The following is a 144179-nucleotide window of genomic DNA, read 5'->3' as shown; positions in this document are numbered from 1 at the left end:
AACTCCATAGTGTCATCATGACTTTTATATGGGGCTAAAGCTTGTTAGATGCTTTCTGAATTGCTACTGTTGCTGAGTGAGCTCCATTTACACTTGTTCTGCCCGCATACTGACAATAACCAGTTAAAGCTCTGCTATTTAAGTGTCTCATTGTTTCTCATTCTCTCCTTCTCTGAGTTTAAGAGCATGAAGCACCTGTTCTTATAAAAATAGCTGAAGCAATTATCTGGTCCAAACATCATCAGATTAGCTAAAAAAGAGTGTGGCCAAAACAGCTTTATGCTACACCTCAAGTACTGCCCAGCTTAGCCTTCCCCGTTTATGTAGAGCCATAGAATCACTAGTCTAAGCTTTCACTGTGATCCAGAGGTTATTTTAATGCTCATTTGGTTGTCTTTCCATCCAGAGATGGAAATCTGGACCTTAGTTTCCATGAGAGCCTATTGCTTCTGGCTCCCCAGTCAGGGTACCCTGGTGAGTATCCAGGTATGGCCCAAAAAGGGAAATAAAATAACCAGGGCTGGTCAGAAGACTGTCTTTTGTTCCAAATTGCTTTATTTTTGAAAGAAAATCAAAGCTATGCTGTGCTGGGACAAAAAAAGCTACAATCAGAACATTTCTGTGGGAGAGAAAAGCCTTGGAAGGATGTAGGCATTTTTCCAGCTTGTTTCCTGGGCTGCCGAGCTCCTCTGGCTGCCCACTATGTAGGCAGGCTCCCAAAGAACTGAAAGCCTCTTCTGCAGAGAGGGATGGGCAGAGACCATGAGGCACAAACCCTGAAACCTGCTGACTACCAAGAGAGACCGACTGAGGGATCGCTTCTCTCTCCTTCACTGGGCTGATATGGATACCCTGGGCAGCAGATACCCAGCTAACCAGCAATCTATTCTCCTGGTGACCAAGAGGCTGCTGCCACCAGGAAGGCAAGCATTTGGGGTGAGATTTGCAGAGACAGTGAGCCAAGAGAGCCTAGGAACCCCAACTCCAGTGACAACTTGAGTTATGTATTGCTCAGACACCAGTTACCTTTTCCCTGCAGCCACCAGCTGGGGGACTTGGAAACTCCAGCCTACCTCCAGGTCACCAGAAACAAGCAGAGACTTTGAATAACATCAAAGAGAAGGTTGAATTGGCAGAAGAGTTGGCTTGAGGAATTATTTTCCAACAAACAGTCATTTCTCAATGGAAATTAATTTCATAAGGAAGCTTTTGATCTCCCCCATAACATGAGGGGTTAAACACACTGAGGCTCAGTAATAGGCTTAACACATGTACTTTTAAGGAAAAATGAGCTTTGATTTGTTTCAGGGAGCATCCCTGTGCCAGAACCCACCAGCTGTTTGGTGGACAAGAACCTACCAAGGAAAGCAGACGTGGGCGATCGGGTGTGTAAGGTCTCTTGCAGCAGGGATCTGCAACCGCCTGTGCTCTCTTACTAGTGAGGGTGTCATGGTTTGGTGAGTTGAAAAGCTCGGTGAACAGTTTTGTTCATTAGGAACCTGATATGTTCTGGAAGAGTTATCACACAGCTGGTAGCAGTCTCTGAAATTTTCAATGGAACAGTTGTTTGCTGAAGAAAAAGGAGATGACTATGTGTCTGGTCATGTAGTTCCCATCTAAATTAGATCAGCTGCACCTGGTCATTTCAACATTTAAGGTGAATTTTTTCCTGATGCTATTAACTGCCCAAATGTGGCCCAAGACAAAAATTAAGACTGAAGCTTTATAATCGTTAGATTTGCTGCCTGAAAAGAAATGGTCATTCATAAACTATCTAGCAATGGAGATACATTTAGCAGAGCAAGAGTACATTTAGAGTAGCAAGAACTCTAATACCCCATATTTCTTGTTTCCACTATTTTATATCTATTTTTTATATTTTTTGTTACTTTCATTTTTCTCTCAAAGGGCTAAGATAAGCATATTGTAAAAATGTATTTTTAGCTTAGGCCTCTGATCACATTCTTTTAAGACAAAGGGATTGTAGATCTGCTTGCAAATATTATGTTACTTCTTTTAGTTGTCTTCATGCAATTTTGGATTAGCCTTTCAGTATCTACCTGCAGGGAATTCGTGCTGAGCCATAAAAGCCTATTAAAGGAGTGACTGGTGAGGCCCTAAAAATACCTTAGTCTGAAATAGCTTGTTTCAGCTCTTTATCAGGCTCTAAGAAAAGTGTGCTGCCTAACATCTTACAGGAGAAGGATGATTTCCAAAGGACAAACACAATACCTCTGGAAGTGATAGAAGGAGAAAAAAAAGTGTGACAAGCTAAGCACTGGATGTCCCCTTTCACAAAAGCAGAAAATCTTCACAGCACAACTTTTAAATAGCTAAGAGAAGCTACCCTGGAAAAGGTAGTCCCAGTTCAGTGTTCTTGTTCACAAACTTGGCCTGCACTGGCCATTCTCTTATTCCTTTCTCTAGTTCAACTTCATATTTCCTCTTCCTCCCTCTTTGCTTCATCATTTAATCTCCCTATAATTTCACAGTCATGATTTTTAATGATTTCTCACCTGTTCTCCTTCTCTCACCTTCTGATCCTCTCCCTGACTAATGTGCTGATACATCAGTGATTAATTAAATTTCAGTCTTCATCTTTGTTTCATTTGTCCTTCTCTCCCATCATAAGACCTTCCCTTCCAACTCTTCTTACTTCTCTGATTCTGCAGAGTGGACTATCTTCCCTCACGTGTATTTCAATTGACATGTTCTATTTTTACTATCTTCTATTTATCTCTGTTTCTCTAATTTAGCTGGTGGCTGAGTCAACATCAACAGCTCAATGTATTTTTATTTCTTAGACCTACTCACAAGCAGCCCTGTTGCATGAAACACAGCTGGGATTTTCTGACCCTTCCTTGCCTGTCACAATCCAGGGAGCTCTTTCTCTCATAATACAGAATTGTTAAATGGCTTTTTGGTCTACAATTTACTAATTCTTCATGTCTGTTTATAAGTATTGATGTGACATATAGTGTCACCATTAGAAAGAAATAATACCTGTAGGCCTTATCCTTTCAGGAATTACAATAACTCATAATCAGCTCAAGATATAGGTATAGATACAATTCCAGATCACTATTCTCAGTTTTTGAGATGAAATTCAGTGTTTCTGTGAGACCTGTTTAGAGATACAGAGTGTATATCTAAATAAAAATATTTAGAGACTTTTAAAAAAAACACTTAGGACTGTCTATACTTTTCAGTTCAGATCTCAAACTTGGGTTGGAAATACAATTTAGTGGGAGTCTATCAGCCTTTACTTGCAATTATTCCCTCCAGAAGTCAAACAGTGGATATGAAATACCACCAGCCATGAAAATCAGTAATTCTGGTACAGCAACTCTTTTACCTGTCATTACATGGTGTGACATGATTTAAATCTGAGTTTTTAGCTAGTCAGAAACTATTCTCATTTTTTCCCTCTGTCTGATATTCCTACAATTCAGAGGCAATGCATTATGCAGCAAACTTCACCCAAAATAATGTGGCTGGCCAGGTAAGGTAGCAGCAGTAAAAATGATGTCTGATGCATTGACTGTAATAATTATTCAGAAAGACTGAGCTTTAAACAGCCTAAATTGGTGAGTGCTGACTGGCTGTTGCTCTATCACATGTCAGGTCTTCAAGTGAAAAAAAGAGCAGGTTCTGTAACTCATCCATTATTATTTATATTATTAATAATCTTCATTTTTTTCTGAATATTTCTTGTCAGGAAAGTGTCTAGGACATTTGAAAGCCCAAATTTTGCCTGTTTTGTTGCATTTCCACAGGACCTGAGGCCTGAGCAGCTACAGACATCCACTTACCTGTTCTAGGTGATCCTGATCTCCAGAGGTCCCTTCCCACCCCAACCATTCTGTGATTCTGCTTGCTCCTTCTCAGTTAGTCCTATGGTAGTGGGGCAGCTGTCCCAAGAGCCTTTCCTAGTTCTCATCCTGAGTAACATCCAGCTGCACCCTGGAACTCCTTGTTCCAGGGAAGAGTAATCCCTGAGCATCCACCAAATTTTGCTGTTAAAGATACACTCATATACTGAAGAGAGGCCTTAAGCAACTTGTCCTTTGGGTAATGCTGAAGGCCCCTTTAGAGAGCAATTGACCCTAAACTGAAATAGAGAATAATAAATATGAGATGTAGGAGTTTTTAAATGGTCCAGCAGCATGAACTGGAAGATATTAAAAATCTAGGAAGGAAATGCCAGAGCCTCATGCAAGATCTACACAAAGTTCAGACTACACAAGCTAAACATTGTGTAACACCACCAGCATGTTCAGTATATCTTTTTTGAATGAAATATAGAGTTAGTTAATTTATTAAGTGGAGTCTTCCTACTCTTTTTAAGATATGTGGAAAGATTTTCTTTTCTTTTGAAATAGATAAATAAATTACAGACCAACCCCTCCCCTGTTTGCAACAATCCTTTCCTCTTCCAGGAAGCAGCCCTTGAATAAAGATACACTACATCAAGCAGCTCTATCGAAGGTGTCTTTAATACAATAAACCTGTTGTATGGTATTAGCATGGGGCAATAGTGGAAGCTCTGCTAACAGTAAGTTTTACATTAGCAATGAAAGAGTAAAAAGTAGGGTCTTAGCCTCCATTGTTTCTGCTTACAGAATTACAACCCCAGAACCATTTATTTTTCATGTAGCTTCTAATTGAAGCAAGTGGAAAGTCAAATCTAAGGGGTTTGGGTGAGCATCAAAACTGAAAAAAAAGCCAGAAAAGTATCTGATTAGCTCTCTGCCATCGACCCAGAAGCCCAAAATATTAAACAGTCCTTAAAAAAATCTGAAGAAGCAAAGAGAATACCTAATATGTTTTTAGGAAGTTGGATAAATATTTTATCTTCTTAAAGACTCCTCCTAAATTGTTAGTCTGACACCTATGAAGACAGTTACAGCAGGTTTGAAACAGAACAGCACCCAGAGCAGCAAGATATTTGTCACAGTCTCACTAAGCCAAGTGACAACGATTGTTATTATTTGATGCCATCATTAAAGACATTGTCACCAGATCACAGTGAACCTCCTAAAAATGTCCAATTTGTCCTTAGCAATCTGCTCCATGCATCTAACATGGAAGTATATACAATGATCAATCTTAAATCTAGCAGTTTTCATTAAAAAATATTTCTGTGAAAACCTGTGTTGTGAGTGGTTTCATTTTGTCCCAATGACACATCTCTTCCATGAACTTGCAAAGGATGCTCAAGTGACTCGTTGGACACTCAGTTGTGTTTAACAGTCACATTAGGGCTGTTGTCATTCTTCCTCAGGAAATTTCTGCAAGCCTGTTCTGGCTCATCTCAATCTTTGCCCATTGATCAGACATTATTGATCTGAGTAAGGGTCCCTAAACACCACATGAATGGCAAATGAACAGCTGTGGTACGAAAATGGGACCTTATCTGTAAAGATCAAAGACCTTGAGTGAAAGCTGCTGAACTACTGTGGAAATAAAAATTTAGTCCTTGATCAAAAGCTGACTGAGGTCAAATCTCAAGCTATAGTGTTCAAAAGAGTTCTAGAATTCCCAAAGTGTTTACTGGGCTGGGGAAACTGGGCATACATGCTTGAGAGGCAATGGATTCCTTCTGCTTACTGAAATCTGTTTGCTTTCAGCAATATTATCAAAAAATGACCTTATTATAACCTGCCAAGTGGTGCTAAGCCACGGTCATCGTAGCAAAGCCATCCTGCAGAGATACACATCTAACTACCTGAGTCCTTTCCAGATTCTGGAACTCTGAATTTGAGTGTGCACCCTTTGCATTCTTCCTGAAGGAGAAATATTTGTCAAAACTCTGAGCCACATTTGCTCAAGAAACTGAAATATTGAAAGAATATCATTGCTAGTTCAGGGTTTAGGCAAATCATTCTCATTCAGAAACCATTTTATCACATCCTTTGTACAGCTCAGGAAGCTACCTTGAGAATTACAGTTTACTTTGGTAAAAATCTCCAGAAGCTACTGTCAAGTCTACGAAGGCAAATAACCTGTTCTAGATCTTTTGTTCACTGTTATACACTATGTGCATAATTTCATTCTTGAAAACCTTAACTGCTTGCACTGAAGACTTCCAGTGAAAGGCCTTGGCAGGAATTGACTTCTGTTAACTGAAGAGGTCAGTGTTATCACTAGTGTCTGACCACTTTGCAAGTCTGGACAGCCTCAAAAGACCACAATTGAATATTAATCAAGCACACGAAATCTGTTTCAGATTTCATCTGAAATTCAGTTCAGATAACCCATGAAAATGCATACTAGTCCTTGTGGGGTTTGCTGATTTTTGGTTTGTATTAAGTATATCTGGTGAAGCTCTATATAACCAGAGATAAATGACTTCACTCAAAATGCAGAAGAAAAACAAGACAACAATGACTGTTGATCTGGCATTGTTGGCAAATTCTTTGGCTATATTTCTCATACTGGTTTCATCCCACCTAAAGTAGTGATGCCTGTGAACAACAGCTGTAATTAATACCATTACAGACTACACTTTTGACAGACACACTTTCCTAGAAAAGGAAATAAATCATTGAGACCAAAACCAAAAAATGCAAGAACTTCCTGAACTCTGAGCCAGTCTGCATCACTGACATATAGTCATGGACCAGATAATGAGATGTTCTTTTCTCTGAAGTTTTCATCTGCTCACTTAGCCAGGTTTGCCATAGAAACTTTGGGTTACCACACTTTTCATCAATCACCTGAGGGGATAATCCAAAGCACTGAGGACAGACCCAGCAATATATTGAGGCCAGCTCCTTGTTTGAGCTCTGAGGCCAGCTTTTCCTGCAGCATTTCAGTGAAAAAATGCTTGTTTATGCTCTTCCTGTTACAAGCTGAACTAAGTGTGATCATTTGGGAGACAGACTCTTGAAGGCTATAATTAATTACCTTCAAGTTGTAGGTAATTAAAGATGTAGATCCTGTTGAGTAAGCAAACAAGGAGATATACTGTAAGGCACATTGCATCAAAGTAATGTAAACTACCATTCCGAAGAAGGGAGAAGAGAGGAGAAGCTGAGAAGACCTATGCTGGCACTTGTCCAAGTTACCTGTACACATTATTTCAGAAAAAAAAGTAATTTCAGAATACTGCATGAACCCTGTATTAAAAATCAGGGCACTGAAAATGCAAGACTAGAATGAATAGTGTGTCAGGGAATAATTTCTGTCTTTGGTTAACTAAAAGAGCCTGGAAAGATCATGGTCTTTGGTTAAATAAAGCAGCCTGGAAAGATCACGTTGGGCTGAAGTCTCTTCAAGGTTGATGTGCTAAAGATCTTGTGACTCCAGTAGAGAAAAGGAGAAGAGGTTTCTTTCAACCTGGGGAATGATCTTGCACCAAACCATTTGCTTTTTTCACTGAGCTCTCAATAAAGAGGTAGAATTTCCAATTAGTAAAAATAAGATTAAAAGCTTTGTCTATACTGGTCTCATCTTACTGCAGAAGTCTCATAAAGATTCCAGTACTGTATACAGGACATAGACACAATATATTTGGCAAAACAGACATGACAATTAGTCTCATAATTCTTTAAGGACAAGTTCCAGAAACCACATTTGGGCATCTAAAGTACTGCTGAAGCAGAAGACATGAAGATTCAAGACATTAATTTCATTAGTACTTCACTTAAAATCTTGAGCACTGGTTTAAAGGAAAAACTTTTTACAAGGCTGCCATCGCACCAGATTTACACTATGTATTTGGCAAAACAGACATGACAATTAGTTTCATAATTCCTTAAGGACAAATTCCAAAAACCACATTTGGACATCTAAAGCACTGCTGAAGCTGAAGACATGAAGGTTCAAGACAGTGAATAAAAAAGAAAAAAATCCTGACCCCTCCTCTGATGCCTGAAAGTCTGTCTGCACCTAAGCCTTATCCAAAGAAAACTTACTGGGGTGCCAAATTCTGTGTTTGCACAAATGGCCAGAGATATAATTTTCTTACTTGACCTGAACATATGATATAATCCCTCTCCCACCTAAGATTCCATCTCCATCTTAAGATTCACAAAACAGGCATGCCTCTTAGGAGACCCATCTGGAGGCCTGATCTGCACATACTGCATACACACTGAATTTAATGAAATAGCAACAGCAGCTGCTGTTAATGGCAGTGGCAGCAGTGACTGATCACTGTTTATACAGTACCTTAGCTATCAGGGTAGTTGCCAAGTAAAGAGGAGACTGAAGAGACTTTTAATCACTCAAATGTTCTCAACAAGATGGAAGACAGCCCAGTTTGTCTTTTCACAGGACTGAGCCACTTGGTATGTATGAAAAGGTGGACATCCAAAAGGACAGTCTGAGCTAAACACAGGCAGGAATCTCCTCACCCAGTGCCTGGCTACTGTGATTTTTGTTTTGAGCTGCTTGGTGTCTCTGATCTCTGGTGCCTCTGGGGTCTCTGATCTCCCCCAGGAGCAGAGACATTCCCTTTGGGTGCTGCAAAGATAGGTGACATAGCCTTCAGCTCCAGTCTGGGAGTTGCCTCCAGGATCTCCATGTAGAGGAATTTCTCCATTGCATCCTGCCAGTCAGTTATGGGGGAAAGCCACCCTGAGGCAGAGGTGGCTTTCACCACTCGCAGGGAAGTGGTGGATACCCCAACATTGGACACTTTTAAGATTCAGCAGACACAGTTCTGGGCCATTTTGTCTAGACTGTGCCTCTGACAAGAAATGTTGGACCAGATGACTCTTGAGGTCCCTTCAAACATGCTCTTCTATGATTCTATGATAATCTCATATTTTTTTCCTTCTTACAAAGTTGTCTTGTTCATACAAAAAGCTCTGGTTTTGGGCACTGTGTGCTGAGAATGACCATGCTTGGGTGCTGCGGTGCCTCAAAAAGCAACACTGCAGTGGCAGGAGGTGAGATGGACCTTGGGGCTTCCCAAGTTAGCAGAACTGTGCTGCCACAAACCAGGTGCATGCAAAAGCCCTGGTGGAATTCATGCATCAGAAACCATGGCATTTTCAGTATTTCTGATTAGAAAGCATATACTCAAAGGAAATAATATAGAAATTGAAATATTTAAGGTCAAGCCATGTTTCCATAAAAGTCAATGGGATATTTGACACAGACTTTTAAAAAACAAGGTTTACACTCTAAATAGTCTATTTATGAGGAACAAGTGATATTTTAACATACCAGTATTTTTCCTAACTGTTTCAGGAAAATTATTAATAACTGAAGAAATCTGAAAAAACCCAAAATGTTGAAAAATGCTTAATTGCCATAGCAACGCCTGTTTTACTGTTGAATATCATAACTCCAGAGAGACGCAGAGCTGCCATGATCAGATGGCTTCTTTTAAAATTTCCCGATTGCTAAAATCAAAGAATTTTATGGCATAATCCTCTTTAAACAAAATAACAAAAACAGCTTCCCTCAGCATAAGTCACAGTGTGCCGAATGGTTTTCTACACCTTTCCATACACAAACAGAGATCACCTTCACTTAAAGCTATTAAAGACCATTTTTGTTACAAAGCAAAACACAGAATTGTGCTAAATAACAAATGATACTGCAAGATCTGAAAGGAACCTTTTCTTTCATGAGTCAGTCTCACTGAGAGAGGCAAACAGTCTGAGTTGTCTATATATCCTACACACATGCACTGTAACGATGACTTACTGCGCAGTAGACAAGTATTAGGAGCCCCCCAAAAGCATAAAAGAAAATTTGTATTATAAAAATAGTATTATTAATAATGAACTTGTCTTGGTTATAGATCCAGAAGTAGATGATCTGCCTCTGAAATATACTTAGCAAAATATGTGATAATTTTAAATGCACAAAAATATTACTGATGTGCTAAAAGCTATAATTCTGCCCCTCGGAGGAAATGGACTAGCTCTGACCTCAGTAGGCTTTCAATCAGACTTTAGAATTTCTGAGCCGGAGCATTTGTGGCCAATGGGAGCCAGGCAGACTGAGAGGAATAAAGACAGGCAGCACGTCACTGCGCCTGAGATAATGTTGTGTTCCTCCACTCCTCCCTCTGGCCTGTGGTTCCTCAGAAAATTGATGGTAGCAGCAGATACCTATGTGGTATTAACAACATCTATTATGATTGTTCTTATTCTAAGATCTATTACACAGGACAAGATCCACATATTCTTAGCATTGACCTCTTACAACTGATGACAGATTTTTTAAGCCATTGAGATTTTGTCAACTCAGAGCAATTTTGGCACACTGATGAAACCTTTTACAAGAAAGATCATGGAAAAGCATATATGTATCTGTTTGCCAGCAAGGGTTCTGACAAAGCTGAGGACATCTGTGCTGGAGGTGACAGCAGAGGGTGCAGGTGGAGGGCTGGCTCAGTGGGAGCAGTGCAGCCAAGACATGGCAGGGCCACGTTTGCACAGCACAGTCTCCAAACCCAGTTCTTCCCCGTTATTTTTGACTGATGAGGAGCACAGACCCTATTATAACAAAGGATTCTGCTGACATGCATGAAGTACCATAGGGAAAAATAATACAACTTTGTGGAGGCAGCAAGCTGTTTAACTTTACTTCTGCCTATTTATAGCTCACTTGAACATTTTGACAATTGCAAGCAATTCTGTAGAGTATCTATTTAGACACCCTGCTGAATGTATCCCAACAGAAACTTGAGGAGTTTAATAATTTTCTAGCCGGAGAGAATTAAACTTGTGATTCATTGAAGAATGTTGCAAATAAAGTCAGACTTTAATTTTTAAACTTTCACTTCTTGTAAATTATCTTTTAATTAGATTGTTACTCCAATTTATCCACTCACCCTCAAGTGTAAGTCAATTCTTTTATATGCAACCAAACCCCCAAACACCTCACTTAAGATTTCAGCATAAGAAATTGCATTAGTACTTCACTTAAAATCTTGAGCACTGGTTTAAAGGAAAAACTTCTTACAAGGCTGCACCACTGCACCAGCTTTACCACAATATAGGAAAACTTTCATTCAGCCATTACTGTCACCAAGGAAATTGAAGCTAATTCTAGCTTCCACCTTCTTGGATACAGACTTCTGGTAAAAATGTATAGCCTATTTTTGAAACCTCTGTAAATATCTCCAATGACTTTTGTTGCTGCCTAGATCAATTTCCTGACTAGTAGACTCCAAATAGACGGAATTAAAATATGTTTGATATTATATGTCATTAGTAAGTGAGTGCTCTTACCTTTTCAGATAGAAGACAACTTTACAACATTTGCATTTGAAAGGGGTGAGTAATTTTCAGCTTTGAGAGAGCATAACTCACATGTTTTCTGCATATTTTTGCATTCCACTTAAAAATTCTCTCTCTCCTGCCATATCTTTCATATTTCTTTATGCTTAGGTTTCCCAGTATCTCTTGCCCTGCCAGTTTGTCCATATCTTTCATGAGTACTACATGTATATCCTCAGAGGAAAGATGAAAGCTCAGTCTTTCTCTATTTTTCTTCAAATCATTTCACCATTGTCTGCTGGGGATTATCCATGGAAAATAATTTACAAAAATAATTTATTTGCTACATAAAAGGCAAAATAAAAATATGGCTTATCTTCTACCTAATTAAAATTTGTGCAAACTCAGCATTAGACATCTTTCTTTTAAGTAAATACTCATTCTCCATCTTTACAGAGTGCCATGCAAATCTGTTTCTACAAAGAACAAACCAAAGAGAAAGTGTCCTGGACCTTCCCCTGCACAGTTTAGCTTTTGTTAGTGGAGTCATTGCCTAGTGCTTCTTCACCAATGGAAATCAACTTTGAAAAAAACACAGAAGTAAGTCATCTCTTCTGTTTGGTAAAAAAAAAAAGCTACTCTTCAAGAAGGATCACAGATTACCTTACGAACCTTTTAATAGTGGTGCCAATGAAAGGATGTTCTCTGTACTATGTACAGGATCTAAAGGATGCATTTTGCTACTGCCCCATTGCCTTTTAGTCTGTATGTAATGACCTATGGCAAAACAAGGCAACATCCATGATGTGACAGTAAGCACCACATGCCTTTGTCATGTTTCACAGACTAATCATTATAATTATTTCTAAGAGTGATTTTTTAAATTTGTGTAAATTATGTATCTGTCCTTCCCCCCCCAAATTTTTCAGTTGCAATTCTGACTTCTTGATTTCTTAAACCTTCATCTTAATAGCAAGAAAGATCAAGCTTTGAGTTCTCAGAAAATGGTTGTAGTGTACTACATACTGTCTGTGTTCTACCCAGTCTATAATAACACTATGTATTACATGTCTGGTGTTTGCTATTGTTTTACTGTTTTACATTTAACTACATTTCTTGTTTTATTTATCTGAGATGAGTTGAATCAGGTATGAAGAACAAACTCCCTCTCCTAAAGAGATTTGACCCCTATTCTTGTGGGCCCCACTGGTAGTTCATATTGCTGCAGCAGAAGTGTAGCCTCCCTTTTATAAAGGTGTACTGTGAAAGGCGTATACTACATAGTCCCATTCAGCTACATGTCAAGAGAAGCAACACAAATTATTTAGAGAAGCTACACAAACATTCACAAAAAGTTACTAGAACTTGTTTTGTGGGCCACAAATTAAAAGAAACACTATTCCTAAACACTAGACTGGGTAGCTCAGAGCCCCATCCAACCTGGTCTTGACTTTTCATGACTTCTCTCTGCATAATCTAATGTAGTAATCAGAAGTCATCAATTTTGGAACAATATTTGTGCATTTCCATTTAGCTGCTGTACCAGCAGCATCTTCTTACTCTGCATTGTTGGGTTAGTTGTACTAGAAACAAGGACAAGAGGCTTAGCTGCACTTCATTTTCTGTTGCAGGAATCACTACTTTCAAGGAATGACATTGAAGTAGAACCAGGAGAACAAGTCTCTAAAGCTGTTTTCAGCACCTCTATTGAAACTATTTTCTGCTACTTCTATTTTGGTAGGCTCAGGACCAGCCTGTGATATATAAAATCACCACATGATTCCCCTATTTTTCAAGTAGTATCTGTAAAGATGGGTTTTTTCCCCAACATTAATTTTCCTTGGTCAAGGTTTGATTTAGTCAAGTTGCCAGTGAAACAACACTACCTCACAAAAATCTAAAATTAGCTTTTATTAAGTCGAGACATATCTAATAATCTCAACAGGTCTATTAAAATTGTCTTCTAAGTCTTCTAGAAACTATGCTACTTAATTTAAATTTACATACTTTACACTAGACCAGATAGTTTCTTAAAAGTCATGAAGTTGAAGTAGAATGTAAATTCAAATCAAATTTTACTATTTTGATAATAAATTGCCATGAATATTAATGTACACTTCCCAAAAGAAGGGAGGGAAAAAGGCATAAATAGAAACAAAAATGACTAGAAATAATCAGGATCACAGAAAAAAAAAATATTTAATTCAGAGATTTATCTGTTGAGATCTCTGCTTCCCCTACTGCTTTCAGGTGATATCTTTCCAAGGCATTTGCAGGATTGTTTCAGGCCTGCAGTCTGCTTTACCATTACTGTTTCTTTGGTAAAATAATTATGAACCATTCAAATAAAAGTCAATCTTACTTAACAAAAGAGGGGGGACAGGGGGCAAGAAGGAGAAAAAAAGGACACTTGCTTTGAAATATTATTTAACAAAAGAAAAAGAGGAGAAAAAAACAACTTAATTTTGGTTTGCCAGACATAGAATAAGTAAATGTAGAAGTTTTCCCGCCTCAGTGCCTCAGAAGGTCTCAGGCTTTGCTTCTCTGGGTCATATTTATAGGTGCTTTCCTGACATTGCCTTCAACTCAATGTGCATACAGATGCTGTGTATACACACTGAGGCTCCTCTGGACAAGCCATTAAGTTTACCATCAAGTTTAACCCCAGGTTACCAGGAAACCATTATTGCTGGTAGTAACAGTCACAGATCTTATCCATCCCCACTTTCTATCAACATCTCCTTGCTCTTCTCATTGAGATTAAAGTAAGCTTTAGAGTGAGTCTTGGTATTATTTTTCTATTAAAACCTCCTGCAAGTTAAACTCTCCCATCTCCTAGAAAAGAAAAAAAAAAAAAAACCTTCAAATTAATTCATTTTATAATTGTTTCACTTCCTAAGGTTTAGGCTACATAAAGTAATTCATGGCCATGCTCATCTCACAGATCCTCTAAACTTTTATAAACCAAACTACATTACCAGATAGGTTGATAAGCCAACATTTGGTTCTGCAGCCACAGCTCCTTTTGCCCATACTGACTAGAAATGACAGCACTCAGAAGGAAAAAGACAAACTGATCCTGGACTACTACTGCTTTTAGAGTATTTTGTTTTATAAAACATGTTACAATGAAGTCTTGATTTCAATTACCATATACTATTTATTTTCACAGGCATTCTGACACATTCAGTGCATGCAGTCCATGTTGTCCTATGTCAAAGGAAGGGTATGAACCAGAGGAAAATATTGCCCACTCACAACATCTGCCTCTTCTATTCCAAATCTGAGTATTACCATCCAGAGCTGGGATTGTGTCTCTGCATCTCTCCTCAAGCTCTGCATGGTGCTGAGAAGGTCATCCAAACCACAGGTTTCAAAAAATGGCCACAAGTTATGATTTCTTCATTTCTGGGTATCTAATATGAAACATCTGTGGATGAATTTGCAGGCATAGTGAATAGTCACAGCTCCAGGTGGGGGTGGTTCCCACTGCATAAAACTTTATGAAAAGGTTTCTTCACTAAAAAGTGCTCTGAAACATGATTTTCTAGGTGGCTTTCTAAAAGCAGCAGACATCTCTGACAATGGGATTTTAGCACAAATCATTTATACAGGCTTGCAGTGAAGAGAAGCTCACTAACAGTTATGGATCACTGCAAGTTTGCAGAGATTCTGGCAGTGGAACAGATAGCCATCATAGTATATAAAGGATCCACAACTCCGAGTTAGTAGTCTGCAAGAAATCAGAAGATTTTGCACAAATCTTCTGTGCCAAAGCTGAACCACATCTTCCCCTACATGTATATATAGTGTTACACGCACAAGCACACAAGCAAGGAGAGTTAAAGAAAGCAAAAGGAATAAACAAACATTCCAGGATAAACTATCTGTAGGTATTTTTAAATTAAAACAGTTGTGGCAACACTGCAAGACAGACCTCTTTCCAAAGGCTTAGCTGTTTGTCCAGTTTAAAAAGCTTGTGAAGCTCTGCCTGCCTTCCATACAGCATGAGAAAAGACAGGCATTTCCCAGAGATTCCAGTATGACAGGTTATTTAATGACAGCATCCAGACCATGTAAAGAGTGACCACTTTCACATTTCTCAGTCTGAGTACATATCTGTCCTGCTCAGGTAGGGCTGGGGTCTCACCTCTGTGCACATTGCTTCCACAGAGAGGAAGCCCTGCTGTGCATCTCAGAAACCATGCTATTTATTTCATAAATGACCAGTATTATTTAAGGCATCAAGAGTTACATGTAGACACAAGCTAAGCCAAGATAACCAGAAAGATATAGCAAAGAAAAGCTTGGATCATAATATCCACCTGTGCTAGCAAGGCTTTGGGAGGCTTGGGTTAAATTTCTTTTGCTGTCTGAGGGAATCTGACCTGGTATCTCCCACTTGGAGGTGAATATGCTGATCACAAAAGGTCGGCTATTTTAAGGCACAAGGGTGAGGCATCCCATTATTTCTGTTCAAACTGTTCCACTTTGCATGGAATGAATATTCATTGAGTTCCTGAGAGAATGGAAGTGAAGGAATGTGTCTATAACTGGGCTCTTAGGCAGCCTAGTGGGAAAGGTGGGTGAGAGGAACACATCCTTTTGAAATATGTGAGCATCTGGCTAAGCAGAAGCATGGACATGGTGTTAATGATCTGTGTTTGGGACTGAAATGTTGATACTGGAGATAAAATGGAATTTGAATGTTCAAATCTGATTGTGGCAGCAGCCCTCAGACACCCCACTGAAAAGGCTACCTGGAAATTAATAGTTGTCTATTTAGTGCTGGATAATGTGAGGAAAATATAGTGTGAAACTACTCACAGAATGATGAAAAGGCCTCTTCAAGAGCTGCAGGAATAAAATTTCTTGCTCTAAACTAGCCTTATATAGAGATCTAGGAGTAGATGATGCTGGCATAGAAGCAATTAAGTAGAATGACTGCAAAGACCTGATAATAGAATGTCCTATACTAGGCAAAAAGTCATTCATCTAGATAGTCTAAAAAGCAGATTAAATAACTGTTCATATGAACTCTTCTATGAAGGTATTTTCCCTTTTAGACTGTTGCTTTAATGACTGTGTAATTATTGGAATTAATTGGATTTGAAGGAACACTAGTATTTTTAATATAGGTTTTATCAGGTAGTGACAGCGTTTTCGTCTTATTAGAAGTTTGCATTTTCATTCTCAGATGCCTTACTATTGGATAAACTTGTCAACTGCAGAGTTGGTGATAAATTCATCTGTAGTAAAAAAGGCGCTCATATAAATCTGTTTATATAGACTTCTATACTGACTTCTGCTGTCTTTCCTCAGGAATAAATCTGTCCCACAAATTATTATTAAATTATTTAGAGAGATGGTTGATGAAGTTACACTGTATGAGTAAAGAAGTTCCTGCATATTGCCCTGAAATGACTTTGCTATAGAGAAAGGCACTTAGGGATGACTTCTTTTAGGGACAAAATCCATAGAATTTAACAAAAGGGAGCAACACTTTTAAGATTCAGCAACAAAAATGCTTTGTGGGATTGGTATGCACTATATATTAGGCCATTTGGAATTATGCTTAAAAAAAAAAAACAAAACAAGAAAACATTATATTCCTAGACTGTTTTAGTTCTAGTGAGGAATGACACAGCATCCACAAGAATGAGTGCCAGTTCACACTGAGATCAGTGACTGCTCCACTATGAAAAAGGATCTTCTTCTCTGAGTGCAGCCCATCCAACTGGAAAGACAGCAAGGTTTTAGCTAAGGAACACCCAGGGGTGCCTGTGCCTTTTCAGTTTAGTCAAAGTTCATTTCAGATCTTCTGGCTGACAAAAAGCAGCAGATTTGCTTCTGTTTGCATGTATGCAGCTGGTTTGGCACTGTAACTGCATTTTCTGGGTGAGAGCAGTAGCAGCCATTGCCTTCACAAGAGCTTTGCTGTGCAATTAAGTTTTACTAATAAAGACTGAATGTACCAGATTAATAACCTTGTCTTTACACTGCAGACTGGTAAACTAGATTTGGATTTCTGTCTAAGAATTGTTGCCAGATTCAGAACACAGCATTGATACCTTTAATTTAATTACCTGCAAAAATTTGATGCCATTCATCTTCCACAAAGTGCACATTCTAGCCAATGGAGACACACTGATTTACACCAGGTCTGGGATCTGTGTAGGAAAAATTTCAGTTATATTTTTTCAGGACACTTGAGAAAAAATTATCTGAGGCTTTTATTCCTGCTTATCCTATCTATAGACTGTGGTAAATGTGAACCTTTCCCCTCCAAGGTGTGTTCTTTGTTGGAGCCAGAATTTACCTTTTGCCTTTATGTGCCTTTTAACTCACTTTGAGACTCATTGTTCTAAAACCACAGAGATGCAGATCTGGGAAGGACAACAGGATGCTGTCCTGTCTGTCTCATGCACTGTCCCCAACAGGTGCTGATATGAACTGTCCTTAAACACATCCAATAAAACACATTAACACATATTCGTAAATACTTCAACAGTCAAAATACTTAAAGGACTTCACTAATAATGCAATTTAGAAATCACAATATTTATTTGCAATAGGTGTTTTGTCCTTCCTTTCTGGTCTTAAGTAACAAGTGACCACTATTCTATTTATAATTACCTTTTTCAGATAGTAGAAGATTTAAACATCCCCTTTTAATGTTCCCTTTTGTAGCCTAAAGGAATGGGATTACCTTTCCTTATGGATTATATTTACCAAATCCTTCAGCATTCCTTGCACCATACTGTGGATTTTTCTCCAAGTCATCCTTTTTAAAATGTGGTGTCCAAAAGTGGACACCTGGTCTGAGATCCAACTGGCTCCCAAGCAGAGCAAAACAGTTACTTCCCAAGGATTGAATACAATATTCCTAAGAATGTATTTTTGACCAAGACTTTTTCTTGGAAAAAATGCTGTGTTGTTACTCATAGTCAATTTGTGATTCACCACAATCCTCAGATCCTTCTCTGTGTAAAGTCACTTCTGTTACATGTCTATTTTCATGTCTTTGTTGGAGTTCATCTGCTTTTAATTTCAAAGGATGTCTGATTTTTTAGACTCATCATTTTCCAGTTTTGATGCTGTCAAAGTCAGTGCAACTTCTCCATTCATATTTACTGCAGATTTTCTAAACACATTACCTTAACTTAATCATTCAGTCATTAAAATTATGTAGAAGAAATGGTGTTGCAACATAGGTCACAGCACATGCCACAGCTGAGATGGGCCACAATACACTGAGTACCATCACACAATTTCAGAAAGCTTCAACCCATACAGAGTAACACCAAACCACATCAGAAGGATTCGGGCATCTGCCCATATAGAACAAGACTCTATCACTTCAGAAAGCTGCAACCATCTGCCCTTCTTGTTCTTTAGCCCAACATTTATACCCCTGATGTTCATGCATTGCACCTGTGTGCCCTCTGTTCCCTTTGGTGGTTGCTCAGTGCACCTGGGCACTCCATGGCTCACTGCTGTCAATGCTGCTCACCTGCTTCTCACAGCTGTGCCCACTGGGGATGAGGCTCAGCCACAGCCCCACTCCTGATTTCCACAAACTGTGTGCCTACAAAATGGGACTCCACATGAAGGTTCACATTCTTAATGTGAATCACTGAAAATTATTTTTGGCAGTCACTCCATAACCACAAAGAGGGGGTTCAGCACTCACTTTACATATGGGTAAATTACAGTCATGGCTGTGGAAGTGCCCAGCATTATAGTTTGTTATGACACCTTTTCCCAGTATCCACCTTTCCAGAAAAGTTATGCACTGGGAGGAAGTAACAAAGATGGACCCAGACCCTTCTCAGTCATCTCCTGACAGGCTGAGGCAATGATAACAAGCCAAAATGTAGGAAATTATACTTAAACACACAAGAATTTTACTCTTTTTTTTTTTTTTCCCATGAGCATTGGCAAACACTTTAACAAGTCTCCCAGAAAGTTTATGTTGTCTTCAGCTTGATGACACTCAAAACCTGAAAGGACATAGACCTAAGCAACTTGCTGTAGCTGACTCTGCTCGAGCCGGGGCATAGACTACAGACCTCCTGAGGTCTCTTCCCGCCTCAAACATTCTGCAATTCTATGAATTTATAAGACAGTATTATTTGTTTCACACGTCCTTCCTTGAATTCAGAGAGTGTTTTGTAAGCAGTTTTAACTTTTCATAACAGTAATGTTAAATCACCCGAAGTCATGGTCTGATCTGCAGCTGAAGGTTAGTCTGGGAATCAGGTTAGACATTTTGCTAGTCTCTGCAATGTGACATGAATGACATGTAACATTTCAAACAGTATTCGAAATTCCGTAGTTGACTCCTCTGGATGCTGAGAGCACATCTTTTTAACCCTAGATCAAAGTCCTTCTCCCATCTTGAGCACTGGTATTAAACAGTTTCCCTGTCACAGTATCCCTCTTCCACCTTTAAAAAGCAGTATGTTATTTTTAAGGAAGTTGAAGCCCAGTGCTGACTTTATTAGTAAAGATCTGCATCCAAATTCATTACTCATATGACCCAGGGTAGGCCTCTGCAGTCAAATGGGAGTATTGGCAAGCATTATTTGTGACCTGGACTCCATCCCCTGTGTTCCCAGAACCTCACAGTCACTTCATTAGTGCCCACATGGATGAGTAACATGAATAGCATGAGTCACAGTCAGCGACTGAATATGCCTCAACAGTCTTTCCACTGTGCCTAAGGTTTTTGAATTAGTCAAGGAGCCCATGTCCCAGCAGGATGGTCAGACAGGCAGATGGATGTCTCTGGCCCCAAGACAGAGAGTCTCTAATCACAGTCATCCACTGAGAAGTTTGTCACTGGAGCAGCACAGCAAATAATAGGACCTTACTGAAAAGCTGAGCCAAAATGTGTTTGTCTTGAAGCAGGAAATTTTCAACATTTATCCCTCCTAAAAGAGTTTACCTTTCTTTTCTGCTGCAATGGGGAATCTCTGGCATCTGAATTCACTAGGCATGGAACCTGACTCTTAAAAGAACCTACAGCTTTTACAGATTACTGACTTGGAAACTGATGGTGTGGACAAAATACTCTCAGCTAGTCTCGTAACCTGATTTTGATATTTGGCAGGAATTTTTAAAGTATTCATGCTCCTTTTTGCTCTCTTATTTAACAGATTGTTTTTCAGCACTTTTCTACTTTCATGACAGTTTCTGATTGTGAAAAATGTAAAATGCGCTTAAATATAATGGAGGGTTTTAAACTATCTGTTCAGACAGGGTATTAAAACACAGTACAAGCCCATGTCCTGAATAAGAGTGCAATAGCAGAGTGTGAGAAAAACCCCAAACATTTAACACAACTGTTTCTATGCATATTTCTTAGTTATATAGTTGAAATCCACACTATTTCAGGAATTATATAATTCTATAATAGTGACTTTTTTTTTTAAATGTTATGAACACCAGTGTTTTTTTTCAATTACTGGTAAACCTGCTGATAATTTCTTTTAAAGGCTAAAGGGGACTATTCTGTTAAATCTTCCCTTGGAATTTAGGTGTCCATAAAGTTGTCTCTTCTACTGAGAGAACTTCACATTTCCTTGCTCCAAATGGATGATTCTCCAAAGAAAATAATTAGGTATAAAGACATGAGCACTTTTATCTATAGGTGAGATACAGACAGGAAAGGCCAAGTGTTGCCAGAGCAGGAAGTATGAGGTGGACACTTGGTAGTTGAGTATTCATTGTTTCTGAAGAAATGTAAGAACTTGGGGCAACTTACCACTGGAAACAGGTGCCAAGGGGTTGTAGATGCAAAGTAGTTCAGGAAGGGTTTGTGAAACTCTTAATAATATGTGATTTAGGCACCCTGAACGGCAGTTAGGTAACGAGTCCTCCAAATTTGGCCTCTTGACCTGGGTATTTTATCATCTTAGCCAGTCTTGAGCTAGATGGGGAAATGGTGAAGCATTACAGCCTGACTGCTGAGGGGAAGTAGTAACCACACAGTATTCAAACCTGCCACTGTTTGTGCCTTCTAAGAATTAATTTTGATCCTATGATCTCACACTTCTAAAACTCCTGAATTCCCTAACAAAGGTTATTGAAATGTCAGTTTTTTTCAAAAACTGGCTGCCTAGAGCTTGTTTTACGAGCAGCATGACCCTCTAGTGAAGCTAATTCACAAGATTTTTACCTGACTTGAGGACATATAGATTCACATTATTAATTAATACCATCCACATGGCTAGTTTAGGAGCTTGAAAATTCAAACCCACAAGAGAAACTCAAAAGCATGCATATTTTTCCCTCTTTACCTGAAAAAGCTCTCAGTAACTGTGAAGATAGAAGGGTGTGTGTGGACGAGCAAAAAAAAATTAAATAAAACTCTAAGAGTAATTCCTACGAATATTTTTAAGATGCTTAGATGCTTCTGTCTTACTGCAATAAACTCTACAGCCAAGTCCTTCCCAGTTCCAAAAAAAAGCAAGCAGTCTTGAACATTTTTAACTGCAAGTCAAGATTTCCATGAGGCATGTCTTTAAGTGCTCATACACCACTGGTTTCTCATAAGTTATATTGGGCCAAAGCAATTGCACATTTCTAAGATAAATCTACTCTTATAGCATTGCAGGCAGAGACCTGCTATCACACAGACTTCACTTATTTCAGGAATCAAGAGTTTTTAAAAGCTCCTCAAGGTTAAATACAGCATCCTGTGTGCAAGCCAAGTTGCTATGGTGACATTGCTACATACTTGCATTACTTACTTGTTAATATAGGACTTTGGCCTTCTATTTTCTAATTGCTGATGGATGAACTATCAAACTGTCTTACATTAATGGTACAAAGGTAATGGGAATCATATTTCAAAACACCAAACAAAGCATGGTGCAATTAAAACTGAGAAAAATGCATCATCTCAAATAAAACGCTGTTAAGAGAGATTTTAGATTAAAGCATCACCTTTTAATTTGAAGCAATAGTGTTTTAACCTATTAGACTCAAAATATGTTCCAGGAGGTAAAGATGGAAGAAGGTGTTACAGTCAGAAAAGCAAGACATCAAATATCTGGAAAGTATACTGTTGTCATCCAAAAACAACAGCAGGAGAAACTAAATATTTCTAAGGTTCTGGTCTCAGTCCTGTGTGTTATCTTGGTCTCCACCCACTGGAAGTTGAACCTCCTTGCCTACTGCTTGTAGGCATAAATAAAAATAATATGTTCCACCAGATACAAAAAATAATAATATTTTTCATTTGCACATTGTTTATGTCTTTGTTAGCAATTTGAACAACCTGATGCTCTTGCAGAAAGCTTTCCAATAAAGCAATATATTCCTTGTCTATAGCTCTAATAATGATGTTGTGAGAGACAGCAACCTTCTGTAGGCATTAAATAAGTATGAAACTTCTGGATAGGGATTTTAACAGAGATCATAGCTCTTTTCACAGAGGTAGTCTGTGGTTTTTTTCATCTCTACTAGAAAGAATCAAAGATATGTGAAAAGTTCATCTCTTCAAAAAACATTAGGCCTTTTGTTTTAGAATTTGTATATAGGCAGATGGAGCAATTAAGTAGTCGTAGTGCATTGTTAAGAAGCAAAATATAACCAGAGTAAAAATTCTTCTCAAAGATCCTTTTATCCACAGTGAAGAGAGGCTCTGATTGCATTTTACAAGCTCCAGAACACACTGCGAGTGAAGGTTTCTCTTCTGCCTCTTTTCAGCATTTGGGCTTTTCCCTTAAGATTCTGTGTCACTCAGCATCTTTTGCCACCCAGTGACTTCTGACTAAATGCATGCCAAAAGAGAAAATCTGAGATACATATTTCATTCCCTATCATGTGACAAAAATTATCCTGAGGCAACACTTCTTTTTCCTTTTTTTCTGACATTCAGCATGTTGCAGTGTCACCATCAGCATGGAAAACCATTTTGTGTACAACTACGTTTCATCTGACTAGATGTATCCAGGCATATTTTTCATTTGTAACAACAAGTATAATGTTCTTAATATTTTTGAAAAACTTTATAATTACCTTTCTTCTGAGGAAGCCAGAATTTAGGTCTGGAACAGTAAGTGCTAATCCTTAGAAGAGGAACAAGATGAGATAATTTATATAAAAAACCTTGACTATTCTGCCAAGCTCATTGAGGTGACAAGTGGCCTTAAATGTTGATGAGGTCCATATATTCTTATACTCAGAATGCTGTTTATTACTTTTGCTGAGAATACTAAGATAAGTGGTTATAAGAGAATAACTTAATACTGTCCACTCTGTTGGGCTGTTGAAAAATCTCTAAAACATCTGAAATATTTTAGGCATTTTTATTCATGCATTAAGTAGGGATTGGATAGACTGAGATAGATGATTCACAATAGATTGAGAAGCACATTTTTAGGAACTAAATCTTTCAAATACTGCACATTTCAGCTTTCATAAGAACATCAGGTTTCATCCTTTAATGTATGTTCCTATGGAGACCTGAGGAATTTGCAGTTCAAAGACCAGCAAAACATTTTCTGTGAAAATCTTGAGTACATAGATCCTAAACAGGAATAAGTATTTCTTACTTGAGAAAGGAAAAGTAGTTATGATAGTTACAACTTTCAGCTGCCGTTCTGAGTGTTTGATGCTTGTGTCACTGTTTCAATCTAACACTCAGACTTCTGAAAGCTTCATAACCTTGGTTGCATGTACCTTGTAGTAGCAAATTGAAAGGGATGCTTAAAAAAGTTGAGGCTAGTTAACTAAGAAAAATGTCAGGCAGTGAATGGGCTATTTTCTGGGCAGGGAATGAGTGTGTGTATGCAGATGCAGTAGTAATCACTGTACTAATTAAGGACAAGGTTTGGAAATTAGCCACCCCAAACTGTTCATCAAACTCTCTAGTCTCTAGAGTCATAGTAATGAGATGCTGCTCGAATCCCATGTTGATAAATTTAAGGTGTCCTGTACAGAATGGCTTTGGGATGAATTCTACAGAATGCCAGGGTAGGAAAAGCATTTTACCTCTCACTACAGTAAAGATTTGCTCACAGATTAGACAAGCCATGATAAACAAGACATGTTTACCATAAGAGAGGAGATGACTGTAAAAGGGGCATTAACATTTCCACACAAGAAAAAGCAGTCTATGAGGATCAACCTCCATCTTGAAAAAGTTTAAGATCAGTAGTCACAAAGGAGAAATCTCATTGGAAACCCAGTCCTCTTACCTTGCTGTTCCCTTGTAGACATCATCAAAAAGATTAAAAAGAAATGCACTCACTCTTCTACAGTCCAACATTAATATACCACCCCCCAGGAATGCAATATTTGAAGATACTGTGTGCAAATTCTACTTCATATGGATCGTATGGACTGGGCAACTGGGCGTCACATATTAGTGTTTACGGCTTGTGAGCTAGATGACTTCCAGATACAAGCGTAGGATCAATTGACAATTTTCTTTAACATTTGTAGCTAGGCTGTTATTAAATATTTACAATAGTAAATAGTATTTATTTGGGCATTTTTTTAATTGAGTACTTTGTTCATTTGAAATTTTATCTCTCTTGTATTACAAACTCAGAATATCTAGGTAAAATTAAAATATATCAATCATATAAGAATATGTGACTCATTAGTATCAGGGTCCTGGGCAATACTCAGAGAAATACAAATACATTGCTTCAGAATATTAAAAAAGTACCAAGGCATTCTTCTGTTGAAATATTTTGGGAACTGGATATGAAAAAGTGCATTCTCAAGACCATATATTATTCACATAACTTTTATCTTGTACAGTGTTTCCTGGGGAGAGAACTGGAACCTTGTGGGTTAGAATCCTAGATTCATAGAATCACTTACTTGGAAAAGACCTTTAAGAGCTTTAAGAATCCAACCATTACTGTAATACTTCCAAGTCCCACTAAACCATGTTCCTAATTACCACATCTATTTTATAGGAAGGACACAGATCTGTTGGGGTGAGTCCTCAAAAAGGCCACCAAGATGTTAGAGGGAGAGAGCAGCCCTCTTATGAGGGGAGGCTGAGAAACTTGGGATGGTTCAGCCTGGAGAAGAGAAGGCTCTGGGGAGACCTTATTGCAGCCTTCTGGTGCTTGAAGTAGGCCTACAACAAAGATGGGAACAAGCTTTTTAGGTTTTCAACTAAAAGAGGCTTAATTTCAATTAGATATAAGGAAGACTTTTTCACAATGAGGTGGTAAAACACTGGTTGCCCAGTGAGGTGGTAGATATCCCACCCCTGGAAGCATTCAAAATCAAATTGGATGGGGCTCTGGGCAATCTGATCTCGTTGAAGATGTCCTGCTTGACAGAGGGGTTGGACTAGATGACCTTTAAAGATTCCTTCCAAATCAATCTATTGCACGGTTTGAAATACCCCCAGAAATGGTGACTCGATCACTTCCCTGGGTAACCTGTTTCAGCGCTGGCTGTGAAATCTTTTCACCGCTTCTAGTGAAAATTTTTTCCCAATATCTAATCTAAACCACCTCTAGTTTGAGGCCATTTCCTCTTATTCTATTAATTGTTTCTTGGCAAAAAAGACCAACTCCCATCTTGGTACAACCTCCTTTCAGGTAGTTTAGGAGAATGCCTAAAGGTAATCACTTTCAGAGCTTGTAGGGAGACTAGTGGGTTGAACTTTAAGTCTGTTATAGGGATACTCAACCCTTTTCAAGTTGAAAGGGAGTGTGGAGTGACATTAGAGATTTGCTGTTCCTAAATTTAGGCTCTGAATTTTACTTGGGCAGAATTCACCTCTGTATTGATTATATAAAAATTAGGGAGAAAATGTCTTATTTCAATGGACTTAATTATCTTCAACTTGTATCAGTCAAGACATGTAAATAAATATGGTGATGTGAGTGTCACTCCAACAGAAGATTATAGTATTTAGAAGCCCCGCAGAGCTGTTACTGTTCTTCAGTATGAAATAATGAAGGTTGTGTCTCTCCTTTTTATGGGTGGGCCTTCTGTATCTGCCTGGCACAGATGGCAATAGAACAATGCAGGACAGCTTGAGCAGCCATGGCCAGCATTGCACCCATCCAACAGATAAAAACAGGATGCCAGCCTTCAGAGTTGTCAGCTTGGTAACTTTCAAAGGCATTTCAACTCCTTGCAAAAATAAAACAGCCTTTTTCAGATTAGTGCCAGAAATCTTGCACTATGGTGAATAGGTATTACTAAAATAAGACTCCCTGCTGCCTTCCAATGTAAAAATAACTCAGTATGTCTGAGTATGCTACAGAATACAAAGCACCCTAACAGTTTTTTTGCATGAACTAGGCAATTACTAGATGTTAGATAAAGATGTGTTTTTAACAGCGTACTTAGAGGAAATGTCATGGGATATATGTGTACCTGTTCTACATTTTATCTCCCAAAACAACTATTTTTAAAAATTACATGGACTTAACTGATATTCATGTAAGTTTCTTCTCAGTCTCACTAACTAGACAGATGCATCTTAAAACAAATGAAAATGCCATTTAAAAGCTACAATTAAATAATTACAATTATACTGCAATAAAATTTTATAGCGGAGACCTTATTACCATGGACTTTGAAAGATTTTTCCATGCTTTCTTTCTTGCTAGCAAGACCTTAAGTAACAGAGGACCCTTCTAACCTGTTTATGTTAGGAAAAGCTCCCAAGACCCATTACTGACTCAAAGGCAACATGACACATATTTGAAGAATACTATCAGGACAGCAGCACTTTGAAGTCATTCTCATGTACAGTGACAGTCCTTGATCAAAATATTTCTTCTCTAGATAAAACAGACACAGGAAAAGAAAATAAGAGTACTTACACAGATTTTCTAATGTCACCAAGGAAGACTGGTTAAGACCTTGGAAAAAGACTTCATTAGTCTTTACCCCATCCTTCCTCTCTGATTATGACTTTCTGCTGATAAAGTCCTGCTCTAAATTGAATTATGAGTTAATTAGCTTTCAGAAGGCTGACTGAAAAGACTCAGAAGCTGCAGCCTACAAATTTGAAATAGAGCTCTTAAACATAGCATATTAATGATAATACAGAAAGAAAAAAAGAAAGATTGAAAAAAAACCAGCCAAGATTCTTTGAATTTTTTTTTTAAGACTAGCAATTTTCAAATGAAGACACATAACTAGCTTTCAAAGCAACAGGAACTAAGAGAGACCACTTATAGTTTTTGTTTGCTGTTTGACAACAGGGCTAATAAAGAGAAGCATAAACAAGAGGGCTAATAAAGAGAAATACTTTATCCAAACCCATAGTGGGGTTGTCATTGATAATTAACTATTTTGTACTATGAAAGGAATTGCAAGGATATCATTAACATAAAAAAATGTTTGATGGAAACCAAGTCAAGTGTTACAAAAAGATACTGTATGCTTTACTTTGTTGCTGATATAAATGGTGAAGGTGAGGATCAGTTATAGTTTAATATTGACAGGAGCATCTTGGTCATGAAGTGCAAATAGCTTCTTATTAATTCTGAGAGAGATCAGGCAAAAGAAGAGTTAAGAGCTGGAAGCAGATCTTCCAAGTATTGCCTGGGAGTAAAAGCTTTCAGTGGAGTCCAAGGGACTGACATCTTGCATGAAAACAAACCTGCTAGAACCTGACTTGTGTCTTTAGGATGTATGTATGCAAATGTCTAAGAATCCACACTCATTTTTCCAATTCAGAGCAGAGCACTATATCAGCAGGGAGACTCATGCTTTTAACAGCTTGATGAAAATATTTCTACTGAAGCAGACTTTTTGCTGAAAATTATGGCTCTGGTTAATTTTCCAAGGTCTGTTTTTCATGCTCCATTGATGCTTCTATGAAATATGAAAACTTGAAAGACAAAACATTTTCTCCAAACATCAAAATTTTATGTTTGGAAATAAAATCAGGTGTCTTGTGAGTTTCATTATCCCCTGTCTTTTCTTGAAATGCTGTCCTGAGAACACCTCCACTGGTGCACTGTTTTCAGGAAACCCAGTGATCAGCATTATTTAGCAGTAGGTAGATCACCAGATACAGGATAAATGGAGAAACTGGACAAAAAAGAAAATTAATTATTACCTGCAAAATTAAATAATAAGCCACTGAAAAACTCTCACAGATTATTTGTGTTCATGTGTCTGTGTATGCTTTTGAAAATGTGACTAGCTGTGCTTATACCCAACTAGCTATAAAGATCATCATTAGATAACACTATCCTATGTAGTGTATCCTAATGTACTGGGTGCACAGCTATTCAAATATGCATGATTAACAGTGGTGATGCAAACTTTTATAGAGAATACTTCAAATCACAGAAACTACAGAAACACTCTTCCCCAGATAACTTGGGAAATTTCATCCACTGCAGAGTCAAGCCAGAGTCAAGCCATACCCCACCTATTACAGATCTAGCTCCTTGGAAAAATATTAGCTGTGCATCTGTCCATCAAATAAATGACTCAGTCCTACAGAAGCCTTCCAAAACCAATGGGCTCCTCTGGGGTTTGTGCTAGCTTCTAAGAGCTGTCTGATCCCCAGTGCCACTACTACCCCATGGAGCACAGCAATCACTGCTTGCAGGATTCCATCAGCAAAGGAGGATCTCTCAGGATTTCATAAAGAAGATTCCCTTGAATGGGATCCCCCTTCTCCTCTTGGATCATAAGGATGATGCTTCTGCTTGCATCCCTTACCTCTGCCTCTGATGGCTCCACTGTTACCAACAGTAAGATTAGCTGAGGGACCAACAGCAAAAGAAAAGACAAACAGGACAAATTACATCTGCACAGCCCACTTTGTCCTAAAAGGAAGTGTCTGACTTTTCACCCCCACTTCAACAATCCATCATTTCGTTTTCCCAAGCCCCAGGGATGTCACCTCCATAGCAAAGGGGCCTCATGCAACCTTCCTAGGAGATGTTGTTGCTATGTCTGTGCAGTACAGGAACTGGCTGGCCCTCTAGGCTCAGCTCTGGAGCTCATCTGAGACCTGAGCTGTGCAGAAGAAAGGGCAGCCTTCTCAGCTGCTTTTGTGGCTAACAGGATCTGCCCATGAGGACCTATCAGACACAAAAGTCTACTTCTTTTGGACCTGACACACCAGGTTCGGGATTTAAAGGGTATTGATATAGGGACAGGCAGGAGTTACAGGCTTGCTCTGTCATGCAAGAAGAGCTGAAAGTTTTAGGGTGCTCCACTAGGAGGAAGCCTCCAAAAGTTTTGTTGAAAGTCTTATTTTTTTCCAAGGCTTAATGCAAGTTCTTGCTGGAGGAAACCCCTTTACTATATCAACACGCTGTATGCCTCATGAAGTCTGTTTATGAACTTGTAAAGCAAAGAATACTGTATAAGTGTAACAAAAAAGTGTTATCGCAGCTACGTGCACATGTGGGACAAAATTAGAGGGAAAAGGCTCCAGGCTGAGGGAAAGTAACTTGGTAATTGAGATGTTATCCACAGTATCCTTTAAATAATGAGCCAAATGCTAAAGACTTTATTATAAACACTGCTTATTATTTCCTTTGAAGCCTTATGCACGTAGTGTTTAGAATAAAATACCAGCTGGTAATGCAGGATTTTTCCAACTATTTGTATACAATTTTCTTTTCAAAATACAAGGAGAAAAGGAAACAAAGGTTTCCTGATGAGAACAAACTAAAATACAAGAACTTCTGCAGGAAACTGAAGGAGTAGCAGGATTAAAAGCAAAAAATACATGCATCCCACAGACTCCCTTCTTGCCTGTGAGGCGTTTCATTCAAGCGCTGACCAGGACCACTGTGGCTTTGTTTATGGCACCTAACAAGCTCTAAGCCTTTGGCTGTAGGACTGCATTAGGTACTTTTTAAAGTGCTTTTTGAAGCTCTAGGGAAAAATAAAACAGTATTAGGAATCAAATTCAGCTTTTTCATGTTTGTCAGCACTCCATCTATACTGTTAATGTAGAGGTAAATGTATTTGTAGGCATGAATAGATGTGTGTATATACATATATATATATATATATATATATATATATATATATATATATATGTTGTATGTATGTTGAATACCTTATCTAACTATAAGAGAATTGCTAAGATCTGCCATTTATTTACATTAGAGAACTCCAGACAACTTAAGAAGGACATGTGATGTGATGCTTGTATATTCTTGTTCTATAAAACTGATCAACGAGATGTATATAATTTTTTAATTACATTTAACAGTCATTCATAGAATCTTAGCTTAAATTAAATAGCTTCTTTTCCATATTTAAGGGCTTTGGGGAAGTTTTAAGATTTTGAGGAAGTGAAAGGATTTTTAAGGTTTATTTTAGCACCACTGGAGCTAATAATTTCTCATTAACCTCAGCATCTGGATGAAGTCCCAAAATTCAGATGGCTTACAGCTGTCAGCTTGCCCTCTAGTGGGCTTCTTTAAAGCCACCACTGCTGAAGAAAACAGATGGACAACAGTATTTTAAATTTATGAAAGACATAAATTGACTTATGTTGCTGCTGGAGAAGAAAATAACTATAAAAATGCCTAACTGTTCTAATTTTCCCTAGAACAGCAGGCAAATATAAAGCTGCTAAAGAAATTCTGAAAACTTCACGTGGAACTGAAGTGAAATTGTAGGTTGGGCAACTCAGGAAGCTTGATTTATTTCATTGTTACACAATACCCCCCATTTTTTTCAACTTCTTCTCTAGTATTTCAATGTCCTGATAAGAATATACTTTCATCCCTGGTTAAGAATACACTACCATTTAATTTCCTGGGCAGGGGCTATGGTCTTGTTGGATCACTAAATATCATGTAGTTTTGCAAGGACTGGGTGCAAAAGTTTAAAAAATCATCTTGACTGCAGGAATTTCTGCCTTTGATTTTCTGCAGGTAAGTCTCTGGCTTGTTTATAGTATGCATAGAGGCAATTCTTAGATTCAAAGCCTCCAGTAGAGTGGAAAAGACATGGGTCTTCCCAGGCTTATGGGGGAAGAGGTGGCCAGGTACTGTTGAACTTCTAGTCAGGCTGAGCTAAAGCTGATTCACAGAAAAATAAAGGGATGCAGCATTGATCTAATTTATTTCTTATGTTACTTCTGCAGTATGTCACATGCTTATTATCTTATGCTATCTACTTGCACTGTTCTACTTGCAGGTAAAAACAAAATAGGCTGGGGGAAAAATCAAGAGAAAGACAAACTGTTCTTAGGCACAGAAGACACTAGCCCTATAGCCACCTAGGAGTTATATCTCTTTCTTAAGCCTTGTCACATGTTTCTACCTGGTTACACTGGAGTAGCATGATCAGGCAGAGGTTTGGAGAGCTGATCTAACTGCAGCTCAACCCAGCACAGAGCTGATGATTTCTTTATAACTAAAGCAAGTCTTCAATTCACCAGGTAAGTCACAGGACTGGTTTAAGAGAGGGAAGAGCTTCCCTGAAAATCTGGACTTTGAACAGCTTCATCTGCAAAGCTGATGACTGCAAAATCTAGCAGATCTGTGAAAACTAAACTTGCAAATGTCTACTGGCATAAGGTATTCTCACTTTTATAAATTGAACTTAAGATAATTAAAGAGTCTGAGCTCTACAGAATACTAACCATACGTGCTTAGCAATTCTCAAGACTGGCAACTTAGATCCATTGAACCATTCCTTAAAATACTTACAGTTTTGTCTGGACCACAATTGAAGTATGTTACTGTTGGAGACAATGCCAGTGTATGCACATTATATATATGTGGATGCACATGCATACCTATTTTATACATAAGGTATACATGTAGATATTATATATGATATAGATATAGATATAGAGATAGATAGCTAGATAGATAGATGAAGAATTTGTCACCGTGAAAGATATTTCAGTTGTTTGAAAGTTCACTTTTGTTTCCTAGTAATGGTAGGATAGTTAAAACATTTTCAAAGACCTGTCCAAATACCAGTCCCACAATGAAGATGGGACTAGTAGTATAAAGTAGCATTTGCCACCTGGCAATCTAGCCACTGACTTGATCACAAAGTTTCTTGCTCATACTCTGATGTAACCTGAGCAGCAGGTTACTTCTTAAGCTAAGAGAAAGAAAGTTATTGTGCAGTCATCTACAGGCTCTGAATAACAACTGTTCTTGAACATACAAATGTAGACACAATAATGTATTAACAAAGAGAGAAAAGGAAGGAATGGAAGTACTTTGCCTAACATGTGAGAAGCTAAAAGGAGGTCTGCGAAAGTCTGTGGTTATGCATAGCTGACCTTAAGAGGCATTCTACAGATGGATGCGTCTTCTCTGCAATGAGCTGAATTTCACCAAAAGTGCTTAATAGGTTTTGTTCTACCTGAACTGGTACAGTAGGACTACCTCAATTCCAATAGGACACTGGCAAAGTCACTCTGGTCAGACGGAGCTCAAAGCTCCACGAGTTCAATGACTCTACACAAAATGGTAATAATAATGGTCTTGCTTGGTCTTTGCTGTAGGACAGAAAGGGCAGCAGACTTCATTACTTACCACCTAGCCTTTGGCTTGATTTAAAGCTCAGAAGACACCACCGGTCAGTCTCTCATGCCCTGGCCTGAGAGGTGGAGACAGTTCTAACCTTTGGCAAAATGAAGTCTTTAGAGACCTTTGTTTCAGTTTTGAGGGCTGTCTTTCTATGGGCAGAGGTAGCCATTATATAGCACAGAAACACAGAACTTGTGATTACTGTGTGCCAGATCTGTGGCGAGAGGGTGGGAAGTATTCATCAGCATATGCTGTAAGAGTTCATTTAACACAGTAAACTGCCTGCAAAATTTGCATAATGAAAAGTCACCATTTCATTTTCTCCTCTCCATTCAAGAGAGACAGAGAACACCAAATATATCTCAGCAGTCATCATATTAAAGGATTCTGTTCGCTACAGTACCTGGTAACACTTCAGAGGGGTAAGGCTTTAGCCTTGTGCTTATCAGTTGCTCTCAGGTCCTTAATTCCAGAAATCAAAAAAATGTGCTTCTAAACTAGATTAAAATTTCCTTCAAGATTTTATGCAACAAGTCTTCACCACTACATTTTTTATATAAATTATGCACTTGTAGAGTCATGTAAGTGCAAGAAAAAATATCAGAACAGCAACCTTCAAAATCACTGTGAAAAAAAAATCAGTTGTCAAGAAGCAGGATTTCATTAACAGCATCATACAATAAAGCTTTGCCATCCAGTTTGGGTGATCGCAGGTTACCTGTCATTTAACATTTGAACTATGTCAGGAAACTGACATTCATATTTTCAGTAAGTTACTTCTCCAAGACAAGTCCTTAAGTGATTTGCCTTCTCCTGCATATATTTGCAGTATATAATGTATTTGCAGTATATATAATAATTTTAAACCAGAAAGAACCAGATGCATCCAGTCATCTTGGATTTCAGTGAAAATTACTCAGATTGAAAGCGGTGCATTATTGTAACTCAGTCCTGTTTATATGCCCCAAAATATCACCCACTGTGGGTGGCGGGGGAACCTCCACCATCATGCTGATTTGTTCTGTTACTACATGTTCTTTGAGATTATCAACAGCCTGCAAAAAATGAATTTGCCATATGTCTATGATCAGCCATTCTCCATTTGGTTGAATGGACAATTCCTATTTTATAGAGATCTGGATTTTACTCTCTTGAATCACGCTGAATGGACAGACTTAGTACCCAAGTAAATCCAGTGATCTAAAGCCAAGCAGGACAATTACGATCATCTATCTGACCTTTTGCACCACATAAAATTCTATGACTGAGTCGTAGCTCAGTCAATTTGTGTTTCAGTCAGGCTGTCTATTTTAGGAAGCTAGCTGCCCTTTCAGTCAGCCTCAGAGAGCCTGAAAGTAAGGGGCAGAGCATCAAACATTTTTCTAAAGGAAATGGAACAAGCAGAAGATATAGCTATGCAGCTCACCCATAGAAAATTACACTTTTAGGAATGCTGAAAGAAATCAGAATTTTTGCAATAGTGCATAAGGTTTAGAATATTTCCTTAGCTACTGTGCAATGCTGCTGAAGAATTTCAGGTTCTCTGTGTATCCTCTTCTCTTGTCTCCTGCAGTTACAAAAACATGTAATATTTTCTATAAAGTAAAGGAAATGACAGGTCCAAAAATGTTTGGCATGTCATTTGAGGGCAGTCAGATCAGCTGCCTGCAGGAATACTTCTGGTACCTTCAATAAATTTGTTGGGTAGTAGACACCCTACAGTCTCTGTGAGTACTTTTTCTAGTCTGACATATTACATCAAAGGACAAATACAAACGTGGGTTTATTATCTAAAGTTACAGGATACACCACATTAACTCTTATTTCCTACCAGATAAGAAAAGCTATAGTCAAATAAGATTGACCAGATCATAAACACCACCACAGTGGGAAGTACAGGTTCTGGCACTATTTCTCAGGGTTTTGTGCCAATCTTTGATGACATGAGATGGGAATCTCCTTTTCTATTGTTTTTTCCTCTCCTTTCTTGTACCATATCCATCACTGCATGCAATGCAGAATTAGTTTCTTCTGTCAAATCAGGATATTATCACAGTCTGCCACAGACAACTATTGTCATTTTGCAATCCCTGCTGGTCACCATGGTGCTCAGACCTGCCTCACTTCAGTCAATATTATCACTAGTCTATTTTCAAGGTAAGTAGTATTCTTTTTTACTATATAAGATTCTCTTTGGTTCCACACTCATGAACTTCCTTAGATGTCAATATTAACTGAATGACAATGCCTGCCCTTGACCCTAGAAACTGCATAGTGTGCTGCAAAGCCTATCAGGAACCTTCACTTAGAACAACAGACATGTCAACTGCAGGCTGCACCTTGGTATGGGCCATGGCCTATGAGAACAGTGTGTGCTATTTAATGGTGCAAGGCTTACCTTCAATCTTCTCTCTGCCCACCATACAGGAGTGAGCCAGCTAAAAGAGAAAAGCAGCTACACCAGCAGACCTTCCTCATGGCTGCTGGGGGAGCCAGGGGCAGGGGAAGAGATGGTATTTCACTGGGGGATTCTATGTGCACGCCAAGCACATAAGCAAGGATCCAGCAGAGAGGGGCAATGGCACCTGGAAAACAGGAAACTTGTGGGAGGAGGACTGTGGGTGCAAGGAGCTGGTTAAGGCAGGATATGAATACGTGAGAAAAAGCCAAGTATGGGATTCTGGAGGTGAAAAGTAGGCCATTCCACGTGTGGCTTGACTGGAGTGGAAGTAATTTCTGAGGGGAAGAGGGACAGGAAGCATTATGGCAGAGAGGTGGAAGATAGAGACTGAAGATCTGGCACAGGCCAAAGCATATGTCCATCTAAACTATCACAGCAAGGAAACTTGGGAACTACTACTTTAGTGAAATTACTGAAGAGTAAGAATGACCTCTAATCTTAGTTTAAATATTGATTCAATGTTTTGCCTTGGGCAAGGAATTGGTTAGATGGAATTAATTACATCTATCTAACTATTTCAAAGCACTGCTGCAAGGATTAATTAGTCATTGTTTGCAGATTTCTTTAAAAATGAAAATGCAGAACTGTATGATTAAATGAAATCATTAGTCATAAAGTTATGTGACTTTGATGTTCTCCAAAAATACATAAATTAATACCATAACATCTACTTCCATTTCATTCTTAGGCATATTTGTAGTCCTGGATAAGAATTAACAATGCCTGTAAAACATTACTACACAGCAGTAACATGAATTAATTCTATTTGAAAAATAAGGCTACATTAAAATTATAAAGTTTAAAGCCATAAGACTTAGGCTTATTTATAAAGCTTTCTGTTGATATTCAACAACTTAGTGAATCTGTTGTTTTAAACTACTGTTTCATCTATAGAAATCAAATTGCTGGTTGCTTTCCAATAGTCAGGAATTGTAGGTTATGTTCCTCACAACAGCAATGAAACTCCATGGAAGAGAAAGGAATTACTGATATACATGTGATAAAGATTACAGTCTAGCCTTAGCATTGTGCCTCCTGGGGTGACATGACAGCCAACGTGCACACATTTCACTGTCTTCTCCAGGACAAGCTTGGCCACAGCACACGGGAAGGGTGATAGGTCTTCCCCATCTGTCACTGAATGAACTGAAAGACAGTGATACTCTCTTTAGCACACAGCTTCGGAAAGCATCAACTATGAAAGACCCACTAAGTCAAGAGATGCTGCACAGTTTTATGTCATCATCTCAGGCCAGATGGGGTAATACCTCTGACAGAATCACATCTTTGACATTCAGTGAGGTTTTTTTGTTCTGCACACCTATTCACACAATTGTAACAGAAGTTCCTGTGTGTTTTTTCACCGTGGTATCACAGTTCTATCACCATGATATCACACTGAGTCACTTTATACCTATGGAAGTCACAGTTTCTGCTGATATTTGAATTTGTCAACATAAATTACTACAAAACCATCATAGAAAGCTGCCATGGAAAGTTTCTAGGCTAGACTTGTTACCAAAGATGTTTTACCTTTTTTTTAATGGAACTCTATGAAATGTTTCTGAAAAGGCACAACAACTTCTCCACAGTTTGCTTCATTGTAGGTGTTGCTTAGTATTCATATAACCACAATGACACATAAAGTTTTGTTTTGAATTGGCTGTTTTCCAAACAGCTTTTGTGCACTGGTTTATTGAAGCTGATGGGCAGGAAGAAGTGAAAGGGAGTGTTAAGATTCCTTCAGGGTCCAGTCATCCTACCTAACTTTTCACATCTCCTGATATCCATACCACCCCCTAGAGGACCCATCTTCTGGTAGGAAATAATGCCTAGGGCACTACACTTCTCACTTAAAGTTGCTGAATTGAAACAGAAGTTAACAAAATGGCTGAACAAAAACAAAAGATGACTGTTTTTACTTACCTATCTTTAGATAGCTTCCTTTATTATGCCAAACCAGTGCCTTGACCATGGAGCTCAGAGCTATGTCCTTATGCAATTCTATCATATCCTGTAGAAGCAAATCTAAAGAAGATCTCAGCCAGAGAGAAAGTACTTCCTCCTTGCCTTAGGACCTGTTTGGATTAATTCTCACCTCTACTCTTTTGTTTTGTCCTTCTTACCTTCACCTTGACTCTTGCTCTCCATCAAGAAACTTATTGATTCTTAATTTATTCAGAAGATAACATCAGTACTCACTCCCCTCAAATCTTCATTGCTTTCACCTCATGTTTGTATTTCAGGACTTTCAGAAAGTCTTGAAATGTGTTTTAAAAATCACTGCCAGGCAGACTCTTTGAACAACGTTTTCTTAACCAATGGCAATGTGCTGTTTTACCATGCCAAATGCATTTTGGATTTTAACAATATGATAAAGTTATATAAAAAGATCCCCATTATTTTATGGAAGTTACTATTCAATTGACATTGCTTATTTAATCTAAGTAATCACAGCTCTTAGACTGAAATTGGGAAGTAATGTTATACAACATATGAAATAGATGAGACTATATACATGTAAGAATTTTGCAATTTAATAGCATACTTGCATTTCTAACACAGTGATAATGCTTCTGAGGTATGGAATAGAAATCAGATTGAAATTATCATGGGTTTGTACATGAACATAATGAACACTGAGTATGTTCTTTGAGAAATAAACATAACATCCTCTTGCCAAAATATAGCAATGCTTTTTAAAATTATTTCCTCTTTAACACAGCCCCTTTTCCATGTGCAGAACAGATCATCTCCTGTTTAAATACCACAATCGTGACTACAAAATACCAGAGTCAGCCAATACTAAAAACACTTACATGCTGTATATGTTCATAATAAAGAGCAAAAATACGAAAGCACTTGCAAAAACAGATTGTGCACATTAGCTTCAGGGCAGCAGACTTGCACAGTGACAGCCTTATCTTGATACTGTGATTTAATTTGCAGTGGCCTTTTTTGCCTAAGAGTGGTACCTGTCCCATCACTTATATGACATTAAAAAATTGCAAACCATTTTTGAAAGATGTATAAAGACCCTAATATGTCAAGCCAGTATCACCAGGAATGGCAATGAATATTATTTCCATTCTAATTATTTCTTTCAGATGCCTGTAATTATCTTTTTGTTTGTTTGCTTGTTTAATTATTTAAAGTCAGACAAGAAGCTGATGCAGATGATAATAGTTATTTGCATCATGTGTAGTATCTATATTCCACTCTGAAACTTCTCTTTCTGAGGCTGAAAGAGAATGAAGGTAATTAGCAAAGTCCTGAAGTCTCTGAAAAGAACATGAAAAGAACATGAAAAGGGGCAAGATGGGGGATGATCTTACATATTCTGGATCAAATTACATGCTGAGGGGGAAGCAGAGGAGCCTTCCTCAAATACCAAAAGGTATTAGAAATTGCCTAGAACATAGTTCAGAAATCTGGGGCTTTTTCATGGGTGGAACAGAGCAGCAAATTGCTTTCTTTGCATTCTCTCTGTAAAATAGTATAGAATAAAACAGAATAGATTATTTTCAGGTGGAAGGGAGCTTTAATGATCATGTAGTCTGTCTAACCACTTTTGGGCTGAACAAAAGCTAAGGCATGTTATTAAAGGGTTCAAAATGGAGACACCAATACCTTCTTCCCTCTGCACTTTCTCTTGACTAGTCACTATGCAAAGTACTTTTAGCCAGAACTTTTTCTCTCTCTTCACTTGCCTGTGTAGAGTGTTTACCATAATGACGCCCTAATATTGACTGATGCCTTCTGTAGTCTTTGTAATAACAGTATTTTAAAATTAGCTAATTTCTATTTATAGTTCCATCACTGAATTGAAAAGAAATTCTGCTATTTCAGTGAACATCTATGTAATTCAACTTGCAGATTTAGTACATTATTAGAATAATATTTACCAATCCTTCTGAGACATGGTAATGCTCAACTAAATGGAAAGAATACTTTTAGCCTCTACAATAAATGAAGCATGTGACTCTTCAGAACATTAACAGCAGCACCATACCCAGCAGAAATTGAGCAAAATATAAAAATTATATCTATTTGGAAAGTTTATGCCTTCAGGATGGGTTCAACATTCAGTGACATATGTATTTTTGTCAATGACTATAAAGGGAGTGCTTATGAATTGTATTTAACTCATTCCTCTTGCTATTCAATTAGATGTGGCTGATATATTAAGTATTTTTCAGTAAGAACATAAGACACCAGCATGGATGGCTTTCAACAGCATTAATCAATAATGCAATAGCACAGCGGATGATAATGAAAAGGCAGAAGTTACCAGTGGTTAGCGCTGTGCTCTCTGAGACACTGCTCTTCTCTCATGTGAGATACTGTGCAGGGATGGTAACCCTTCTACACCAGAGCCAGGTAAGCAGGTAAGACTCCAACAGAAGGACACTTCTCAAGGCCTTTTGTCACTGCCCCCCTCAGCTATTACAGCACTATAGAGCTGCAAAACTAACTAGTACTTTCAGGTCACGTGTTAGATGTACCAATTCAAATAGCCCAGAAATTTCACAGAGTTTATCTGTGCCATCCATCACTCCAGAGTCACAAGTAGGCCTTGGACATGTGATCATGGTAATCTAAGAAAAAATTTTTGCCTGCAATTAAAAGGGGGGAAAACCCTAAGCACTGTGCACTTTGCTATGAAGCTTATCTGCCTCAAACAAAAACCTTTACCCATGACAATATTTCTTCAAACAAGAATTTACAACAAAATTCCATCTTGTCATGATCCAAAGCCCTGTTTTAGTTTTTTTTGTTTTTTTTTTTTTTTTTTTTTTTTTTTATTTACAAAGGTGTTCCCCAATTTAGACCAACTGTACAAACAGCCAACCAAAAGATTTCTCCTGCTGTCACTTGCTTTTATATCTATTAATCTCTGTAATCATAATTCCTCCTTCCCCTCCAGATACCCCTGTGCTAGCTGTAGCACAGATTCCAGGGTGCAGCATATAGAGTTATCTTCTTGACACCAAAGGCCTCAGTGCTGAGCCTGCCATTGGTGTCAGCTGCCCACCTACCACAGCTGGGACAAGCAAGGTCCTCAGAAAAGCTCAAATATCTCACTGAAGCTGTTTTTGCTCCCTATACATTAACCAACATCAGTATCTCAACAATAGCAGCTAAAAAGACTCATCACTAGAAGGTGTCTCAAGTACCAGCTGAAACATGAACCAGAGGACATGAAGAGAGTGCCTAAAAGTACAAGCATGTACCCTGGCAGTGCACAAGGATGCCAGCTGTGATTACCAAGGAGATCATGGAAGTAATAAGAGAAAATAACCAGTTGAAGCAGTGGCTTGTGAAATCCTATGCTAGAAATAATGACAAAACAGACAGCCTGCCTCCAGGCTCTGAAGAAAGAATAGCATCTGCCATCCTCGTGTACCACCTCTCTTCATTCTATTGGTGCTATTCTGTTTCTTGTCCTTCAAGATTTGCTTTTCACAGCATAGCTTACTGATAAGAAAAACAGCCTCCTGCTGCTCTTTGGTCTTATACCTTTTATCAGAAAAAACACAGTGCCTATTAAAGGAAAGCAGGTAGTCCTATTTACCTTCTTCTCCTGTTGATCATTTTTCATTGAGGTTTCCAACAATGATTCCAACACCGCTTCTGGGCAGGTCAAAATCTGCAGTATAATCTTTCTCCACTTCCATAATTGGTTCAAAGGTCCTGGTGCCAAAAGACTGCTCGGTGGTACAATGGATAACCCACTTCAAAAAATAACGATGCTGTATAAATTACAAAGCAGAAATATATTGATTTTTTAGTGCAATCTACATTATATCTGGCAGCAGGCAAAATGTAAGTCACCTCTGAACAGAGCCCTTTATCAATGTGCTGTTCCTTTTACATGGTGATTATGTGCCACAGAGCATATGAAACAAGAAGTGGAATGGGGTCAAATGGGCATCTCTGCAGAGTACTAAGATAAAGGACTTTATAATTAAAGCTGGAAGATCTAGTCATCTTAACGCAGACTAAAGATTAGGATCAGTGCTTTTACAGGAAGATGAATTATACTTTGAGAAGTAGGGAATCTATCAGAAGGAAAAGCCTGCTTCATGAAAGCAATTTAGCAAATGCAATTTCAGCTATGACTGTAAAAATGATTCTATGACATACTAGTTAATGTCAGTTACTTGAAGCTTATTATTTATTCTATGTTCAACAGAATTGTCTTTATGCTCTGCTTAGAGCAACTGAAAACAAGAATCCATTTGCTCTGTTATTTTGTAGTAGGTACACGACCCATTACCAATGGCATTTTTCCTACCAATAGTTCCTAACATCTCCTAAAATTATTAGCTATAATAATGGTACTAAACTTCTACAGCTGTTATCCATTTCTTCGGTAAAAAAAAAGGAGGAAAATGGAAAAGAGTTTGTTTTTCTGCCAACCAAAACATGCAAAGTTATTTTTTATGCTAACACATAAAAGTAGGGATATTCTCATTAAGATTGCTATGGTATTTTGCGTATTTTAGCAAAAAATTGCTGGGGAAAATATGCCCTTTCTCATATAAAGGAGCACTTTGAGTAAATTTTTCAAAAATACTTCCCCATAGCAGCAGTTGCTATCATAACAAAATTTAGATCAGGTGTTTGTCAATGATTTTCTAAAGCAAAATAAAAAGTACTTTGAGACCTCATGCTACAGATTTGTTTCTAATGCATTGTGACATACAGTCTATCAAACCTTTTCAGACTGTTAACTTTCTATGTTTTCCAGTTGTTTCATTGCAAATCCCTGTCATTTGATACAATAATATACATGAAACACATCTCAGCTTAGACAGCAGCTAATCATGCATGAGATGAGTGAGATCTTGCTACTTTTCTCCAGCTACCAGAAAAAAAATCTATGTCGTTGACTTGCTAATAAATGGGCCCTAAAGTCTCTACAGATTCAGGGGAATAAAGTGGAGGTGAAGAGATGTTTCTGTTTCTCCTGAACACATAATCAATCATGTTTACCCAGCTTGGGTGTGTATAAACTAAAGACAAACTAAAGGGCTAAGCTCTTTCTATGAAGTGATATTCTGGGCATGCAGGTGAAAATCAGAGAGATTTAAAACTTTGAGTCCCAAAAAGTATTAGAAAGGCTATTGGATTAAGTAAATGAAATATGTGGGATTTGGGGATGCTTAGTTTTCTTGTGGAGTACATACTGCCTGATTCTTCTTCTTCACTATGTACCACTCCATTATTCCCTGCCTCAGGTGTTTTTTTTTTCTTGAGCAGCAACCAAGGGATGCAATTCTTGTTGAGCAGGCTGACAGATGTTATTAATTTGGGAAGTTTTGTTATATTAAATTCTTTAAAGCTCCTGTTCCAACAGTCATCAGGTGATTACACTAGATTTTCAGCTTCCAAGGAAGCTGGAAGAGTAAGTCTTGCACTTTTCGTGATCTGATCTGACAGGGACATGGCTTGACATGCCATGGTACAGCAGCAGCAGTCAGGGTCCCTCTTCTCACGAGAGCATCACAAAGTCATTTCAACCTTCAGCACTGAAGGCTCTATAAAACCTGGCTACTTCTGAGTAACTAAGGAAAGCACAGCCAGCAGCAGCTAGCATGGTTGAGGAGATGTAAAACTGATAAGCATTATACAGTGACTAGCAACAAAGCATTTACTCAGCCATTCTACCAGCCTTAGATGAGATAACAATTTTGCACACAGCTGCTTGCACACACACCTTACAAGTACCAGGGTATCCTTCCTGACCTGGCAGACTTTAAGGAAGCTGGAAAGCGTACAGACACTACAGGGCATGATTAGTTGGTCACATATTCTGCAGAAAGCATAACAGAGCAATCACTTGCCATAGTAACCTTCATGTATGGAGAATCAACTGCAGAAATAAACTGATTTTAATTACTAGACCAAAAGTAATTAGCAAGTAAGCTATAGCTGAACAATGTAAGAGAAAAGGAAGCTTTTTTAAAAGGGTCTTTTGTTTCTTCAACTGAAAGCTTAATGGGCATTATTATTACTTAGTATGTCCCCAAGGGCAGCTCTACAGCAACTGAAGAGAAGAACAGGCAAAGGGTTGCTGGCTACAGTTTTCTGATCCCAAATGCTGCCAATGTTATACAGTCACCAGAAATAAAATGTGTCTGATCTAATGATAGTGTGAACCTGTGAAATGTCCGTGTCTGAGTTAGTCAGAGTAGGATCGCTTTGTAAGCACTGGAGAAACACAGGCATCCTTAGTGGGCAACGCATCTCATTCAGAACTGTATTTCTGTGCGCAGGAGGCCAAGGCGCCCGGCCGAGGCTCCAGAGGGCGGATTCAGAGGCGCAGGGCCGCTCGCTCCGCTCCGCTCCGCCCCCCTCAGCGCCCGGGCCGCGGCGAGGCTGGCGGGCGGCAGCGCGGGCTGCCCCCTGCTGGGCACGCGGCCGAGCCGCAGCTCCGGGCCGTCCTTCCTTCACTCCTGGGTCAGCTCCGGGCCTTCCTTCCCTCCTGGGTCAGCTCCGGGCCTTTCCTTCTGGGTCAGCTCCGGGCCTTCCTTCCCTCCTGGGTCAGCTCCGGGCCTTCCTTCCCTCCTGGGTCAGCTCCGGGCCTTCCCTCCTGGATCAGCTCCGGGCCTTTCCTTCTGGGTCAGCTCCGGGCCTTCCTTCCCTCCTGGGTCAGCTCCGGGCCTTCCTTCCCTCCTGGGTCAGCTCCGGGCCTTCCTTCCCTCCTGGATCAGCTCCGGGCCTTCCCTCCTGCATCAGCTCCGGGCCTTCCCTCCTGGATCAGCTCCGGGCCTTTCTTTCTGGGTCAGCTCCGGGCCTTCCTTCCCTCCTGGATCAGCTCCGGGCCTTCCCTCCTGGGTCCCTGTGCTCTCCGCGCCGGGCACAACCTCCACAAAAATTACGCAACTTGTGCCCCCAAGTTGTAATTTAGCCTGCCAAACCTTGCTCCTGAAGAGGAGAGCAGTATATTTTTTCCCCCAAAATACACAGGTTTAAATTAGAGTTTTCCATTTTCTCTTGTGTGTGGGGGTGTTTTGTAAGACAAGAATAAGAGCAGTGGTGGCTTCAAACAGAAGATCGAACCTCAGGGCTGTGAGAAGAAGGGCTGAGCCGCCTGAGCCGCCTGCCTTCAGGAAGAGCCTACGAGTAGATGAAGCCAGGAATTCTCTTTTCAGAGTTCTTTACACTGAGGATGCTAGGTGCTTTTAAGTACCTGGTTTGGCAAAGCCTGGGCACTGGGCTTCAGAGGTCTGGCCTTACTCTTTGGGTTTTAATCCTCCTTTAGAAAATAAAAACAATTTTTTAAAAAGCCCTTCTCTGGTTTTCAGGGACACTCTTAATGTAAACAGATGGATCGGAGATCCTTGGCATCAGGTATTGTGGCAATGTCCTGCAAGTATTTTAAGATTTCATCCTATATCCTTGTATCCCAATGATCTCATGTTGGTCTTTGAGAATGTCTCTTTACAAAGAGAAAGAGTATAAAAAGGAAAATGTCAACCCCTCACAGAAAAACCCTTTAGCCTCTTACATGAAATACAGAATAATTATTGCAGTCCTGGTGTAACCATTGGTGGAAATTGTTAAGCTTCTTATAATAAAAGCTTAAGAGGATGAGAATTATGTAATGCCGAATTCCAAAAGTATTTTGTTCTCTGACATTTCTTGTCATGTTTCTGATAAAGGCTGAGCCATTAGACAAATTCTTCAGAGACTACTTTGATGTAGGTACCTTCAGAGGTGCCAAAGAACATCTATTTTGTTTTTGCTGGCTAATTTGCTTTAAAAATTTTAATTTTGCTTTCCCTGTAGTTGAGATGGCTATAGTGTGCAAGAAAACAATTGGCACACTAGGAGAATAAACAATAGCATTCTCCTTTCCAGAAACAGTATTCCCTGCAGGAATTAAACCATGGGCTGGACACCAAGTCCTAGTTTGGACCTCTTGCCAATTTGTCTCTTTTACCGAAATAAAAGGAAGTTGGACTACAGGAACAGGGACAATCTAAACTGGGAAGCTGGGAGGAGACACAGCTGGGACGGGTGACCCAAACTGACTAACTGGTATAGAATATACCGTATGGCATCATGCTCTGAACATGAGGCAGGGGGGACGAGAAAGGGGGGATGTTTGGAGTAATGGAATTTGACATCCCGAATCACCATTACATGTGATGGGGCTCTGCTCTCCTGGAGATGGCTGAACAGCTGCCTGCCCATAGGAAGTAGTGACTTAATTCCTTGTTTTGCTTTGCTTGTGTGCATGGCTTTTGCTTTCCCTATTAAACTGTCTTTATCTTAACCCAAGAGTTTTCCAGTTTATATCCTTCCAATTCCTTCCCCATCCCACTAACTGGGAAATGAGCAAGCAGCTTTGTGGGACTTGGCTGTGTGGAAGGGCAGCAATCAGGCCTCCTTCCTGCCCACCTCACACTGGCAGCCCACCAAAAACCAAGGGAGGATCACATGGCTCCCATACTAGCAAGACTCATATGAATTTACAGGTTGGAAGGGATCTTAAAGATCATTTAATCCCAACCTTTCCTACAATGGGCAGGGACACCTTCCACTAGACCAGGCTGCTCAAGGCCTTACCCAACCTGACCTTTAACACTGCCAGGGCTGGGGTATCCACAGCCTCCCTCGGCAACCTATTCCAGTGTCTTACCACCCTCACAGTAAAGAATTTCTTCCGAATATCTAGCTTAAATTTCCCCTCTTTCAGTTTGTACCCATTACTCACTGTCCTGTCACTACAGTTCCAGAAAAAGAGTCCCTCTCTGGCTTCCCTGTAGAACCCCTACGGATACTGGAAGGTTGCTATGAGGTCTCCATGCAACCTTCTCTTTTCCAGGCTGAACATTCCCAGCTGTTACCCTGTCTTCATAAGGAAGGGGCTCCACTCCTCTTATCAACTTTGTGGCCCTCCTCTGGACTTGCTCCAACAGTTCCATGTCCTCCTTCTGTTGGGAGAACCTGTGACACAGTTAGGGTTTCACAAGAGGAGAGAGGGACAATCAGTTCTCTCAACCTGCTGCCCACACTGCTTTTGATGCAGCTCAGGGTACGGTTGGCTTTCTGGGCTGCAAGTGCACACTGCTACATCATGTTGAGTTTTTCATCAACCATTACCCCTAAGTCTTTCTCTGCAGGGCTGCTCTCAATCACCTGTCCACTCCACTTGTACGTGTGTCTGGGATTGCCCTGAACCAGGTGTAGAACCTTGCACTTGGCCTTGCTGAACTTCATGAGATTCACATGGGACCATCTCTCAAGCCTATCCAGATCGCTCTGGATGGCATCATTTCGATGGCACCACTCAGCTTGGTGTCATCAGCAATTTTCATGAGAGTGAACTCAATTCTACCATCCATGTCACCTATAAAGATGAACAGTGTTGGCCCCAGTACCGGCCCCTGGAGAGACACCACTAGTCACTGGTCTCCACGTGGGCAATGACTCCTTGACCTCAGCTCTTTGCCTGCGGCCACTGAGAAGAGAATCGCTGCACCAGGCAGCCAGGCGCTGAAGGCGGACCCTCGGCTGCAGGGATAAACCTTCCCGCCCCCCGCCAGACCAAACCCCCGTCCCCGCTTCCCGCCGTCCCTGCGGGCGGAGCCGTGTGCCGTCCCTGCGGGCGGTGCCGTGTGCCGCGGAGGGGCGGTGCCGTGTGCCGCGGAGGGGCGGTGCCGTGTGCCGCGGAGGGGGCGGAGCCGTGTGCCGCGGAGGGGGCGGTGCCGTGTGCCGCGGAGGGGCGGTGCCGTGTGCCGCGGAGGGGGCGGAGCCGTGTGCCGCGGAGGGGCGGTGCCGTGTGCCGCGGAGGGGCGGTGCCGTGTGCCGCGGAGGGGCAGAGCCGTGTGCCGCGGAGGGGGCGGTGCCGTGTGCCGCCGAGGGGGCGGAGCCGTGTGCCGTCCCTGCGGGCGGAGCCGTGTGCCGCGGAGGGGCGGTGCCGTGTGCCGCGGAGGGGCAGAGCCGTGTGCCGCGGAGGGGGCGGTGCCGTGTGCCGCGGAGGGGGTGCCACAGTCCCCCCCGCTGCTCTGCGCTCGCTCCTCGGCAGGGCCCTCTCGCACCTCCTTGCCGCTTCCCGCCCCCAGCGCATGCGCGCTCCTCGCCCTCGCAGCCGGCCCCTCCGGCGGGCTGTGCGCCTGCGCGGCGGCCCGCACGTCAGCGGCGCGCGCCGGACGTGCGGCGCCCCGCGGTGAGAGTCGGCCGCCATGACCTCCGCGCTGGAGAACTACATCAACCGTATCCGCCGCGGCACTGCCGCGCGGCGCGGCGGGCTCCGGCCTCCGGAGCTCCGAGCGGGGCCCCGACGGTGCGCCGGGTCCCGGCAGCGCGGCTCTGGGGCTTGGGCCCGTCCCTCTTGGCGGTGTGGGTCTCTCCTCACAGGAGGTTGGCCTGGCCCTGGCAGGCCGGAGGGTGCGCGAATAGGGTCCCCTGCAGCACCCAGTGCTGCCGGGCTGAGCTTTGCCCGTGGTGAGCGGGATTCCGGTGGGCCTGCACCCTTAAAGGGCTCTTAACGTGCCTTTAGATAACAGCTTCGCATCACTTGCTCAAAACCCACGAGTAGGGGTTCTTGCAACGCTTTTGGCTCTCGTTTTTTGTGCTCCTTGTAACCCATAGACCTTGTCAGTTTTATTCGCAAACAGTAAGCTAGTAACCCAGAGTTAGTCAAGATGATGAATATATGATCATCGAATTGGGATAATCAGATCTTCAGGAAAAAGGGATGCGGAATACTATCCTTGAGATCACCGCTGCAGAGCTTTTTAAGGACTTTTAGAGTTTTCTAAGGCCTGAAAGTGTTTATGAAACTTGTTTCCATTTTGAGGCAGTGCAGTTAGTAATGGGAAGAGAGTTGAGCTCAGATCTTTATTCTGTTTTTAAGGCTTTTCATGTTTGTGTATGACTGTCCATGGTTGGGTGAAGAGAAACTTTCAAGGAGATGTTAATGAAAAATGCTGTATTGTCACATGTTATTGTCAACCATGCTGCTTTAAAAAAAGTGCAGATAGGCTTTTTAGGTTCTAAATGACTCATAAAACCTGTATTACATGTGAATACTTCAGAAAGTGTTAATGGTTCTATTTCAGATATGACTAAATATTTCCTTAATGAAATATCAGGTACTGTTGCAGTAATTACTTCTGATGGAAGAATGATTGTGGTAAGACTTATTTTTTTAACATTTTATTTTCCCCCATAAAGATTTCCCATCATGGCAGTAAAGAAGCTCTGTTAGGATAGTCTCACATATTCACATTATTAAATTATATAGCATAGAATAATTGCTGTAAAGCTTAAAAAATTATTTTATGAACACTTACTGTTTCTTGCATGTCATGTCAGCTTTTTTCCATTGATAAATTTGTGTGTGCAGATGCTCTAGCCTTTGTGTCAAATGGCTTTTTCTGTGGGAATGCACCAAAAAAATGCATTCCTCTTTTGTTCAGTAATTTAGTTTCTATCTAAAATGTCCACTTTGTTCTGCACGCTCTTTAACTTTCATGCTAAAACCATTTCTTCCCTATGGCTGTAGAAAAACATTAGCTGGAGAAGTGTTGTGGGCTTCTGTTTGTACCTGAAAACCTGAGGACAGGCCAATTTAATATATTAGACTGTATAATATTTTTGGGTTTATTGCCTCTGTGTTCTGGGTTTTTTTTTCCTTGCATCGCATCCCCCCATCTTTTATTCTTTTGTGTTTTGAGTGTAATTTAATAGCATGATTGTTGCAGGAGGATTGTATCTTTCTGTCTGCACTTAGCTTAGTGCAGCCTCTGGAAAGAGAAAACAGAAATCTGTTGGCTTCACCAAATCTGCTTGGCTGAAGTCAGTCTGGTCAACTTTGTGTGTGTGCTACAAGATACTTCTATCCATAAAGATTGGAATGGAGTTGGTATATATGACTCGTTGTTCGATGATATAAATGCATATTATGACTGTTTTATTAGGGCTGTTTTATGTGAGTTTGAATTTCTTAATCAATTAGGGATGGTAAATGGATGTTAACAATTTTCCAAACATGCACTTAAGTGCCACAAAATCCTGTATTTTTTAATTTATTTTTTTTAATACTTTAGTAAACACAAAGTAATCGCATTCAAAGAGATACCACTTAAAATTGCTTGTTAGGGATGGTTTCAATATTGTTGACCACAAGAATCCAACTTTTCTGTTCTTTGTTTATTTAATAATTTTTTTAATTTCTGGAAATGTCCATGCAAAAAACCATTGTAGAAATAGTAAAATTGGTTGTCTAGAGGAACATCATTGATAAAATGAAAATTTTACTTTTTTAATGCTTAAGCTTTTTGTGTCTTTTAGCATGAACACACAGTAATACATGGGTGCTTTTCTTAAGTTGGTTATTGCATTTAAAATTTCATTCTTTAGCTTTTGTGTTTAAGTAAAATAATAAAACCTGAATAGAACATCTGTTCTCTAGTACCTTTATTTTGCCATTCTGTTTAAGACATCCTTGACAGCAAAGAGGAAGAATTTTAAGGGCAACGGCAGTGTGCTTTTTTGTGGTTTTTTTCAGGGAACACTCAAAGGTTTTGATCAGACCATAAATTTGATTTTGGATGAAAGCCATGAACGAGTGTTCAGTTCTTCACAAGGAGTTGAGCAAGTAGTGCTGGGCTTATACATTGTAAGAGGTGATAACGTGTAAGTATAGCATGTTCTTGTTTAAATCCTTTCATACAGACTTTGTGTGTGGATGCACATGTGTTTGTGTATATTTATATATCCACAATCTGTATAAATCTTGATAGCCCCACACAACTTGCATCTTTGTGGGTAGCACTGAAAGTATTGTCAGAGCTGGAGGTATTAAAAAGATGTGTAGAAGTGACACTTAGGGACATGGCTTAGTGGTGGACTTGGCAGGGTTTGGTTAGTGGTTGGACTTGATGTTTCCAAACAAACAACTCTGATTCTGTATTAAATAGCAAACGTCTACACTTCTTTTACAGAAGTGATTGCATTGTTGAGATTGAAGATGATCTCACTGCTGGAGCATCTCTCCTACAAGGACAGGCTGGGAGATGATGACGGAAAAGACAGAATAATCACTAAAAATGAGATAGAACTTGTGTGCAAAAAGTCAGCAATCCGGAATACAAAGTTTACTTGCAACAATTTTTTTTTTCTTTAGAGCAGACGTTCACATAGAGCACTTTATAATCTGGAAGATCCTTGAAGGTTCTGACTTGACAGTGTAGCAAGTGTTGAAGCCAGTGTAGTGACGTGTCAAATGTATAAGTTGGTATTTGATGTAAAATTCCCTTACAAAATGAGGGTGAAAGCTCACTGAGTGCAGAGAAAAGTAACCAGTGTGCCAAACCCATGGGAGGGTTACAGGAGAAGTGGAAAGAAGGCCTGGTAAGTGGGCCAGCTGGGAAGATGACTTTTGCAGCAGCACTGTGAAACTGATGGCAAAAGTAAGATTATTTTTTTATCGCAGCTGGAAAAATAGTATGTTGCAGTGGCCAAGACATAAATCTGGATAGGAATTTTCGTCTTCTAATTCTAATTTTGTACAGGCTGCACCTGTACAAAAAAATACCGAGGCTTAAATTGATAACTAGGTGCAAGTGGATCATTCTGAATACTTCCATCACTTTCGACTTAAACTTTTAAGAAAAAGTAATTTGACACTTGTACAAAGGTGGGACTATGCCTGCCACTCTACCTGTAGCTTTTCATTCAGATAGTAAAAATGTGTGTAAAACAGCAAATAATGGTTTACTACTTCACTGTTTCATCATACAGTTGAAATGTATGATGAAAGACATCATCATACAGCCACATTACTCAAATATATTCAAAATACGCTTCTGTGAAATACAGTATTTTTTTGCAATCTTAACAAACTCAAACATTTATTACAAGTAATAGTTATGTATTCATGCAACTCTTCAACATGCTGAAATTCAGTATCTTTATGGGAAGAAGTAAAAAGAATCAATAGCTATGTAACAGTAACTTCAAAATAGGGGACTGTCATGAAATAGGGAAGCTGTTGAAAAATGAAGGAAACAGTACATGGTACAAAGTACTTTGAGCATTCCAGTGTGCATCACTAGAAGCTTTCATGGAATAAACAGCATCAATCAGAAGTTGGTATAGTTCAACAGGAAGTAAGGCTTGTTAGAAGATAAAATACAGCTTCTGTTTTAGAACTGTGTGATTTGATTTCAACAAATAATAACCTGACCTCTTTTTTTTAATTGCAGTGCTGTGATTGGTGAAATTGATGAAGAGACAGATTCTGCTCTTGACTTGGGGAATATTCGAGCAGAACCTTTAAACTCAGTTGTGCACTGAAAAGATAAAAATGCACAGGGACTTTGTAAATCTTTGGTTGTACAGACCTATTTAGCAATGTGGACAGTTTTTACAAATTGTGTTTAATTTGTTTAGTCACCAGTTTTTTATTATTAATATGTTGTAGTTTTGCATGTAAATTAAAGTTTCTACATTTTGCTAAAGATACTTTCATTGAATTTCTTTTGGGATTTCATGCTGTATGATTTCACTGGGAAATGCAATCAGTATCAGTGATGGTCCTGATACTGTGTATATATACCTTGTTCTTAAAATAAGATCTCATTCCTAAAGGTAAACCAAGGTTTTTCATTTTAACACGGGATTATTTGAAGGTAGATGTGTGGCTGTATGTAGAAAACTTTTTGTAGGTTTTTTTTGTGTATATGTGTAGTGTAGAAAGGAAGAATGTTAAAAGCTTTCACAGTCAAATTAGTGACTTATACACATAATACTTTTGTTTTGTGGTGTCAGACCTCTATGTTCCCCAAGACTCTGCTGGAGGTGCAGGAGTTTGCAGTGCCTTAATCCTTGCAGAAAAACAGGAGAAACAGATTTTTGAGCACAAACAAAAACCTAAATGCATGCATTTATTTGAAGCCCATTAAATTCCAGACCAACTCATTCTGTCTTTACCTTACAGGAGCTGGTGTGTTGCTCAAAATTTGGGTGAGATCTAGAGAAAGAATTGTGTTTGCTAATGTGTAACCATTGTCTTAGAATGTAGTTTAGAAGACACAGATGTATCTTAGGTAGGTAAGTTATTTATTTTGAAAGAAATTTTTCTTAAAATTGAATATAAGGATCCCATGTAACAATGATCACATACAGACCATCTTACACATCAGCCACAGCCAAGCTAAGTGGGACAAGCACTGTGCAGCATAGTGTGTTTGAGGCCATATCAGCATGAAGTCTGTACTCTTGAACAAAGTTGTTTTTGTTCTCCAGTGTCGCACAGGCACAGTATTTTTCTCCTGTATATACATGTGCTGTGAAAACAAACAAAACAGGAATTTTAATCTGCATATTAGGGGGTTTTATACTGATTTTAAGTGGGATTTGGTACTTTTCATTGCAAGTTCACTGTTTGGAAACCAAGTACATTGAAATGAAAATACTTGTTTTCCATAAAATGTGTCTTTCAATTCTTGTAGCTTCCACCTTGTTTTCTAAGATTGTTCTTGGTGAAGCATGTGAAGACCCGCAAACTCTTTTTTGCCTTTATCCATCTTGTGATTTAGTAATGTATTGTGCTCTGTCCACATTTCTTCTGGGAACTGCTGAGCAGACATTGAATAAGTCAAATTAGGGGTTTCCTGTGATTACCAGAAGTCAGTACTAACTGGCTATAATTGATTATGTCAAGAGAATCAGTTTCATTAAACAGTCAGCAAAAAAGCCTTTTTGCTACTGAAATGCTGATACCTGCACAAGAGAAAATAAAGTATAGGAACTGAATTGTATTGATAAAGAAAAAGCATGTTATTAAATTAGGTATTTTAGAACTCAGCAAAAAGTGCAGAGGCAAAGGGTGGAGTCAGGATGAGCAGATTTTTAATGCACTACTTATTGTTAGATATATTAGGAGAGTTGTAGTTGAAACACATGGCTAAATACTTCTAGTAGTGCTGGAAAATTATGGATATATGTTGTCTTATAGTTGAAAAATTATGTTTGAAGATTAATCATGGAATACTAAGGGATTTTTGAGACCATCTACCTCAAACACATCATTTGCCATGGTGAAGGGATCAAAGCCAGGAGACCTAGTCAGAAGGGATTTCTTAAAATCAAATGTAGGACTTGATAATTCTTTTAAAAATTTTAAGATGCAATTAAAGCTTTGTGAACTTTCAGGGACTCTGAGCTATAGTGGCTAACTAGGTACCTGTAATTATATGGTGCAGAGAAGTCACTCAGTAAAACAGTATTTATTGCATGAAGTTGAACTATAACCAGTCTGAAAGAGTATTTTCATTGAATCAAGACTGTAGCGCAGTCTAGGCTAAAAAACAGGTTACCAATGAGAGTAATTTATGTCATTGTTTTCATAAATGAAGAAAGATGGGAAAAATCAATGCAATTGAAACCACAAAGTGGACATAGACTGATGGCCTAGTATTAGTGATTCTGAAGAAAGTTAGAGAGTGTTAGTCCCCAGAGGAACAGTGGGGTGGAAGCTCAGCACATGTAAAGCCTGTGTATGTGTCTTCACACTAGGGGAACTCTGCAGTTAGTGTTGCAAGCACAATGAAAGTAGTAAAAAGGTATAACAGAACAAATAAAGTAGAGCTGAATTTTTGAGAGGAAAACTTAATTCCTCAGATGCTGAAGAGGTATGAAAGAGGACTGGGTGAAATGAGAAAAGAGCACCACAGATAACAGTTCTGTGTTGAGAAGGGGTATGTTGATCACTGTGTGCCAGCTAGCTGGGTTGAAGGTTCTCCTGTTTAACACTGCTTGCAGAGAGGTAGCAAAGCAGATTTCTCCTGGGAGATAAGTAGTATTGTCTGCAAAAAGCCTTTGCTTTATTCTTCCTGGAGAGAAAAGTTCTCTCAACAAAAAAAGAGTAACTCCCTTTCTGGAATTGAAGGTGCTCCCTAAGAGTTCTGACTGCTGGTGCCTTATGACTGTCAGCTGGTTCCATGGGGTACATGAAGAGCCCTCCTGAGATCATGAATACTATTTTTCCTGAAACTGGCTTTCTGCAATGAGCTTAGATTAAAGATTCAGTAAATTCAGTAAATAAAGATTCAGTAAAATCCAGTGAGTCCTTGCAGAGTAATAAACATACTATACAAAAATGAGAAGGGCAGAGAAAGGTGATACTAAGGCCAAAAGGAAATAATGCTGAATTGGAGTTAATTGTCATATGCCATTACATTTCCTGCATTGTCATAGTTTGGTCACTTCCTCCTTTTGTTTGGTTAATAGAGATCTTAGAGTGAAAGGACAACTCTTGACTAGTAGTGGAAAAATCCTCCAGTGAAATGAATGAGCTGGTTTATAAAGAGATTAAGTAAATTAATTTGGTGTGCATGAAGAAACACAGAAACTACCTTCTGTGGTCCAAGGGCAATTTCTTTAACTGCAATCCACGTTAAATTTACGTCCCTGTCCCTTTCACATACTTGCAATCAAAGTGCTTCAAATATTGCGTGGCCTACAAGCGGGTTACTGGCTGTACTGGATTGAAAGAACATGGATACTGTTTTGAGGATGTAATCCAACAGTGGACAATTTCTGTACAACTTGACCTTTGCTATCAACTACAGCCTGTTGTCCTTAGCCCTGGAGGTAGTGTTTATTCTTCAATCCATTTTATAACTAAACAGCTGAAATACACATTGGGCACTCAGTGCTAGAACAGAAGATGAAGTGCAGGACTGTGGTATTTATCTCATGGCCATTGCCATACTACTTTCATAGCAGATGTAGTAGGTCTGTGTGTCTGAGTAGGTGCTTTGTACCTGTGGCAATATAATTCCACCAATAAGCCTCTGCTGCATGCTGCTGCACTCTGCTAAGAATTTAATTCTGCAGATTAATACAGAAATTATCCTTTAATACCAGTGTTGTGTTCTCCATGCATTGGTATGAAAGGATTTAATTTATTCTATTAATAACATGACAAATACTAGGTCATGTGCTGTTGCTCCTTTAGGAATTAAATTACAATGACCACAAAGGCACTTCTCAAGAAGGAGAAGCCTCAGTTGAAGAGACTTCAAAACTGTGAATGTGAGTTATGCCAGTTAGAATACCAAGGTGTGTTTGATAGTTACATTTGGTCTATGATACATTTGTGGCACGTGTGTATGCTACTCTACTAATTTTTACTAATGGATTCTTATTTCTGCTTTCCAGTTGAGAGAACTGCAGCTTATTGATAAGAATAATGAAAATAATTTGGTGGATTAAGTGGAACTTGCAGTAACCAGAAAAACTATGTCATATCAATTAGTTTTAGCTTCTCTGTTGCTTAAATATAATAAGGCATTATAACTTCAAATATCAGGTAGGTAGTCATGGACAAATAAGTATGAAACCCAGATATGCCAGAAGTTGAAGATCCTTGAGGTGAGGGAGGGAAAACTTGTACCAGACCTAGGTTAAAAATACATGACAGAAGATAGTAAAGAGCCAGGTATTTGTTCTGAAAATCCTGTTCCCGATAGCCTCTCTCAGCATGCTATGTTTTGCTTTAGGGTCCATTTCAGGGGCCTTTTTTCTGTAATTTTTACAGTAATGGCAGAAATGATGATATTTATTACATCAGTAGCATTTTCCCTGAAGGAAATAAAAGCTCCACTGACGCAGGTGAAAATCAAAGCTGAAAACACAATAGCATTCAAACTTTTGCCAAAACCTGCTTACTAGCCCTAAAAGCAGGACTTATCTACTTGTTAATATTCCTTCCTGGAGCATGGCAGCATGTTCCAAGGGGCTCTGGAACTTGCTTGGAACAATGTGCTGCTGCCGTTCAGCCTTACATCAGTAACGGATGCAAAAAAAATTCACTCAGTGCTCAACCTCTTTCCGGCTACTTGCACTTTTAGATGAAAGGCTTTCATTACTTTAGGGAGGACAAGCACATGTGCATGTACTGCTTTTGTCTGCTAAAACCTCTTTAATGGCTTTCCTGCCATCTTGTTTTATACTCTAGGTTTATTTTATCTTTAGTGTTGAATCCAGCAGAGATGATCACAGTGCTCTGTGTAGAAATGGAAGTCGAAATTATTCAGTGGAGAAATTGAAGAAGTTGGACCTGAAGTACTCTAATGCATAAAAAATAACTAGGATGGAAACCTGTTGAATGTGAACAAAGTTGGGCTTTACAGCAGTGGTCATTGTAGTGAAATTCTCTGACACACAGGTACAGTTATTGTATCTGTATAAATCATTCATCTTATAATACTGAGGGAATTGTGAGAAAACATTTTCTACTCAGAAATATTTTAAGGGACTGGAATTTTATATGGAAGCTTCCTATCCTAAAATGTTACTTTTAAATTATGGTTATTGCTTTGTATTTTTGTGCTTAAATTTTTGGTAATTATCACTTGTGTAATTTTTAGACTTCAGCTCAGTTTATGATGCAGATGGAAACCTGTATGCACATAAACATATGCACATGTTTCTGCAAATTGGCCAGAGCTGCTGGTGGTGTATGGCTGGGATCTGCAGCATTCACACTGATGAACATGTGTGTGATGTAGAGACCTTGGATACAGGGGACAGGTTGTCAAGCTTGCATTCAAAGCAGTGTGCACGCAAAAGACCAAGAAAAAACATGCAGCAATAAACCCCCTAGCTATCTATAATTGTTTCAAATTTGGTTCGTAGCATTTCCAATTAATAAAACCATTTCTTGCCAACTACCACGTAAATACCACCTCATCTGTACCATTTCATGCATACAGACCAAAGGTACAGTTCTGTGTTGCACTGAGTTACAAGACTGAACAGAAGCCAAAGCAGGAAGTGATTATGGCGAAGGAGCTGATGCTGATTGAAAATGTGTGATGCTGTGGAGGAAATGTGAGACAATAGAACCTCAGTCAGTTTGGAAACAGATTTAAAAACCAGCACATTAGGATGTAAACAGTCAATAGGACTGGGGCCAGTCTTTCTCCTAACAATCACATCATTAGCAGTAGGAGCGTGCAGAATGATTTCCATGATTAAAGTGCAAGCGCAAATCCATGAACACGTGTGCTTATCAATGCTGAACGGAAACAGCCTTCTTGCTTTTTGCTGTGTTTCTTCTACAGGTTGTCCTAACTCATCCTGGATACAAGAGTCAGGCATAAGTGCAGTCTAAATCTAGGAAGTGCAAATAGTCAAGGACTTTGAAAAGAAAGGCTTAACATTATTTTATGTAACTGTAATAAGGTAGGATCACTCTGGAACTGCACTTCTGATTTTCAATACAGCTTCAGTGAAAAGTCATCAGCTCACATTCAATTAAAATTGTCAGGATCCAAGTGGAAACAGTCTCTGATAAGAAATGGAACAGAGCGATTGTTGTAATTTGATGATCATTATGTGGCTCAAGAGGACAGCTTCCTGATTTGTCTAGAGACTAGTTTAACTTCTTGTATAATTTATAACACCCATTAAGTAATTTTGAGTTTTATGCTGCAACTTCTGATTTCACCATTTTATGGAAGTCCAGATAAGGCAGAAATGAGTAAGAAAGGCAAACATTAATATGTTTGTATGTATCCATTTAATTTATGGATAAGACATGTACAATGTTTTATAACTAAACTGTATGTGTCAATAGTTTTGAGTTTGGTTCTAATTATGCTTTTTCTGTGTTTCAACAGTAAAGTGCAGATGGCAGCAAAATGGCCCTTAGCTAAAAGGGAATTACCAGGCTACCGTACTGTTAATGCCGCTCTTCAACACACTGGTATGCCTGAGCAATGCCCTCCATCGTCTTGGGTCTTTAAGCAGCAGAGCATTAGTTATGGAAGTGCTGAAAGTACTCAGGTTCCCATGCTCTCTGCCATGGGCCACCTGAGCCTTAGTAATTTAATGAAGCAAGAAACTTCTAAGATGACAAAACTTCTACCACAGGACACATTTGCGTGGCCTCTGGCTCTTAAGATCTGACCAATTATTAAAATTATTAGAAACAAGCCTCTGCCTGACTAAAGGTGCAAGCGAGACCATATGCCAAAGGCATTAGTACAGATTTTTATTTAACAGTAAACGTGAGGTAGAGAGAAATGGGAAAAAGACAAGTGGAGGAGGAGAGGGAGAGAAGGGTGAAAGAGAGACTGAGAAACAGAATAAACATCAGAAGTATCACCACAGGTTCCAATGACAGCCTATTGGTTCTCTTGTCTTCTTGGTGGTTGCAGACTGTATCCATCAAGTGGGGAGGAAAGAGCCCACAGAACACCAGGTCTACGGGGTTTATATTAGCTAAGGCTAGGTGGAAAGGCCCCTGTAATTCCCCTGGATGATGTAGTACTGGATCATGGGACATTCCATGAGTCATTGACATCTTCTAAGGTGTTGCCACTGTCTCTTACCCATTATAGCTCAATTAATTGTGGCCCATTAGCTTGGATAAATACCTTCATCCTATGGTACTTCAGAGGGGAGTCCTCACAGCTGAGCCATTATGTAAGGGAAGATATTGGCATGGTAAGAAGGCCTATCCCACTTTGCAGGATTTGCCTCTTATCAGCCTCTTCCCTTATCTGGAAACTCCATTTGTAGCCTCAGGTGTGCACACCCACCTGCAGTGGGGAGGCCACTCTGTGCATCACTGGCCCAGCACCCAGCTGATTGTTTGAGCCAGTCCAGTCTCTTGCAGCACCTGGGCAGTTACCGCAAATGGTCCAGTGTTTGAGTCATTCATCTGTAGCAGGCCAGTCTCTTACAGGGGGACAGGCAAGGTGCATCTGTGAGCACAGGAGAGCTCTGGAGAGTTCTATGAGCAGGGAAGGGGTGGAAAGCGGTGTCAAGAAGAGGAACAATAAAACAAAGCCATGTTCTAGACTGCAAAGTTTATTAAATATCATGTTCAATTAAATATAGTGTAATAGCTTCACAAAAATGTATTCATATAAAAAGGAAGAGTGTTACAGCAGCATTTAATGCTTTTCTCACTGTTTACTCAAGTCTGTAAAATAGTGGATAAAACCCTAAAATCCTTTAAGTCTTGATTCATCTCAGTACAATCACTCTTACTTTTCCAGAACTGGGACTTCATTCTTTACTCTGTTGGTGACTTTTGCAGATGGGAAATGACAACACACATCTTAATTAAAAACCAGTAACTCCCTGAAATAAGTAAAACTGCTTATATGGTTGCTATCAATTTTCCACCACATCTGGGCTACAGACACCATATCATCAGCTGCTAGCAGCAACAAAATGATTGGGTATCCTATCACACAAGTTCTGGAGAGTACTGAGGAAAGTTGTTAATATTAACGTTCCTTTTTTACCCCTCCCACTGAAAGCGTTTTCAGGTGTACCCTAAGTGTTTAAGCAAGAGCTGCAAAAGTCTGAAGCTGCAGCAATTTTTTAATACAGAAATCAACACCAATACCATGAGAGGTACTGAGTTTGAATATCCCTCATGATATTCAAGTGTATTGTGACTGTGGCTGATCATGAGGCCAGGCTGCCCATGGAGGCTTTGCAGTCTCCATTTCTGAAGTAATTAAAAAACCAACACAGATCTGGGAAACTAGCTACAGGTGGTCCTGGAGCAGGAGGGCTAGAACAAATAGCCTCCAGAGGTCCCTTCCAATCTCACTCATTCTGTGATACAAAATAAAAATACCAAAAAGAATGTAAAACAAGTCTTGGCACTACTACACACTCACAGTCATTTTAAACTTACATTGCATAAAGTGACAACAATGTAAAGTGCCCTTTTCTCCAGCTTGAACACCACTATAAGTTAATTAGCAGAACTTAGTCACTGCATCAGGATTGAAGCACTGGGCTCAAAGCACATCAAAGGATGTCCTAAGCATTGAAATAACACTGGAGAACTTACAAACACATTGAGTGAATGGATTAAACAGAACAAAGGGAATCCTTTGTTAAAACACAGAACATGAATAATGCAACATAATGAAGCTACTGTAAGAGGAAACATTTCTGACAGTTTTGTCAAGCTCAAGAATCCAGATCAGTCAATCTGCTGGTCAGAAAAAACAGATGCGGTTCGTACTGTGAGTGCAAAAGAAGCCAGCTGTGCAGAAAAAACCCAACAGATGAGTGCACTGTGCTTGACATACATTTAATAGAGTTTATATTCAGACTGCAAGGAACAAGTTTTCACATCTGAACGGGAGAGAAGGGAAACCACAGATGTGCTTTCTATAAAAGCAAAAAATGTTCAGAGCCTTTCCACAGCATTTCATTCAAATCATGTAATTTTTGGTTAAAACATCACGGTACTCCTCTACTGCTCTGCAAAGGGGATCCTGGTCCACATGAAGGTTTTTGGAAGATCCAGCACATCCAGTTTCAAGTTCAGCAGTGGCTGAGGGGAAATGACACAAGATTCCTTATGTTACTTCTACAGCAGACAGGGAGAAATAAGGCACTGTAAGAGTCAAGGGTCTGCATAACTTGAGAGTCTGCAATCCTGAATAAGACTTTAAAATTTCCAAGGACACCTAGTAAGAGAAGAGCTAGGCAAAAAGGAAGAAACACATTTTGTGCACATTTACGTATCAGTCAACAGCATTTCTAAAGCTAGTGACAGACATTCCAGAGGCTACACACTGAACATCCTGCGGGACTCCACACAACTCCAGTGGCCCTTAGCAGTACTTCTAAATGTAGCCCCTGCAGAGCTCTTCAACCTGAAGTCTTGCTTTCCTTGAACGTTCAAAGCTGTGCTTTATTGGAACACTGCAACTACATAGCTGCAGTCCCTGCAAAACAGTGGCTCTGGAGGACCAGCTATCATGAAGCAAGTGGATTTCCTCTTTGGACACCTGGCCTCAAGTTACACAGCCTGTTTTAGGCTCCATGTTGCAAGCATTGAACCCATGTTTGCCTAAACACTACTGAATGATATCTTCCTAAAGAAATGTTGTCTTTTATCCCTGATCATGTTCTTACTTGTTCAAAACAAGACTGACTTCAACACCTAAGCTACAAAGACAAACCATGAATCATAGCAAGAAAAATCAAGATCTAACAGCAGAGAATATGTATGGTGTGGTTTAGTAGTGAATGCAACCCATGATCAGGGAAGAAAGGTATGGCTGAAGTCTATAAAGATCTATAAAAAATCTGGGGCCTTCTTTGATGTTTTTGCTGGAGATTAACTCTACTGAACAGCAACTTCATCTTAAGCCAAGTGTTTGAGTGGAGCTGTGGATGAATTTTCTTTTTGCTTGTTTTCTCCTAAGCAAGTGTGTAACATTCTATGTAAAATTTTGGGAAGCAGGAATTTTTCACATTCAAGTCTAAACTGGAGAGCTTGCAGAAAAAAATCTCTGTTCTTAGCAGAATAAGTTGAAAATAATGGCTTGAAAGCTGTCAAGACTTAGAAACAATCACCTTTTTCCTTAATAACCCTCCAAATGTAATGACACATTACCTTCTTTCAGTTCCTTAGTGATTTTTTCATCCAGTTCCTGTCGTACCTAGAATTATACATCAAATATACAGTTAAGACATAATATGACCCAAATGTAACCGCTAAAACTCCTAAAACATTCTTATAACCCACGGACAACGTGATAAAACCTAAAAATATTGTCCCAAATAGAGATGATGGCCTGTGATGGCCAAGAAGGTGTTGAAGGCCCTGGACCACATGAGCTTTGTGGAAAGGCTGAGAGAGCTGTGACTGTTTCTTTCCTGGAGTAGACAAAGCTCAGGTGACCTTGTCTGTGTGTATTAACTACCAGTGGGGTGGAGTAACAGAGATGGAGCCAAACTCTTCTCAGTGGTGCCAAAAGAACACCCCCCCCAAACCTTAAGGTTTTTTTTAAGCGTGGAAATAAAGCCAACACTTAGATTTCTCTGAAAAGGAAGGAAAAGGCCTTTGAATGAAAATACACCTCTGAGGACTGACAATGTCTCCACTGTCCTCCTGGCTCCTATGGAGAAGGCATGATGTACCAAGGCTTCAACAACAGGCCCTAAAGAGGCCTGAACAATAGGCCAGGAGCCAAAGCTGACCTTAGATGAACCTTCCAACCAAATCTTATCTGTATATATCTGCTCATTAACAAAGTATTGTTATATGTGTGCATTTATTGGCAGAACATGTATTTACCTTTCCACATCTAGAAACTAGATGAGGCCACATCTGGCCTAACCAAGGGGGTATAGGATCAAAGACAGCTCCCTTGGTTCCTCCTTGAGCCCTGGCCAGGCTTTGGGAAAAAGCCAACAGAATGAAATTACACATTATGTCAGATTGTTTGTTTAACACTATAAAAGCTGTGCTATTTTCACAGCAAAGTTGGGGGAGCCTGGTGGCCTGCAAGGTGGATGCACCACAGGAGTTCCTAGTTACCTTGGTTCTCCATTCCTTCACTGTGACACCTTCCCCTGACAGCTGAGGTATCTCAGACTTGGATTATGGCACAGTACTGGAGTAATTGGTGATGTATCTTTCTTTATCACTATAGGCATTCTTTCATAGTAATCATTAGGTGCATTGCTTAGCTTCTCCTTTATATTCTTTGCTAATGATTATATGCTTTGCTTAGCTTAGCATATCGTTCCAGAATTCTCTGCAGTTTTACATTATAGTAAATTCCACTACTCCTTAAGCTGGTGTCTGTGTCCTGAGCAGGTACCTCTCACTGCTTAGCTCTTCAGGCAGTAACATACTGGGTCACTTGAAGTGACCATCTCAGTAATTCTGTTTCAGGAGGTGATGTTGACTTACTGCTTACCCATGGAGCTTCTTGAGCACAGAGTATGTTGGATCCTCTAAGACACCATGAGATGATACTCAGGGTCTAGGAACTCAACTGCAGAGCAATACTGCTACTGCACACACAACTGCCATCTTACAGAAGCTGAACTACTACAGAAGCCATAACTTCACAAAGATATTAAGCACAGAACTACTCGGCAGCAAGTCAGTCTTTCACTCAAGTAAAACCAGCAACTTCAAAGTGTCTCCAAGATTAGGCCAATGTGAAGGCATCAGTAAGTTTGAATCAAAACCTAGCAGCATAAATAGACAAAACATTTGCAACAGCACCCAAGGTTAAACAGTATGGGCTACAAACCTTGTCACATATCTGGCTGCAGAGAAGAGAGAGAAGATTTTTTAATTAAGGATCTGAAGAAAGAAAAACAGCCTTAAGTTCAAAGGTCTTCAGTGAGACACAAGAACATGGCCTACATGTACACGAGGCAAGGAAAAAAGCTCACAACAGAAAGACCACTAAAATACAAGAAGGCATTTGGAAAATGAAACCAGAAAAGGAACAGAAGTTGAGAGAACGTAGGGAGCTGACATTCCCTTTCTCACATTATGTAGGGAAACAGGTTTCATAGATCCACCAATTCACACTGGTTGCAGCTAGCAGAGTTCACTATTCTTTTCCATGTCAAGACACCCACATTCATTTGCAGCAGCTTTTGGCACAGCTGTTAGGATGGAAGCTTGACAGTTTGTAAATAACAAGTGGCCTTGAGTCCCAAAATCTTCTTGCAATACTTGCAGCAGACAGACATTCCCTGCTTTGGGCTATACACTACATTTCCAAATTCTGGTACATAGACCACTAACAGTACTTCCTACTCAAGACTCAGAGAGGGAAGACCAGGTTTTAAGACTTCCCTGAACACACTGAACACTGAGGTACTTGAGTCTACAGGTGGTGCCATGACAGTCTCAGTTGCTCCCTAATTGGTGATTTCAGGAAGACATAGAATGTGCAACTCAATTTAGCATGAAGGCACATAAATTCACAGCAGGAAATCTGAGTCCCAGACACCACCCTTCTGCTTTCACTGAGAGAAATCTGGCATGCTGAGATTTCCATCTTTCTCTTAAAAGAACCTGGTTGAAATAGTAAGAAATAGGTAAGTTTTCTGTGGGTATAGCAGTTATTTGACTCGTCCTTATTCAAGGAAGAAAACTTCAGAGTTTGATACAATATTAGAACTCAAAGGGAATCCTAAGAAGACAATCGGTGTATAGTGAGAGTGAATTATTCTCAGCTCCTGTGGTGACAACAACCATAGGTTGTGATCAAGAGCAGAGAGAACTTCAGGGGACAAAGTCCTACCAACAAAACTGCACTAGGAAGGAAAAATGTTAGTATTGAAGAAAGCCCCCAAATGAAGAAGAAAATACTGGACATCAGTAATTGAAGACTGGGAAAATGTCATACATAATTGTTCAACAACTTCCTTGAGAGTATGCTCAAAGCTGTGAGACACACATGCTCTGGAAAGAAATTCTGTGGGTGTTCTTGAAGTCAGGACACCGAGAGGGAACAGTATCACCATTCTCAGAGCTAATGCAGACTTGTCTTGGAATTAGCTCAAATGTTTTTCACAAGTGGATTTGGAAGCATTTTTCAAAAAACATTGAAGAGGCCAACACAGCAGTTTGAACTACACATCTGTATTTATTAGCAGCTGTATAAAACAATGAGCCATAAAATAGCCTGGAGAAAAATTTAATTTTTGTAATTAAATTTCCCTACTTAGGGGAGGGCAGAAAACCGGGAAGGTGTCTATCTTGATACTGACAAAACTTTGAGATTCTCAGACAGTTTCAGTGTCTTCTGGAAAATGAAAATGGAAAGCACTACCTGAAAACTGCTGCTGTAATTGAGTTTTAAGAAGCACCAAGTACTCCCACTTTCCTTCCCGTCACTGTCTGTTTTCCTTGTTCTTCTCCAAAAAGCCACAATTGTTAAGCTTTTCCTTTTAACATAGGGCAGCTTTTTTTTGCCTAGAAGAGGAATGGTTTCCTCTTTTGCCTTTTTTTCAATGTCTTGCCCCCATCTCTCTCTTCCCTCTCTTGTTCTATGCTCCCTATCCCTCCTGGTCTCCTCTTTATTTCCCTTTCACAGTGGGTCCCTGAATCTTCCTTCCTTTCTAATGCTTGTATGCAGAATAGCCCCTGCAGACAATAGAGTACTAATGTCCTCATGAGTTCTTCCAGTAATTCTGTCCACCTCTCTGCCCTCAAAAGTGTGTTCACAGCTACACAGAGAAGTTCATCTCTGTAACTGCCATAGCTACGCATTTCCTATGCTGCTTTGGCTCCATCTGCTCTCTTTGGCTTATTTTTGTAAAACAGGTACTCTATGTAGACACATGGTTTAAATGGGTTCTTTCCAATGAGGGGGGACCATCAAACTGAGATGGACTTAAAAGTGAAGAAATACTTGTCACATTCCCTTGACAAAAGAATACAATGACTCAACAGAGAAGCTTGGCCATGCCTCGATCCCATTTTAAGTAGGTCTCTCACTGATTACAACTATTGGTGTGGGGTTTTCATGGTATAACGTTCAGCCTTCTGTGAAGGATGTGCTATCACAGTGACTGCTAATTACAAGGCATACTTGGACCAGAGGTATTGCAGAGGTTGCAGCATTGCTGTAAAATCAGAAAGCTGTGAAGACTTGCCAAAGAGTAGGTAATTTTACCATTTTGTGAAATAACACATGGCAGGACCTACAAGAACAAATGTCTCCCATGTGTAGTATGTGTTCTGCACTGAAGTGTAAGAGCAAAGTTATGCCATCCATTCATATAATCCTATTTTTGAAGCATCCTTTTGTTGGTATTAACATACTAACGCAAGTTCTGTGAAGAAACTGCTGGAGTGAAGATCAAGGAAGAAGAAAATAGTGTCTCAGATGTCTGATAGGATTTGTCACTCAACATGATGTTAGCCATTTTAAACAGGTTAGTCAAATCATACATTGAAATTTCATTATGAGCTTAGCTGGGAACTCCCTATGCCACAGTACTCCTTGTCACAGTTGCTCTTGTAAAAGAATGTAATGACAAAGCTCACTGCTTTGACTTAAATATTTTATGGCCTTTTACCCCCTTGAAAATTTTTACAACCCTTATGACAAAAAATCTTCAGCCTTACAACGTACAGCTGTGCACTGTTCTGAGGATTAGCCGTTGCTTTGGCCTATTAGACAATATAGCATGGAACAATAAATGGATTCTAACTTCAGGCTAAAAGGGAGAACCTAGCAAATGGCTACTCTTCAGCAGGAGTCAAGAATGGTATTTCAAAATGCTTACCTTGGCCACAAAGGCTGCAACCCTGTTTCTTGAGGATAATGTGTTCTCAGCTGGGGTGAGGAAGCTTCCTCCTAGACTGAGACTTCTGCTCAGTCCCAAATTGTTGCCAAGATGTCCCAGTGCAGTTGAATACAGAACTGGAGTTGCAGCCAGACCTCCACTGACAATGCTGCTTGTGATTAATGATTTGCTTTTATGGCGCTCCCGGAGGAGCTTAGCATTGGCTTCTTCAAGTCTCTCATTAGCTCTGAAACATTTGGAAACAAACAAAAAGTTACCTTTGGTAGTAACACTTTCCCAAAGTTACTCTCCAGGTCCTTAACTATTATTTAACTACTGAGATGAACCTCCAAAAGTAGTACATCATTTGACCTGAGCTTGTTTGGAGGGCCTGTTTCTAGGACGTCACACTAGGGGCAAGGAGCAGCGTCATCAACACTTAGGGCTGCTCAGCATGAGGACTTCAAAGCCTTCTGTGAAAGCCCATATGTTTACATGGTTTACCTTCTGGAAGGTACATCACCTCTGAAACAACTCTGGACTGGACTCCCCTTCCCAAGGAAAGCTCAAAACTCAGAGCCACTGCTTAAACAGAAGCTAAAAAAGAGAATTTCTATTTTTTTCTTCACAGAACAGAAATCAGTTCTCTGAGAGGCCTACCCTTATTCAAACAATAATGGACATGGAATTAATTTTTTTTTCTGTTGTACAGAGGATGACATTATAGAGACTGGCAAAAAAAAGCTACCAGTTAAAACAATATCAATTTGAAAAGTCTCCTGTTATTGCCATGATCAGTTGTGTTCCTGCTGAAACATTAATGAGAAATGAAGGCCTGCTAAATGTTTCTTTTCCCACACACGTCATCATAAAAGAGGAATTAACAAGAAATATGCATGAGGAAAAAGGAGTCTCTTATTACCAATCCAAAAAAAAGCATAGACTTACCTTTCCAGTTTCTTTGCTAGGCATCGTCTAGTTTTCACTTCCTCCAGATACAGCTCCTTGTACTTTTCCACTTCTGCCTGTACACATTCTTTTGGAAAAGCACTCTCTTGTTGAGTATTTTTTATCTTGTCCAATTCACATTCAAGATCTCTAATTCTGTCTTTTAGCTGATTTCTCAGAGAAGCATGATGACTTGCTCTGATGTGTTCTAGTCTGTCCTGGGAGGCTGCCTGTGCCTGAAGGAGACAGTGCACCTTCAACCACCACAAAGAAAAAGAGAACTCTCCCCACCTGTCAAGTGCATGTACTCAAGGTCATGGGCCCTCTTTGGCTCAGAGAGGCAGCTGTACCTCCTCACTACCATCAGCAGTTAAGGCAGAACCCTAGAGCTACCACTAGGGTAAATAATTCTTTTCACTAAGGATGAAGCCCAAATCAGAACCACTCTTCAAAGCTACTAATGAAAGGGCATTATCTCTGTAGACCAGGGCATGGAGAGCAGGATTCCTCAAAGACCTTTAGCAGAATGCCTCACCTGCTCCCAATCTCCACACCTACAACTGCAGTCACTTGTTTTGTGAGCACTCTCCCCCCGTACAAGGACAAAACCGGACTTGTAGGTCTGGCCATGACAGCTGGAAGGTGCAAAACCGCTTCAAGCATGAACAGTGAGAAGCAGACCAGCAGACAGAGACAGCCTCAAGCACTGCAAAATGGAAACCTACCTTGGGCAAGATTTTGATTCAGGAATCTGCCAGCAAATTACACACTATAGGAATACTCCTGCCCAACCATATACCCTTCTCCCACTGTCCTTCAGCACAGACACAAGTACAGCGCTAACACACAGAAATGGGCAACGAAAGCAAAACACTGAAAAATTGTGACCACAACCAAAGTCTACAGAGTGCCTACAGAGACTAGAAAGTCACTCACTTGCAAAAACAGATTGACTTCTTGTAGTTTTTGTCTTATTTCTTGGCCTGCTCGTTCATCAACCTCTCTTTTATACTGTTCTATTTGGCTGTGATCCACCATGTTAGTCTCCAAGTGATGTTGGAGTTTTGCCACTTCTTCTTTCAGCTGGCATTTGCTCTTCTCCAGTTTTTCACAGTTCCCATGCAGGGTAGATAGCTCTTCTCGCAAATCCCGGTTTTGGGCTTCTAGCTGCATGCTTTTTTTAGACTCTATGTCCAGCTGCTGGGAAAGTTCAGCAACCTGTATGTGGGGGAAAAAAAATTAAAAAAAGAAACTCAGAGGCATCTAAAGGCAATGAATTCTGTTAAAATTGCTAAAAGGGTCATCCCTGAAGACTGTATTTATCATCTGCATACTCAGCCCTGATCCTCACCCATGGACATGACGTCCTGGTAGGACAGCAGAACTGCCCAACCCTCAGGCCCAGCCTGAGGATCTGCACTCTTTGCTGACCCCGCCTGCTGTCACCGGACCTGTTCTGTTCTTCTTGGTGAGCACCTGTGGGACAGCTCCTTGGCCCATAAGGTCATGGACCCTGCCAGCCTTGCTGCCACTCTTGGCTTGCCCTTCCTCTGCATGACAGTCTGCTCTTCTGGTGCCATTGCAGATGCTGCTTTGCACTTAAGGACTGCATCTTTACCCATAAGGACAACTACATCAGTTATTAGTTATAGTCACCTGCTTCTCTAACAGTAGAAAAACCATTGAGAGAGACCAATCAAATCTAAAATACAGCCAAGGAAAGCAAATCATCAACATGACAAGAAATATCGGCAAAGCTTCACACAAGTTTGAAAAGAAGTAACACCACAACCAAACAAACCCCAAATTAAGCAGAGCTCACCTTTGTTCTCAATCTATCAACTTCACTGACCATTTCAGAATATCTGCTCTTCATTTCTCCCTTCAAATTAAGCTGTGACTCCACTTCTCTCTCCTCATACACCTTTATTTTCTTCGTAGCTCTACTGAGAAGTCTCTTCAACCTAAATAGCAAATCAGTTTGGAAAACAATGAAACACAGGAATAAACAACCTTTTCCATATGCTTTCCAGTAAGGCGTGCAGTCATAGCTTTCTTCATCTTTAACATACTTGAATGTACCAGGAATTGCTGATAAAAAACCTGCTGTTCCTGTGCTATCAGTTTCTTGGGGTTGGGATTGAAGGTACTTGACACAGTATTTCATGTTTGGACTTAGATGTTTATTACTTCTTATCTATGTTACAGTCACACTACCGTGAGTTTGGCAGCTTTTTCATTAGCAAAGCACAAAATGGCTAACTATCTCTTGTTACAAGGTCTTTTTAAGACTAAACTATCCAATTAAGAAATGACACCTAGATTATTTTCCCTTTTAACCTAATAACTGATCCCTCGAAGTCCGCAATATTGACTTTTCTGTCCAATCACAAAACATCACCCAAACCCATGAAGAAGAAGGAAGAAGAAGGTAAAGAATAACAACTTGCCTCCGCCCTAAAACCTCCATCTTGCTTCATATTTATTTCTATATTCTAAAATCCCAAACTCCAAGTTTTCCACCCTGTGATATTACACACTTCTAACCAACTCCACACCCGTAACCCCAGTGCTATTAATAAATTTTAAAAGCCTGTTCCACAACCTCAGGTCAAATGCAGTGTTCTCTTGTGTGTCTGTACCTTTAAGCACAGAAAGTTTAAAATTCTCAGCATCCAGGATTCCAACACTGTGCCACAAATCACCTGGCACATCAAAATTTCAGCTGAAAAGACAAATTTAAGACTTCCTTCCCCACCCCCAGAGAACTGCAGGTCAACCTGGATTGGCAATTCCTCTTTCAGCTATAAGTATAGGCTCATGCACAGATGTACCTTGCAGGAACTAACACGAGACTTTAGTTTGCTTGCAGAATATGTGTACCTGTTCTTATATTACAGTTCAATAAAACTGGACTTCTCTTCAGGGATATCTCTTCACCATATCGAAAAGCCATACCTCTTAAAGTCTTTCTGCAATTCTAAGTTTCGTCTCATTTCTTGGTCCAGACGGAGTTCAACTGGGCGTTTTAACTCTACCAGTTTCTTCACTTTCTTTCTTTCACTCTCACACTTTCAAAACAGAAAAGACACATGACACACACAACACATAAGAACAATAGCTATGTGCAAGACGTGTCTGTAGTGTTCTCCATGGAGAAGCTGCAGTCCATCTCCATCTTTTAGCCAAGTTACACATTAGGTTTCACAGCAAACTGGGCCAATATTGAAGAACAAAAATAGATGCCTCCACTGAAACAAAGGTGGAAAAGATGCTGGACTACTTTCAAAAGTTCTCAACTCATAGTACGGATTATTTAGGTATGCTTATCATGGGAGAATACAAATTAATCTAAAGCTTTTACAGGATTTTTATTGATCAGCAGGCAGAGGAATTTGATCTTTGGGATTTTTTTCAATATACTATTCCCTTCCACCTCTTCTTTGTGGCTACTTACTTATGTGCTAGTTGCTTTGTACTTCCTTTATTCCTCTACAGACAAAGAGGGAAAGATTGCTCCTTTGCAACTGTCAGTCATTTCTTGATTCCCAAGCACTAGTTCATTTCCCCAAATTCCTTCACTATGTTTTTCTGCAAGGCTTTTAAACATCCACTGCACTGAAAACATGCTGCTGCTCCTCCCTGCACTGCACTGGAAAAATGAAATACTTCAATCCTGCCCAGAAAACAAGGGGCCAGAAGGAATCCAAGAAAGAACTGGGGAACTGCAGCCCTGCTTGATGTGCTTAACTGATGTAAACCATACTGGGAACTCTTTCAAAGAGAATCACTCCAGAACTTACACAAGATATCCAGATAGCTTTCCTTTGCTTCCTGGATGATCCACAAATCACAACATATCCAGAGCCTGAATAGCAGGGGTAATAAAAAAAATGCTCTTTATCTAAGAACTCGACCAAAAGGTTAATGGAGTTCTCTCAAATACTGGCTTAGGTCTCTGGAGAATTTTCTGGATTTACCTGTTCAAAGAGATCTGCCTTTTCCCTGTCAAGTTGAGCAACACGCTCTTCGAGGTTAGATCTTGATTTAAACTGTTCTTCCCATATGCTCTGCAAGTCCTTTGATGTCAGAGCCAGCACATTCTGCTTTTGTGCCTGTAAAAGCAATAATGGCAGAAGAAGAAACTAAGGTGACCACAAAGAAAGCACTGCAACTGAAAGCTGTAACTTAAATGGAAACTCTCTCCTCTCCCCATCCAATGTCTATGGTAAATGTTAATGTGGAATGTAAAACACAGCTTGGGAAACATAACCAAGAAGAGAAATGGAAGATGGTAAAAAGAATGAATTCTATAGGGGTGGTTAGATGAGGTTGAACTCTGGGGAATAACAAACATACACACAAAATTACTCTGTAGCTGTCTTCCAAAGGTTCTCCAGAGTTCTTTACATACTTTCTAATGTATTCATTTCTAGTGCCCACCACAGAATATACCCTACCCTCATGGCTTCTGTGACAGCTGTATATCTCCTGAGAGCAAGAAAATGTTTTGCAATTGACAAAGATTTGCCTAACAGATGCATTTGAGTTGAACACAACTTGCTGATTCAGTTCAAGTATAAAGAATGGAAGATGATTAGATGCTTTGAGTGGCATTTTTTAAGGAAAAAAGAAAATTACAAAATCAAAAAAGGAAAAAACGAGAGATGTTTACTGGCTACAGAAAGTGACAAAACACTTCACACAAAGTCTCAGATAAAAAAAAAATCCTTAGGGTGTATGACTTCCTTAAGTCCTCACAGAGGCGGTAAAACACTGGGTCTGACATAAACTGACACGGCCTCGAGTTCTGACAGAATTACAAAGAAAATATGGATCTGTGAAGTCTGCTCTCCTCTCTCAGCTTTCAACCACAGATCTCCATGCTGCCCACAACATCCACTCTATCAGTCATCTACTGTGGCTTAACCCTGGTAGGCAGCTAAGCATTTCACAGCCACTTGCTCATTCCCTGCAGGTGGGATGGGGAAGAGTATTCATCAGATGAATCACACTGATGAACACAACTATCTTGCACACCACATCACATACAAAACACAGCAGTAGGAAAACGAGGAAATTTATAGCCTTCTCCCTTGAAGGTGCCTTGCCCTAAAACCAGATGGGTATTTAACAAGCTGTGTGCTTACACAGCCCACATCAATTACCGAAACACAAAAAATTCAAGACTAAAACAGTCGTTCACAGAAGCCTGTCACATACATGTTTCTGGTGATCCTCTGCAGCTGCCTGTGCTGTCTGTAAGTTCATTATCAAGTCTTCCAGGCGGTTATGGACCTATAGAAGTATTACAAGAAGCAAGAAGACACGGTATCACTTTCTAGATTGAAGTTACACCTCACTGACAAAAGTATTACACAAAACCTCTTCATCTCTTTATTCCTACACTATTTACACCCAGCAACAATGATCAAAACAGTCTTAGTTTGATGCCACTGCAAAATTGTTAGCAATCATCACCTCTGCCATTTGATGCAGAGAGAGAGAGAGAGAGAGAGAGAGAGAGAGAGAGAAAGAAAAAAGACCACGTAGGATATAAAGAATGTTCAGTGAAAACAGGCAGAAGTAGCTTTTCTCATCCCCAGTACACTTGAAATTCATGCCCTATTAATCAAAGCAGAAGGATTTGTGACTGCCTTCCCACTTCTCTTGACAGTATCAGTACATCACAAAGTTTGACTATCACATATAGTAATTTTCAAAATACCTTCAGCTATAATTGACAACTACAGTCTTAACAAGAACCCTAGCTCAGTGGCTATAATACAAAAAACAACTACAACAACAACAACAACAATCTCTTCATTCAGGCCACAGATGTTAGCACCTTATCTGAGCTAAAATTAACCACTGTGTAAAAGCTGTGGTAAATTCAAAGGCTCACACTGAGTTTTGCAGATACCACAAGCAGTCCTCTTCACTGTTTCACAAGAACAGTCACACAGCAAGTAGCCAAAGAAAAAGCAATTCTGCACAGCAAAAGCTCTGGAACATGTAATTTTTGTTTCAGTCTGATGATGTCAGCCAGGTCTCTGGCATAAAGGGATTGGCATCAATATACCGTGTAGAATTTCCACCAGTTAACTTGATGAATACCTTAAAGTGGAACACACTGCAGTCCCCAAAGCAGCATCTGATGTTATGAAAGGTCTAAAGCAAACAACAGTTACACTAGTGTACTGCTGTCACATCCTTACCTTTTAGAGTGTTATGTTTGACTTGCTCTAGCATGGGAAAATTTTCAAAACTGGATGGCTGAAAAGTAGAGCAGGCTTCTGAGCAGCCTCTATTCAGAAAAATGCAGGCACTGAGCTTCCCTTGGCTCTCCAGGAAAACCTCACCATAAAATTTTCCCACAGAAATAGGTAACTAGGCTCAGGAGTCACTGAAAGGGAAATTTATGAGCAGCTTACTGAGGCAGAGGCTTGCAGGTCTCTCTGCAGGGCTTCAATCCTGTTGCTTTGTTGCTGGACAGTGGCTTCCAATTTGGTGTTTTCAATTTCAAGGCTTAAAAAGAAATACAGGTCTTATTATAAAGATCTGCCAGAGCACCAATTCCAAAAGAATAGTGCAAAATAATAAAAAACAAGAACATCCTTCAAAATCTTAATAATTTGCTGTGATGCAACAAGGCTACCTATCTATGCTGTGGTTTCCAGCCAATCCTGCAAGTGACAGATACCTCGCCCTACTGTGTTCTCTTACTGTTGCACGTGTTCTTCCAGTTGTTTTATAGTAGTGTTAGTCTCAGAAGATGCCAACAGCTGGTCCTGCAGTTTCTGGGCAGAAGCTGTTGCTTCTCTTTCCTTACCATCCAAGGCAGTCTTCAAGTCACGAACACAATGCTCAGACTGAAGGTAGTTTTCTTCCACCTCCCGCAACTGTAAAATGACAGAAAGAATCCACAGTCTTCAGGTGAGCTTTTATACAGGGCAGTCAGCTACTGCCAAAGAATTAATATGCTGCAGATATCTGCCCATACCCACTGCCCAAAGAACTGTAATCATCTTAAGTACTTCCAAAGCGTCTACTAGCAAATGAACACAAGCAGTGTTACTTCCTAATCTTCCACAGCAGCCTCTCCTATTCCTCCACGCGTTTCCTAGAGTATGGTTCTAAGCACCGACACTGCTACTCTGACCCTTTTGGTGACATAGGATGCTCTTTGTATTCAACTGTTTGCTCCTCTGTGAAAACATGAATTAGGAAGTTTATCTGTCTGTAGTGACTTCACAAGTCCCTCATAAGAATCAGATTTTAAATTATTTTCCTTTTAGAACTCCAAGGCCTCTATACGTCCATACCTTGGAAAAACACTGTGAAAGGTAGTTCCTAACTCAGAAATAGCTTATACTTCCCTCGCAGGAAAGCCACGTAAGGATGTTAAACTATAGAAGGGCCAAAAGGGAAAAACACAGAATAAGTTACAAAAGCATTCAGAATTTGCTGTGTTACCTGGTGACAGGGCAGAGTGGGGGGAGTGGGGGCAGGGGGAAAGCAGGAGCATAAAAATGTCCAAACACAACAGTCCAATACTTCTACTATTCTTAAGAAATCAGACAATCTGCTTGGCTAAACCAAAGTTAACAAGGCATAAATACAGACACAAATTTATTGTGAAAAGCATCTTCACAAGTAAAAAATTTTGTCAAAGTTAGGGCATAATGTTTGCATGTCAAAGACATGGACACCAAGTTTATCAATGCAATTGATTCACACATCATTAAATCTATCCTGTTTAATTTTTTCCTGGGGCTTTAGGACAACATCCAATCCTACTTTTAACAGCCACCCTAAGATTTATTGCTATAACTACAGACATTATGTACCTTGGTTTTAGTCTTTTCCAATTCCTTTTGCAAGCGCAGCTTGTCTTCCTCCAGGTCACTGCGGTAGCGTGTAGTGACTTCAAGTGAAGCTTCTGACATAGATTGCTTTTTAAGAGCATCAGCAAGCTCCTGCTGCAGCTGTCTGATCATGCCCTAATGAAACAATCAAATAAGCATGAATAAAGTTGTAAGAACATGAAAAATACTTTGACTTATTTGATTATAAAGTTAGACACTGGATTGAACTCAAGTGAAATTGTCTGTCACCAGAAGGCATGTGTACAATCACCTCTCCATCTTTTTCAGCTGAGCACCCCCAAACTGTCAGCAGCAATTCAGGAGGATTTCTGTTTCCATACATAAAAAAGATCCAGATATTGTTCTTCTTGAAAGCATGCATAAGCACACACTGCAATCATGGGAATTTTACTAACATAATCCAAAGAAATCTGTTGTGATGCAAGAGCCATAATCTGACTGCAGATACTATTTTTTGACCAAAGGCAGGACTTGGTACCACATCATTCTTTGTTCTATTCCTACAGTTTACAAATATAATTATATGAATACCTATATCTAAAAGTTCTTGTTAGGTATACTCTAAGAATATGTTGAATCACATCCTCTTACAGCTGTCTTAATAAGTATGTTTTAGAATAACAACTGCCTTTATACTGACATATCAGGTTTACTAAAATCTGGACAGTTCATACCGTTATATAGATGTAGTATTTTCAGAGGGAACCTGTTGTTTTGGTATGAGGAATACACAGCAATTCACAGATTAAAATGACTGACAGTGTTGCTGGAGTTCTCTCCTCACACACACCTCACAGTAACTGATAAATGAAGAATAAAGCAGTTATCTCACACATGCCTATATTTATCTCACTCAAAGATTCCGGACTTGTAATTCCGGAAGTGTAATTTTAAATCACTGTTCAAATCATTAAAGGTGACAAATCATACACCAGTGTGTCTAAATATTGACTTTTATTAGTTCCTATTTTCTAGAAAGTGAGATTGAACAGGGTAAGGCAATTTTGAAGTCATTACTCTATGTGAAATTGGCCAGAACACTATCATTACAGAATACCCTACCTAATCCTAGGAAAACATATGATGCATTCTCTAGGCAGACCCCTTAGAGCCCCCAGAATATTCATAAATTAATACCTGGACACTAAAATACTCTTCAATTTTGATAGCAACTTAGGGAAAAACGATGTTTTTCCTCTACAGGAAATTAATATAAGTCCATCTCACATAATTCAGTCAATCTGCATCTTCATTTCTCAATAATCACATATTCGATCACTCTTCCTTTTACATCACCCTTACTTGTGTCATCAGTGCAATACTTTAAAAAATCATTAAATACCTTAACCAATTCTATAGGGCAAAAAATGGACTAAGGAAAATAGATGAAAGGAGTTCTAGAGAAGAATTACCTTTCTTGATCAAAGCAGACTTGGATGCCTTTTTTTCTGCTCTCTGCTCAGATCTGAGCAGTAACAACCCATACCAAACCCTTCCACAGTTTCAAGAGAAACACAACAAACCAGAACAAATCATCGTTACCTGGTCCCATGCATATGGCTTATATCTGATACACTTTAGAAACACAAAATAATTTCAAGAACTGGAAAACTTTAGATTGCTGTAAGTCTGTATTTTACCTCTCTCTCTATTTTGTCAGTCTCATATTTGAAGACTTGTTCTCTTAAATCAATACACTTGGCATTTAATTCCTTGTTTCTCTCCTCCACTAGGTAAACTTGCTTTTCAGTATCAGCTCTGAGTTTGTTGAAAATATCATTAAACCGATCTTGCACATCATTAACTACTTTTTCTTTGATGATCCCTTTGTTCTGCAGATCTTCCAGTTGCTGACGGAGCAAAAGGTTTTCACTCTGGAGCTGGGCCACTCGCTCCTGCATGGATTCCTGCTTTATTATAAGTTTGTTTACTTGGTCTTTCTCAAGCTGTTGGGCATGATCATATTCCTTTGCCTGACACTGGGTTTGACTTAATTCTTTTTGTGTCATTTCTAAAAGCAATGTTTTCTCTCTGAGCGTTTGTCTTAACTGGTGAAGCTCATTTTCTAGACTATTAGCTTTGCTTTCAGCATTACTCAGCTGCTGAGACAAGCTCTTGTTGGCTTCTCGTACATCTGAGAGGTCATGATGGAGCTTGTCTTGCAAGCGAAGCCATTCATCACGTTCTCTCTGAAATGTTCGTTCGACATCGCTTCTTGATGACTGGTGACGTTCAAGTTCTTGAACAGTAGTGTTCAGGCGGGAACGAAATGATTCAATTTCTGTCTCTAGTCTGTCTTTGCTTTCTTTTGTCTGCTCAAGTTTGGAAGTTAGCATTGTGGATTCTGTCTTTAGTAAGTTCAGTTGTCCATTGTACTGAAAAACTGTTTGTGTTAAGGCTTCCTCATTCAGCTTAAGTTCTTTTTGGAGATCTTCATTTTTTTCTTTCAAGGTCTCAATTTCCTCTAAATATTTTCCTTCTTCCTCCTGGTGCCTAAGTCTTATTTGATCAAGTTCTAGTCTTAGCATGGCAATCTCATCTTGCAGTAACTGATTTTTGTACAACAGATCCTTTTCTCTCTCAGTGTCGGATTCCTGAATGACAGGGAACATGCATAAATATCCAAGTGGGAAATAAATCTACAAAACCACTTCAGCATTAAACTGCATTTTAATATTTCTAAGATTTCAAAGATGAGAGTGAAATTTCAGATAAGACATAAGCTAATCTATGAACCAGTGCATATGTCCAGTGCAGGTATAGAATGAAAGCGTAACATTTCCATAAATAAACAAGCCAAATACATAATGCCTTTTTTTCTGTAAGCCAGCAACTAAGTAATAAAATTATTTAAAATACTTCAGGTATAAAGGTTATAAAATAACAGTGCTTTCTTGTGTGTGCATGCCTTTAAAATATTCCCTTTTAGATTAATTTAGCTGTGTTACTATCTAGTAAAATCTCTGTTTACCAGAGGAAAAATCTCTGTTTACCAGGCTAAAAAGGGTATTTTCCTTTTTAAATGTCTTCTTAACACTTTTTTTGGCATTACTGAAAGTATATAGCTTATAGTATTCAGCTATACAGCTGAATCATCCCGGGAATGCAAGAGTCTTGTATAGTGCCTGTTTATTATACAAATTTTTTTTTCATATAAACATATTCATCCTATATTTATTGGGTAGCACGGCCAAGAACAAATAAATTCTTCCAAGAATGTCACTTTCTTAGTAAATTCATTAAACTTTTCAAGACGACTTTTTTTTTAATAGTGTTCATGATTGCTCATTCTCCTTCAATTATTTTAACTAGTATTGAGAGTTTAATTTATTGCTGATCTTCCTTCATAAAACTTTAATATGCAGAGGTGGAAAAGAACTTCATACTTCAAGTTTGATAAGGGAATAAATAATTTATAAAAACCCAAGCAACGGGAACACAGAGTGAGTGTCAACTTCCTTTCTGGTCAGCCTGGATGTAGGTAGCTAGGTGTTTCACTTAAGAAGTGATGATAAAATGTCAAGGAAATAAAACCAAGACAGTTTAAAAAATGTTGTAAATAGTGTTTTCTTTTAGCTTTCTACTTGTACATACAGCACTGATACTGCTTTCCATAACTTTTATAGACATAAGAGAAAACAGAAAAGGTATTTGCACAGTGAAGTTACACTGGTAAACTGTAAATAATCCATCAAGAAGCAGAAAAAAAAAAAGTTTTATTATAACTTCAGAACAAATATGGTGAAATTTAATTAGAAAAAGAATCTGCTTACATCTGAACTTTTTCCTATAGTTCTTCTTGTCTCTTCTTCTAGTTCCTTTTGTCTCCAAAGGTGGTTGTTCAAAATGCCTTCTTGCAGGGCTCTGGCACTCTTTTCCTGAGAGAGCTGTCTCTGTGTTTCATCACGCTCGTCTTCAACCTAAAATAATACAATTAAATTACCTGCATCTTCAGAAAAATCAAAGCTAGCAATATCGTCCCACTCTCCCTTTTATTCTTTTAAATATTTTTGCTTAAATAATCTATCTATAAATTTTAATTTTCTTCTGAAAATTAAGAAGAAACAGAGTAATTTAGTTATTTTAATTATTCTTTTGTAATAGTTTTGAAAAATAACTCAAAGTTAGGCTTTGAAATACAACCTAAAAGAAAAGGGAACACACGACTTGGAAACCAGCTGTTTGCAAAATCTGGCAATAGTTACCCAATGCCTCTTCCATGAACAAAGTACCTCTCCTTTAGGCATACTGGAATACAACACCAATTAAAAAGAAGAAGAAAATAAGACGTGTTTAAGTCATTATCTAATATACCTGTTTGAAGAGCTTTCTCAGTGTTACTAACTCCATTTCTAAATTCCTTGATTGTAACTCAAGTTGCTGTTTCTCCTCCATCTCTTTACAATGTTGCTCTTCTTTCCTTCTGAGTTTTTCTTTTGTTTTCTCATATAGTGTTTCTACTCTGAGCCTCTTTTCTTCTTCTTGTTTCAAAGTAAACCTGGGAATTAACAGTATAGTTGAGAAATGAAATCACTGATATAAAAATTAGATAATCTACACTATGAAGTTGCAGAAAGAACTCAAACCATAAAAATGTTAAATATTTTCAGATTTCATATTTTTACTCTAATTTTTAACTTTTTATAGAATTCTACTGTCATTCCATTATCCATGGTATCACATTTGCAGTATATGGAAATAAACTATTGACTGTTTTTATCACTTGCAAGTTTACCTTGGTAAATATACTGTTACAAGATAACACATTATCAGAACACAAGATTGCATACTTAAGGCTCTGGATATCACTTTTCCATTCCACTTCTTGATGAGCCAATATGGATTTCAAATCTTGAGTCTCTTCCGCTATTAATTTTGATTCCTCCTTTTCACTTTGCAATTTTCTTACTTCTCTCCAGACCGCTGCATACCGATTTTTTTCATGCTCTATTATTTGTTCATATTTAAGAAGTATGTTTTGAATTTTCAGTAAAATAGCAGAACCTATTTTAAGATAGAAAAGACAAAGATGCACATATGCATAAATACTTTCTAATGTGTAAATTATTTGATTTGGTGTAGGTGATAAAGTTTTGGTAGTGGGAAGAGTGAAGGAAGGCAGTGAGACTTCTCTGTGAGAAGAGGCCAGGGCTTGCCCCATGCCAGACTGAGACAATGGACCAACTGCAGGGCACAACTGAGCCATTCAGCCATGCTGGTGGCACCTCATAAAAATAAATTTAAGAGAAGACAAAACCACCACTCAGGCAAAGGCAACAAATAGGAAAAACAGCTGCTGTGTATACACAGGGGTCAGCGATGAAGGGGATGGTGGGGAGGTGTTATCTTAAATATAAATGAATCAAGATACCTAGGAATGCACACAAAGAAACCACGTTTTAAAAGAGAAACTTGTAACATCTGAGGAAAAAGTGACTTTAGAACATACCTGTATGATCCACAGTAAGCTGTTCTAAAAGCAACACAGCCTCTTTGTAGGTGGACGTTGGTAATTTGACATCCTCTGATGTTGTGTCAGATGAGTGAGTTAAATCAAGGTCATCAGTTACATCCATTTGTATGCTGACCTACAAACAATACAGTATTGTCTGTATACAACTATGTAATATTACAAATGCATGAATTACTCATTCTTTCATTCACTGTCCATATATGATTGATCCCATCTGAGTGATTAAAAGCTGAAGAAACTATTTATCAAGAAACTAATTTTACAGTACCTTGTTCTTTTCACTCGCTGTTTTTGCAGCAGGTCTGGAAAACAAACGTATTTCAGTTCTGGAATGTTTATCTTGCATTAAGAACAATATCTAAAGTTGTTATGAAAACCAAATTTCAGTAGGGAATTAAAGTAAAATTTAATACAAAAGTTATTTTTTTAGAAATAGGTTAATACTGGAAAAAAATTATCATCCTTATAGGAAGATTTTTTTTTCACAAGATATTAAGCAAATAGTTGAATAACTGTTCACTCAAAGTGATATGAATCATATAGCTACAGACATGAAGATATGCAGATACATAGTTATGTGCATTCCCTATTTAATACTAGAGGTTTAGTTCTCATCAGTATTTAGACTCTTCCCCTTACAGGTCAAAGAACTGTAATTTTGGAGTCTCTAGTGTACTTAGGCTGACTGGAATGGAGTTATTTTCTTCAGAAGAGCCCACACAATGCTGTCTGTTACTATTCTGACACAATCGGAGCTGACAACACACCAGTGTTTTAGATATTGCTGAACAGTGCTTGTACCCTGTTGACAATTTTTGTTTCTCATTTTGCCCCCAACAGTTAAGTTTGAGGTAGGCTAGAAGTCGAGGACATACAGCTGAAGAAAAAAAACAAACAAGCAAATAAAAAACACTTCAAACCCTAAGGTGCATGTAATGAAATAGCAACATTGTTCCTGTGTAAGTCTCTCCTCTCCCTTTTTAAAAATATAAAATATATGTTTGCATATACACTGACCTTCAGGTAATTTTTCAGCACTTGTGCACATTGCCTTTATAATGAACTTGGCTAAGATGTTCAAAGCACATAAAGCAAAAAAGATGTGTTTTGGAATACATAAATATTGTCATATGAAGGAACAAAAACCACTGTGCACATCAGGTTTGCAAAAAACTTACCTTTAGCTTTAGGTTAATTTTTATCATTGAGTAAGTTTTAGTTATAACACTCCTTATATTCAGTACCTTCCTTCCTCCTGAGATGTTTCACTGAAAGTGCTATCATCTGGTACTCGAAAATTATTCCCACTTGAAGGGCTCATCTGCTGGTTAGCCTTCTGCTTTGAAGTCTGTCCTGTATTTCTCTTTGCAACATCATGACTCAGGACAAATTTGCTACATTAAACAGAAAAAAAAAATTGCCTATTGAGTAACATAACAGAAAATATTTATTTGAAACAGACATAAGATGATGTCCAGAAACAGCTGAGATAAAAAAAATCTCTGATAAAACACAGACTTAATTCCAAGGATTGTGGAGTATTTAAAAGTATTTAAAAAACCTTGCCCCAGGAATGAGGGGGGAATGTGGAACCTGAACTAGATTCAGGCAGTATCTTACATCCACATTAGAGGAAGTATTAAGAGCAGAGATTCCTTTGAAGGACAGACAGAAAAATCCTCCTGCTTAGGATTTCATAAAAATATCAATGCCTCTTTCAGACCTTTAAGATTCATTTGGTAATATCTCTTCCCTCTTCCTAAAAAAAAAAAAAAGTGTTTTTCTTAAATGTTTGTGAAGCAGTGGCCTACTCAATATTGGTTTTAGCATCAAAGAAACTGCTTCAACTAGTACAATATTAGAAAACCTAAAAGATACTTCAGTAATCCTACAAATATGAATTAGAGATCATGTCTTCAGTTTCTACTTTCATTGGCATTTTAATAATTTCTGACCTCTCCTCAGGGGAAAAATTCTTGTTGACTTTTTCTTCTGTAGTGTTTTCATCTTCCATTTTTGAAGAGTCATTCTTCCTCAGTGTAAGCTTTTCTTTTATCTGCTGATTATTAATGTTGCCTGGTGGTGTATTTAATTTATCAACATTTTCCTCTTTTGCCACTGTCTGCATATTGAAACATATTTCTTTGCTTTTTTCCTTCTCAACCTACAAAAGAAAGTTAAGTTTCAAGTATTAATCAGTCTTTCCTAAGAGAGAAACACAATATCCACCATTGAATAATTCAGGGTTTACCTCTGAAGAAGCATAAAATGAAAAAAAAAAATATAGACAAGTATTTTCACAAAAATTTCATTACAAAGTATATTGTAATTGAAAGTACTTCAAATTCACTCATGATCCTGTGATGTAACAAACATAGTCCTTAGAAAGAAAACAACAGTGTATCTTAAAACATGAACAACGAAAATGTAAAAGCATTACTGATGGATTAAACAGTTAGAAGGACTGCACAATGTTTGTTATAAGAACAGAAATTCAAAAAATCAAGTGGAAGTGTGCTTGGATACTGCTTTCTCCATGGGGGGTAGGCAAGGTAGCAGGGAAAAAATTCCAAACCCACAAGTAGAAACAACTCCACTCACAGCAAACAGGAATTTAAGGGAAGGGCAATGAAGACACACCATGCAGAAATCACAGCAAATGAGAAGTTCAGTCAAGACCCTGTTCAGAAGCTATTTTCATTCTTTGTTTCAGAATTAAAACTGATTTAACTGTGTGCACTTCTTTATATGTAAATGAAGTGATAACTTCTTACACTGAAACTGAGTGCCACATACTGTTAAACTGGAACAATAGTGATTCTGTGTTTTCTGAAAAAGGGGAAAAGGCAACTCTCCACTGCACTCTTAATGAATAAGTATTGTATTTTCATTCAAATACCAACTAATTTGCACAAAGCATCTTCATTTAATGATGAATAGCTGAAGTGAACAGGACCATTGATATGGAGAAAGACTAAAGAATAAGGAGTGGCAGGTGAACTACCTCTTTTTGCAGCTGTACCTTCTCTTTCTCCAAAGCCAGGAATACTGTTTGCAGTATTCCTACCTTAGTCTTAAATCTTTCCATATCTCGTTTTAGCTCTTCGTCAAGACTCCTTTCCAGCATGTCACTTGATTCCTGAGCACTAGTGAAAAGACTTTCAGTTTCTGTTTCTCCTATATTACTGTTGATATGGCAGTCCTTGGGAACATCATCATTAAATCCAGAGTACTTTTTAAGTTTCATTTCTGTTACAGAATGTGCACTTTCATCACTTGCACAAACAGGTCTTATGTTAGGAAGAATATTACATATGTCACCCAAAGTACTTGATTTTAAGCTATGTCTCAGGGAGTAAGCAGGACCTTCCTCTGCATTTTTACTATCTCCATTATCATTCTCTTCTGTTTCCATAGTAGGCATTTTCTTTTTCTCTCTTTTAGCTAGAGACACACTCCTGTTATCTACATTGTTAATGCCAGCTTCTTCATCTGTATTCCAGGTATCTTCTGCATTTGTCTTTAAGCTCTTTTGATCAGGAAGAACATCACGACTTGGTAATACAATTTCCATTTTGGGTATATTCTCACCTAGTTTAAGTTTAATACCTCCAAATTCACCCTGGCTTTCTAAATTATTACTTGATTCAGTCACAGGAGATGAAATAATGTGCGAACTCTTCAATTCTTCACCAAAGCCATCTTCTGGTGTTTCTTCCACAAGGGAAGTAGTTTCCTCAGCTTCATTTTCACCAAATAACTGCTTCAACTCTGCTGTAATGTTTTTAAAATTTGTTTTCAATTCCCTTTTCTCATTTTCAACCCACATTTTTTCATATCTTTCTTCCCAAGGTTTTAGATTTAGCTCCTTGTCAGCACTGTACGATTCCTCATTTTTTGTTAGGGCTTCCTGATGTGAAACTTCTGCTTTGTCAGTCTGATTTTCATGTGCTGTTTTTTCTATCAAGCTGGTAGTTTCTAAAATGTATTTATCCTTAAGTAAACAGGTACAGACAATAAGATTACCAGAGAAAAAGGAAGTTACTGTTAATCAAGATAATTTCCATTGCAAACTCATCCTATCATGTAACAGAAATAAGAGCATAAAGATATTTTGAAAGCAATTTTTATAATATAAATCAAGGAATACTAAATTAAAGGTTCACTGACTCACCTTCTTCTTAAAAATAAAGGACTTACTAGCTACTAGGACTTATTAGAGACAACAGCTTTTCTAGGATTAAAGTTTTCTAGATAAGGGTTACTTTCACCTTTAGGCCTGCCTGCTTTTTGTAACCAGCGGCCTTTGTTAGAAAGCAATTTATCTTTTCATGTTTTATTGCTTTAATACCATTTTTCTTTGGAACTGCCTGTGTTTCCTCACCTACCTTCCTCCATGCCCATCTGGCATTTTACAATTCCCCGCCAGTTAAGCTAATAGAGTGTTAATGAACATGACAACCTTTTTATTGTCCACCACACGGAGAACTGGAACTGGGCCTATTTCTTCACCCAAGGCACAGAAATGTTAAATCTAATTCCAAGATCCAAAGAAAAGTATTTATGAGGGAAATCTGTCCATTCCTTACCTCATCCCAAAAGTCAGGAACCCAAACTTACGTGAAAACCACACCATGCCTACCTCAACGCCCCCCAGTCCCCTTGTTTCCCTGACCCCACACCCTGCTCCTCAGATGTTCCTTCCCCATACGCTTCCTAGTGCCTTCCGGGCAGGCCTGCAGCCTTAGTCCCAGATGGCCTAAGACCACTCAACTCCTCTCTCTCGTTAGCCAAGCCCTTCTCTCTCTGCCAAAATTCCTGCTTTCAGAACTGGCAAGGAGCACGTCAGCCAGCTCCCATCTGTCTCAGCCTCGCCATTCCCCAGGTTCATTGCCCAACCACTACCACTGCCAGTAGGCCTACGATCCATGCTCTGCCTGTCAATATTAAGCATGTTCGTTTTTCATCCTGCCTGGGTGTGGGGTAGAAGTAATTTGCTCCACTGTCCCTTGAGGTGCTACAGAAGACCCCAGACCCTCTATCCAGCCCTCTCCCTTCTCCTGTTGTAGGCCCAACACAAACAGGATGCCTGCCTTATTCCTGTCTAAAATGCCCTCTGAAAAAAACATTTTCAAATACTTAGTAACATGGCCAAACAAGCACATATTTTGCAGAGACAGGGAAAGCATAGAGGTCACAAAATTTAACTATTTTTTTGTTTCTTCTTCTGTTACAAAGTGGAAGACCAGGCATTCTTAATCCAATAGATCAGCACACTCTAGACAAATTTCCTTCTTTACTTGAATGTGCATTTTTCATAGAGAAAAAAAAAGAATTTGACTGGACTGTTTCTCAGCACTGTGCAAAAAGAAAAACACTGAACAAAGTCTAAGTAAATCAGCTGGAAACAAATTAGTCCAACAACAAGTATCCAATATAATAATAGGAATTTTCCCCCACCATAAAAAGACTGCATCCCATTTTAATTCAGGCTGTTATACAACCTTTATCTACAGGATTCTCGAGAATTATTAACTGACTGGTAAATATCCTTCACTTCACATGTGTATAATATATAATTCTTTGCTTTACAGTATATAAAACAATTTACTAATTCAGACTCTTAATTCAAAATCTTTGGTGTTACATACCCACACTCCATAGTTTTCAATGGCATCCTTATCATCATCTTTTTCAGCTGCTGATGACATATAAAAAGTAGATCCAGAGTATTCACCTACATTGAAAAAACTGTATTTTGATAACCAGCATGACCTAATACTACTTATTTACATCTAGACTGCATCTTGAATCATATTTGTGATAAAAATCTTAACACAAAATAATGCATCACCTCTAATTTGTGAGTTCTTATAGACAAAAATTACCATAAAACAGATTGAAGATGCATCTGTGTACATTGCTTTCTTACAAGGCATTTAAAGGAAATTTGCTGAAAATTGCTGCAAGAGGTCACAAAACAACCAATCCTGTTTCTTAAAGGTGCATTATCTTGGTCCTTCTCTTTGAAACGCTGTGTGTCATACAGTAAATAGTTACATGGCTCCAGCAACTATAATTTCCCTATGTGCATATGTGCAGTACACAAAAAAAATCATGAGAAAAATCACAGATTTGAAATATTTTAAGGCCCCAGCTTTACTCTATCCATGAAACAAATCTGTCTCTAGGCATGAATCTGAACTGAGTATTTCAAACTGCTACCTTATCTGTTGCAGAAGACACAGCTGGAAAGCGAAAAACAGACTTGTATCATGCTGAGAAACAATACATAATCTGAACACTTTGCTTATACTGTTGAAAACCGGATTCCACTCTTCCCTCTCCCAGAATTTCTATATAGTATCGCAGGTCACAAACTTCTCAGATGTATTCACCCAGTCTGGCAGCCTACCCTGAATCTCTGTTACACCAAAGAACTGCACTCCAGATAATCCAGATAATGCTTCTAGACACAATCTAGAAGCAGCATCTCACTGTCATTGTTCTTGTGGAAGGCACATTGTACACTTTCAAGTGACAAGTTTTCACAAAGAAACAAGTCTTAGCAACTCAACTGGGGAATCTAAAAACAAGAGATGGAGGTTTTTCACCCGTATCACTCTGCACAATAGCCTTTCTATACACAAAGTTTCACTGCTAAAGAGGGACACAATATCCTTCCTACAAGAAAAATGAGCAAGACTGAGAAAAATAGGTAGGTATCATCACAAATATACAAAAGGGCACAACCTCACTTCTTGGCATTTTCTGCTTTGGGTGAGTACTTTTGCAAGCCTTCATTCCTTGAAGGGTTCTTAACATTTGATACAAGCTCAGAGTTACAACTTTACGTCTGAACTGGAGTATAAGCTCCTCAGTCAGTCATAAAGGTCTCCAGAGGTCAATTCTGACCCCAAATTACACAGTGTGAAGTAACAACCTTTTCCTCCCACCTCACTGCTGGGTAAAATTTCTGGGATCTTTTGTAGAATAGATTGTTGGGGATTTCAGTACAAGGCATTACACAGTCATTAGTGGATTGACAGCACTTATTTCACAGGGTTGTTATGATGATCTCTTGATAATTCTGGTGCATTTCAGATAGTCTCAAAAATACTAAAGACAATAATAACAGCAATAATTAGGAATTATATAAGAAAAATGTACTATAAGGAACACAGGCAATTTTTTCCTTTTCTTTGTTTTTCAACAAGAGGAGCTTTAGATTTTACTCATGCTTATAGATATCTCAGTACCAAACTGTTTGCTGGTGCAGATGAAGGCTCCAGCCAGCAGTAAAAAAAAGACAGATGTGCTGGTGGGTTGAGGAACATTTGTAGGTAGCACCACAGAAATTACTGCAGAGGATATCCTAAGTTATCACTATCAAGACTGCTGTAATCAAAAGCAACCCAAACTCCCATTTAGTCTTGCCCATCAGAGAAGTTTTCAACAGCAGCTATGTTAAGTTTGAAGTCTCAGTCTTTAAGTAAGATTTTAGGACCTTTGGAGCCCATAAGATCTATTTCACATAGTGTTTAATCAATCTTGAAGTTTCTGTGTAACCGGCAGAGAACGAGGGAAAAGGCAGGAAAGACACAAGGCATCCTCCATCTTCAAAACTACCTGAAAAGGGGAGATGACAACATGTATGCTGGAGGAAGCCAACATCATGGAAGGGCAGACTATAGGAGGGAGCAAACATGTACAGGTGTATATTTCAGTAGTCCTTCTGCTTCCAGAGCACCTTGTTAGAACCATTAATTTAAAATCAAGAAAAGATTTGCAATTACAATGTGTCTGTCCATGAAAGAACATGACAAAGAGATGGTCATGAATACCTTCAATATCCTCGACATCTTCTAAATCAAATTCCTGCAATAGATCTGCAAAACATAAAACAGATGCCTTATTAAATACTCCTAAAAGATTATGAAGCTAAACCAAGAACCACTTAAGGCAAATATTACCTGATTTCTGCTGTCTGTTTTCAGAAGAAGTTTTGTGCCTTTCCAAAGCAGATATGGGAGTCTTCAGCTATGAAAGACAATTCAATGATAAAACACCAAATTCAAAGTAAATACAAACTATTTAATGAGCAGAATAAGTAGTTTGTCTAACATGAAAAAATGCTTACCTGTGAATTGTTGGGTTTATCCAAAAAACCTGGAAGTGAAAAATATTTTGGGAAATGTTATTTTTTTAAATTTTGGGTACCTTTTACTCCATTCAACATCAGTAGTTTCTACAACTAAGTATTAGTCACAAGCATTATTTCATCAAGACTACAATACTGAATATTGCATTTACCTCATCATGCAGCATGTGTCTTAGTATACAAGAAAAAACACCTTGGATTTAAAAAATAATTATCACAGAACTAGGACAATATAGGTGAAGCAGTAAGGTCATGCTTGTTAACAGAACAAGATTAAACTATTTCATCCTTTTGAGGAGATGAATCCTGCTTTCTAAAAGGATTATTTCAAAAGCCAAAGCTGGTCTGCTGTAATGAATGATCATAAAACAGCACTATGGCTATGACTATGGCAACAATTGTCAGAATGAGAGGTCAACAGTCTCAAGCTGCGTCAGGGGAAATATAGGTTAGGTATTGGGAAGAAGTTTTTCACAGAAAGACTGATAAAATATTGGAATGGCCTGCCTGGGGAGGTGGTGGAGTCACCATCCCTGGATGTGTTCAAAAAAAGAATGGATATGGCACGTGGTACCACGGTTTAGTTGAGGTGTTTATGGCATGAGTTGGACTCGATGATCTTGAAGGTCTCTTCCAACCTAGTCATTCTGTGATTCTGTGTGATTATTCTGCAAGTGCTTAATATTGATGAGCATTTTGTTCTCCATTGATGGGACTAAGAAAGCATGGGTGCAGACAGAGAAACCTCATATATGTCTAACAAGGTAAAATCAAGGCAGTGTTCATCTGATTGTTGTGGTTTAGCTTGCAGGGGAACAACAGAAACAAACATTGTCTGGTTTTAACCTACATTTAGAACATAGTTCCAAATATTTTTAAAAATTTTGTCCAACATTAAATCATTTCCAAACCCACACAATCCCACCTGTACTTCTCAAATCCTCTGCTTAAGTCATCATACGGTTGTACATGACTAAATAAGCAATTGAAAGAATACTTAGAATTATTAGGCATGGCTCCAGGGCAAAAATATTACATTTAAATAATTTTTTTTTATTTTATATTAAAAAAAACCCCAAACCAGAATTAAAAAACAAATAGTATTCAATTTCAATAAACCTGGTGGTCCAGCAGTGTGGAAAGACCTTAGAAAGATTACCATAACCACCTTTTACCATCTTTTCACACTGATCCTAAACTTGTCTTAGAAGAATTCTTGTCTAAGCAGAATTCCGTCACAAATAGTTAACAACTACATTTGAAACTCCTGGAAGCTTGCAAAGTCTTGCTCAAGACACTCAAGAGACAGTGTCACAAACCACAGGCAGAAATCCTCAGCAAAAAATCCCTGTACTTGTAGTCCTACTTTAGCTCCTAGGCAAAGCAGAACATAAAGCTATCAAAATGCTATCAAAGGTTAAGCTAGGGGTGAAAAAAATGCTAAGCCAGATCATAGCTGTCTTCTGCTGCATTATCATCTAAGAATGTTAAATGTTGAGAAAGGTCAGTCCTAATAGACATACACTGTCATTGCTATGAAACAAGAACCTGAATCAAAAAAACTAGATACTCACTGGAAGAACACAAAAATACAAAGAATTTTCTTTACAAACTGGCCAGCAAGTGCTGTGATTACTGGCATTAATTAACAATAAGCACTTCATTGTTATGGTTTGCACTCACACCGTGACAGCATTTCTAAGACAGACACTGGTAAAAGTTTACCTTAGCCTATAAATGCTTACAGACAAACATTAGCCCAGCACGAAGTTACCATTGTTACTTTCCCCTGAAACAAACTGGGAGCATGCTCCAAGTCTCTCTGCAGCTGGGAGCAGCACACCACATGGTATTTTTCTTGGCATTTCAGAATCCGCCTGTGTAACCTAAAACATATGAATGAAAATTGGTACAAGTGCATTTTTGACTCATTTCTATAGAAAAAGTTCCTGCTAAACCAATTCATGTAGCATAGTATCAAATATATTCTAGATATAAAAATGTTTGTTAAGGCCCTTAGCAAGAATTTATCAAAACACGGTGTACTGGAAAATCTCAGAAACTGTGTTTGTTTTCAGATCTTAAGCAAAAACTTCATACCACTAATCTGCCATGCTGACAAACTGGACAACCACAAACAAGAATTAACATGGTAACTCAAGATACAGGTTGTGAACCAACAGCTGCATGTCGGCAGTGGTCCAACATTTGTACTGAACTCATATATGATATTCAAGTTGGTACTGACATTCCCTAGGCATATATCCTGCAGCAGTGAATTAACACAGTGCTGCTCCCAATTGCAAGAGCCATTTGGACTGAACAAAGATTAGCAAGGCAGAGCTTAAAACTACCTTAAAACTAATAATGTTTGAGCCTTGTATTTTTAAGAAGAGGATGAAAAGAGTTCTTTTTTCTCCAAAGAAGAATCAGAGGGACTTAGCTACAGACAGAAAGAATGAAAAAGGCAAACAAGGCCAGCATGTGTAGCGCCTCTGTTGAACAGGATTTTAAAGAGGCCCAGAGTACACCTACAAAAGGTAGAGAGGATCTGTTCAGAAGCAGCTATCCATCTAGCTTGTAGACCCCAAGGGCAACAGCTAACCAGGTCAGCAGACTAGGGCTGTATGGTGAAAAAGCAACAATCCTGCCAGCCACTGTGAAAAGGTCAGTATATTTTAAGCAGCTAAGAACTTCACTGTTTCAGGACTATACTAGAAACCAAACTCAAAGGCCAGTTTGCTGTGACCCAAGCCATTAGCTCAACCTAAATTCATCCCAATCCTAACTGAGCAGCTGGCCTAGAGCAGAAGTATTTCAAGAGCTCCCAGTTACAAACGTATGGCAAAAGGAAAAAAGAGGAAATAAGCCTTATCAACCGTAGTGTCCTACTGACACTACCTACAGTAGTGTCCAAATGAAAAGGATGCTCTCAGGTGATTCTGGATCTTACTTCTACTTCCTGCAGTGGAAACCCTTGTGTCCTTCACAAAATGTACCTCGGAATCCCAGGGAGATTCAGCATCTTCCTCTTGCTCTGCTCCCATTGTTGGAAGGGCACCTAAAATTAAGGTAAGAAGTGAGATACTTGAGTGTTTGTACATCCAAAGATGCAGGTTCCATTGATGACGACAAACTAAGAAGCAAGTTTAATTCAAGTGTTTCTTCTCACCCAGACACATCATGTTACCTCCTTTATACTTCCAGCTCCTTTTGGTTCCTTTCTATCAAAAGACTAGGGCTATGCACAACAGCTAACAAAGCTACAGGCAATATTCAACATGCTTGGGTAACATTCGGGAAGATACTCCAGTGTCCTGCAGTTCTGTTGTATACAGAGTTAAGGTCTCTCCACCCTGTAACTCCAAATTTGGCATTTGCTATCACTTTCCACTGTACAGGAGGTACCACAGAAACACTATCCAAAACCTCCTCACACTAACAGGCACAAAGTCACCAAGAAACAAGCTCCCTTTGTTGTGCTACTAGGAAAGATCTTCCCTGAAAAAGCTGTTACCCAGCCCCTTCCCAGAAGCTAGACACCTAAGCATTGCCATTTAAAAATAGAGGCTCACACCTCAAACACTTGACGCAAACACACAAAAGCAATTTCTGTCTTGGGAGGGTTAAAATTCAAACCCCTTCCCTACAATTTTAAGATAATTTTAAGGTTCAGTCTCAAGGGGTTACTAGCCAGATTTTACTATTGTATTTATTTTTTAAGCTACACCATTAGGAAAAACTGATTCAGGATTCAATTGTGTGGACACATACATATAAAGAAGGGGGAAGGAGCTGGATGCCTGTGAGGGCACCCACACCAGAAGAGGCAACTGCTGGTTCCAATCTGAACTCTGACTACTTACACCATGCCAAATACACACTTATGGTAAAACACATATAGGCAGATGAGCAGGTATAGGCACAACACCCGGATATAGCAGGTTCTGCCAGTGCCCACTGTATAGCATCTGAGCAGCAGCTACACATGCTCTAGTAACATCTATTACAACAATATACTCACTGGAGACAGACAATGGAAATGGTGCTTTGTCTTCCTACTGTCAGACCTCACATAAGTACCAAAGTGCTCTACTCTGACTAGGCTGGTAATTTTTCCAAGCACACACGTGTGGTGCTGGAGAGACCTTCCACATTTTAAAACTGCACAAGAGGAGGCACTGGAACAGCTTTCTCTCAGCTTGACTCCAACCCTTCCCAGGCTTCAGCCAAGAGAAATTACAGCCGTTTAATGTGACAGTGCTTGTCATAAAAGGGAATACTGTTGTCACTCAAGACACTCTAGTCCTCCTTCTCTTTGTCATCTGTGCATTTTGTTCAGATCACTTCAGGGAGAACATAGCAACAAATCAAGAATGGCACTTGCTTCGTATCGCATTGCTTCATATACAATGCTACAATTTCAGTTCTTTAAGAATGAATGAAAAGCAACACAATCTGCTTTCCTTCTCTGCCAATGCCCACTGGGACTCACAGGGAAGAGAAAATTTTGCTATCCTAAAAGTCAGTCACCATTTAATTCGTTTTCTATGCATTAATATTTGTAGAGGAAGAACTTGGGTCACAATTTACAAAGTAATTTCTCTCACCAGAGTTGTCCTTTGAAGCTTTGTGGACTTCATGCCTATCATTACAAACAGAACTTTTCACATCATTAGCGACTGTAATTTGTAGCTTTTTGCCAGCACCTTCCTTCTCTTCATATTCAGATGATTCTTCCTAAAAGAGATCAACCAAAACAGCTGAAATGAACAGTAACAAACATCATCTTTGCTGTTCCTCCATAAGCAATTCCTCATGCCAGTCTAACTCCAGCTTCATTTAAGTTCCAACATTCCAGAGCATATTTATTTTTTCCTCTACTTTGCTCCATGGAAAATCATTAGTTTCCTGCTCTCAATCTTATACAAAATTCTTTTTGTTTCCTCACTTTCAGCTATCACACCATGAATTTTCCTAAATGGTAGTAAAACTTCATGGACAAACACTGTAACACAGAACTGAGAAAAATCTGATTCAAGAATCTACTGCCTATTCTTTTTCCATACTTTAAAATATTACCATACCATAGCAAAGAAACTGTTTTGACTCCAAGTAAGACACTAACATCAAAAACAGATGATCAAAAGATGGATATATGTGAAAAATAAGTATTAAGAGAAATCTGGTTTAGGATGTACTCCTTACCTATCTGACCCTCAGAAAATACCCTTGTGATTGAATCATCCTTATATACTTACTTCGCTGCTTGAATGAAATGCTGCTCTCAAATTTTCTTCTTGCTTATTTAAGTGCAAGTTTTTACTTTCTTTTTTCAGTGGTTTACAGACTTTATCATCTACTCCTTCGTATTCCTCTTCTTCAGTATCTTCATTATCCACATGTTCAAGTATGACAGAGGTTGGTCCTTCACTTTCAGGTCCTGAGTTTTTTTCTGCTAACCAAGAATTATTGCCACTTTCAAAGCCATTACTGAAGTTTGACCTTTTCTCCTTAACACCACAACTATCTAAGAGAGGCTGAGGAATCTCTTTTTTCCAGTCTGTCACTTCAGAGTTTGGAAAACAGGAGTCAGCATTTCTGTGAAATTTCTCCTCAATCATGCTTTTTCTGTTCCTGCTTTCTTGCACATCTTGCAGATTATTTAGATTTTGAAAGACAGCTTGTTTTGGTACTGACTTGCAAGATACTTCATTATTCATGATCTTTGGAGACACTGCCATTTTATTTTCTTGAAACCTTTCACAAGACCCAGCTGTGAAAGACAGAGGAGTATCAACAGATTCCTCCACCTTTTCATCATGTTCCTTATTTATTTCATCATCATCACAGACATTGCTTGTTCCCCATTGAGCATCCCTTTCATACTTTTCTTTACTGAAATACTCTAATTTCTGATTCATTTCCCCTTCAGGTTCTGTTTTCTCCTCTTCCAGTATTTCATTAGACTGAGTTTCTTCATCCTTCAGCTCTCCTTCCTCCTTTTCATCTTCAGTAAAATCTTCATCATCATCCTCCTCCTCCTCTTCCTCCTCATAATCTTCATCACCATCTTCATTGTCATTTTCATCCTCTTCCTCCTCCTCTTCCTCCTCCAATTCTTCTTCATCCAGGTTGCTTGCAGCTGAGACATCTTGATCAAACAATTCTTCACTGTCCCCTTTGTTCACATTTGCATCTGATGGGATTCTTTGTTTGAGACTTTTCTTTGGTGATTTAGGGCTTTCAATTCCAGAACCATCACCATCATCTTAAAATACAAAAAAAAAAAAAAAGAAAAAAAAAAAAAAAAAAAAAAAAAAAAAAAAAAAAAAAGAAAAATGCATGTGAACAGAAAGAATTATATAAACAGTAATAGGCATGTTATCAGATTAATGTACAAGAGAGGAGCCATTTGGGAATGCCTAGAAATTGAGAGGTTAGGTGGGATGGAGGATGAACTTGATAAAGGAAAGGGGCTTAAAAGAGGATTAATATCTTCATTTTAATGAGTTATTTTATACTGAATTATCAAGTGCCATGTTTACAAAATGCTACTTTTCTCATTTGCTATTTAAACCCCCTCCCCCCAAACTAACCAAAAAACTTACTTAGCAAGTCTACCTTATATATCAGTGTATCATGCAATCTTTTGCAAATTAACTTACTATTTTTCCTGAACTGCTGTGAAGCATTCATTAACAGCGTCAGGTTTGGTTTCTGCAGCTTCTGTAAATAAAGATTTAAGGTTTTTTTAACATTAACAACAACAAATCCTTTGTTCATATCAAATATTGAACAAAAAATATAATCAGACTATTCTTATGGTAGTGCTGGCTCTGTCCTATACTTCTAACTACACAAACACTCCTCTCATATCAAGTTCAGTAAGTATTTCACACTTGCAGGCACCCTTTTGCAAATTGTTTTCAAAAATGTTTATGTACATAACCATTCTCAAAATCTGTTTCTAATATTTGTAATACTTAAGTAAAATTCAATTATATTTGAAAGTGCATTTTCAGGATGCTTACTTGCAAATGTGCACAAAGTAAGTAACTATTAAGATCCCCATACTTAATACATAAATTTATTCCCTACAAGTACACTAAAAATACCCCTAAATTTCAAAATCATGGAAGAAAAATGTATAATTTCTATTTAAATCAGTGCAACAAAATAAAATCAAGTTAAAACTAAACATGCTTGCATCTCCAGCATTACAGAGTGGGTTGAACTACCACACTCAGGTTCTACATCACAGCACAATGCCAGTGAAACAGAGTTGATGCTCCAGACATCACTCAGAAGTTCATAATTCTACAGATCATTAGTAAAAACAGTAAGCATGAGAGCTTGTATCTAACAAAAAAGTATTTAAAAAAAACAAGGAAAAACATGCAGTGTGACATGCAAGTACTGAATGTCATCTTGTAGAAGAAAATAGATGACCCATTCGAGTAAATCATCTGTTCTTTGAGCACTCTTGAGGAACCTGCTGAGGAAAGGAGAACTAGGTGATGAGGATTTTTGTAGATCTTGATAAATAAATGTCCTTTATCACTTAGGAATCTATCCCCAAATTTACAGAAAACAATAACAATGATTGGACAAGAACAGGCTAGGTTATAATAATAACTCAGAAATTTTTCAAGTCTGCAAACCTGATTCATATAAACAAGAAAAAATATAAAACTATGTGGTTATCTTGTCACCTACTGCTTTTGGGCTTCAAATTACAAATCTACTGCATACGCTGTCACAGCTACAGGTCCTTTAGGAAAATCTCATAGCAGAAGGAAGGCTGGCAGGCCAGAGATTACTTTAAAGAGAAAACAATATTGGCTGGAGCTGCAGTTTCTTTCAGTTCCAAAGAAAATTTGCCTTCAAACCCCTTATTTTTACAGGCTATTTTTCCTGTAAATGTACCATACCTTGGGGGTAAAATCAAGTTCCTCTTCCTCAGAGGTATGCCAACTGTCATCGCTCCCCTCTTTCTCAGAGCTTCTTTAAAAGCAAAGCAAAATGAGTACTGTGTCTCTCAAGTAATTCCTCAGGTAAGTATTATTATTTTTACAGTCTCACCTTATTGAGTCTCCTTGGGAGAAGTCATCTATTGCTGTTCAAACATTAATCAACATATTGAAATTAAATTTAGCATGCTAAAAATTAACCATTTAAAAATTAAACATTTTACATGGGCAACTCTACACATCATTATAGAATAATGCTTTGGGTAGTAAACTCAGTACAAGGTGGCATAAGTGACTGCATTTCCAAAACAAAACTGCATCTTCAAACAACACTGAATTAAAAAAAAAAAAAAAACAAAAAACCCCAACCAAAAAAACCCAAAAACAAAACCCCAAAAAAATAACCAAAAAAACCCAAACCAAACAAGTGTAGCATTAATATCCTATATTAGTAAACAATTAACTAAATAGTGGTGGTTTAGCAAGACATTAAGAACTTTCAAAGTCTTCATCTTACACACAAGTACACACCGCATGCAGAGATTTATTATTTTATGCAGCATCATGTATAACATTACGCTAGGTATTACACTATCTGCTGCTCTACCCAGTTACAGATTGTTTTGCAAAGGTAATGAAAATCAAAAAGCATAATCAAGCACTAAAGCTGAAGTACAAGAATCACCAACACTTCTGTAAACTACATCAAAAAGGGAATTCAGCAGACAAAAGTGGCAAACCCAGGGCACTCTATAGCACACTCCAAGTTTTCATTGGTGTTACAAACATGACTTGCACGTAGGATAATAGGATAAATCAGGTCAGAAAGAACCTCAGGAAGTCTCTTAGCCAGCCTTCTCAAAGTGAGCTCAGTTATGAGGTCAGATAAGGTCGTTCAGGGCTTTATCCAGTCTGGTCTTAAACACTTCCAAGAAGGGAGACTGCACAACCTCTCTGTTTTACTGTTCCCACATCCAATTAGAAACTATGTTGTTGCCATTTATGCCCCTTATATCTCCGCCTCCTGTCAATGTACCACTGGGAAGCACCTGGCTTTGTCTTCTCACATATACTAGAAGCTGCTGTTAGGTCCCCTGCAAATTCACTTCTCTAGGCTGAAAAATTCCAGTTTCCTCAACCTGTCCTCAAAGGGCAAAATATTCCTGTCCCTGACGAATCTGATGGCTTTCCACTGAACTTGCTCAGTGTTGAAAGACAAATCTCTCTTGCACTGGAGGCTCAAATTACACCCAGAGCACTGGACATAATCCAGAGAGTGCCAAGTAGAGGTGGATAATCACTTTCCTCAATCTCTTGGCTATGTGCTGCTCTTAATACAACTCAGGACACTGTTGCCAGGGCACCCTGCTGCTGGCTCATTCTCAGCTCACTCTGCCAAGACCCATCAAGCTTTCTCAGCAAGGTATCTCTCCTGCCAGGAAGTGCCAGCATGCTTTGTAGCAAGGGATTATTCTTTTCCATGTGCAGATTTTGCATTTGCCCTGGCTGAATTTTGCTAGACAGCCTAAGAGTTCATTACACAGTTTGTCAGAGTAAATGCTTCTGAATGACAGCACTACTGTGAAGGGCATCTACTGATCCTCCCAACTTACGGCTATTTGCAAAAAACTCGTTGAGAGTGCATTCTAGCACATCACTGATCCACTAAAGAAAGCTTACCTCTAGGAATCCAGCTTCAAGAGTGCTACAACCCTCAACTCTCAACAGCTAAGATTAAATAAAAGGGCTCTTCTTTCAATTCCCAAACAGAAGGGGAAAACAAACACAACTTCCACACAGTAGCTATTTCAGCATTCCTCAAGTTCTTGATAACTATCTTGTCAACTATAATTCTTGTCAACTATCATAACAAGCAATCCAAGGTCTTTGGCAGAATCATTAAAGGGAAAAGAAAACAGAGGCATATCATGCCTGAAGACATCTCCTCCACTAGCATTAAACACAAAAGAGCATGGAAATTTTGTCTGTTCTAAAGACAGGGTACATATGGAAATTTTGATGACTACATCTCCTGATCTCCACTTTGCTTTTTGGACAATGAAATACAGTGTGCATGTCATGTAGAGAAAACCTAGAAAGTGAAACAAAGACAAGCTAACAGTTAAAATATCAACAAAGTCTCTAATTTTTACTGTTTCCTATTGCAAGTACACAATATTTAAATAATATTAATTAGTTGTACATACCACAGTTTCCTGTTAACTCAATCAGTACCAGCAGTCTAACCTACCTGCTCATTTCCCAAGCTGAATAAAAATGTCTCCACCAGTGTGGATTAGTCAGTTATCACTCCTGATGGGTGACTTCAGTTATATTTTCAATTAGTACAGTTATAAGCAAAAGGGCTGAGTAAGTTTTCTGGAATTTTGCTTCCAATGAATAGATTAACTCAGTTGGGTAGAGCATGGCGCTAATAATGCCAAGTTTGTGGGTTGAATCCCTGTATGGGCCACTCACTTAAGAGCTGGACTTGATGATCTTTGTGGGTCCCTTCTAACTCTAAATATTCTCTCATTCTGTGAATAGTGACTTTGAGCATTGATCAAGAACAGGTCACTTTGTCCTTTAGAAGGCAAGAGAGAAAATTCACAAGCTACCTCTCAGAAAGAACTCTGATTACAGCAGAAATGGGGTCTAGAAAAGCACTCTCTGGAGATTGCTTGTTTCTACTTTAATTAAAGCCCATTTCCATTTCAGAGTAACAGAAGGGCTTATTAAAAATTATTTACTATCACCAATGACACAAAGCAAACACTAAATTCAATAATAAAAAACCAAGGCAAAACATGCAAACAAACAATAAAACTGCAAAACCTACTCTCAAAATAAAACTAGTAGTTCATATAACAAGTACCATCAAAAGAGGGGCCTCCAAGATAATAACCATCATAGATGTGTTGATACTTGTATACTGTACAACAGGTTTCATATTTTAATGCTACTGTATAAAATACCTTTCCTTGATTTTCCTGTTCTTGATGTCTGGTTAGGAGATGGATGCATTCCTATATCCATTTAGGAAAAGGCATGGAAAGGACAGATGGAACAATGACATCAGAATAAACTGGAATTTCCAGAAACTTGGAAAACATAAGCAGTACATCAAAGCAGCTACAGCAATGGGAGAACATACTGTGACTATCAGCCTGTTCTACAGTTAGAAGTGCTGGAAACAACCCAACCACAGTCTAAAGAACTCTGCTCTCAAGGGAGTGTCAAACAGTAAGTTAATGTACTTGCTCCATGTAAAACATCCATATTTCAGTATTTTGAAACACTGACACATTATCAGAAATATACTCTCCTGACAATTTTGTATTTCCCTCAACTTGACTACTTCTTGTCTAGCAGAGATGCAAATTAAATTCCTTCATGGTTGTAGAGTGCCTTACACATAGCGCACACAAAATTCCTTATTCTAAGCATCTCAAAAATCCATATGTGTCAAGAATCAAACTTTGGAGACTATCCAGAAGTTTCAAATCTTGGGTCCCTGTACTCAGACCAGCATGAAACTTTGAGACATTATGTTAGTTACACACACTCATCTTAAGTTACAGTTTTAGCATGTTTGTTATTCCTCGCTAAAAAAGGAACCCAGTAACTTGTTCCCTTAAAACAGCTCATCTTAAAAGTTGTGTCAGTTGGTGCCTGATACAAACATAGGCCACTTCTACCTCTGCTTCAAGTCCTGCTTATATTCATTTGACCATGCTGAGCCATTCACGTACAAAAGCTATGCCACCAGTCAGAGCACAGACATGACAAGAAGGCAGCATGTTCCCCCAGGACTATAGAGCAGGCCACAACTGGACTGAAATGGGTGCATTGACTGGTGTATCATGCATATGTGTTTGTGTGTGCACATGTCTGTGTGTTGTCGAACACAAGTTCAGAATATAAATCACTATGCATCTGCTCTACCCATCCTGCTTCATAAAATTTTGTATTTTAAGGCTACAATTCATTCTGTTATTGTAGCTGACACCAAATTTCTTCATGATTTAACATTTGACTCATAGCAGAACAGAGGCAACCTTCTATTCATTTTACCACATGGAACAAAATGTGGCAAAAATACTTGTATCAAAATAAGATACATTCAAAGAGTTAAGAAAGGAAGTCACTGTGGTTTCTCATCCCTTCTACATTTCTCAGTTTTCTGAAAGGATAATATAGGCCAGCTTTTACTGACCTTGGGAGATAGAAATCACTGAAGCACTTAATTCTTTTCAAAGAGCTCTATGATGGAAACCCAGTTTCTATAGGGACCCAGGAACACAAAAGGAACAATACATCACACAGTAAATATTCAGATAAACAAAATCAAACTTTTGAAGTAGGCTGAATTGCTCATTAGAGGAGAGTATTTCGAAAAATATTCAACAAGTGCAAAAGCAGCAAAAGGAACAAAGACAACACTGAAGATCCCAGAAAAACTGTATAGAAGAGCAACAAAAATGAAAATAATTCCAAAATGGGTTTCTCTGGTCTCCCGAGATCATTCCAACTTTTCCTCTAACAGAGGCTTCAAAGTCTGTTACTGCAGCATATCAGAAGGACTCTCATGATACAGGACCTGTACTTTTTGTGTGCAAGCTAGAGACTGCAGAATTAATTCAGGTAAATATTCTCTTTATGTTACTAATCTCTCTGAGACAGTAACAGTGTGCCCTGTGTGGGCAAAAGCAACATGTTCCTGATTAAACCACCTGCACCAAAATCTTTAAAAAAGAAAATATTCCTGCAATCTGTCAAGAGACTTTCTAAATCTCTGACTAGGTCAAATCAAGTGTTCCTAAGTCAAAGCAACAAAGTCTGACTCTAAATTAAATTCCTGTATCTAGGAAAAGTCAGTGAGGAAAAATATCCTATATTTTGCTCATTTCTCTTGACATATTTAAAAATGAAATAAAGAACTGTATTTACAGGAATAATGAATTGTGTTTGAGCAGTGTCTTCTGCCCATTTACCATACAGTTCCAAAGTAACACCCTTAAAAATTTGGAAAGAATAAAATTTCCCACTTGTAGGGCTTGAAATGTAAAGTACAAGACACACTATTTCATTTATACTAAGGTATTAATTTTCTAGATTTTTCAGATTCCTCTAGGACTCCGAGCTTATAACTATAGACTGAATTTTTAGAACTCACTGAAGGAGTTAATTTTTTGATCACAAGGCAATTTAGTTTTTTTCTGGATCACAAGGTAATAATTATTTTCTAAAAAAAAGTCATTAAAATTACTGAAAGTGGAAGAAAAGCATTATTTTTATTGTAAATCAGACTACGCTCTAGCCAATACAGCATTCACAGACACTACAATGTTACTGCCAACAAAGTCACTGTTCCAATATAATATTTGCTAGGTATGTCTCTACAGCACCTACATGGAAACAGTTATAACTGATTTTGAGAAACAGGATGTGCAAAAAGGACCTTCGTGCAGATGGAACTATTAACAACAAAATGAAGACACAAACTCCATGAAAATCAACATGACACATACCTTTCTGTTCATTTCTCTGTTGCTTCCCAAGTACAGAAAGAGGAACAACTACTCAGGTGGAACCCACTGCTTTTGTAATTGGATTTTCACAATCTGAGTTGCCATCTCTAGGTAGAAGTACACACTTGAAAAGTAAACACTTTTGCCTAGTTCCTTCCCTATCCTCCTCTCTCTCCCAAGGAAAACCCAAATAAGTGGACAGTCTGACAGAAAGTAACAACCCTAAGAAGCGAACACAGAATGCAAATCAAATGCTTTCACAGCCTGACAAGCAGCACTTCCAACTATCATCAAATAAGCACATTCACAAAGCTTGTGCTACTCCATCTGAAGCCTCCACTAAAGCCAATGGTGAACACTGTAAGTGCTAACAACACAAACCCACTAAGAAAAAGCCACACTGATCCTCCTTGTGAGCTACTCCATGGTGAAGGGTCTTACCTCCTCTGTCCACAGCAGGTGCACCCAATGTAAAGCCAGCAGCTGCTGCCCTGTGTGGAGTGCCAAGTGCTGTGATGCCTTGTGCACCACCACCTGTAGAAGCTTCTCCTGTGTTTTCCCAGTCTGCATATTCTGCCAGTTGTTTGCTAAGACTGTACAGAAAAAGAGAGGAAATGCATTAGGTAAAAAATAATCTCATACCTGCACATAGCATTTAATAGAAGAGTTAACAGCCACTTCTTATCCAACCTATTCTTATCCTAGCTTTATCCTATCCATAGCCATATAGATTTATATACTCATATGCACTTACTGCATGACTATTACACACTTAAATATTCACTACAGTCATGTTCACTCTACAGTCATATTCAAACCTACAAAGGTATTAACTCCTGCTTGGTACCTGTCAAGTTTCACCTGTGGATAACTGTAGGATACATGAACAGACATATTTGTATCTTTACAGACATATCTGTATATATATATATATACAGACACGTGTATATGTACAGACATATTTTAGAGTTTATATTGAGCAAATGTGAGCTTAGCAGTGAAACTTGAAATCTAACAGAGAACTCTGGCTAAAATTTTTCCTCAGCTTCCAAGTTAACACTAGACACTGGAATGATACATATCAGAAGACATAAGGAAATGACCACAAGTAGTGCCAGGGAAGGGTAAACTGGATATTAGGAAAAATTACTTCAGTGAAAGGGTTGTCAGGCATTAGAACAGACTGACCAGTGAAGATGTTGAGTCACCAGCCCTGGAGGTATTTGAAAGATGTTGTAGATTGGCACTTAGGGACATGGTTTAGTAGTGGGCTTGGCAGTGTGTTAGGTTGATTCTTAGAAGCCTTTTCCAATTTAAATGATTCTATGAAGACATCACTGAGCACATCCTCAACACAAGTCTCAGCACACTATTAAAGCTTGGTGCTGTTATCAAAAACCATATTGGTAACTGTCAGCTTACTCTAATTATACAGTTTTAAATTTACCTAGAATATCCATGAATAACAGCATAATCCTCAGCTGTCCAGCCGTTAGTGTCTTTATGGGAAACATCAGCACCATACCGAAGAAGAACCTTTATCACATTAAGCCCACCACCAGAAGCAGCAGTCATAAGTGGGGTTCTGGAGGACCCAAGAAATATGATATGAAATGGATTGCTTTACAGTCACCATAAATATTTTTGTTTTTGTTTGCCCTCAAAAAAGTATACTCTCCATTACTTTAAAACGAACAAAAGAAAAATAATTTTTCATTAAGATAAACAATAAAATGGGAGAGGGTCTCAAAACAATTAATCTTAAAACAAAGCTTCTACACAAACAACACTTAGAGACTCTACTACTATGCAGGAGATGGCTTTTCAATTTGAGGGAATGCCTCTGAACTAGTGGCAGGTTTCCTGCCAGAAAGGCCATCACAGACAATAACATTTTGAAATCCTCAATGTGGAATGCATTGAATGAGATATGACAGCAAGCCACTGAGGTATGACCATCTTTCACAAGTCACACAGAAGTAACTGCTTCTGTGTGGCTCCTTGTTTGTATTTTTTCAAACCTCATTCCTATGCCTCTCTCAAGCCAAGCTGAAGAATACTGAAAAGAGCCATGTAAATTTTGACAGCCCCTCACCTTTCACATTGATCTCGAGCATGCACGTTAGCTCCTTTTTTAAGGAGAAACTCCATTATTTCTTCATGATGTTCGGAGACAGCAAGAAAAAGAGGGGTACATCCCTCCTGAAAGGGCAGAAAAAGTTAAAAATCAAAGTTAAAACAAACAAACAAACGAACCTTTAAGAAAAATATGAATGCAATTTTTGGAAAGCACTTTATTAAAAATATAAAAATTTACCTTGTTTTGGGCATCAATATTGGCATCATGCTGAAGTAACAGCCCTGCTACAGTAGTATTACCAGATAGGACAGCCAGGTGAAGGGCAGTGTTGCCATCAGTATCTGCCAGATTTGGGTCAGCACCATGTTCTAGCAGAATAGCCACACATTTTTCTTGCTGGCACTGTACTGCCTGGAAACAAAACACAAAAAACTTCCAGCATTTACAGTTTTGCTTTGTTGCAATTCCTCCATCTTCCCAATACTGGGAATTAAGAGCACCTTCAAAGATTGGCTAACGTATGCCCATTCCACAACAATCACAATCTGCATGGTTTTACAAAGGTCTACATAAAGAATACTGAAAAATACATAATTTAGTTCAAAATCAGTAAGTCTCACTTGCAATAACATACCATAGTCCACGTACCTTCATCAGTGGTGATCTGTTATCATTGTCAAAAAGATTTAGCTTACACTTGTTTTCCACTAGAAATGTAACTACATCCACATGGCCATTTGCACAAGCAAGATGCAGAGCTGTCCTAAAAATTAAATAAATTGAATTAGCACAGACAGGGATAATTTCAGGTTTTTTTTTTTTTTTTGATAAACAGATATGACCACAAGTTTCACTTTGTAAATCTCAAGCTTAAGAACCCACTCCATTACCAGTACCAGTAGCTGCACACCAAATGCTTGGGACTTGCTAGCAAAAACCCTCCACAGCATCTGCTTAGTACAGGGACATTTCTTTCACTGTAGAACAGAATCTGCAGAGATTCTTGTGCCCACGTGTTGGGTATTGTCCTCGGTAGTGTGGGACTACACACGTGGCACAGCAAGAGAGACCAAAGCTAGGGAATCTGAGGACTATGGCAAGTCAACTTCTAAATTTTTCTTTGATCGTTCATGGGCCAGAAGTGTGTTGGAGATGTTAGAGATGGGTTGAATTGCAAGAATATTAGAGCTTCCCCTCACTTTGAGAATTTTTCCTTTCTCTCCAGCTTTTTTACTACTGAAGCAAAACCAAGAACACAATTGCACCAAAGTGCCTCTAACAACATGTAGCAAACCAGAGAGCAGAACACTCTGATCCTCACTACAGGAAAGTAGGTTTTGACTTTCCTGTAATGTTTAATTATCATAATCATAAAAGGCCTACTATAGATTAAGTCCACTTCAAGGAGGCAAGACTGTGTTTCCACAATATATTACCAGCACAGGAAAATGGAACTTTTTTCTTCAGTTTAAAGCCTTGCCAGAAGGAAAAGCAGCCCTTCAAACCACAACATCTTGGGTCTGATGTCAATTAACCAGTCTACTTGTACACAAAGACACAATCACTGAGGAAGTCCTTACATATGTTTTATCCTACAAATCCAGTAGGTGTTTTTAGGGCAATAAAACTAGATGAGTTTTACTGCTGCCAGAAGTCCAGCCTTCTGGACAGCCAGACTAGGAGGCTGAACTACTCTGCTAAAACCAGCTCCCTTTTCAGAACATCACAAAGGATTTGACTCTGAGCCTCTTCAGAAAAGGTGATTCCCTTTTGCTTATGATAGATCTCTAGGAACTATGCTGCAGCCCAGGGCTTCTCCTTAAGGTAGAACTCTTAAGTACTTGCTGTGCTTGACTCAAACCCCCATACAACACCTGCCAGAAAGCAACAGCTTCTCCTGCAAGTCACCGACCAGATATTCCAGTCCAAGGTACTGACAAGTTATACCAAAGCCTCAGAGCAAAAACTAACTGCAACCTAAAACCACACTGTGGCTTAGGCTGCCACATCACACTCAAAAAAGGCAACCACGTGTGCAGCATCAATAAACAACATGTTTATTTTGCGTTATAAATCCTTCCTAACTGCAGTGCCCACCTTTCTTTAAGTTGCTCTCAGCTGAGGCAGTGCATCCTTCGGGCTCAACTACTGAACCTGCTCGCTGAGCCCTCAGAGGTGCGTAGAGATGGGTGCGATTACACTCAGACTTCAAAGCCTGGCTAGAGAATGGCCACAAGGCTCCTCCTGCAACCCCCTTTGCCAGGCTAAGAGCTCGCTTCCACCCCTGCGCCCCTGGGCAAGGACATAGGAGTCCGGGAATGAGGGCACTGAGGAGGCCGGGTCAAAAATGATAAGGCGACAGTTGGCCGAATTCAAGGGGTTTTTGGCAGGCCAAGCCTGCTCCCCAGAGCCAGCCAAGGGCTGCGCTGGGCTGCGGCGCCCGCACTCCCACTCCTCACAGCGACGCTGCCGGTCCGCTCCTGCGCCGGGGAGCTCCCGGGGGCTGCTACGGCTGCACCTGGGGCTCCCGAGACCGCCCCGCGGCTCCCGCCCTTACCGCTCCGCCTTGTCCCGCCCGTCGATGCTGTATTTCCTCAGTCCCTGCCGCACCTGGGCCAGGTCGCCGCTGGCGGCCGCGCGGTGCAGCTTGCCCAGGTCCTTCTGCCGAAGCTCGTAGGCACCGGCGGGGCAGGGAAGGGAGGCGCTGCCGGGTGGCGGCTGCCCCTTCCTCTTCCTCCCGAACCCGAAGATCCTCTTCATCCCGCAGCAGGGACGCAGGCACAGTCCCGTCTAAGGAGAGCGACGGCGGGGAGCGACGGTGGGCTGTATCGTGCCTCAAGCAGGGACAGGGGAGGGGAGCTCCCGGCAGCGAGCTCGACTCGATGCGGCTCCTGCGGAGCGAAGCTCGGGCGCGACGGGAGCCCCAGAGCTGACCCCCGCCCCCGGCAGCCCCGCTCCACCGCCCCGCGCACGGCGAGCTCCGCGCAGGCGTGGGCAGGCCCGCGCAGGCGCGGCCGCGGGAGGCGGGGAGTTAGGGACGGAATAGTGCTCGGATGGAATTAATGTCCTAGGGCAGTTAGGGCTGCGTGAGTGCCGCTGTCAGGCTTGGGTGAGTGGGTGACGAGAACAGACAGCAAGGATTAATGCAACAGGAAGGGGGATGGAGCGCAGCTTCAGACATCATCTACTTACGTGCCTGACCAGATGCTGAGGAACACGTCTGGTCCAGGTAGCTGGGATCGCAAGCTGCCGATTGAGATGCAGGTTAAGCTTTGGGTGGGAGCCCGAGACAAGAGGCCGTGAGCTGCAAACCTTCGGGATATCCAAGGGCGCGAAGACAGGTGACGCTGGCCAGGTGAACGGACTCTGGGAGACACAGCAGCAGCCTGGAATTGCCGACTTTTTTGGGTAACAAAGGAGATGAAGACCGGTGACGCCAGGGAAGTCGTTGAACGTGGAGAGTGGGGCGAGAGCCGAAGACTCGGGCGGAAGAGCGAGACTGGCTCAGGGGGCGACTGTGAGGCTGTAGAAGCCCAGAGGTTCTTTATGTTGGTGCTTTACTCAGGGGCAGCAGCTCGAGATGTTTCTGTGTTACTGCACAGGAATAAATTGCTTTATGGAACGAGATATCTGAGGCTCTGCTATGGGAAACCGGGGTCGAACCGGTAAGGAAACCTGGTCTGCCCGTGTGAGAGTCGGGGTGTGCGGAGATGTGTCAAGCGAGGCGCCCTCACCTCACTGCAGCCGCCCGCCGTGCAGGGGCTGCGCTTCCAGCAGTGGAAGCCTTTGGCCCTGTGACACCTTTGGGTGTGTGACTATCCGAGTTTTGTGAATGGTCAGACTGGGAAGTTTTCCTAACACCCATGACAGACTCAGAAAGTTACCTTCTGGCAAATGGGACTAAGTTGGCACTGACACAGAGGAATAAAACATGCATGTGAACGGCCTGTGTGAATATGTAGTACAGAAAGCAAAATATTTGGTAAGTTTGGAATAATTATTAATATTGTACTGCTGCAGTGATGCCACTGGGTAGTTCAGATACCATATAATTTGGGGGTGATGCCATGGTACAGTATACCCTAGAGTATTTGGCTAATGGAACACCTTGCCAGAACACTTTTTCCTATCTTTAGAAACTACTTTTTGCATATGAATTTCTGAAAAACAGATGGAAAACAAAACCTAATTCGAACAGAGGAATGCATTTCACTATGATGAGCAGTAAAAATATTTATTGCAACTGGACAGGAATATAGTACCACTTTAGGGAGGTGATTCAGCCCTTTGAAATATTTTCCTTTCCTTCATCACTAAGAATGGTACATATATTAAAATCTTTATTTTCCTTTCCAGAATGAATCTTCATAGCTTTATTAAATGTGCTGGCAGTATTCTTTTGTACTGAGGTGACCGTTGTACAGATATTTTCTTTAGTTGATTCTCAGTGTATTAGCAGTGTTGTTTTTTCAGACCTGATGTCTAGAAAGAAGAGCCAAAATAATAATAACAACAATAATTTTAAAAAGATGGAAAAATACTGTTTTGCTGAAACCACAGCTAAGTAGATTCATGTTGCAGAACCTAAATTTCTATGAGTATTAGGCAATTACTATTAGTAACCATTTTGAGAGCGTCTCTGTGTTCAGTCTGACCATTTAATGGAAAAATGGAGAGCAAAATGCACTTTTTAACTGGATATATTTGTTTTCTTCCAGCCATCTTAGAAGAAAGGCAAGTTTTTATTTACAAGATGGCAACATGGGATAAACATGAGTCATCTCTATGCTCTTCAGGAGGAAGTATTTAATCTCAACTTTTCAAGTGGACACATGCTCAGCCACAAATAGTTTTGTTTTTACAGGTTACTTCCCAACTAAGATCAGGAGAGCCTAATTCTATGTCAAATATTTCTGAATGTTATCAATAAAAACCCCTGTGATTACAATGTCAGTTTCAGTTGGTGACTTTGATAGCTGAATGGGCTAAAATTTGGTTTATTGCTTTTGAAGATAAGGGGATGCTGATGGGGTCATAGAGTCATATGGGTACAACAGGAACTGTTCATTCCTTACTAGCCAAGAAAGATGCAAAAGAAATAGCTAGTCTCTGTCACTAAAGCAACTGTCAGCTGTTTTATCAATACTACTTCTTTAATTGTGTTTGCTCAGGGTGCTGTTGAAGCTATCAAAATGTATGGTTTTAGTTTTGATCCATTTCTATTTTAAATTTCATTTTTATAGTTCCTTTTTGGATTTAGGTTTGGGGTTTTTTTTAAAGTTTGGTATTTCCTATTCTGTTGCTTTTCCTGTTCAGTGTTCTCTATGCTTATCTGTAGTTTTCTCAGTATCATCTAATAGCAGCTATTTCTTTTCCTGTCTGCATGAAACAAGACTTGTGTACCACAGGAAGATTTCCAAATAGGGCTTAAGTGTGACTTAAGTGTTGCATAAGCACTCGTATTTGGATTAGTCTGCTATAGGTACACCTTTCCTTCCACATGATTCACTGTAGCTGGATAATTTAGCTCACAGTCTTTGTACAGCTGAAGTATAAAATGGCAGTCTGAAATTCCCCCTTGCCTGTATGGCTAATTCCCCTATTAGACACCTGGTGCTTTTTGTCTACCAGGAAGGAAGTATCAGTAAAGACTTGTGCTGATAACAATATGCTGCTAAGAATCTGGTTTAGTACACCTGCTTTGCAACTGCTGTATTTTTAGGAGTGGTACCACTTAGAAAAGCTGCCTGGGAAGATAGCATGTCTCAGTAATGCCGACTCGGAGGCTTTGAAGGGACGGGGTAGTTAGAACACATCCTGCAGACAGTGACTTCAGCAGCTTTTGCTGTAAGGGCAGAGCCACAGCTGTGGGGGTGCTTCTGGTGTGCCGCTTCTGGAGCCATCCAGAGTCATTGGATAGTTGCTGAGTCAAGTGGGGACAGTTTTACTTGCTCCCAGTCCAGCCTGACATACCATATCCCATGCACATGGTAGGATTAACAGCTAGCTTTCCATTCAGAATGTAGAAGGGATTTCTTTTGGCTTCCTCTAAGTGATGAACAAGAAATTTTATTTTCTTTTCAATACAGTAAAAGAGTTACTGTATGAGATTAGTGCTAACACCACCAAGGTTATGGGTTCAATCCTTTTATGGGCCATTCATTTAAGAGTTGGACTTGATGATCCATCGTTGTGGGTCCCTTCCAACTCATAATCTTCTGTGATACTATGGTTCAGAAGAGGCTTACTCGTATATTCAGAACCACACAAATTCACTGGCTCACACTTTCTGGGCTACCAATATACAGTTATCATGGAAATGAACTCTGTTATTATGGAGTCAGGTAGGTCACAATTGGATTTGTTAGGTTTGGTTCATTTTAATTGAGAAAAATGCAAAATAAGACCCTTGTCTTCCTTCTCTTTATTAAACTACTTGGAAATTATAAACCATAAAAAGGGGAGAAATGTCTGCTGACAGTAGGACTACAGTGCATTGAGAACTTATTTCAGTTCCCAAATGCTGTGGCATAACCTCAGACCAATACTGAGGTACCACACAGCTGTGTGATCACTGCCCCCTGCATACATACCACCACCCCACCCCACCCCAGTGGGATGGGGAAAAGAATTAGAAAAAGTAACAAAAAAACCCTGACTTGTGGATTCAGATAACAACAGTTTAATAATTGATACTAACAAAAAGGTAAGAATTGTAATTTCTAAAAAAGGGAAAAAAAAATAAACCCATAAGGAACAAGTGAGCCACAATACAGTTGCTCACCACCCACTGATTGATGTCCATCCTGTCTAACTTGACCCAGTTTCCATGCTGTGGAATATCCCTTTGGCCATTTTGGGTAAGCTGTCCTAGCTATGTCTCCTCCCAGCTTTTTGTGCATCTCCTCACTGGTTGAGACTTGAGACATTGAAAACTCCCTGACTTCTGATAAGTACTGCTCAGCAACAGCCAAAACTTCAGTGTGTTATTGTGCTGGTTTGGGCTGTGGTAGAGTTAATTTTCTTCACAGTGACTGGTATGGGACTGTGTTTTGGATTTGTTCTGAACACGATGATAGTGTAGAGGTGTTTTTGCTATTGTTGAGCAGGGCTCTTGTGTCCCAAGAGTGCAGTCCTGGGCCACCTGCTCTGGGATAGCCACAAAATGTCAGGTCCTGAGAGCACAACCCTGGACTGCTTATTCAGGTAGAAGATATTTGGGATACCCCTGGGCTAAATTGGGCAGAACAATGCCAAACAATCAAATAGAAGGTTTTATTCATGGCAGCAATGATGGCAGAACTAATCTTTCTTTCCAATTTATTAATTTTGAAAAGTGCTGAATGTTCAGAATCCAACTGCATTAAGGCTGTACATTCCTCTTCAATGAAGAGTCTATCAGTGATTCCAGTAATGGCAGTGAAATAATTTGAGCTAAAATGCTTTGTAGGGTCACACCTATGTTTGGGTTTGGTGCATCCATAGTGAGCTTAACACATCAATTATTGTGAGTCTGCAGTGCAAATATCAGCCCTACCCAGAGCTGTGGTGAGTACAGAAAATGTGTGGAAACATTCTGATGGAGAGGTATGGGAGCCTTCATCCAGCACTGAACAACAATACACATAAGAGAGTAGGCAGAAAGTTAATGATGACATTATTTACTTTGTGGTCTGATGAAATGTTTTGTTGTGCTTACAGTTTGTGCCAGCTGTCTTTTCAGGTACTGAAAAATTTGAGTTTGGAATAGGCTTAGACATGGTTTTCAACAGACACTGAGGGTGAGAACCATGACTGTTCCCAGAAAAGTCCCCTGAAAGCTGCAGTTGGTAAATGGTTTTTCTGTGACCCTCACATACTGATTATTAGCCTTTTTTTCAAGTACAAGGTAGTTTCAATTTCTTGAAAGACTGAGACTTTCTGAAATAATTATGCATACTTGTTTAAAATCAAACCAGCATCAGACAAAAAGAAATCAGTGCTAAATCAAAACACATATGCAAGTGATTTGCTTATACTGCATAGTCCTTGTCTAAACTGCTAAGCAGCCAGATTTCATCAGCTTACATGGCATCACAGTTTACTGCTGCTTCTTACATCACTTGCCTTTACGTAGAGTTTACAGTACTGATGCTCCTTAGCAGAGGTCTCGTTCTCAATTATGTGAAGAACTCATGCAATGAACTGTTTAATTAAATTTGTTAGCCTCCAAAAGGCATTTGGGATTTACAACGTATACATTCGCTAATATAATTAACTTTCATGTGGATCACCTGGAGAGGAGGTGGAACATAATTTTAATGCCCAACTTTTTAATTTTGCCAACTGTACTTTGGTGTGTGTGTGTGGAGAGCGTTGTCTCAAAGTTCTAATGCCTGCCTTCATGAATTTGAGGAGATGAGGACTGGTTAAGTGGACTTCCATAGATATCTGCTTCCCAGCAAGACCTGGGAATGGTGTTTCTTCTCAACTTCCAGGTCTTGAACATGACTCTAAGCATGAAAACAACACTGGAAACATTCCAAACACATTAAGAGAAAGGAAGAGAAAGAACAAAGGGAACTTTCGTTAAAACACAAAACATGAGTGATGCAACATAATGAAGCTACTGTAAGAGGAAACATTTCTGACAGTTTTGTCAAGCTCAAGAATCCAGATCAGTCAATCTGCTGGCCAGAAAAAACAGATGTGGTTCTTACTAGAGTGAAAAAGAAGCCAGCTATGCAGAAAAAAACCCAACAGATGAGTGCACTGTGCTTGACATACATTTAATAGAGTTTATATTCAGACTGCAAGGAACAAGTTTTCACATCTGAACTGGGGAGAGGGGAAACATAGATGCTCTATAAAAGCAAAAAATGTTCAGAGCCTTTCCACAGCATTTCATTCAAATCATGTAATTTTTGGTTAAAACATCATGGTACTCCTCTACTCCTCTGCAAAGGGGATCCTGGTCCACATGAAGGTTTTTGGAAGATCCAGCACATCCAGTTTCAAGTTCAGCAGTGGCTGAGGGGAAATGCCACAAGATTCCTTATGTTACTTCTACAGCAGACAGGGAGAAATAAGGCACTGTAAGATGATTTTACATAACTTGAGAGTCTGCAATCCTGAACAAGACTTTAAAATTTCCAAGGACACCTAACAAGGGACAAGCTAGGCAAAAAGGAAGAAACACATTTTGTGCACATGTGCTTATCAGTCAACAGCATGTCTTCAACCCTCTTCAACTCCTCCTGCAAGCGCAGATTGTCTTCCTCCACATCAGCCTCATGGCTTCTAATAACCACAAGAGCAGTCCTAAAACATCTAAAATCTGATAGGAAACATGTCAAATTCAGATAATTTTTCCCCGCTTGCTCCCAAGATTACTCTTTCCCCCTTTCCTACATGTACAATGAAAGGACAGGCAAGTACATGGAAGCTTGGAGAATTCAGCTTAGAAGGAAGCTCAGGATGTCTCCAGTCCCACTGCCTCTGCAGTGCAGCCTCAACTACAGGGTAAGGCCATGCTGTTTAGTGCTCCTTCAACTACTCTTCAAAATCTCCTTGTATGCAGCTGCATGAACTCCTGGGGCAAGCTGTTCAACTGCTGACCATCTACACGGCAAGATGTTTTCTCTTCATGTGTGGTTGGAATCCATCAATTGTGGTTGGAATCCATCAAGTCCCCTTGGACAAGTTGCTTCTCTTTATCCCAATGCTCCCATTCATAGCACTTAGGTCCTTTGCTTAAAACCCCCTCTCCTGCAGAGCAACCTTGCTGCTGATATAATGGCAAGTTTCCCAGTGAGTCTAGGTCTGTGTGAGGAGGCACACCGCAGACAACACGTTCTGGCAGTGTTCAGCAGACAAAGTACAAGACTACCGAAGGTCTGAGAGCAGCCAAGAGCGGACCTGCGTTTACCAGTCACACTGGAAGAGCCACAGGGCAGAAGAGAATGGGTGAGGTCTAAGCAGCTGTGAAACAGCCCTGCAGAGAGTCGACGGCAAAGCGGCAGGCCGGCAGCATCCACTTCCAACGGTGCTCGAGCCAACCAGGCTGCTTCAAGCCACGAAAAACACTAGAGTTTACTCTCCCAGCTGACAGGACAAAACTGGCTTTTCAAGCCATTTAGCTTGAACGCGATCCCACACACGGCCTTAAGGGCGGGGGCTTCCACGTGTCATCTAAAGCTGCTGGGGGTGGGGGGTGGTCGCACCATGCTGATACTCTCGTTCTGCCTTTTCCTGAAGAGAAGCTTTCTGAGGACTAGTGAGGCTTGGCTCAGAAAATGCCGCGGCAGCGCCTGCAGAAGCAGCCAAGGTGTCCCATCAGTGGCCCACAGAACTGACCGCCTCCGCTGGTCTCGCGGGTCCGTGTCGACTCTCTTGAAATACCAGCGCCACCGCCTCAGCCATGCCAGGTCGCGGCGGGCAGCCGCGCGGTGCAGCCTGCCCTGGACCTTGTCGCTGAGCTCGGAGGCACCAGTGGCGGCGGCACAGGGCTGCTCTGACGGGCTACTGGATGGCCACTGCTGTCGCCTACTGCTGAACAGCCACCCGACTCTCTTCTGCAGGGCGTGCGACGACATGGCCCCGCTGAGGGCGATCAGCAGCTGGAAGCACCCGGCGGGCTGCTTGGCCCCGGGTGTGGATGGAGATAAGGAGATAAAGGACAGAACGAGGATGAGGGACAGGGCGAGGATGAAGGACAGGGAAGCGAAAAGGACCAGAACGGGCACTCGGCACAAGGCAGAAGAGGTAGCCCCGCGCAGTGGCGGCGGCTTGGAACCTCCGAGACGGCGCAGTGCTCGCACCGTGGGACGTGCGGCTGCTCCCGGAGCGGGCTGGGCAGCCCTGAGCGCCGGCTCCGGGCACCAGCAGAACCTGCGGCGCCACAACGGCCGGTGGCACGCGCGGGGATTTACCGGCGGCGTCACAGAGGCCGCAGCGCGGGCGGAGGAGACGCCGGGCAGGTGACGGCGGGGCCGTGCGGGTGGCCTCGGCGGGCCCCGCAAGGAGGCGGCCCGTGGCTTGTGAGGCGGCCCGCGGCTCGCCTCGGGCTGCCCCGGGGCATGCCCCGGGCTGCTCCGGCCGGGCCGGAGGCTGCAGCAGGCGCTTAAGCAACTCTCGCCTCATCCGCTCTGGGCTCACGTCCTTGAAATGAAGCTCAGGCTGGGGTCGGATCCTAGTCCGAGCGGGCAGGGTCCCCCGGAGCTCTCAATCATCTCGGAGATGATCGCTCTAAAGCTGCAATGTCGGAGTTCCGGGACAATTCTCCAACTCCTCTGTCTTGTCCCTCTTGAAGACCAGACAGACCCTTTATCCACCTACACCACTGTAACTGCTGGCACTTGTTGCTATGCCAGCTGCCAACGCTGACTTTGTGTTCCGCCGCTCTACCAGCCAAGCGACAGCATGCAGCCCGCTACAAACACGCTTGGAAACACATTCCTGTTGGTCCCAATCACAAGAGAATGTGAAGGCCCAGAGGTTCTGCACTTGCTTTCTGGGCGGCTTCAGTTTGCTCTTTCTTGAGTCATTGTGCTTTGCATGGTGTTGCAAAGTCTTTTAACCTGAAGAAATGTTGGAAAGGGGGATTTGATGAATGGGCTCTGTCTGTAGCACTGTGCAAGAATAAATGAAACTTGCCAATAATGTGGTCCTTTGTGGAATCCTCTGACTCCTCCCCCTCAAGGAAGACTATATCATAGAGTTTTCCCCACACAGGCTGATAGAGAAGACTTAAGCCGTGATGCTCTGCAGGACTACAGCCAATCTACATTAGATTGCCCCCACCATTGGCCAGTTGACACTGCCCACCCCAAATATTCATCCCTCATCCCCCCCTATAGGTTGCTGCCCTTTGCCCTGTCCTTTGCCCACTCCTCTGCTCTCAGGTCATTGGTCACTGACCCCACACTGAAGTCGTGCAGACCACATGGTTTGGTCTTTTGTCTCCAGTCCCTTTGGCATGGTGGATGTAATAAAACCCTTGCTGGAATATATCATGCAAAGACCCTTCCTATCTTTCTTCTGCTGAGCTATCTCTGGCATGTGTGTTTGCATGGACATGAAATGTTCTCGTGGCCTTACTCTGAGTGGCTTCTGAAGGGGATGCCTCAAAGAAGGTTGCAGAATTTCTACCACCTTGCAACGCTACAACAGTCCTTTGTAGCAGACCTGCCAGGATGTATATAGCTCAAGTCCTTGCTGCCCTATTAACCTGTGACCCTTGCAGTCATTCAGCCCTCAGAGACATCTCAGTTAGTGTTCACAAAGATGCAATGACAGTAAGAGTCACTTCCCAGCCTAGTGTTAAAAGGAGATGATGCTGTATAGATGAGGGAAATATATTGGGAGATTTGTTCCCGAGTATGTTTGCAAAAGAAAACTTACATCACCATCATTGTGGTAATTAGTGTTTGGTGCCAATGTTTTCTCAAGTGACTCCCACAGTGTTGCCTGTCCCCAGGCCTAGTGTAGGTGAGGTAATTTTGTGTTATTTAAGTCTCTGTTCACATCATGTGGTGTGTCCCATAATCACTCCACAAGTCAACAACAAGACTTCTGGAGTAAATCCTTTCAAATGGCTAAGGATTTTCCTATGTTCCCTTCTCTTTCACTGTCCTCACAACGTCATAGTTTCTTGCACCCAGAGTTCTGAACTCTATTGCACACTGTCTTTAAAGCTTCCCTGAACAGCCTTTGGGGCTTCAGCTGCAACTTTGTTGTATTTGTTGTTGTATTTGTTAGCTAGCTTTAAAACACAGCTTGATGCAATGGGAGGTGGAGAATTAGACAGCATTGGGATACAGTACAGCTTTTCGAAAGATACAGTATGTACTCAGGCAGGGCTTTCGTGCTGCCCTGTTGCCTTCCTACCTCTGTTTCCCTGTGTGGGAGTAAACTCTAAATGAAGAGACCGTTAGTTGTGCTCGCAGAAATATGCTATTGCTTTCCATGGGCACTTTATGCCATCTAGTGGCAGCAACGTCTGCGCGTACTTTTTAGGCACGATGCAAAACTGTTGGTTGTACGACTCCTCCATCAAGCAGCAAGGTGCTGCTGCTCTCCATCCATGCTACTGACTGTACTGCTGTGGTGAAGGGTCAGGAGACTCGATGGAATGGTCAGGTTGGGTGAAGTATCCAGTGTCAAGTAAAACCACGGGAGTGCTCAAAATCGGTGCTTTTCTGAAGCTTAACGGAGTTGTGAGTTAATTAACCAAATACTCATTATGTGATCATATGGAAGCCTGGTTGCTGATTTAGGGATGTATTCTGGAAGGTAACAAGTCTTTTGATGAATGACTCAGGGAACTGGGCTTATTTAGCCTAGAGAAAAGGAAACAGCAGGGAGACCTTATCGCTCTCCATGATGATCTGAAAAGGAAATTGTGTCCCAGGTAACAAGTCATAGGAGAAAAGGAAATGCTTCAAGTTGTACTAGGCGAGGTTGATACTGGATAATAAGAAAAAATTCTTCACAGAAGGGTTTGTCAAGCATTGGAACAGGCTGCCTAGGGAAGTGACTGAGTCACCATCCCTGGAACTACTTAAAAGATGTGCAGAAGTGGCACTCAGGGACATTGTTCAGTGGTGGACTTGGCAGTGCTGGCTTAATAATTGGAGTTGACAACCTTAAGGGTCTTTTTCAACCTAAACAATCCTGCAATTCTATGACTGTCGAGCCTCTAAAATGAAAAGCTGTATTTTGATGGGAGTGTGTATTTCATAAGTGCTTCCCATAATCATTAGGTATGCTGTGCCTCCGAAATTCAGCAGTAGTGTTGCACTTGTAGTTACTTAAAACAGCTCCACAACAGCGATGCCAAGTTGCTTTAGAGGAATTATCTTCATTGAAATACAGTTCTGCACATCTTAGGGGTTGTATGTGGCCATTTTTCTGAGCTTCCATCCACTTTTGAACCAGGATATGAACTGGAAGTAGGTTTGTCTTCATTGATGACTTGTTCTATCATCTGATATGAGGCTATTAAAATATGTGTCTTTTCACATCCAGAAATTAGAGAACTGCTTTTTGTTGCTCCATATCTGAAACATGCTGTAATTCCACCAGTTTGCAAGTGATAGGAATAATATCCATTCATATTACTGCTGAGGAACTGAGTCCCTGGCATGGGTGGTACATGCAAAAAGTCCATTGCACATAAATCTGTGGTTCTTTGGGATAGTTCTTTCACACAGGAGAAGACATGACATAAAGTGCATAATTTTTTGGATTATTCTGGGCATGTTCTGATTTCCCAAAAGTAACCTTGGAGTAGTCCAGGTAAAAAACAGGGGGTAACGCCTAGGAACAATCTTGCAAAACTTCACCGAAATGGCCAAATACTCTTCAGGAGGTTATAATGTCTGAAAAGTACTATGCAACACCTACCTTTGGTAAGCAGGCTTTTTAGACAATGCACTTTGCTTTAAACCAAACATTATTTCCCACAGTACAGAAACACTGCAGAATACAGTCCAGTCAAAAGGAATATTCAAATCACAGCTCAAAGTTGCATTGCACTGGAGGAAGGAAACTAAGGTTTCTAATCTAAGGAAATGGAGGGTTCTAATCTACATTCCATGATAGGGTAACTTTCTTAGCATAATTAGATGATGTTGTTGTAGCTAGATTTGCACCCATAAGCATGTGAGCTTGTTTAGCAGTATCTTCAGCCTGTTCACCAGGAAACATGAGGACAAGACTTATCCCACCATGTTTGCTGTGTGACTACAGAGCTGTTTCCCCACTGAACTCTAGTGGCTTGCTTCTCCTAGGCGTGAAACTTGTTCATTTGCTTTACCTTACAGAAACTTCACAGATGGCTACTCCCGAATTACTAAACTGTTTGCAGATGTTTAGTTGATACATGTTTGTTTAGCAAGCATATATGGTGATTTAGGATGATCCTGCCCCTGTGCTTTTGCCTTCCACTCAGAATGAAAGAGGTTGTCCTTATTCCTTCATGGGCTTTCCCATTTAAAGTGATTGACTGTTTTCCACCTGAAGCAGTTGTGAGAAAAAAACAGCCAAAACAACCCACAGGCTCAGGGTAATAGCTTTAGATATGGATATTAGAAGCTGTTTGCAAAGTTAATCTGTTTCCACCCGAACATGGTCATTTGTTCACCCATAATTCTGAGACAGTGCCACTAACCAATACCTCAAACCAGCTTTACCAGTGTGGCTGAATCCAGGGGGGTGTGAATGGTCCAGCCCAAAAGCTGCACAGTATAAAGAATTTGTATGTTTTCCATGCATCTTCTTGGGATAAGCATTTTATTTATAAAAATCTATTACTTCAAGACAAGAACTTCAGCTGAAGTTAAAGAAGGCTAGCAAAGACAAAAAGAAAAAGAATATCAGTAACAGATATCTTCAAGGGGTATTTTGTTATTAGGATACTGACTTTTTCATAAGTCAAAGACTTAATGTGCTGATACATAAGGAGCCCAACAAACATCAATATTAGAAAGAAAGGTACTCACATAAATAGTCCCAGTAAATAAGCCAAATTGCCTGCCTGCTGTGGATCATCTGCCCTTTTTTTTTTTTTTTTTTTTTTTTTTTTTTTTTTTTTGGTGGGTGTGGAATGGCTAAATAGTGTACCAATCCGGGGCAGAGCCCTTATCTTAGAGAAGCTGAGAAACTGTACCTGTAAGAGTGATATAAAGAAGTGGCAAATTCTTCTCTTGAAGTGATACTTTTAATTAAAAGATAAGTAGCTAGAAATGGTGAAATAATTCTCCTCCTTCTGTGGTTAGTACTCAGCTGGCTGATATTCTCAGAGCTGGACAGTTACTCTGTTTTATTGGTGTGTATTTGGTATTGGATAGTATGCTGAATGCAGTTAGCTCTTTCTTAACACCTTTCCCCATATTTTCAGTTACTTAACCACTCCTTGTTTCTCACTTCATTGTTGAATGACCATGTGGCTCACTATATCTGTACAGAGCTTGCTGCAAAAGCCATTGAGTGTTCCACTGCTATTGTAGAGTTATAATAGTTTAGGTTTTACAAGTCTAACCTCTAACTAGAGGAAAAATGGACATTTATAATTTTATTGGCCTACCAGTGATTACTGGATGGACAACCATCTTTTCAGTAACTGTGGTAAGAGGTAAATAAGCAACAAATACCAAGATGTCTAATGAAATATAGAGCAGCATTTCCACAGATCGCAAGATTTTGGTTTGCCATTACATTTTATTAAAACGTAATTAAAGGGCAGAAAAGAATAGAATCACCCATACAGTATACAAGCTAGAAAGTGTAGATGAATTTATTTTTCAGCATCACATTTCTAAAACCACCGGCTTCTGTATTTTAAACTCTAAATAATGTAATGTTATTGGAAGACAGGGTATGAATGTTACATAAGCTAATGAAATAATTACTTTTGATGATGAAAATATTAATTGTGTAAGAAAAAAATTTTATAAATGTTATGAAAGAACTGGGTACATTTCATTGTTTTGTCTCTGGGTACTGCTGTTATGCGAGGTATATACTCTTGTTTGGTTGCTTTCTATTAGCAATATATTTAAGTCAGTAATCACAAATCAGTCATTTTCTTCTTAGTTACAAAGACTGGAGCTTTCATTGCATTTTGCTGTAGATTTCAAATTACAGTGGTGTATTGTATACACCTTGTACTATTTGTGTCTTTATATACATAATAAATATGCATTTATGTAGTTGAGTAAGTATATATATAAAATACAATTAATAGTCTGCTTAAAACTTGTAGCTAACTTTGGAATACAAACCTTGCTGTTTTTAGAGGAATTGTGGTGTTAGACTACTTGGGAAGACTCTCCATTGTTTTGTTTATACAGCATACAAGCAAACAAATCCCAACAAAAATGAAATTCAGTGCTGTGATAAGTAATTCTAATTCATCAAGGATCAAATTCAGAAGAGAATATTTTTCTCCTTATTCCAAGAGGGGATAAAGAAGGATAGAAAGAAGTAAATTTTTTTATATAAAAGCCAAAGAGATATATTTGAAGTGCCTCATTTGTCATATGCATAATATCACATGTCAGAAGGCTCTTCTCTGTGCCTAGCAGCTATGTGCAACATAGAGTGAGTGAGTCAGTAGTGAATACTCGTGCTGTTCCCAGAAATCTGATGGCTGTTGCTAACCTCTTTACCAGGCTGCTTTTGTTTGTTCTCAGGGAAAGATGTTATGGAGATTTTGATTCTACTTAATTTAAGTAATATATCTCTAGGCTTGACCACAGTGAAAAAAAAAGGAGTGTCATTATTACTGTCACTGTCCTCTAGGGACAGCTTACCTGTCTGTTCAGCACTTTGTCTGCAAGAGCCTTTGGCTTAGTTGTGTCCCACCCTAGCAATCAGAATGCTAGCTAGGTAGCTGAATTCCTTCAGTTCCCACCGGAGATTTTTATTTGTATATTGTGCATTCCGTTGTTTTTAGAAGTCTTGGTGAGCTCCGGGTATGGATGAACATGAATGTTTACTGAAGAACCACTAGATTTCCATATTATTTGGCATTATCTTAATACACCTTTGTGTTTCCTGAGATTTTACTCGGCTGGCCACTTCTTCTTTGTCACAGAAATACAACACATAGTCCTCAGCAGAGTATACAAATTTAATTATTTCTTCCTGATTTATTTTTTTGCACAGATCCCCAGGGTCTGTGATCTACTACTGTACTACTAGCTGTGCTATGTCTGTCAAACAGCTCTGGAGTAATGGTTTATGGCAAAATAACAAGCTGTACAGCAGATTACTTAAAATTAACAATACTGGCCTCTCATTCCTTGTATGTTCAAGTTCAGTTGAGTGGCAACACAAATGAATTAGCAGGTGCACTGATATGAAGAGAGCAGACAAAAACAGATGTAAAGAAAGACTGTAAGAGAAGAAGTTACATGTGGGGATACTCAAAAGAAAAAATATTTAAAAGAGACCAGTACCTACAGTCTGTAAAATATTCATAATTTATATTCATAATTTGGAGCAGTCTTAGCTGTAAAGGTGGGGAACAGTGTGTCTGTATTTCCACACAGAGCAGACCTGTTTTGAATTTTAAGGGAACAGCAGCCAAACTTCTTCAAGGTCGACTTCTTGTGAAGTAAAACCTCAGGTATGTCAGGCACACAACAATTGGATGCAGGTTGAATGTAGGCTTCAAAATTCCTTAACTTAGTGGATTCGAGGACCATAATTAGTATGTCTAGGTTGGTCAATAGCAGAGTAAAAAGTCATTGTCCATAGACAACAGGGATAACTAGTGCGGTTATTCTGGTCCCAACAGTCTAAGAGACAGGCTACCCATCCAGTTTTCATTGGGGTAGTTGGGATAACAGGTCTCTATGTCCTGATGTTGGTTGACATACCTAAATATTAAATCCTCCAAATCAGCACTAGCATCCTCTCTTTCTCCAAGACAGGCTACCTAAGATCTGCAGACAGTACCTCTGATACAACCACAGGAAGACAATCTCCTTGGTCACCTAGTGATGACTAAACTTCTCACTTGCAGTGTTCATGATTTCTGCTTCCGGAAAGCAGTGCCACCCATGAAGCCCAGCAAGGTTTCACTTCCCTCTTCACTTCAGCAACACCCTTCTCTCCCTCAGAAACCCTTCAGGGCTGTCACTGACTGTAAGATGTATGACATCACTGAACAAAACACCACTCAAAACACAACAGTCTATGTGATCTCTAATCTCTTCTGCTTTTGCCTAAAAACGGGGCAGATGAGTTACAAGAACTCCTATGTCAGCATTGCAAGAAGGGTCTTGTTTATAACACAGAATAGTCCATGGAAGAGTACTGACTTTCTAACAAAACAGTTACTGTAAGACACTTTCTGACCATTTCCACAAGTCGTTGGTCAAAATCTGTGGAAGGTTTTGTCCAGAACAAAAAGACTCATGTCTTTTTTCATGTATGGAGAGAACTGTCTTATCTTGAGAAGATTATTTGTAACACAAGTTTGGAACCATTTTCACAGCTGCTGTATTGAGTGATGTTAAAACGTGCTTGGAGGCAGACAGCTATTCTGAGACCTACATCACCCATTACCTGTGAATATTTAGAAATCTCTGCAGCTGGGTTACTAGAAAGGCAAACCTACGCATTCATTCAAGGTGTTTCATTGGAGCAGTGCAACAGAATTTCCATGTGAAAAATAACAACCAAGAGTTAAATTCTCCTGCTAGCAGGAGGTTGGGTTCTTTCACTGAGCTGGTAATTTTCCCCAAACATGTGATAAGGACTGAGCTCTCATCTCTGACCCTTTAGCTCAGTTTTTTGAAAATCTCAGATAGTTAATTATAAGTTCTTTCTGCATCGGTAGATCTCATAATGTCTCATGCAGTAACCAGTGGTAAATTATAGAAAAGTTGTTCCACAAACGTATTCCTTGTAGCCAGATAAAAAGGGAGGATGGCCACAGCTGATCAGTTGGAAGGTGAGAGAGGTTAATTATTTTTGCCTGTTTGCTCAATACCAGCCTTTTCAGGCCTCTGGAAGGAGACACTGTAGAAAATTAAGTGTCACAGAAAATAATTTCCCTGGTGAATTAGTTTATTTACACTCCGTGCATATGCTCTGTAACAAAGAGAGAGGGATGAGGCTCAGGGGCACTGCTTCATCTCTACTGGAGCAGTGTGAAGCCTTGCTGTCCATAGAGGCTCTTTTCTCGGGCTGGAGAGCACCACTGGATGACCTGTGAGCCCGGACAAAGCACCACAATTTTTGCTAACACAGTGCTGTCACCAAACAGAGAAATCTCTGGCAGAAGGTGTAAGCCAAGCCAGCCTGGGGCATCATTCCTGTGTAGAGTGACACAGCCATGTCTGTTCCCACTGCCCACAGGTCTACATTTAACAAATAAGGTTGTGTGGTTCCTGGGAGGAACCTGTTCATGGCTTAGTAGTAGGGCATAGGAGGGAGAAGCTCAAGACAAGTCCATCTGTGGAGACATCCTCACTTGACCTCCATGGGCTCAACTTCCACTGAAGTGGAAGTTTTTGGTGTGTTTCTATAAGATAGAGCTGCTAGAAGAGCAGGTAAATTCAGTGGTGCATTTCCTTTAGAGAGAATTATGCAGTGATTATTTCAGCTCAAAATTCTTTTTTAGTTAGCAGCTTTTGGCTTCCTATTTTATATGTATAATCTCTGTTCTGCCTTTTTGTTATCATGGCAGATTATCAATCATATTTTGGGAAGAAGTGTTAAAGCAAAATTGTACAAACTTGCATTTTATTAACATTTTCCATTTTTTACATAAAAGTGAGTTTTCTTCTAGATTTTCTTCGTATTCAAATCCCTCTGGAGGATATATTTCCAATAAATACACTATCTGAAAGGTAACGTAGATGCCTGATGCCTGAAGGGAGCTGTTGCCTGCTCCAGTATATCCTTCACTATCCAGCTGGTAATGTTAGGGATACTCCTAAGGGAGAAATGTATTAAGAAAATTCAGGTTTTCTACAATAGTAACCTTCAGTTTGAATTTTAGGGCTTAAGTGTACCATTATTATTGTAACACATCATGCACTGCAATTCCTGAAATTCTATCATTTAATGAATTAAACAAAAAAAGGAATGTATTTTAAACAATTTCTATGGAAAAAAAATAGATTAGAATTTTTCAGTTTAGAGAAATGTTAATTAGCTACTCTGCTAATTTTAGAGTGGACAAAACAGTCCTGATCAGCCCTATGGACAGTACATGATACCAAAATAGTTATGAGGAAATCCTGCCGTCACTATACATACATACTTAGAGTAAGGTGATGCAGGAGATGCTTGCAGGCCTTCCCTGATCTCTACTGGAGACTTGATTAAGAGCTGCCAGGCTGCTGGTTGTCTCTTGGCATGTGAATGTATGGCACAAGGCTTTTTTGAACCAGCCAGGTTGGAAACCTGACACTCTAAAAGTAAGGCAGCATTGTTTGGGCTAATGTGCATGAGCAGAGGTTTGTGTAAATATGGGCTGGGTACTGCATATCGGACCCAAGCTAAAATCTGGATAAACACTGACCTCTGCTCTGTAGGAACACCAGTTTATCTGGAGATAGTCTCAGTGTTTCTGCCTGACATTAGTTGGAACAAAGCAGTGTAACCTCTGGTAGGATGCCATAAAGATAGGGAGGTGTACACCTTTTCTCTGTAACGTTTTTTCTTGCATTCAGATGTTACTACATGATGTCTCAGATTTAACAAAATGGCATTTGCCACAGGGAAAGAATTTTTTCAAATAAATAAAAATAATCATAAAGAGTTCTGATTGACTCTAATAATAAATCATTGCATTAAAAATGAATGAAACTGTTCTGAACATATTAACAGACTTTTGTTGCTACATTGCCTTGCTTTGTTATGTATTCATCCATTAGTCACTAATTTGATCCTCCTAATCATTAGTGTTAATTAATGAGGTGGGGCTGTTCCAGAATGTCAGTGAGAGATTTAAAATATTTATAATTGCTGAACTAGTACAGGATATTTTCAGCAATACTGAAACTCTACTTTTATAGAATCATATCATCAGAATATCCAGAATCCAGCATTCATCATAATGATAACCTGTATTGTCTTCTTTTTATGCCAAAACACAATGACACAAGTCATGCAGGTTTTTTACTACAGATGATGTGTATGGGAGTGGAATTTTTTCTGGCTTTTAAGTCATTAAAAAGAGCAGTTTTATAACTTGATCACAGGTGATAGGTGGATTTTGAGACAGAGAAGGAAAGCAGAAGATAAGCATGACATCTTTCTCCAGCTCTCTTTTGTGCATATCAGCTACTCATCTATAATAAGCAAAATTTTATGCTTCCTTTCTCTTCCTCTTAGTATGCTCCACTGTAGTTTTTCAGTTGGGTTTTCATAATCTCAGGTGATGAAAAGCAGGTAAGATAAAAACAAAGACCCTGATGTTAATATTTTTGATACCGTAATTTGGTTGCATAGCAAAGGCAATGCCAAGTTATTTGCTAATGTAGGAGGACTCTAAACAGAATTGAGTTCTTCAGATTTTCAGTCCTTTTTTCACAAGACATATGAGTGGAAGTTCTCAGATTACCTATTCAACTTCAGTAACTTGCAAATTACTCCTGAGAGCATTGTAATGTCTTACACAAAAATTGATGGATAGAGAACACAAGGAAGGCTTTAGCAGAGGTCAGGAAAGTGCACATGGGAAGACAGTGGGGGCCAGGCAAGACCAGTATCTGAGATTTTAGGAAGTTTCCCTCCAGAAAGTGATTTTTTAAGGTGACAGAGTAATTTACTTGAGAATGGAGACATTTTAGGATTTGCCAATATTGGGAGTGATTCATTTTACAATAAATTTTTCTACCCAGACTGCTTCTTACATTGATGCAGTTAAATGTTTTGATTCTTGTTAAATAGCCCTACTCAGTATTAGCTATCTCTTTTATTTCAAGCTACAAAAGCATAACATGAAACATGTGCCCACAGGACAACTTCCTAAGATGGAGAGCAAGACTATATTATGCACCCTTCAAAATTCTGTAATGATGTGATATATGATACAAATTTGGTTATTTGTAGTACTCCAATGATACGAGTCTTATTGTTACCTTCTAGTGAGCAACCTATTTCTTTATTTACATATAAAATCTCCTGCATAGATCAATTTTGTCTGATTTGGCAGACAAATAATATAATTCTATTCCTTCTTTACTCCTGCTGTATGTAATCTATTAACCCTAGCAATATACAAAGGCAGGCTTTTTGCATTTAATTATTACTCAGTTGCAGCCTGGGAACAGTATTAATCAAGATGAAGTCTGGTATCACTCCTTCCAAATGTATGAATTTTTTTTGTGCTGTATTGTTGAGATTAGGACCATACTGGATAGTGCTTCTCTATTAAAGTCTTATGTTGCATCATCTTCTGTATTTCATGGGATTGTGAAGGAACTCACTGAAGCCAGGCAATCTTAAAGACAATATGGTCTAGATGTGCTTCACTGTGGTGCAGAAAGAATTTTAGCTCTCTTATTATCGCTCAGTCCTCATTTTTTGGTTTTCCTTTGCAATGCTGACGGGTGACCCAACCTTTGCTGACCAGGGTGAGCCTTTTCTTTAGCTTCTCTTATGTGGATATGCATAAGTGGACGGCATGGCCCTCTTTTGTTAGGTCTGCTTCTATCCCTGCATTCCAGTGAAAGTGGGGAAGGGACCATGTGCAGTGCAGGAGATGGGTACTTGGAGGGGGTTGCAGGATTGATACACTTCTATATAAAAGAAGGATGATGTGGTGGTTTAAAACCTAGCTGGAAAATTAAACACACCCAAGCTTCTCCCTTTCCCCTTCCCCTTCTGATAATGGAGGAACACTAGGACACATTATGAATTGGAATAACAATTTACTGAAAATAGCAATAACCACAGCAATATTAATAACAAGAAGCGTGTTTTACCCACAGAGTGTTTTATCCACAAAAGGATATTCACCACCAAGCAAACAAGAGCACTTCCCTAAGGTAGGGTCCTGTGTGGTTTTCCAGATGAAGGCAATATGGCAACTGGCCCTGCACCAGGGCCACGTGGTATTTGGGAAGACAGGAGCAATGTGGCTAATGAGAGCTTCCACAGCTTAATGCTCCCACTGCCCTGTCTGACAAAGCAATGGAGACCTAGGGCAAACAAACCCCCTCAGAAACTAGATCATCTATACTGTGCCATGCTGCAGCCTCAGACTGCTCTGAGCAGCTGCCTCCAGCACTGGTGTCATTCCACTGGGGCTTGTGCTCTACACGGCTTGGCCCTGCACTGCCACCACTCTTTTGCTTGGGGCAGCATCTCGGGTTCACTGTCATGCAAATGCTATGTACAGATCATATTAGAGCAAAACTAGCTTGGAGGTTAAGTAAGTGCAAATAAGTGTTGTGGAAAAGTCTGTGCATTTCAGAAATATATTTCTCATTTCCATTGTCTTATGTCATGACTTCAAATACATTATATTGTACCAGCTTTTGGAAGATGGGTAAATATTGCAAGAACCCCTACCTCTTAGTCATGACAAGTTAATTGCATGAGATGCTTGCGAACTACAGGGCAGATGAATTTGTTGTGTGGATATTTTTGTGGAAATCCAAGTAATAACCAGACACAGTTACAGCAGCAGGGATGAGGCTTTATTCTTTCCATTAGGATCAGCTGACACAAAACATATTTTTCCATTGATGTCTGTGCTGTACAGCTGTGTAGCTGCCCCCTCCCCTCTCTCTCCTCCTCTTTGGATCAGGACTCTTTCCATCTCTGTTATAATGCTGTAGGCTGCCATGTCCTGTGCTGAAGTTAAGTATATCCTGGCATCAAGTGTGAGAAATAGATGAGGATACTGTCAGACATATTTAATTTAAGTCATTAGTATTATCCACTGCTGTAATCAATCTGCTGGGTTGTTTTTTGTTATGCTGCAGCTTGCTTGCTGCTTTTATTCACTTGCCCAGCATAACACTGGATTTGATGCAGGTGCAGAACCCTGCTGCATTTCCCTCACTGCGCCACTCTGACATAAATTGATGGATGGCTTGGAAGACATTTTAAACAGCAGGGAAAAGGCAACAGCTATTGCAGTTTAGGAGATATAAATGGGAGAAAGGGGTCAAAATATAATATTCTTTTGTGAGAGGGGGGAAGAAAGGAGATACTGTAAAGTAGTCAGGGAATGTTAAACACTGTAAAATTATATATACAGTATATTTAAGCTGGTAGATTGCTGTTAATGAAGAAACTATAGTGGTGGGGATGGGGAAATTTTAAAGCTGTTATAAAGCTATTATCTATCAAAAGTGATAAAAATTAGGGAAGCAAGTACTTTAATATGCTATCAGACATCAGTGACAGTTGCTAGGTTCAGTAAAACTCTTGCTGATTCACAAATTAGGCCACTGAGAAATTTGATGTCGGTGATTTGCATGAGCTTGAAGCAGATCAATTCACCAGTGATTTTACCTTTGTTGATTCCTGCAGGTGAATCAGACAGAGTAATACACTGAAACAGGCAACTGAATGAAATTGGGATCACCAAGTTATGTACAAATAGGACTATTTTGAAGCTAGCAGATTTAGAATAAACTAGTTTTAATATTAAACACTGTCTTTCAGTTACAAAACAAGCAATTTTGGTCCCTTGTAACAGCTTTGGGGCTAGGAAGTGACAACAATACCCTTCTACAGATTTTCATACTGTAATTACAGAATGTTCATACATCTGCAACATCACAGACATGCATTGCAAAGCTACTGGCTACTTTAAAGCTTAAGAGAAGAAGAATCTCAAAGAGTCAGAAAGCATGTATTTGCAATGTTAAAAGAGGATGGATTTATATATTCAGGAAAGATAGAAGTCCTTTTTCCAACAAAGAGGACTCAGGATTTAAGTACACAGCTCTGTTGCTTCTTTTTCGAGAGCCAATAGCAAATGCCATAATGAGACTTTGTGTCACTGACAAAATACCTTTTCAATCTGAGGTCCCTGTTCCTATCTATACTAATGATGGGTATTTTTCCCCATAAGTAGTCCCAGGAAGGCTTTCAGAGGCACAAGAAGCCTTTCTTCCCTACCAAAGGCACCAGACCCAGCACCATGTAACCAAAGCACAGCTGTGCTTCAGCAGCCCTGTCTTCCATGCTGCAGTTTGTTTCCTTTGCCTGTAATGGCTCTAAGCTGTGTGCTTGCTGCACCAGCTGCAGCAGGATGAAAGAAGTAGAAAAAGCTTGTGCTGAACCTGCCTCTTCCCAGATTTGCTTTGGAGAAGGTGCCTGTGTAGTTTCAGGACACATGCACTCAGCAGCGTGCATCAGAGTCCTTGTAGTCTTACCCCATTTTATTATTGTGCAGCAACACTGATTTCAGTACTTAAATGGGTTTTATTCTGTCTCAGCCCTAGAATTTCTGTCCACCAGTGAAGTCCTGATGGATATTCCAGAGACCTGTGGAAGAGAAGACTTTGATCTGCTGTAACGTAGTTCGTGGTTTGTGAACTTGTTAGGCATGCGTGTGCCCCACATCAGACTGATGCTACCCAGGCAGTGCCCTGCTTTGCTTGTTCATCAGTGAGTTTGAGAGTTCAGAAGTCATTAAATTGACTAGAGCATTTGTAGCTCAGACTTAAACTGTACAGGAGCAGGAATTTGTTCTTTGATCCTGAGCAAATGATATCAAATACTTGTGCCTCGTTCCACCCACCTGTGAGAATAGAAACTGCTATTTCTCAGATCCCAAGATATTAGGAATACATGTTCCTCAGATTAGAAACTATATCAGTTGGAGCCAATAAGTATCTTAAATAGACACTGAAGAGATTGGACTAAAAAAGTGCTGGTGGACCCAAGAACTATACTGGCAGCTCAGCATTTTCTGTCATAAATACCATCTTCCTTCCCTACAGGAGACAGTCCAAAGACTTCCTCTTAATGAGTAACATATAAATCATGTAAAGGCATGTTTTTTGAATAAGCCAAATTATCAAATCAGCTGTACTGATCTGAATAATGCTGACCTGAGGGGTACATTTCTCCTGTGCATTTAATGCTGAGTTATCAAATTGCATTTGCAAGGTACAGTATAACTTGGATGCATATATCATGTTTTCTATAGCAGTGTCATCTATTTCACATGTATTTGTGAAAAGGGGTGCTTGCTTCATGTAAGTGTATGTTCTTTCACTAGCAATAAAACCTCAGTGGGGTGAGACTGGGTGATGGAGAAGAATATAGAAAGGAAAGAAAAGTAAATGAAAGGAAAAGAAAAATTCTTAAGAGTGCAAATGCAGTCATTACAAAGTTTCTTGCATATTAAATTTCAGGTGGCAATAAATGAATGCAGTAGATGAACCTGAATGAGTCACAAAAAGTCACAAAAATCTCAGTGACAGGAATGCATTAAAAAACCTTTATAAAAGTAATCAGTTACTTACCCTCTAACAAGATAAAGAAAAACTAAGATATGTGCATGAAAAGCACTTAGTTTCACCTAGCCATGATTCCAAGAAAAAAGAAGGAAAAAGGAATTCATGGATTTGCTTAGTTTTTATCAAACCCCTTTACATTTTTCTATTTTATTTTTTTTCTGGTACTTGTTTTGTAGTTTAGTCAAAATACTGGACAGCTAGAAAAAGGAAGCAGCATGTAATACTTGAAAAATGTTTGGTAACATGCATTCATTTTTTCTAATGCTTTCTGTCACAATGGACTGCAAACATCTTTTATGTTTTATTATATTTTCCAAAGATTAAAAAAACATCGTGCTGGAACAGCTCATTGTCCCATTGCAAGTGAGGTCAAGATCGGGATGTTTCAATAGCTCAGTTGGGAGAGCATTAGACTAAACAAAAAAAAAAAAAAACATGCTACATGCTTCTTTCAGCATATTAGATGCAAAACTGAGTTCTTATCTAAATGAGTTTATTCATGTCAATTTGGTTTTTATAACTTAGTGTTTTATAATGTTATTTCATTTATATTTTTCTTAGTATTTGTTGGTTAGGTTTATGGCCTGGATGTGGTAAGTAGCTATTTAAATATTCAAATAACCTTTTCAAAGTTACTTGGACTGCTTGCAAACTTTAGATTAAGAGGAAGAAACATTTGGGCTGGCTTTAGCCCCATCCCAGCAGTTATTTCTCAACATGAAAAGAATAACTAGATTACTTTTTGCAGTTTCTTTCCAAAGCACTTAAGGTTAAATACTGCAAAATGTCTAAGTTTCCAGTTAGAAAGCTAGAGTTGCTGTTAGATTAAAACATGTGTTCATTGACAATGCCATACAGAAAAGTTGCTGTTTATACATTTTGATGTTGTTTTATTTTTCCTCATGTTTTTTAAGGTGCATGATATTCTGAATTATTGGGTGGAAGTCTATACAAAGGACTTCTATTATATTAGATGTTCATACACTTAGAGCTATTTTAAGATGCTTTATGGGTTTTATTACTTCTCTTTTTACCACTGTTGCTTTTTCCTGAGTATTTACTCTACTGTCTCTCACTGGTGCCCAAGGAGACCTGTAACCAACTATTTAATATTTGTTGCACTCTAACAAGAAAGTGGTCAGAAGTTAAATTCATGATAGCTACAGCCTGAAATTTGTCTTGTCACTATTGTTTGAGGAAAGACTAATGTAGACATCTTCACTAGATTTATAGACATGTTAATCTCTCTCACTACTGTTTCAAGATTTCTAGGAGTATACTTCCCTGATAACCAGAGAGTGGTTATTGCCTGTCACAGTTTGTAGTTAAACACACTTCATTATTGCCTGTCATAGTCTATACTTAAATGCATTCAGTTTGATACTATAAACCAGTGAATTATAACGCAGAGAGGTAGATCCTGAACTCAACTCTTCAGGTAATGAAATATAGTGTCATCTCAACAGTGTTATGATTAAGTGTGAATTCTTGTTAAAGCCATGACTTTACCAAATGTGTCTTTTAAATTGTCAGTGTATTTTGTGGCCAGCTTGTAGCTCAGTGTACTGGTTTTACCACCAGTAGGGAAATTAAACTCCAGCTAAGCATTCGCTCTGCCCCTTATTTGTAAGAAAGGGACAATAAATGAGATTATGAGTTGAAATAATAATTTACTAAAGCCACAATAACAACAGCAGAATCATTAAGTGTTCTTGTATTCCACACTCCAAGTGATGATTTTGTTTGAAGATAAAATTTCCCTACATGATGAAAGGTAATGCTGTGTTGGATACACAGTAAAGACTAAACAACAATTTCCATTAGAAAGATTCACACTAAAAATATTTTTCAGGGAAGTAATTTAGGCTGGTGGAGAATTAAATGTACAAAAAAGGCCAGGTTCTTATTTTGAAAAAAATATTTTTCCTATTTTATATAACTCAAAAAAAAAGTGCAGGTGTTTTTGGACATTCAATTGATAACTAATTGAGATGGAAGCCACAGTGTGATGTCATCTACTTGCAAAGTTTCTGGCCCCTACAGCTGGTTGCCCATTTCTGAAAATATTGTGAAATGTTCATGACTTAATGTCTGGATACAGTAGTGCCTAGTTAGTTGCTGTTGCAGGAAAGATTGTCCGTTGCTCACAGAGATACCCAAGAAAGTGAATTTCATTCCTTCCAGGCACAAATCTTCCTGGTAAAAAGTCCCTTCCATTCAGTTCTCATCATGTGGATAGGTCACGTTACAACAGAGATGAAAGGGACAGAAATGAAAAACTGTATGGTTTTTATAACATCAAACAGTGTTTCCCCATCACTGTATTGCCCTTGGGACTAACATCACATCTTCTGGATAACCTGATAATATTATTTGAGATTTCAGTTAGAAAATCCATTTACCTGCCTCAGACTTTGTGTACTTCTGTCACTGGAGTATCAGAGTGCCTTCCAGGGGTTTAAAAGTAGTAATGGCAATGATAAACTGACTTTCCCAGCCTCAAGAAAAAAGTGTTGAGTAAACTGATGTCATGGTTTAACCCAAGCCAGTAACTAAGTACCATGCAGCCATTAGCTTACCCCACTGCACATCCCCTCTGCCCCCGTGGGATGGGGTGGAGAACAGGAAAAGAAGTAAAGCCTGTGGGTTGAGATAAGAACAGTTTAATAATTGAAATATTATTTATATTAATAATAACAAAAAACCCAATAATGATGTACTAAAAAGGGAGACAACAAAAAGATAGAAATAAAGAAAAAGTGATGAACAATGCAATTGCTCACCACCTGCTGATGGATGCCCTGCCTGTCCCCGAGGAGAAGTCTGAGCCAACTTCCCCCAGTTTATATACTGGGAATGGTGTTTTGTGGTGTGGAATATCCCTCTGACCTGGCCATGCTGTCTCCCAGCTTCTTGTACAGCTCCTCACTGGCAGAGCATGAGACAGTGAAAAGTCCCTGGCTTAGAGTAGCTACCACTTAGCAACATCTAAAACATCTGCATATTATCTCATACTGAATACAAAACACAGAACTGTACCAGATACTGAGAAGAAAAGTAATTCTATCCCAGCTGAAACCCGCATATCTGATGAGTTTATTTTATTTCAATTACAGTGATGCTTTAGTAGATGCATCCTTGGACCTTTAAAGGTCATCTAGTCCCACCCCCTCTGCAATAAGCAGGGATATCTTCAACTAAATCAGTTGCTCAGAGCCCTGTCCAACCTGACCTTGAATGTTTCCAGGGATGGGATATCCACAACTGCTCTGGGCAACCCATGACAGTGTTTCACCACCCTCATAGTAAGAAATTTCTTTCTTACATTTGGTCTGATGTATGCATGTAGATAAATTCAGGAGACTTCAGCTATTTTGGAGTTCACACACTGTTATTCCAATATCATTAGAACTATGTTATAATTTTCAGAGTCTTCTTTTAAATTTGATTATTGAGCTTAAAGTGGCTTCACATTCAAAACCAAATATTATCATTTTATGTGACTGTAAAGTATCACAGTATGTGACTCTTTGACTGTAAATGGAGACCGTTTCTCATTATTGTCTAGTGTGAGACAGTAAACCAAAAGGGAACCACAAAAATTTGTGAAGCCAACAGGAATTCTCTGTATCCATACTGATTGCTCAAATCTCGAGAGCATCTTATGAACAAATGTGTATTTCCTACTGCAGTCTTCTACCATGTAATGTTTAGCATGGTGTATTACAGCTATGAATACAACCTGTATTCTAGAAGCAAAAATAGAGATTGTCGTATTAATGTGAGGCCAATACCAGGTGTATCTCTGAGGACTGAACGGATCACATAAATAATTCTGCAATAGCATGTTTTTCCCATCTAAGATACATGCCAGTGCAATGTGCACCAAAATTTATTCTGCTTTTAATGACATGATGCAACGGTAAAAGTGTACATGCCACTAGTCCCTGCAGAAAAGGCTTTAAAGCCCACTGCATATTGCAGCACAGCAGCTATATGTGATCTACTGGATGGCAGCCAAGAGGCATTTGGAGGAAATGGTAAGAAGTGTGCCATACAGTAGTTCAGTGAAAGTTGTCGTCTTTGTAGGAAGATAAACCTTTTCAATTATGCTGGTAGCTGTAAGAGTTTAACATGGGCCCCAGTGGTGAGATTTTGTTCCAGAGATATTGCTTGGTGCAATAGAGAAGCTCCTACTTTAAAAAATATTGTGCCTTTCTCCCTCTTCACCTTCACTAAGGGCTGGAGCTTTTTTCCATTTGAAACATTAGCAATTTACATAGCAATAAACATGAAAAAAACCCCGAGATTTAAATCTCAGTTGGTGCTGATTCTGTAATAAAAGCATAGAAACATTTCTAAAAGGCAATTTCTTCACTTATTTGATTTCCTCTTCTGTAACTGCATTGCAGTGACCTTTATCCTCATATTCACTTGAAAAAACCTTTTCTTCTGTTGTATTTTCTTTTTCTTTGTTTTTACCTTCTTGTTATTATTATACATAACATTGAATTGTAAACTATATTCTCTTCAAATTGACATAGATGATTGCAATGTTGCTTGTGCTTTCCCCCATATTAACACCCCTGTGTCATTTACCATCTTTTGGATGGGATCCTAGTTTTTATTGTTGCCTCCTCCTCTGAATTGTTTGTAGTAACTAGACTCTGACAGGGACTGCAAGTTTACAAACTGTTTTTTCAGAAGGGCCATGTGTGACCTACAAGATTCAGTGTTATCTGAGGATTTATAACATCTCTGTTGAGAACTGAATCAAGAATTTTAACTTCAGACCAGTAATAACCAATTTGGTTTGATAAAGCAGAGCTTGGGTGTAGTGGGTACCAGCAGAATTGCATTACACAGACAATTTGCAATTTGACATCAAAGAGACAAGTGTTGCTGACAGAAGAAATGAGAGAGAGTGGGAGACATGCTCAGACTTCCTTCTAAAAATTACACAAAAGTACAATGTGATCTGTTTCCATAGCTAACCACAGTAAACTTGTGACTAGTCTATTTGATTAATACATTGCTTGTCACATTTGGTGTGGTATGCCAAGTGTTTTCCCAGTTAGCTTCTTAATTTTTGATGTTGGTATAGCCAAGAATATTGTCTTACAGAGTCCATTTGTTTCTGCACAAAGTCTACCACTCTAGTTATTTATAGCAGAGATGCCTGAAAGTGATGCATATAGTACACACAAAGTGTAATCAAAGCCAAACACACGCCTAAGCAATATGGCCTATTATTGTTTGACGTATTTGTCTAGTCTTGTCTGGATTCTGTTTGCATGTACGAAAGTAAAATCTCAGTGATGCCACTGGTGTGATCATGATGGAAACTTGATGGTCCATGTAACATGGAAAAGTATAGCTATAGTTCCAAAGCCAGTAATTTTTCTATTTTTCAGAACACACATAGGTAATATGTTATATATATATACAACTAAAAATCCTTTAATAGAAATAATTTTCAAATAAAAAGAATTCTAAGGCTATCCTGTGTCTTTGCAGTATAAGTGAAATTTTGAAATTTTTGAAGCTAGCTAAAATAAAACTTAGATATAGGTATATAGGTACCTAGAAGCAATATATCTAAAGGTATTGATTTGTTGGGGTGGTTTTTTAGTAAAAAGAATGAACAAAGTATTTTGAAAGAATGAAAATAGTATTTTGGAAAATGTTCATGTTAGGTCTTGAAGTCAAATAACCACTAATTCAATGAAACTCAGAGATTTTTTTTTCTATTTGTAATACCATCTCTGTTATCTATTGTATATTGAATATGGAAAGAAAATCAGGATTCTTGCTTCACAGATAGAATGACAAAAATGCTCCTGATGGCTGATGTTAAGAGATTTCCAATAATGAATGGCAAGTAAACACAAAACCCCCTACATGTGGTGTCTGCCAATTCAGATGGCAAAAGAGAGGTTTGGGTTTTTTTGTTTCTTGTGTGTAAACTTCAGAGTAGTCATTAGGTTTGTGCTTCAAAGGCATATTAAAATTAGCAGAGATTTTTATTTCTGCTTATATATATTGGGAAGCCAAATATCACAATTAATCTTTTTCTAAGGTAAAAAAATGAAATAAAGACTTTTTGCAAGCAAACATTAGTAGCCCATTTAAATATCATAGTGCTTTGGGTGTTAAGGATGAGAATAAATATTTTGTGGAAAGATGCATTGCTGAAATTTGTGGTAAGTGTGAGCACAAAAACTTCCCCAGATTCTAAATTTCCTAATTTTTAAACTTTAAAGATGTAGAACTCTGGCCTTGAAAAAAACAGAAATTAACTATATGTGATTTGTAAATCACAGCATACAAATTGCACTACAAGAGCTGAGTTATGCCAGTCTATAAACACCAATGTCCAATAAATAATTAAGCAGAGTTTTCACCTATGCTCTTAGCAGTTTCTTTATTACACAATATCAGATTCATCTTCAGAGATATAACTAGAACAAAACAAGTCTATGCCATCTCTAATTTAATTGTTTTTACTGATATTAGATCTGTTTCCTCCCTGGTGCCTAATTGCTGTTAGAATAAGAAGGCATGATACATGATGAGGTATTGGAAAATAGCTCATCTGAGCTTTGCTAAAGATATTAATATTTATTGAAATATGCCTTATGTTTTCTAAGTTATGTAAAAGTATCTTAGAAAGTACCTAGTCTCTGTACCACTACACACAGAATAAGTTTTACCTTGTAGAAGTACCCATGGAGTCTGATAATCAATGCATTACTGCTCTAAGCACAATTGAAAAGGAAGATCCAGAAATAGCCTCCATCTTCACCTGGAATGACAGCTTTAATATTCAACCCCTTTTTCTTCAACCTCACACTATTCTGTTCATACCACTGTTAATGTATGGGCTTTATGTCCTCTGAAAAACTAACAGCAATGCTTTAAACTGTTTCAGTTTATGGACACTTACCACATGCCATAAAATAAATCATTTGCCTTGTAATTTGAAATGAGCTATTGTACATTAGTTGACAGTATTGTTGCTGGAGCCCTGAAAAACCTTTAAATATATCTTTCCTTAATTTTATGCCTAGCACTTCAAATATAAAATAGCATTGAAAATATACTTTTCTATAACTCAACAGAAATAGGACTGATTTTGAGGAAGGTTTATATTCTCAGGGATCCACATCCTATCATTTCAATTGCTTCCGTGGGAAATGTGTTTCCAGAAAGATGGTTTAAATGGTTGACAGCAAAAACTTTTTAAAAAATGTAGACTAATTAGACAGCTCTTCTTTGTCATAGATATTTAGTTTCTGTTCTCTACAGAGTGAAATGCCTACAGGCATATTGCCCCATTTATAGTCTGGTGATAAAAAATGCTTTTAAAGCAAATTACAAGGGTTGGTATTTAGAAGATACTTCAATTCATCAAGAATTAATGTTACTTTAATTTCTTAGGGAAAACATCAACTGTGTTCCCAGGCTGGGCACTGATGGTTCTATTCACATGTATCAAATTACTGTATGCTACAGTGATCAGTTGTTCTGAAGTAGAAATTACATTGCTGTATCTTTCTTCTTACTCTTCCTCTTCTGTGAGAAGTACAATGAGAAGTCAACAGCTGAACTGAATTTTTCTTATTTTGCTTTTGTTTTGCATCATTTTAGGCCCATGAGGCCTCTCCAAACACGCGGTACATTTCCCTTGGGAGGACATTGTCTTGCTGAGCAATAGGCACCAGACTTCACTAAAGAGGTATAAGATTTGCCTAGCAGTAAAGAGCCATAGGGGGTTCCCAGGAGCTGTGGTTTGCTGACTAACGGAGTGGGCTGCTAGGCTAAATTAGCATCATACAGTTGGATGCTATGGATACCCTTTCTTAATATTTCTATTTCTGCATTCACAAATCTCACAGGAACTGGGATTCTCCTTTGGTCAGGGTACTACATAACACTTTGTATGTGCTGCAGCTCATTAGCAGTAAAAGAAAAATGAACAAAGGTACACAAGAACACATGAAGTCAAGTTTGCATATCAAGCCATCACTAGAGCTAGTTTAATGCTTAATGCAGAATCTTGCTTGCTAAAGTGCCTTATAAAGAACAATTTATATTTACGGAATTTTGGTTATGTGGTGAGACATTAGGGGTTGCAATATTTTTTTTCCTTCCAGTAAATTAGCATTTTGTACAGACTTAAACCCTTATATGGACAATTTGGGACCACTGAAGGTAAGCCCTTATCTCCCATCTTGAATACATTCCTTCTTCCCATAGAAGAATCAATGAAATCTGTAAATATGTTTGGCAATTAAAAAAAACATTAGGCTGAATTATTTGCCATCTTTCTTTATTTTCCAGGCAGAGTTGTTATTAAATAGCATGTTTTTCAAGTTCTTTATCAATCAAAATAATCAGGATCTGAATTGAATATGCAAATGTGAGTCATGGGGAAAAATGTTCAGTTTGAGCCTGAATCTGAACATATCAATTCAGTTCTTGCTTCCAGCTTGAAAAACAGCCAGCTGCCTGAAGTCATGGCCAGTTAACATAAGGCAAGAGGATGAAGCTGCTTCCTTTCCACCCTCTTCCTTCCCCTCACCTTCTACTGAATAAAGGACTTTATGATCCTTCATTTGCTCGCTCTTACCAACTGGCAAGAAAGATGGATTCAGATATAAGCAAAGTATGTGCTTCAATGGCTGACCTACTTATGTCCTTAGTTTTAGCTTTTAATTTAGAAAAAAATAAATGTATTAACTTTAAGTGAAATGTATCACCTTTAAGTAAAATGTATCATTAGAACCTCCACATGTTAATTCAATATATGCATGGATGAGGTTCTGACATTGCAGAATAAGAGCTGTGTTGAACTTGAGCGCTTGTGGGACATGGATATTTTTGAAGTTTAACTTGACTTGTATACTGAATGTCTGCCAGTCCCTTACTAGTAGAGCTTTTGAGCAGCACTGCATTTTTCTGCTTGCTTACTATTACCCCACAGATCCCTTGCTTCTGTGCTTTCTACTCTTAGGCATGTTTTCTTTCTTTAATATGACCTGTCAAGTCTTCCTTTTTCTACTTTGCTTTTACCATTTTCTGTGATTACTTTTTTGTGCTTTCTTTATAGAGTGGTCCTTGTTTCTCCCTAATTTCTATGTCTTGCCACATATTCCAGGAATAGTTCAATCAAATACTCATAGGGATCTATTTTCCCTTGAAATGTCCTTGGAAATCCTCCCCTGCAAGCTCAGGAAAGCTCACTTGTGTTCTGTATTTTAGCTGCCAGTTCCGTGGAGATGTCTAAAGTACTATAGAGTATCCCAAATAGCACTAAATGCCTCTCTTTCAGGAACTGAATTGTACTTACCATTTCTTTCTCATCCTGCTGTGATTTCACCACTGAATTCTCCTCCTCTCCTAATCTTTCCCAATTTTTTCCATTTCCTACTGTCCCACCTTAAATTATCTCATCCTCTTTCTCAAAGCACTCCTCCTAGCAGAAGTGCGTCCCTCAGGACCTCATCTCAGACTTCTGCCAACAACAGTCTTTATGCTAAGAACCATCATCTCCAACTTCTTCCTTTCTCAGATAGTCCCTCAGTAATAATCACAGCTGTGTGCTCCCATCAAACTTCTGTCTCCATGCAACTGGAGACAAATATAGGACAGAGAAAGAAGATTAAGATTTTGTTCAAAGTACAGAGAAGCTGAGATTTTGAAAAAAAAATGGTGTGTAGAAAACATGAGGAAGATGCTAAGTGAAAAAGTAATCTTTAGTTACACAGCCATGCCCACTTGATAATTCTCTTTTGAAGTCTGACTGGAAGAAAGAGGATTCTTCAAGGAAATTCAGACAAGCAGCCTGAAATAGCAGAGCCGCTGGGGAATAGGAAGCATACAACCAGTTGTTTGCTTTAGGAAGGAATGGGGGAGAATTAAAGACAATCAAGTTTGATACTGAGAACAGCAAACTAAAACCACATTGTACCTTCTCTCCTCCAGGGATTAACTGCCCTTGGCTGATAACGAAAAGGAAGCCTGTAAACATTTTAGGCCTAAATGTACACAGCACTTCTCTACACTTCAGGAGCACTGAGCAATCAATGAAATCTGCTAAATACATCTGTTGTCCATATTTAGCATACATAAGGGGGTAATTCACACAAGTAGAGTTACGGTTTCCACAGTGCTTAATGAATGAATGAACTACTAGTAATGGGCTGTATCAGTCTAAAAAACCCTCAAACATATTTTGCAGTATGCAACTCTGCTGTTAACAGGAACCACATAACGTTCATGAGGAAAAGATTATGCATTTACTACCTTTTCCAACATTTCTTTCCTACAATGATGCTTTTACAGTTTTCCATTCAGGTCAGTGCAACACTTCTGCATAGTCAAGGGAGGTGTTGAGGGGGAAAATTTAGCATAGATATTTGGGGGTTATAAATTTTAATCTCACACAATTTTAATTGCAAGACGGGGCACACCCAGTTTTGCAATTGAAAAAATGCAAACTAGAAAGAAATACCTTGGCTTAGTGTGTCCATGAAAAATATGCAAAAGGAAAACTTAAGCACCTTCATGTTACATATAGTCTTATGGAGTATTCCAACAACTTTTGTTAGCAATTTTTAATAAGCTTTGCCTGCGACATGAGGACAGAAAGTTGTTAGGTCACAGCTGGGCCTTGTAATGAGTCTGCACAAGACTCACTTTTTCTATGTCACAAACTCATAGTGCAGGGCAAATATTTCAATGCATTATTGCAACCAAAGCTAAAGATAATGCTATGAGTAGCTGTACTGAGTATGGTGTAAAAATTACTCATTTTTGGAAGCAAAAAGCACCTTGATTGCTCAGCCACAGTGTTCAACCTCATCTGAGTTCAACTTGCCTGCATAACTGAATGTTCTTTTTATTTGCAGTGACCAGGTTAGCAGCCTGCATATTAATTTTTAAAACTTTATTCCTAGGGTAAATTTTATAACTGCTATGTTCGTTATGTGTTTTTATAATATGAAATTCATGAGTCAACTAATAGCACAGTTCATCTCTACCAGCCTGTTCTAAATCCTGCAATGTATAACTTTGTCATAATTAATTAAAAATGTGGACTATATAATCATTATATAATAAAGAGAAATTTTACTTGACTATAAAAGAGAAATTAAGATACTAGGTATAATCCTGAAAATTTTAATACAACACTTATCATTCTGCTTGGCAACATACTTCCAGCAGATAAATTTACATTGCATATACATAAATAATGCTCTTCTAACTCATTCTTATGACCTTTTATTCTGTGCTCATACCCATAATAAAAGGAACAAGAAGTTAGGCTTTAAAAACTGTTTCAGTAACTTTAAATCCTAATGCACATCAAAACTCAAAAAAGTTCCCACTAACTTCAACACCATGTGCCCTCATTCAGGTGGCCTTATACTTCAGGTAATTACTTTTCTTAGCAGAGCTTATTAGGGAGAATTAGGGTGTATATGTTCTGAGCTGGGCTAGCTTCTGTGGAAATGGCTGTGGTGTTGATGCTCTGTACTAGCACAGTGGTTTGCACTGGTGTGTGAATGCCCAAGCACAGAGATGCCATTGGCTTTGTACCAGTCATGGAGTAACTCCATGCAGAAATTTTTAAATAGAAACATACAATAAGAAAGTTGTCTGATAATAATGGAAAGTTTCCATTTGCAATTTGGTAAAAAAAAAATAGGAAAAATCAAGTGAAACATTTCACTGTCTAAATTATGTCTCTAAAGATTTTGTATGCTGATGTCCCTCCTGAGTCTTCTGGCAGGCAGCTTATTTAAAAGCATTTGAGACTTTTTAATTCTTAGTTTATGGCAGCACTTCAGACAACAACCATAAGTAATTATGCTCACATACATGGATAAAGGAAATTGCTAGTCCTATTAGTGTCAGACAGTGATGCACATTTGAAAGTAAGTGGCACTTTAGTTCATCTCATTTGTGAGATGACAAACTGAGACGTTAATGGTTCCTGGGAAGTATTATGAGATCTACTAATTGAGAGCTCCACCAAGCTTTAGATAATATTATTATTACTGTTGTTAGCATTAATTATAGTAGTAAAAACCATAACAGCAGCCAGTCAGGAGGAATGGCTGTATGTGACTAAGCAGGCAATCATTGTTGCATCCCTCTCCAGAACAACTGTGCTCATGCCTAATAAGAAACAACATGATTTATTCCAAATGTCTTGTGGTTTGCAGGTCTTCTAACTCTGAAAGCATCAGATTTCAGTTCTAGAGATGACCCTCAAACCTCTATTTTACCCCCACTAACTTCTCCAATGCATCTGAGATTTTTTCAAAGAATAATCAGAAAAAGGCAGTTGACATGAGAAATGTACTGCTATTACTTCTACTAGCTAATTGAGGTACTCACAAAATAAGACCGCCTACTGACCTGAAGGAGACAGAACTGATGCTCAGGTTCTTAACAACACATCAAAAAGAAAGAAAATGAAGTTGCTAGAAAACATTTTGTTATTTGGGGAGTGATAGGTTTTCTCTCCATCGTGGCAAGGAAAGTATTTTCAAAAGAAAGAGGAAGCGCTCAGTTTTGGGTTGTGGTAAGAACTCCAGGTGAAACCTTTAATCAACCAGACCTGGATCTCTTCTTACTAGCTCTGTGCCCCCAGACTTTTGTCTATACCTTCACTTCCTGGCTGAGGGAAGGCAGAAGGATCTCATAATTTGTCATGGAATTAGGAAAAATTTGGCTGGGGGTTTATTACAGGTGGGGATGTGTGTTTGCGTGTTTATCTGTCTGCATGTGGAATTTAAAAACATGGTTTAGTGGTGGACTTGGCAGTGTTAGGTTAGTGGCTGGATTCAATGATCTTAGAAGTCTTTTCCTACCGAAATGATTTAATGATTCTATGATCTGTTTATCTTTGTTGTATTCCTGATTTTTTGCTATCTTGCATGAGCACATCCATGGCAGTGATGAGGAAGATAGCTTT

The 144179-nt window shown here is 39.3% G+C and overlaps 2 protein-coding genes across 2 annotated transcripts; one reads left to right on the top strand and one right to left on the bottom strand.

Moving 5' to 3' along the window:
• Positions 1-47242: 47242 nt before the first annotated feature.
• On the top strand, positions 47243-51616 carry LSM8 (LSM8 homolog, U6 small nuclear RNA associated). The gene is made up of 4 exons (XM_068189894.1): positions 47243-47363; positions 48245-48285; positions 49663-49790; positions 51362-51616. The coding sequence occupies exons 1-4, from the start codon at positions 47333-47335 to the stop codon at positions 51450-51452; spliced, it is 291 nt and encodes a 96-aa protein (XP_068045995.1). The 5' UTR covers positions 47243-47332; the 3' UTR covers positions 51453-51616.
• A 7696-nt stretch (positions 51617-59312) lies between these two features.
• On the bottom strand, positions 59313-107190 carry ANKRD26 (ankyrin repeat domain containing 26). Its single transcript, XM_068189895.1, has 39 exons — positions 106816-107190; positions 104907-105021; positions 104496-104669; positions 104274-104380; positions 103626-103763; positions 102620-102771; positions 99623-99673; positions 96760-96793; positions 96609-96681; positions 95343-95403; positions 93936-94945; positions 93252-93414; positions 91674-91735; positions 90449-90560; positions 88654-88682; positions 88487-88553; positions 88358-88402; positions 86165-86250; positions 83518-84507; positions 82469-82677; positions 81758-81907; positions 80782-80815; positions 80490-80628; positions 79831-80044; positions 79355-79538; positions 78814-78960; positions 76681-77634; positions 75002-75154; positions 73878-74053; positions 73586-73679; positions 72375-72449; positions 71132-71266; positions 70110-70222; positions 68974-69115; positions 68088-68369; positions 67152-67387; positions 66204-66450; positions 61549-61594; positions 59313-60477 (listed from the first exon to the last, which is right to left on the bottom strand). The coding sequence occupies exons 1-39, from the start codon at positions 107016-107018 to the stop codon at positions 60356-60358; spliced, it is 7524 nt and encodes a 2507-aa protein (XP_068045996.1). The 5' UTR covers positions 107019-107190; the 3' UTR covers positions 59313-60355.
• Between the last annotated feature and the right edge of the window lie 36989 nt (positions 107191-144179).

Source organism: Anomalospiza imberbis, chromosome 5 (assembly GCF_031753505.1).
Source record: "Anomalospiza imberbis isolate Cuckoo-Finch-1a 21T00152 chromosome 5, ASM3175350v1, whole genome shotgun sequence".
Lineage (NCBI taxonomy): Eukaryota > Metazoa > Chordata > Aves > Passeriformes > Viduidae > Anomalospiza > Anomalospiza imberbis.
The sequence above is the reverse complement of the archived record's forward strand: the minus strand, read 5'-3'. Positions and strand labels throughout refer to the sequence as shown.

Coding starts and splice junctions, on each gene's coding strand:
- LSM8 (XM_068189894.1), top strand. CDS start 47,333: ATGACCTCCGCGCTGGAGAACTACATCAACC. Junction 47,364..48,244: donor GCTGGAGAACTACATCAACC/GTATCCGCCGCG, acceptor ATGAAATATCAG/GTACTGTTGCAGTAATTACT. Junction 48,286..49,662: donor CTGATGGAAGAATGATTGTG/GTAAGACTTATT, acceptor GGTTTTTTTCAG/GGAACACTCAAAGGTTTTGA.
- ANKRD26 (XM_068189895.1), bottom strand. CDS start 107,018: ATGAAGAGGATCTTCGGGTTCGGGAGGAAGAGGAAGGGGCAGCCGCCA. Junction 91,736..93,251: donor CTTTGTAAATTGTGACCCAA/GTTCTTCCTCTA, acceptor CCTTAATTTTAG/GTGCCCTTCCAACAATGGGA. Junction 72,450..73,585: donor ACCTGCAAGCCTCTGCCTCA/GTAAGCTGCTCA, acceptor ATACTTCTATAG/GTCCATAACCGCCTGGAAGA.